Source organism: Nelumbo lutea, chromosome 7 (assembly GCF_056320005.1).
Source record: "Nelumbo lutea isolate HS-2025 chromosome 7, American lotus-T2T, whole genome shotgun sequence".
Classification (NCBI taxonomy): Eukaryota; Viridiplantae; Streptophyta; class Magnoliopsida; order Proteales; family Nelumbonaceae; genus Nelumbo; species Nelumbo lutea.
The window spans coordinates 982,347-1,113,755 of NC_142690.1; the positions used below are offsets into that span (position 1 = coordinate 982,347).

General features: G+C 37.6%; 7 protein-coding genes and 2 long non-coding RNA genes across 18 annotated transcripts; 4 read left to right on the forward strand and 5 right to left on the reverse strand.

Annotated features, from left to right (window-relative positions):
- Positions 1-2,368: 2,368 nt before the first annotated feature.
- Positions 2,369-4,735, reverse strand: LOC148844516 (uncharacterized). The gene is made up of 2 exons (XR_016101963.1): positions 4,537-4,735; positions 2,369-4,261 (listed from the first exon to the last, which is right to left on the reverse strand). It is a non-coding gene; the product is annotated as an uncharacterized LOC148844516 (long non-coding RNA).
- LOC148844517 (uncharacterized) lies at positions 4,734-7,020 on the forward strand. The gene is made up of 3 exons (XR_016101962.1): positions 4,734-4,817; positions 5,375-5,472; positions 6,918-7,020. It is a non-coding gene; the product is annotated as an uncharacterized LOC148844517 (long non-coding RNA).
- LOC148844518 (myosin-12-like) lies at positions 4,959-16,875 on the reverse strand. Of its 2 annotated transcripts, none has more exons than XM_088953579.1 (39): positions 16,699-16,875; positions 16,441-16,569; positions 15,749-15,892; positions 15,502-15,647; positions 15,255-15,411; positions 15,073-15,131; positions 14,836-14,995; positions 14,558-14,707; positions 14,339-14,475; positions 14,082-14,228; positions 13,166-13,267; positions 13,013-13,070; positions 12,817-12,918; positions 12,658-12,695; positions 12,069-12,195; positions 11,806-11,976; positions 11,584-11,715; positions 11,377-11,483; positions 11,046-11,106; positions 10,739-10,916; positions 10,426-10,631; positions 10,166-10,285; positions 9,914-10,012; positions 9,286-9,501; positions 9,068-9,207; positions 8,878-8,979; positions 8,400-8,514; positions 8,107-8,166; positions 7,824-7,994; positions 7,541-7,690; positions 7,237-7,443; positions 6,996-7,145; positions 6,851-6,921; positions 6,579-6,678; positions 6,440-6,496; positions 6,287-6,343; positions 6,072-6,152; positions 5,607-5,689; positions 4,959-5,477 (listed from the first exon to the last, which is right to left on the reverse strand). In XM_088953579.1, the coding sequence occupies exons 1-39, from the start codon at positions 16,699-16,701 to the stop codon at positions 5,354-5,356; spliced, it is 4,617 nt and encodes a 1,538-aa protein (XP_088809705.1). In that variant the 5' UTR covers positions 16,702-16,875; the 3' UTR covers positions 4,959-5,353. The 2 variants fall into 2 exon arrangements, with proteins under 2 accessions (XP_088809705.1, XP_088809704.1); XM_088953578.1 differs by having other exon boundaries at positions 7,800-7,994; positions 16,699-16,832.
- A 10,983-nt stretch (positions 16,876-27,858) lies between these two features.
- Positions 27,859-52,299, forward strand: LOC148844519 (histidine acid phosphatase family protein). 7 transcript variants are annotated; one of them, XM_088955413.1, is made up of 13 exons: positions 27,878-28,080; positions 28,192-28,296; positions 29,408-29,495; positions 29,976-30,272; positions 42,426-42,584; positions 44,177-44,317; positions 44,403-44,459; positions 49,453-49,591; positions 50,502-50,606; positions 50,797-50,987; positions 51,635-51,676; positions 51,753-51,840; positions 52,035-52,299. In XM_088955413.1, the coding sequence occupies exons 2-13, from the start codon at positions 28,196-28,198 to the stop codon at positions 52,049-52,051; spliced, it is 1,425 nt and encodes a 474-aa protein (XP_088811539.1). In that variant the 5' UTR covers positions 27,878-28,080; positions 28,192-28,195; the 3' UTR covers positions 52,052-52,299. The 7 variants fall into 7 exon arrangements, with proteins under 7 accessions (XP_088811538.1, XP_088811536.1, XP_088811539.1 ...); XM_088955416.1 differs by having other exon boundaries at positions 27,884-28,080; positions 29,408-29,532; XM_088955412.1 differs by having other exon boundaries at positions 27,859-28,296.
- A 564-nt stretch (positions 52,300-52,863) lies between these two features.
- LOC148844520 (uncharacterized) lies at positions 52,864-56,830 on the reverse strand. The gene is made up of 2 exons (XM_088955418.1): positions 55,756-56,830; positions 52,864-53,308 (listed from the first exon to the last, which is right to left on the reverse strand). Exons 1-2 carry the CDS (start codon positions 56,130-56,132, stop codon positions 53,245-53,247), a joined length of 441 nt encoding a protein of 146 aa, XP_088811544.1. The 5' UTR covers positions 56,133-56,830; the 3' UTR covers positions 52,864-53,244.
- Positions 56,831-62,560: 5,730 nt separating this feature from the next.
- LOC148844521 (putative H/ACA ribonucleoprotein complex subunit 1-like protein 1) lies at positions 62,561-64,869 on the forward strand. The gene is made up of 4 exons (XM_088954686.1): positions 62,561-62,825; positions 62,998-63,146; positions 63,247-63,362; positions 64,536-64,869. The coding sequence occupies exons 1-4, from the start codon at positions 62,672-62,674 to the stop codon at positions 64,705-64,707; spliced, it is 591 nt and encodes a 196-aa protein (XP_088810812.1). The 5' UTR covers positions 62,561-62,671; the 3' UTR covers positions 64,708-64,869.
- A 548-nt stretch (positions 64,870-65,417) lies between these two features.
- Positions 65,418-75,575, reverse strand: LOC148844522 (glutamate dehydrogenase 1-like). 3 transcript variants are annotated; one of them, XM_088954684.1, is made up of 13 exons: positions 74,865-75,575; positions 74,590-74,713; positions 74,430-74,495; positions 70,511-70,564; positions 70,272-70,399; positions 69,605-69,718; positions 69,111-69,332; positions 68,844-68,918; positions 68,417-68,533; positions 67,861-68,111; positions 67,640-67,715; positions 67,437-67,523; positions 65,418-65,785 (listed from the first exon to the last, which is right to left on the reverse strand). In XM_088954684.1, the coding sequence occupies exons 5-13, from the start codon at positions 70,377-70,379 to the stop codon at positions 65,600-65,602; spliced, it is 1,236 nt and encodes a 411-aa protein (XP_088810810.1). In that variant the 5' UTR covers positions 70,380-70,399; positions 70,511-70,564; positions 74,430-74,495; positions 74,590-74,713; positions 74,865-75,575; the 3' UTR covers positions 65,418-65,599. The 3 variants fall into 3 exon arrangements, with proteins under 3 accessions (XP_088810810.1, XP_088810809.1, XP_088810811.1); XM_088954683.1 differs by lacking the exon at positions 74,430-74,495 and having other exon boundaries at positions 74,865-75,327; XM_088954685.1 differs by lacking the exons at positions 74,430-74,495; positions 74,590-74,713; positions 74,865-75,575 and adding an exon at positions 73,933-74,067.
- Positions 75,576-82,758: 7,183 nt separating this feature from the next.
- LOC148844523 (Chaperone DnaJ-domain superfamily protein) lies at positions 82,759-87,911 on the reverse strand. Its single transcript, XM_088955833.1, has 3 exons — positions 87,555-87,911; positions 83,562-83,630; positions 82,759-83,448 (listed from the first exon to the last, which is right to left on the reverse strand). The coding sequence occupies exons 1-3, from the start codon at positions 87,789-87,791 to the stop codon at positions 82,840-82,842; spliced, it is 915 nt and encodes a 304-aa protein (XP_088811959.1). The 5' UTR covers positions 87,792-87,911; the 3' UTR covers positions 82,759-82,839.
- Positions 87,912-93,979: 6,068 nt separating this feature from the next.
- LOC148844524 (adenylyl-sulfate kinase 3-like) lies at positions 93,980-107,249 on the forward strand. The gene is made up of 7 exons (XM_088955637.1): positions 93,980-94,303; positions 95,156-95,302; positions 100,793-100,942; positions 101,810-101,928; positions 102,016-102,100; positions 105,752-105,798; positions 106,866-107,249. Exons 2-7 carry the CDS (start codon positions 95,179-95,181, stop codon positions 106,965-106,967), a joined length of 627 nt encoding a protein of 208 aa, XP_088811763.1. The 5' UTR covers positions 93,980-94,303; positions 95,156-95,178; the 3' UTR covers positions 106,968-107,249.
- The last annotated feature ends 24,160 nt before the right edge of the window (positions 107,250-131,409 follow it).

A 131,409-nucleotide genomic window follows, 5' to 3' on the forward strand; every position in this document is an offset into this window, starting at 1 on the left:
AGGCGCCAGCTTGACGACCTGGTCTAGACACTGACACTCCGACTGACACAAGCGCCGACCTGACGACCTGACCTAGACACTGACCCGCCGACTGACGCAGGCGCCTCCCTGACAACCTGGCCCAGGCGCCGACCTGGCTGCCTGACACAAGCGCCAGCCTAATGACCTCGAGGAGTTCACCACCGTACCCCGATTCTGACAGGATGCGACGAGTCTTACCGTTTGGAGGCTACCCACCTAACCCGCGAGGACTCCGGTATATAAAGACCTCACCCCCCAAAGGGGAGGGGGATGAAAAAAGGGAAGTAACCCTGCTCTCTAGCTCTCTCATATTATCTTCAAAGCTCTCTACAATAAGAGTGTTAACTTAAGCGTCGGAGAGCCCCCACCGGGAAAATACCCCCGGGACCTCTGATTCAGTTCTCGTAGGTCCTTCAGCTCCCGCCGCCTACGAAGAGGAGGAAAAGATGGAGTTCTCGGAGGTCCCTCAGCTCCCGCCACCTACAAAGAGGAGGAAAAGATGGAGTTCTCGCAGGTCCCTCAGCACCCGCCACCTACAAAGAGGAGGAAAAGATGAAGTTCTCGCAGGTCCCTCAGCTCCCGCCACCTACAAAGAGGAGGAAAAGATGAAGTTCTCACAGGTCCCTCAGCTCCCGCTGCCTACAAAGGAAAGAAGACCACCTCATGTTGAGGGCAATCGGATTGCGCCACACCAGGGAGCTCCAGCATTCTCTAAGTCACCGGCCGCCTAGTAGGCAATTCGCCACCAGGCAGTTCGCCACCAAGCAGTTTGCCACCAGGCAGTTTGCCACCAGGTAATTCGCCACCAGGCAGTTTGCCACCGGGCAGTTTGCCACCAAGCAGTTCGCCACCAAGAAGTTCGCCACCAGGCAATTTGCCACTAGGCAGTTCGCCATCGAGCAGCTCACCACCAGGCAATTCGCCACCAGGCAGTTCACCACCAGGCAGTTCACCACCAGGCAGTTCACCACCAAGTAGTTCGCCACTAGGCAGTTCGCCACCAAGCAGTTCGCCACCAAGCAGTTCGCCCCCAGGCAGTTCTCCACCGAGCAGTTTGCCAGTAGGCAGTTCACCACCAAGTAGCTCATCACTAAGGCACGCCACCACCGGGTTAAATAACGAGGTACTTAGCCAAAAAATTTTACATCACAAAACATTGGTACGTGGCCGAAAACAGTTACATCACTAATAATATAACAAAATATATAAATATCTTACAATTTTGTTGATAATTCAACAATCAAGAGTCCAAGATTCATATTATATAGTTTTTACGAAGTAAAATATGCACAAAACCATTATTATGTTAAATTTTTTAAGTTCAAGACACAATACATATGCAATTATTATATTTTAATCATTATAGCAATTATTTTATATTTTTACTTTTCAACATTAACAAAAAAGTCAATTAAATATTAAACTTTGAAATGTTTGATAATATCAAAATTACTATCATATGAAATTTATAATTTTTCTAAGATACATATATTATTATCATATTTTTAGTTTTAATATTAACTAAAAGTATATCAAAATTATTAAAATTTCTAAGATACATATCATATGAAATTCATAATTTTTAATTATTAAAGCAACGATTCCATTATTAACATTTTTATTTTCTACAGTTTTTCTTAAATAACAAATCATTTTTTATATAAATTTAAATTAGTGGATTTGATAAATTTAATTTAATATTATATTCTTGAATATTTTGTAAACAATTTTTTATTTTTTTAAATAATAAATATGTTATTTTTAGTCTAAATTAAAATATCAATGAATAATTTATAAATAAATATATAAAATTTGAAGATACATATAATGTACAAATTTATGAAATTTTAGTACTAAAATAATTATCTATTATTAATATTTTTATTTGTATAAATTTATTGAGAGTAAAAAACAATTTTTGATATAAATGTAAATTTGGTAAATTGTTTACTTCATTAATGTTTATAAAGTAATAATTTTTAATATTATTTCTTTATTTTAAGTTAGAATTATGAATATAAACATATACTATTTTGTATTTGTTTAGGTTCATATTAATGGTAAGGAGGCCAAAACTGAACCCTGGGAATGGGGATATGTTTAATTGGGCCACCAATCAGAGTAGGCACCAAACCAAAACCTGAGCCTGTAGAGAGAGTAACCCTAACCCCACCTGTAAATCCTGACCATTTGGTTCCCTTAATTCGCATCTTCTGAATGGAAAGAAGAGAGGTAATCATGTGGGTTTTCTCAAATTGATTATCTTATGGTTATGGGTCAATAACCCCCACTCCAGGCCAAAAAAATAAATGGGTCAAAGAAAATTAAGAAGAGAACTGGTAGAGAGTTGGGTCGAATGGTTTTATTCTATCATTCTATGTAGTTTATATTCCTTGTATTACACAAAAAAAAACAAGTCAAAATAAAAATACATCCACCAACCCATTTCCTGGGTTCCCGCTGACAGTGTGTTAATATAATTGGCTCCATTTAATACATGGCTTTGCAAATTCCAAAAGCTCGACTGACTCAATACTCCGAAACCCTCATATTCAAGTGTCAACAGAAGCCACTATTGCCACCAATATTTTCTCAAGTCTTTGCTGCATTGACTCTCGTACACGTATAATATTCGCGCTGCTTCTACTTCCTCCTAGACACCCCTTCTCACCTTCAACCACTTCATGTATCCTAGCTAGGCCCTTCTGCTGAGAGTTGCGTCTGGGGAAACCCAAATTAAATGGATCTTATTTCTTCATATTTGCGCTCTCGTATAATGCTTGTGTCTGCTGTCCAGAACATCACAAACAACCCTTCTTCAGTTCAAATCTGCACTGATTGGAAAACCCATTACAAATAATGTTTCCTCTGATGAGCAGCAGTTCTTTGGATTATATAGTGACATGGAACTCCAATTCTGGTTGTTGTAGGTGGAACATGGTGACCTGTATGTGATACTCGGTCATCCCCTTCAAGGCCTGTGATCGATCGGTCTCAATTAATTTTTACTCCATTAATGTCCCCAGACTAGCTCTAGAGTCTCCTGTGAGTTCTACGGTCTTGATTCCACTCTTCCAAATTAGAAGCTTCATCACACTAGACATCTCATCCAATTTCATACAAGGAGAATTTTTTGCAGGTGGCCTTCGCCAACGGCAACGGGTCTATTCCTCCTCAGCTGTTCCGTTCCGTCTGACACGTCTCCGCTACCACGATTTAAGTAGTAACTCCTTCAGTGGAACTCTAAGTGGGGATGTGGGTGCTCTTACAGAACTTGGAGCTGTTAGATTTGGACGAGAATTTTCTCCATGGCTATGAAATTATCCCTATGGAGGTTGGAAACCTCACTCAATTGCAATTTGCAATATTTATCACTTCGCCAGAATCAATTCTCTGGTGGGATCCCATCATCAATCTTGAATTCAAGGGAATTGCAGGTGTTGGACTTGCGAAACAATTCCTTGTCGATGGAGTTTCCGATTGATATTGGAGAACTTTCCGACCTCTCGACTTTGGCCTTAAGCCGGAACCAATTGACTGGCGGAATTCCATCCTTAATACAGAAGTTGGGCAGGTTGGAAACACTTCAATTCAACAATAACAGGCTCTCCGGAGTGATTCCTCCATGGTTGTTCGACATCAAAGGTCCGAACGAGATTCATCTTGGGGGGAATAGCCTCACCTGGAAATCTGGAATAACAGTGGAAATGCACGTTATCTCGATTGTCTTTGAGATCCTGGTCGAATTGCTAGCGGCATCCCCGATTGGGTTTCTATTCGAACAAGTCTTGATTTCTTGGATTTGAGTGAGAATGAACTTCAAGGACCCTTTCTCCAAATGGCTTGCTGAACTGGATATTGGCAGTCTAATTCTATCAGACAACAGCTTACAGAGTTACAGATTCGCTCCCACCTCGTCTGTTTCAATCTCAAATTAACTTGTCTTTCCCTTTCGAGAAGCAACTCCTTCGGGGAATTGCCAGCAACCATCGGCAAGGCTAGAGCTCTCATGATACTCCTGTTGTCTAATAACAGATTTTCTGGGTCAGTTCCTGAATCCATTTCTAACATTCATCGCCTGCTGTTGATGGACTTGTCGAGAAACAGGCTTTCTGGCGACAAGTTGCCGGTTTTCAGCCCAGAAGCCTTCCTTGCTTCTGTATTAGACTGTATTTGGCCGATATCTATCGTATCCGTGACCCTCCGATACGCCCCTACAGTAACTGTTTCGGGGTTTGACCTGTTCAAGAAAATTTGTGAGTGGGCATTCAGTTCTTTTGATTAATAGCTGAATCGAATAGACAAGTCGAATTAATTGAAATTCCAAGAGAGAAACCAAAACCGAACCGAATTTCCTATCCAATTAAAACCAGATCAGACCGATTTCTTTCGGTTAACCGAACTTTCAAATCTGAGAACAGAAACCGGTAACCAAAATACTTCAACCGAAAAACCAAAGTAACTGAACCAAAAAAATTCGCTTCAGCTTTTCGGTTTCAACCGAAATACGCTCACCTCTTCCATTTCCCGCGAAACCGTTTGACACGTTAGAACTTAGAACTTGGAATGGAAAGCCACACAACCGTTAGAAACTACCTGTAAATCTGCCGAAATCCAAGGGCAAATGTTATATCGAGAGAGAGAGAGAGAGAGAGAGAGTAAACGCAAACCTATAAATGCATTGCACAAATGGACGATTTCCCACTTCCTATCTAGATTGAATCTAGAGTCTTCAACAGCGACTGTGGACAGCCATCTCAGGTTCTAACTTTTACGAAATCTTGGGCTTAATTTAGGTACTCTCGCTTCTCATTAACAAACTTCTTCGGTTTTTATCTCTACTCACTATTAATCTGCCAAATAATAGAAGAGATTGAAGTTTTGATTTGCATTTGTATTCATGGAGGTTTTGGAAGCTTTATCAGGGTTTCATCCTGCACTCGATAACAAAGCTTGCCTGATCAACAAGAACCAATTTCAAGGATGAAAAACATACATACAGAACCTCAATTACTCATCTATCCCCCCCAAAAAAGAGAAAAAACTACAGTTGCTCGCTCTTTCTTTCTGCCTTTCTCTTATTACATTGAAGAAAAAAAAGAAAAAGAAAAAATATATGTAGTCTTTTCTTCACTCTGGACGCTCAATCCCAATGGCACAACTTTGAATGAAAAAAAAAAAATCTATGACCGAATGAGGACAAAATAAAAGAGGAAAATTTACATACCGAACACTCACTCACTTGTGAAAATAATGAAAAAATAATAGTAAGTCATACTGTTTCTTTTCTTTTATCTGTATGGATGCAAAGGGAAAAATGGAAGTATGGTGCTCAATCTGTCCGTTGCAACAGGAAATTAAACTCGGAAGTCTGACGGAGCAGAGGGGGTGGGTCCATGTCGGACAGGCTTATGTCTTGAAATGATCTGGATATCTCTTCCAGAGAGAAAGGTATGCTGCAATTTGTAAAATCAGTAGTTAAAATTAAGAGATTTTCTTCTTCAGACTCTTATAAGGTCTATATTGTTATTAGTTCCACCTTTTGGGGAAAAATAGGCAATTAGTGGATTTCTATGATTGATTACCTTGAGTCAACGTCAAGCAAGAAAGAGTTATTTGGCATGCTAGCTGAATCTTCTGTCACCAGTGTCCTCATCTTGCCAATTACCTGAGAGACCCAATTGCCAAAGTTAGGATTAGGTTCTATTTTAATTCTTTCTGATGTCTGAGATGCATGAAAGTGGTTTCAAAGTCCAGAAACCAGTGATTCTATTGTTTGTGGGTTCGCTTCCTAGACATGTTAAAGAAAGAGAACCAAAGGCAACTTTTGGGGCCATCTATTTTACATCTGTTTTCTTATATGACATGGAAAGAGGAGAAAGAGGAAAGGGCATGGAATGCATGAGAAGGATTGAGCCATTGTTGAGGATCTTTCCAAACATGATAGATGTCAAAGTAGGCTACTGTAGGTTTAATATTTTATAGCAGGGACTCCCAAACATTTTGAGGAAAATGGAGAAGCAATAAGTATATTTTCAAGGGAAACATACATCTGGAGATAATCCTTGGGTCCCATATTTGTCATCCCAAAACATTGTCCCAATGCGATATATCTGTGGAATGCTCAACACCTGGAAAAAGAAATTGGTAGCTTTAATGGATCTTTTTCATAGAGAATTACTAGCAGTTGTACTTGTACTGAAAGTTGAGTTTCACTAAAATGTTTAGTTGGCTATTATAAATGTATAGCTTCTGTTCAGCTTACCGGGCAAATTTCATTTGTGATCTCATCCAAGGATTTGTGAGGCTTTTGATGTGAAACCTGCATACAGGAAAAGAAAAACAATTAAATTAATAGAGAATGCATACTCTTGAAATCAGGTAATAAAATTGGTGATCAGAGATGAAATATACATACCAAAAACCCAACAGCCTGCCTTATGTGCTGGAGTTCATCCCATGAGGATCCAGCAAACTGCAACACAATGGAGTTATGAGTATTTTCTTTCCTCTCCATCCTGGAATATAATATGGCTTGGCTAGGAAGATATACTTACCTGGTCTGTTGCCTTGGTGCACCACTGCTCCAGTTCTTGCAAACCAGCTTTTACATATTCTCCATTGCTAAATGAGCAGCACTCACGACGAAGCAATAAACTGCAGAAAAAACCAGTGGGGTTTGTATTGCTTAGATGGTTGGGATTGATAATCATTTGCAATTTAAAAGTAGATACTACCATTATATCTAGTTCTAGGTGATTTTAGGAACCCAGAATCACAAAAGGATTTTCTGGGCATGGGCTTTATTGGATGGGCAAAAGTTGTATACCTGTTAAAAAGTTGCACATTTATGAATGAGAACACCTGACTGAAGGTTTTTCTTATGATCATGGAAGGAACCTGTACATCTTAGAAGTTGGTTATTGAACATTAAGATGATGATGATGATGAGATGATGGAGGATTCCCACTTACATAATTGTTGCACATTATATCCAAGGTATGATCTAGGCATCCAACAATGCTTTGCCAGTGTATACTTGATGCTTGTTGTTTTGCAACTATATTTGAATGTATATTTTTAGATGACCCTTTTACTGATCTGACCCTTGCAGATCTTGGCGCCTGTTAATATGAGAATCTAGTTGTAGAAAGGTTCAAAGTATGCAGATTATTTTTCTTGAATTGGAAACTCATGCTTATATAAACTGCTTACCTGTATACACAAATTCAGGAATGAAGTAATCTCTTTTTTCAAACTGTCACGGATCATCCCATATATCTTTTCAACATATGCGGTTAGGTGTTGTTTAAATAGTAGGGCAGGGTATTTAGCTTCAACTCTTGATTGGATTTCAGGCTTGCCTACCATTCCACTGTACCCACTTGAAATCCCCATCCCTGATGGTGATGAACGAAGACCCTGACAATATATCTCAGACCATTATATTTTTTACATCCCCTCATTTTGTAATACAGGGTATGTGAAATTAAAATAATTTTACTAGAGAGAGCTTTACTTGAGCCATTCTACCAAACAAGGTGGTTGGTGAGGTTCGGCTACGGTGTGTAAGGCTTGGTGCATTGCCTGCCTTGAGTGTATTTTGTAGAAGAAACAGAAGGGTAGATGTTGTTGAGAGCCAGTAGGCAAGTTCACTGATGTTTTGGTTCTGTAAGGTATAATGAAGAAAATCAATCTTACATGTAAAACCTATTTTTATCACTCTAACTTGTATATCTATTGCTTAATTAGAAGATATCCATAACATGTCAAATAACCTCAGGATTCTGAAATGGCACCACCTCAATTGATGAACGGATTGTATGAATAATCCGATCAAATATGTTTGTCTTTTCTGCTTCAAAGGATCTCCACTGAAGAAGTGTCTTATAGATAATACAAGCAGCAATAGGTCTGTTCTTGTCAAATTGCTTATCTTCCATGAGACACTTTATAAGCATATCATGGCTTTCCTGGTTTGAATAGGAAAAAATAATAATGTTAGTAATGCATGTCGAACAAGCAATATCTGTTGGAGATCACTCATTCATGTAAAGATTCCTATTGTAAAGTTCAGCTGCATACTTGTTGCCTATCTGTTAGGAATTTTTGTTTATTGAGGGGAACTGCAAGAGGCACTGACTCCTGCAAAACAGAACAATTTTCAGATTATTAACTAATTTTAAAGAACAGTTGTTTCTCATCAATGGCCTCCTATTTAAGGAAACTTCATTGAATGATGCTGAGAATACTTTTGTTGTCTTCAACTCTTCTTCTGTTTGATGTCCATTCTCAAAACTCTTTACCATTATAAAATATAAGTCAATGAAAAGTTCATAGAAATGTACTATACAATGAATGTTTGACTGTCAGTGTACCTTGGTGACTTGTGGCTGTGTCCGGTCAGGAGTAACCAATTTCTCTACTATGACTGGTGCCTGATTGCGGAGCATTTCATTCTCAGACTCCAGCTTTGCAATCTTGCTTTGAAGGCTGGACAGAAGTGAAGTTCAGTCAGATTGCAAAACTTTTTGTCTTTTGAAGCCACAAAAAAAAAGCCCAAGATTGGGAAAACCCATGGTTATGAGTTATGACACTATAACTTAATTCAAGATATACAAAAAGGTAGATGAATCAATAGGCAGTTTCACTTAACAAAGTTAACTTAGTCCAATCACTATGCTTGTGAAAGTTGATCTTTGACAAATTCTCTTATAGTCTACTAGTCATATAATATTTCCGTAGTTAACCTAGTTATCAACTTTTTTGGTGACTGTGGAATCAAGATTTTTCCTTCTTTGAACCTTTCTTTTAAGTATGCAAGATAAAAAGGAGTTCTATGTTATAGATTTATACATTTTCACTTCTTCAGAGAGCTCCTCATTTGCTGATGCAACCAAAGCCTGCTGACGTAGAACCTGGTTCTCAGATTCCAAGTTGGACAAGTTCAATTCTAGTCTGAAGGAAAAGACAGGAAGTAGTCAAAATCTATTATGATTGTTCAATTACCAATTTAATAGAAACTTATTAGCATTAGTTTTATCACCTTTCAATAGTCTCTTGCAACTGAGATATTATTGACTGTGATTCTTCTGCCTCTTTGAGCCTTGATATGTTCTCTTTCTCAACCTCAGAATATCTTCTTTCAAATTCCTCAACCCTCTTATTTAGCTTACTTAGCTCATCCTGTATATTCATAATCTATATTGGTTTATAAAATTGATGATATTCCCTAATAGAAGCTGAAGAGCCTTAAGATTTTACCTCAAGTTCCCTATTGTGATTTGTCAGGAACTCTATCTTGGTGTTGTCCACAACAGGCACTTCTTTGATGACTGGTGGTGCTTGTTCAATGGCTATTTTTGCTGCTTCTTTTTCTCTGATGATTGCAGCTTGAGCTTCATCGAATTGTTCTTGAATTTCATGCAAAGCAGATTGCAACCTTGCAATTTCTTTTCCATTTGCTTCTTCAAGGTCAATCTATGAGAAGAAAATGGATTATTTATTCAATAAGCTTAAAAGGACCTTATTTACTTAAGCACTTAGCATCAATCTTTAGTATCTCAATTGTAAAAAGGTTGTTTGGCTACTTGTACAATCTAGTACATGTCAAAAATGCTCAAGGGATTCCAAATCTCTGATATTATCCTGCCAAGGCATTATGAATTAAGAACCCATGGATTTACTGCTTTCAACATCACTATTGATGACATAAACCAACTAGCCAATACAAAAGATTCCATTTCACATGGCTATCTCAATACCTAGATGATTCTATTGGTGATGAGTAAAGGTCTGAAAACATAGATATAGAATTGTTGTACTCTACTGTACATGGTGAAGCCTTTCAAGAATATCCAGGTAGATTAAACAAAATGAAAGAGAATCATACCCTCATGTGTTTTTCGAATTCTAGTCGCCATGTTAGCTCTTCAACGCGCTTCTCCAGTTTATCCTTGGCTTCTTTTAGTGCCCCTGTTTCTCTAGCAGCCTGCATGGAAAATGTCGCAATCAACTTTTATCTACATAAAGTTTATTTTTTGTTTTCACATAGCCATTACAGAAAAGGCCTTGTTTAAAAAAATAGTTCAGAAGATTCCTTTAAACAAATAACGTTTGGTTGTACAAAGAAGAAAGAGCTCACCATTTTGAGCTTTCTAAGTTCCTTCCTTGCTACCCTAGCTCTCCAGAGACACTGAAGTGTAACAGATGCCTTCTTCTTCTGTTTGTAAGCAGAAAGTGCTTGGAATCTCCGCCACCAAGTCTGTAAAACGCAAGAATTAATATATTACTTTCCTTGGTCTTGATGACTTAGTCTGATTCTTTAGAGTCCTTTCTGTTGTTCATCTCAGAATTGAGGTTTCCAAGGATTGAACTATAAGGTTCTAGAGGGAATGTATCTACCTGCATAATCATTGCAGCCTTGGTTCTCCTTCTGTATCTATATTCATTGTGTGCTGCCATTGCTCGCAAACCAGCTTGAATAACAATTGCTGATGCCCGTAATTCTTTATATGCTTTTCTAGCTGTATGAGCTCGTGCATGTTTTTGCACTCGAATTGAGGCATCCTCCCTTCTCATGTGTTCATATAGCTTGCGTGAAAGCTGCCCTGTATGATGCAGAAGCAAAAAAAAAAAAGAAGATCATCTCACCATCTGGATAATGGATTTCTTCAGAGATTTCATGAGAAACATAAATGGTTTAAGAACAAGAAACCTCTCCATAGTTTCTGCATGTGAATGGTTGCCTTCCGTAGGGAAATGAACTCCTTCCTAGTGAGATGTGTACGGATTTGTCTCTGAATTCGTCTTGCAGCATTAGCTAAGACTTCAATTCTTCTTGCATCTAATTCAGCCATCTGCCCAGCTCTAAGAAACACCTTTGTCTTCCCAATCTGTAATAGAAAATTAATATTTGAGGGCAATTATCAATTAAAATATTTCGTTAATAAAGCCATGGAGAGGGGTAACAAGTTTTGTTTATTTATTTTTATAATGTATTTAATCCCATCTCCTGGACATACCTGGTAGCCCTTCAAACCCATTCTGTCACATACGGCTACACATGCTGATTTTTCATCAGAGCTGTCATAGGATAAAGGATACAAAGCACTGAAGTTAAATTACAGTCATTGAATCTACTAATAATGCTATTATATAAGATGAAGAGTCATCAATGCAAATAGTTTACTACGTTTACATTTAGTGGCATAGTTGGTCAAGGCACATAGTACCACCAATGAGAGGCTACGTTTTCTCATCCCATATTCCCATCCTATAGACCAAATCTTGAAGGTTCTTTTTGTTTTTAGTTTTACTTTTTTGTTGGGGTTTGGAGGAGTAAGAAACTTATACCCATCTAGAATATCTGGAGCAAGCATTCCAAAACGATCAAGGAACTCATCAAATGTTCTCTTTGTGGGGTAACCAGCACAACTTATTCTAATTGCCTCTAGCACACCCTGCCACAGTGTCCACCAGAAGGAAATTATTTATAATAGAAGCATAGAGTAAACAATGCCAAAGTCTTCACATTCAGTTATCATAGAGGATGGAACTCACCCCACATCGCAACTGGTTTAAGACATTGAAGTTCTCAAAGATTCCTGGCTTTAGAACAGCATTTGGCTTCACACATCTGATGTAATGTGGCTCCGTCATGTTCAAGGTTTCCATTAAAGATTGCAGTTGTTGCTGGATTATGATTTCGAAGGCAATAATGAATCAGGATGGAGAGGTTTCAATATTTACTTTTAATTTATACCTTGTATAATCTTGACTTACCTTGAAGCGGGTACCAATAGATGAAAATTTGGATTGCTTTGAAGTTTCCTCAGGCAGCGGAGGGAAGAGATTTGCAACAAAAGAGCATTTGGATGCATTCAGCAGAGCTTGATGTTCTGCTACAACATAATCCTTGTTTTTGTCTAGAAAATGATCTGCTTGGTATGTAACCTGTTGTCCATTAACTCTAAGAATTAGGAACTAACTAGTTATCATAAAATAAAGAACTTGAAGTTTAAGTCATAATTTCAGGATTTTCTTACATCACCAGCATAATGGTTAATGGTGAAGTCTGTACGGGCAAGCTTGGGTTTGCTGAAGCGCTTATGTCCTTTATATGTCTGATACATCTTTTGTGCAAATGTCTCATGGGTGGACTTTGGAAACATACTGCACCATAGATTAAGTTGAGGATATGACACAAGAAAGATTGTGAAGGTTGTTGAGAGTAGGGAGGAGGTGGTCAGAGTAGGATATTTCATGAACTGAAACATCTAGAAGTTAATCAACTAGTGAAAAACATACTGCACCAGAAGTTAAATTAAATTAATGGTCAAGAAGAGTTTATTCTGCCTTTATGCTTATACTACATTTTTGTGGAGCAGGGGAGAAGATATAGCAGAAGAGAGATGCAGGGAGTTGCTGAGAGAAGAAAGAAAGGATAGTGAATATGATGTTTCATGGACTGGAACATCTAGAAATCATCAATTGTTAAATCAATATGTGTCCAGTGCCCTAAGTGTAAGATATAAACTCAAAATATTGACTAAAATTGAAATAGATTGACATTCTGTTGTTATGATCTTTTTTCATGTAGGGATGTTAATAAAATAAGATGTGAGAAGTGTGTACCATGCTTCATCAAGAAGAGCAATTATTCCTCCAGATTTCTGCATATAGGCACAAAGAATCAGTATTCCAAGGTCTTTTCTTTTTCTTTTTCTCCTTTTCCTGATCTAAATTATGTAGCAATAGCATTGTAATAATACAAAATTGACTTTGATAAAATACCTTCTCTATAAGATCCAGCACATCTTGGTTATCTACAAATTCTACATAACTCCAGTTGATCTCCTCCTTTGTATACTCTTCCTGTTCCATTTTAAATACATGCTGTGGGACATAGAAGTTTTTTCAGTTCTCAGTCATAGTGAAAGCCTTCTGTTTGGGTGTGACCAGATGAAATCAATTTTTTTTCTATTCTTACTTGATTAAAATGCTGTTGCAACTTCTCATTGGTGAAGTTGATGCAAAGTTGCTCAAAGCTGACACACAGGCATATTATGAGATCTAATTGACAATTGGATCGAGGCTTAGAATGTCTATCTCATGGGGAACCTCAAAAAACTGTATGGATTACCTGTTAACTTTGAAGCTCTCAAACCCATAGATGTCAAGAACTCCAATTATGCTGGCAGCGTTAGGATCCTGGCCAATAGAACTGTTGATTTTGTCCACAATCCTATTGGGGATAATAAAAATGAACATCATACCATATATGGAATTATCGTAGTGATTCTTTTACCAAGAAAACTCTCCTAGAATAGATTAGAGTTAGAAAAAAGGAACTAATGCACACTAGAAGTATTCCAGATATGAAAGATATTTATAGAGGGTTTAACATTGGTATTCCGAATACTGACCATCAGTCAGTATACTAATGCCCTTGCCCCAAAGTTTAGAGAGAGAGAGAGAGAGATTAAAGAATATAGATCGGAAAATAAGAATTGGTTTAGTTGAGTCAACAATAAAAGCATCTAGCAACTCAAAATGGATAAAATTCAGAACTTAAATTAGAATATAACAATGAAGAATCAGAGAAAATAAAGCATAAATCCTAAAAGACATAACAAAAAGAAAAGAAATAGGGGGAATTCATTTATTACATTTTAGTTAAAAGATCTCAGAGAAATCTTTGAGTGTAGAACTTTTTTATATTATTTTGTATTTATAATACTCTTTTGATAGTTGTTACTGATTAGGAAGAGGAAATATAATTGATTTAAGTTGGTCAAAAACTGGATTGAACCTAGTCAATTCAAGCAAGTTTTACAGGTGGAAAAGTTTTTGATGTACTTGCATCCACTGATTCAGTCTAACTTTTCTGAGGATTTTGATTTAGTTGATTTGTAAAGGTGTGCAAAGTAGCCTTGACAAGGTTGATATATTTGTGTGTGCCGAAGTTCAGAAACCTAGAGCTGGATTAGTTTAATTTCCCTCTCTGGGATGAGACAATTTGTAAGAATTAATTTTCTACTGACGACTGAAGTATTTACCAGTCAAATAGTCTGGAGTACACTGTTTTTGCCAGGGCATCACGATTTAATGCAGCTGCGGCTGGATCAAGAGGTTTTGTAATATTACCATCAGGGGTAACTATAACACGCTTACAAAGTGAATCTTCTAGAGCCTTCTCATCACACCTGGGTAGAAGCACCAAGTTCTATATCAGGAACAAACCAGGGAGGAAAAGCATCCATTAGCGAACTAACAAACAAGATTCATTTAAGTGGACCAAGATCAGAATTAATACATAAGCAACTCAGCAGCTGTTTGAAGATGGAAGAGTGACTTTTCATCCTTGACTTTGGAAGAATCTACTTCCTTCCCCTTGATGAAGTCAATATTCCCGAGATGAAGGATTGCAGCTACTACCCGGAATATTGCATCCTGCACAAAGAAAAACCTCATTTAATTCAAATATATCACAGCATCTTTCTTTTTATTTTTAATTTCTTTTCCTACATAGTACCTGTTCTTCTTCACTGATCCCCACAATATCCATTGCATTTCTGGTCTCCAGATACTCCCTGGCATCATTTACATTTGCTACTTCATAACAGTTTGTTTGGTTTAGATAGTGGAATGTCCTTGGGTCCCCAAGCTTGAACCTCTTTACATCCTGTGAGGGACCGTCAGTTTTAGCTGGTCATTTGGCATAAATCAGGTACATTGCAGTAGATTGCATTATTGTTTAGTTAAACTGTGCATCATTAAGCAGGTATACAACCAACTTAGGACATGGGGTACCTCTGGTGGTGCTGCACAAAGCATGTAAAAGCAATGGTAGTTCCTCTCAGGATCAGAGACCTGGCAAACACGTGACCGTTCAAGAAGATATGTACGAACAGCAGCTCCAGAGATTTTTCCATGCTTATTAAATTGGATCTCAACAAATTTACCAAAACGACTGATACACACAATCCCCTTGTCATAAAACTTCTTGTTAGTTGAAATATAAAATGGAAGAATGCCTTAAATTCTCACCTGGAGTTGTTGTTCTTCACAGTTTTGGCATTGCCAAATGCTTCCAAGACAGGATTAGACTGTAAGACATGGTAGACAAATAACTTAATCTTTTTTTTTTTTGAAGAAGAACAAGACAATTAACTTAGTCTAAATCTTTACATGAAAATCTCATATTATAAAGTAAGTACAATAATGCTTACCTCCAAAACCTGTTGTTCAACTGTCCTTCCCTCGGTCCCTGATCTACCGCCCATGAAAGCAAGATATCTCATAAGCATTTTTGTTGTCTCTGTTTTTCCAGCACCACTCTCTCCACTTACTAAGATGGATTGGCTTCCTTGTTCATTGATCATTGCTCTGACATATGGAGTAAATTTACCGAGTATATGTATCAGATAACTCAAATTATCAATGTTGGTCTGGAACCCAAATATGTATCAGATATACCTGTAGCAAGCATCTGCAACAGCAAAAAGATGGGGACTGAGCTCCCCAAAAGTAGCTCCCTTGTACTGCTCCATCATATGAACATCATACAAATGTGGTAACCTCCGAAAAGGGTTTACTGCTATTAGAATGTTCCCTGTATAAGTCTGTTAATTCCAATTATTGTTAGTTTTCTCAATTTCTGTCTATGACATGTTGGGCAGCACAACTTTCATAACATACACTGAGTAGAAATTAATGGACTCACATATATCTCATTAAGAGCAAACCGAGATGCAAGGTTATGTAGGACCCCTGGCTCATGGAGGTAAGCTAATTTAGTCATATCATCGACACCAGCTGGTGGTGCTTCTGTGTCTTGCGGGTAAATGCTGGAGAGATTGGCCACAACCTGAAATTGAAAGAAAAGTTTTACTTCGAGATGTATCTGATCAATAGATGATTAGAAGTTTCATAAGTCATCAACTCCGATGCATCTCTTTCAAGAACAAAATAGAGATGCAAATATAATTGACTGTTTGACTAGTAGTCTCTTGCCCATGACCAGCTGTTGGGTTCTCTAGTTAAATATTTCATCCATATGAGATTTCACCCGGTCCAGAAATCTAACAACAATACAGATGTTAAATTTTCAGAAACTTAACGTCACTTAGACATTTGTTAAATTTTCAGAAACTTAACGTCACGTAGACATTTGATGCATGTTTGTTTAATATTGTATAATCCCCTGAAAATGGCTTGCAGTGCTCTAAACTGTTTTAGATTCAAATTTCTTCGCCCGTTTGTACACCGTAAATTCAATTATATAAAGAAACATATTTACATTAACATATATATAAACACACACAAACACACACCGAAAAATCTAATGCAGATCGTCTGGTACATTCCAAGTTAGTGGGAACGAGAGTGTTTAATTAATGAAGCAGTTAAGGTTACCGTTTTTCCATCTGTGGTAACTATGGTGGCATCACTGCCTTTGATCTCTGTTACTTCTCCATCAATCCATGCGAGTTCCGAATCCTCTACCCATACATGTGATCCGACTATAATATTCACCGGAGTCCCCTGCACCAACCAAAGATCAGGGAGAAACAAAAACATAGGCATATGATGATCATCCAACTCAGAATTTGGACAGAACAAAAGATTATAGCTGATGAATAAAAATGAACAACAGATGAATAGGAAGCTTACCATGATTAAAAATCTACAATCTATGTTACGATCATCGAGTTCTGAATTCAGATGAGAGTGACGGAGGTCGATTAATAGATGCTGTGTTTCAGAAGTAGAAGAAGAGGAAGAGGTGTCAGGGTGAGATGAAGCGTATTTTGAAGGAATGATGAGATGGAGGATTGCAGAGAGTGAACGAAAAATAAGGAAAGAATGCTAGAAAGGTATGCTTAATAAGAATTGAAAAGGAGAGGAAGTGCAGGTGCTGCTGCTGCTGGTAAACTTAAAAGCAGAGAGAGAGAGAGAGAGAGAGAGAGAGAGAGAGAGGATGCAGCCACCCCAGCTCTCTCTCCCTCCGACCCGCCAACTTTTTGTTAATTCCATATAAGATGCTGACTTGGCACCGCCAAATTGACTGACACGTGCCGTCGGATCTGTGTAGGTTATACACAGCATCTCTCATCATAACTGTAGTTTTAGCCACCTGATCAATGGGGCCGGGGCTTCACTAACGGCATGATATCTGATATGTTGAGGAATGTGAGTGAGTTTCTATAGTGACGATCATAGTGTGTACTTAGCTAAAGCTGTATTTGGGCAAGTTTAAAATTCAAAAAGCTGGTCCTTTTGAAGTGTCTAGCCTTGTGTTCATGCCTTCCTCACCTGTTGGTATTCTTACTTGAAAAAACTTGATTTTTTTATTTAATTCAAATTATGGCCTTGTGTGGATTTTATTTACCAAAATAGCCCTACTCAGGACCATAACTGCCACGTCTCGCATTTTAAACATTTTTCTTTCTTGCAAGGGTGTTTTAGACAATCGAAATTTGTTTGGGTAAAAGGCACCGAAAATGACTACAAACCTTTTCCGCTGCTAATTCTAATTGCGTGTGGACAACGTTAAGCTGTTACTTAAATGACCTAAACACCCTTTGAACAGCTTCTATTCAAGTTTAGATGCCAAGTCATTGTACCTGTCGATCATGAGGCTATTTCCGTACATACATAAAAAAGCTGGGTCCACGTGGACACCGAGGCGCCATCACTCTGCCGTGGGGCTCACATGTTACCGCTTTCTAGCTGTTCTTCGAGCCTTTGAATTGAATCTTTTTTGGGGCGGTGGAGTTGGCAAACGTAGAAAATAGAAATCCTTCGTCGACGTCCGATCCCGGCGGGCGTCGGCCTCGTTCCGGCAACTCTACCTTCCGAAAAGTTTCTGGTGTAGTGGGTCCTAGGAAAGCTTCTCTGGAAGCCTTTCCCACCAAGCTTTTATTATTAAAACTATAAGTTAATATTTATTTATTTAGAAAGGCTGATTACTAGTTAGTGGTTTATTATACTTCCTTAATTAATAATTAATAATTATTATTATGGCATCATCTATTTTCCTTCTTATGCTAAAAACTTTTTTTCTAATTAAAAATATTTAAGCATCGATAAGTGTTCTTTAACAATGATACTCGCATTGTCTGATTTTTTTTAGAATTAGATAATCATGACCTTTTTTTCTGATATTTAAACCAATGGCTGTGATCATTCACCTGATTTGGTTTATTTTCTCGTCTCACTGCAGCTACAGCGTTGGGAGCCATTGAATGATGGGTTTAGATTCTAGATGCTCGGGCATGTGAACTAATGAGTACCCCATTCAGTGGTGACTGGGACATAGGATGTAAATAATGCCTATTATATTTACTTTTTCGGGTGCGGGTTTCACCAATGCAAACCCAAGAATCCATTTGGTGAATGGGTCGGGTGCCTAGCCTAATTCGAATGCAATACGACCCATTTAACCATTTTGCTGAAGAATGAAGAGCACATCAGCACACGATGAGTCGATGACCAACCACTTTTTCTGGTTCGGGTCTGTCTCCTAACGTGAACACATTCGGATTGGCATTATTACCTTTTGGGCGTTTTGAACAGTGGAAACGGGTCAAATTTTACATTTTTGTAATTTGCAGTTTTAATGAATGCATGATGGGCCCCTGAAATTTGGAGATAGATTCACCAAAAGGGTTGGCCCACGAACTTGGAACCGAAGGTGGAGACTGGAGGGAGAATTCATTTCAAATGGACCCACTCTTCTATTTGGAGCGGAGAGTTGTGTCAATCTCTCTCTCTCTCTCTCAATGAACCATCATCAACGAGCATTAGTAATTTGTCAATTTGAAGTAATTGGGTAGCTGTAAAGTAATATTTGCCTTCACATTTATAAGACCTTATTATCATCTTAAAAAACATCAGTGAATTTCCTATGTGACTTTCCTGCCATACTGGGATATGAAGAATTATGTGCAATCTAAGCCAGCGTGCTTTTAGCAAATGCACATATTAATAGCAAGCCATCAATTGTTTCATACCCTGTTCCACATGAATAGCGAAAAGGAGCAATAAGTATTTATTCAGTTAGCATCTTTCCTTAATAACTATCCATCTACTGTAGGAAGTTATATTTTGAGATGGATGAATGGAAAATACTAGAAAAATGGGGGTTAGAAATGAAGTCATTCGAAAGAACCTAATAGTAGTACTTGTAATAAATGATAAAATGAGAAAAAATAAATTAAGATTGTTTGGTCATGTTGATAGAATACCACCTACAAAACTTGTATGAAAGCGATCTATTACAAGTTTGATGAACTAAAAGGTCCACAGATAAACAAAAACGGACAAAGGTTAAAATATTAAAAAATGATTTGAGTGATCGTAATTTAACAATGGGTGTAGTACTAATTATTAAGCAGAACCTATAACAAGATTCATGTAGCTGACCCCATATAATAGGATACGATGATGATGGAGTATGTCTCATCAATAACTTTTCCTTCAACTTTCTATTTTTCTGTCAAGACAAAAACAGCCATAGTGCTAATCAAGCTTTTAATACATTTCCACCACTTAATGATAGACAAGAGAGAGTCTACGTCAAGCCTGCAGTAGGTTTCTTATATAGAAAACTCATGAGTCATGAGGATGATAAGAGTTTATACTTTACACAAGGTTAGCCTGCTTTTCTATAACAAAATACAATGGTTTGAACTTTGAAGATTGAAATCAGCCTCAGTATGTGTGAAACATTGGTTTACAATATTCTCATTCAATGTTTATAGAAACAACTACTCAACATAATCCAGGAGAAATTCCAAACATCAGAACATATTTGCCAGCTAATGATAGAGGAAATAGAGGTTCTGGTTGGCCTTCTTGAACTGATTGAGTGCGGTCAAGATTGATATTCTCCCTTTCTTATCAACCAATGGCTTATTTGTATGAGTATTCAGTCTTCATTGTGCTTGATAAGCAGTGTGAATATAAGCTCATCAATGGATTCTCATGTTGGAGAGTTTCTTTTGTAAGTATAGCCTGGTAAGACATCTTAATTATCTTTGAAAGAACATTTAGCCCTTAAGGGGTGTTTGACAAGATGGGGCAATTATATGCCACCAGAAATCTTGTCTATTTTATGCAATACCTTATGAGGAAAAGATATGACTTGATTCATATGAACATAAATAGATTGAGTGATGGTGTCACGTGAACTATAAAAATGTAAGTTTCTTATTTATAATGCATTATGTATGGTTGGTTGAAACTCATAACCAGAAATAGATTGGTTGATGTTTTTTTTAGATTTATTTAAGTTTTGTTGATTTTATCTTATCCCAATTCTTAGGGGTGCAAACGGATTGAATTCGAATCGGATTAAATATTTGAATATTCAATTTGATTCAAATTCGAATTCGACTAATTAATTATTTTAGGTAATTAATAAATATATAAAATAAATATTTTATTTATATAAAGTATATAAATTATATAAGACATTTAAATATTTTATATATTATATATAAGAATTAAATAATCGGTCAAATTCGGATATTCATCGAATCGAATCACGCTAAATCCGAATTCGAATCCGATTAACTATTCGGTATGAATAGGATATCATAATTCATGATTTTCAAAACCGGACCGAACCGGATGGTCGGACCGGAAAATCGGGAACTAGTCACTTAACCGACCGGAAAAATGGGAACTAGTCACCTGACCAGTTCCGTTTTCCCCCCAAAACCGTTGATTTTGGTCAGCAAACCGCTGAACCAGCCGGTTAACCGTTTGAACGGTTTTGATCGTTTTTCAAAATTTTTTATTTTTTTTAATTTTTTGTTAGAATGGGCCGGCCATTCGAGTTGAACGGTCGAACCGTTCAAACCAATAACCGGACCCCAAACTGGTTTGGTTTCAAAAACATGTCCGAATTTGACTGATTAGATATTCGAATTATCCTAATTTGATTCGATTATGTTGAATCTCAAATTTGAAATCGAATTTTCGAATGTTGTTGACACCCCTAACTATATCTATGCATTTAAGTGTATTTTATTCTTATAATTAAACTAATCAATACCCATGCATTACACAAGCTTTTTTAGGTTAAGAGGGCATTTGACAAGTCCTTTTGTGTGGTTTTCCAAGCTTTGAAAAAATTGGTCTTTCTTTGTTTGGCAATGAAAGACAGGAAGCCAAAAAGACATATGCTCTAAGAAGTTCATGGAAGCCTAAAATAGAAAAAAAAAATAGAAGCTTCAAATGGAGCATCTTGTCTTTCTGCACTTGACATCTTTCATTAGGATACTTAGAAAACAATCTAGATTCTTAAAGACAACCCCAAAAGCTCATTACATCTTTTAACTGTCTAGGCAATCAAAAGATCTTCCTAAGAAAACTTAACAAATGGCACCTAAATTTATGAAACCCTATGACATTGCAAAGCTTTTCATATTCGGGAAAAAAATGCCAGTTTATTTTAAGAAAAGCCCCTTTTTTGATATTCTATAGCCTTCCCCTCAAAATTTAAAGCCAATTAAGCTTAGGCATCATAGATGAACAACTACTTACCTTTTTGGCAAGTCTTTTCCAATATATGTTGCAAGATGTGATACTTAAAAAAGATGGTGAGCTTTTACAAATAGATCTTAAAAGATCAAAGACTGTTTGGTTGAAATAATTTTCATAAATCTTTAGAAAGACTATAAAAGTTGGAAGACTTTTTGGTAATGTGATGAAAATATGTGTTATGTATATATGAATGTATTGTGTGTGGGCTAACAAATTTTTTATTTAACATATGTGAGACCTATATACATGTCTAAATGTGCATTTCATAGTTGTGGACCCAACATGCAATCAGTATAAATGGGCCCTACATGTAAGTCCACCTATGCATATCCTTTACTATGGAGTCTATAAATATTTTTCAAGGTGGACCCCACATACATTTCAGCATATGCATAATATGTAATGTGGGCCCAACATATCATTGGTGGATATGTATGTGGGGCCCATACACATTTTCCAAGGTGGGCCTCACATACCATTGGTGGACATGTATAAGGGGTTCATGTGCTGACATATATGTGTATGTGAGACACACATAAATTTTTGAGGTGGGCCCCACATACCATTGGTGGACATGTATGTGGAGTCCATGTATGTGAGATTTACATACTTTTTCTAAGGTGGGCTCCACATAAATATGTAACATGGCCCCACATACCATTGGTGGGTCCCACTTAAACATTCAACAGATAACTCATTTTCTCCCAAGCATGTGTGTCGTGCCACATGCTCGAAAAACATGCGAGGCCCTAAAAGATTGTAAAAGCTTCATTTGAAGCTTATCAAAAAACCCAATTTTGGGTTACTCACTTTTTTATGGGCTGGAATTTTTCCTAATAGATCTCTCAATTGCCAAATAGAAAAAGCATAGAATTCGGGCTTCCAAGCTTTTACCCGCCTGCATGAAAAGACTTGCCAAACACGACATATGTCTTTTCCTAACCAATTTATGGCAGAGATGAGCATGAGTGGAGGTATTTGCCCCTCTAACTTAAAAAATGACCATCATACCTTTTAACATGGTAAATGGGTACAAATTAGATATTAAATCCTTTTTAACTACTTTCCATCATTAATAACAAAAATCTTTATTCGGTACTTATTTTTTATTTACATGATATGTGTTGCTGTGATTTATGAGAACAAAATAAAAAAGGACATGGTTAGATAATGACCCCCTGTACTAAGTATAGATCCAATATTTTGATATTTTTTTATACATGTATTTTGATAATTTTTTTACACCCATTTTTTATGTTGTAAATTTAGCTATAGATTATTGTTTTATTTGATATTTTATATATATAAACTTGTTATTTAATTTAAGAGATTAAATCAAAATTTATTTCTTAATAATAACCCACTTTAAATTCTTGTTTTTTCTTTTTCAATGGAGGTAGCCACCACTCACCTTTTTGAGAGTGGACATTATTACAATTTGAAGCTTATACTTTTTTTTTAATGGGAAGACACATGTTTGAGGAAGTAAGTTTTTGTTTGAAATTGGGAGTAACTACTTTTGAGGTGCTCTTTCTTGAGAAAATAATGTTCCACTTGTCCAAGGGGGAGAATCTCCCTCTCTCTCTCTCTCTCTCTCTCTCTCTCTCTCTCTCTCTCTCTCTCTCTCTCTCTCATTAGAAACAAAGTCGTTTGACTTAACCTAAGAATAGTTTATACATGTGATAAAATAAGATAAAGTAGAGTAAGATGGTATTGTCATGTGCATATAAATTTATCGATAACACCCATGAGAAGTGATTTGCTACAAGCTGAAAGGGAATAGAAGTAGGGGTGTCAATGGTATTCAAAAATCCGATTTCAAATTCGATATTTGACATAATAGAATCGAATTTGGATAATTCGAATATCTAATAGGTTGGATTTGGATATCCTATTCTTACCTAATAGTTAATCATATTCGAATTCGGATATAATCTGATTCGATTCGATAAATATCCAAATTCGACCAACTATTTAATTCTTATATATAATATATAAAATATTTTATATAATTTATATATAATAAATAAGTTATATAAATAATTTATATATTTATATACTTTATATCAATAAAATATTTATTTTATATATTTATTAATTATCTAAAATAATTAATCTATTAAATTTGAATCAAATTGAATATTCGAATATTTAATCGGATTCAAATTTGGATATTAATTTTTAATATCTGTCGGATATCGAATTTTCTAATCGGTTTCGAATTTGAACATTGCCTGATTTGATTCAAATTCGATCCGTTTACACCCCTAGCTATAATGGCTAAGGCAAACATAAAAGGACATGGGTGGAAAGTTAAAAATGATTTAAGTGTTTATAATTTAACAAAGGATATAGCATTAAACATAAAGGAATGGCAAAACATGATTCATGTAATTGCCCTATATAGTTGGGTTAAGGCTTAGATAATAATTTTTGTTTTATATGATGAATATATAACTCTATAAGGATGATTAGGTTTTTGTATAAGTTTTGTGTATCTATATATGTAATATATTATGCACCTATATTAGTATCATATATAATTACTTAAAAGTTATAATTAACAAATTCATTATTTAATATTTATATAAATATATTACATAAGTTAGAAACTAATTAAAAATTAGAATTTTATACTTGTTTATTTTAAACACAATAAAGCATTAATAACTGGATAAACTTTAGATATTAAATTTCAATAATCATATTGGATTTAGATGTGGTTGGAAATCGGTTCATTTGGCGCAAAACAAACATACAAACACTTGTGTATGCGTTTTGTTCATCAAGCTAGTGTTTGGAATCAATGCTTTTTTTCTTGAAAAACAGATTCACATCAGCACCATGTATGAAATCTATTTTTTTAGACCAAGCTTGATGTTTGGTTATATGTTAATAAGTGTTTTATTAGACCATACATTGGAAATTAAAACAACATGCTGACGTGAAGCATGGCCCAGAACTTTTCAACTACCTTAAAACTCTAATTACTGATCATCCCTCAAGAGGAGGCCACCATCCCGTGTAAGAGAACAAATGGTGGCTTTTGATTGGGTCTACGGGCAGATTGAAACTTATTTTGTATAGTTTGGACGTGAAGCCAAGCTAAATACCGGCATTTACAATTTACAAAGAGTTTTGCAGCTTTCAAGTTTCAATTATCTTGGAAAACACATTCGTCGGTTAAATGCTTTTATTTTGATTAAAATTGTACCTATACTTTGAGGTAGTCTCACTTTACTGCTCTAACTTTCAAATGTCTCACTTTAGTATTTAAACTTCCAAAATATACATGTAAGTCCAATTCCATTAAACTACATGAAAGTGCCCATAGCATGTGTTCTATTTTTCTTTTTTCCACTTTTCATCTTCTTCTATCATGAGACTTCATACGCGAACCATGCAAGGCATTTTCGTAATTTACAGCCAAAGCACATTTATATATCATTTAATATTTTTAATATAATATTATACATATATTATAAATATAAAAAATCAAAAACCTGAAGAATCGAACCGATCAAAAACCAAAATTGGCAGACCGATCAATCGATGGTACCGATTCGGTTTCAGTTTGGAGAAATAGAAAAACCGGTACCACCGGTTCGGTTAATACATATATTTATATAATATATATTATAAATATAAAAAATCAAAAACCTGAAGAATTGAACCGATCAAAAACCGAAACTGGTAGATTGATTAATTGATGGTACCGATTCAATTTAAGTTTGGAGAAATAGAAAAACCGGTACCACCGGTTCGGTTAAGAAAAAAGGTCATGGACACCCCTACTCATTGTAAGCCACTGTTAACAAAAAGGAAAGTTTAGACATGTATGTGGGTCCTACATATGTTAACAATACTCTAATCTCTTTTTTCACTCAATTGCATTACTTAAGAGCGGATGAGAACCCCCTATTTGCTACCCAGTTACTATGTTAAAAAAAAAAAGCAAAAAATGGTTAAAATTTCAAAAGGCACATGCCTGGGCTAAGGCGCAAGGCGCACCAGGCATGCACCTTTTGAAAGGGCTATGCCTAGGACCTAGGTGAGATGCATACTGTAGAGGGCAGATTTGGCCCTCTAGTGAAATTGTGACATGTGGCACCTCGTGACAACTAGGCAGACACTCAGGCAATGGCTTACCAAGTTGGTGTCCCACTCGAGCATCGGTTTGGCTGGCCTGGCGCGGCCTGCGCGGCTTGCGCGACCTGGCCGACCTGGATCAGCCTGGCACATGATCCGACCTAGCTGCCCATAAGACGTCCACCGATAAACTCGGCATGCATACCCCACGAGCTCGGTAGCTCACCAAGGAGCTCGCCAAGGAGCTCGGTAGCTCACCAAAGAGCTCGCCAAGGAGCTTGGTAGCTCACCAAAGAGCTCGCCAAGGAGCTAGGCAGCTTGGTAGAGCTCGCTACAAGCAGCTCGGCATAATACCCCTGGGCAGCTCGCCATTTGTAGGGTAGCTCGGTACAGAAGAGTAGTTTGACGTATCGCAAGAAGATTTCCTACCTGACAACCTGGCCTAGACACCGACCTGCCCGATTGACACAGGCGCCGACCTGACAACCTGGCCCAGGCACCGACCTGGCCACCTGACACAAGCGCCAGCCTGACAACCTTGAGGAGTTTACCACCATACCCCGATTTTGACGGGATGTGACGGGTCTTACCGTTTGAGGGCTTTTTCACCCACCTAACCCTCGAGGACTCCAACATATAAAGACCTCACCCCCCAAAGGGGAGCGAGAGAATAGAAAAAAATGGAGGTAATCCCTACTCTCTAGCTTTCTCATATCATCTTCAAGCTCTCTACAATCAGAGTGCTAACTTAAGTGTCGGAGAGTCCCCGCCAGGAAAATACCCCCGAGAGAGAATGGAAAAAATGGAGGTAATCCCTGCTCTCTAGCTCTCTCATTTCTCCAATATCATCTTCAAAGCTCTCTACAATCAGAGTGCTAACTTAAGCATCAGAGAGTCCCTGCCGGGAAAATACCCTCGGGTCCTCTGATTCAGTTCTCGCAGGTCCCTTAGCTCCCGCCGCCTACAAAAAGGAGGAAAAGATGAAGTTCTCGTAGGTCTCTCAGCTCTCGCCGCCTACAAAGAGGAGGGAAAGATGGAGTTCTCGTAGGTCCCTCAGCTCCCACTGCCTACAAAGGAAAGAAGATCACCTCATGTAGAGGGCAGTCGGGTTGCGCTGCACTAGGGAGCTCCACAATTCTCTGAGTCACAAGCCGCCTAGTAGGGAGTTTGCCACCAAACAGCTCGCCACCTCGCAGCGTCACCAAGCAGCTCGCCACTAGGCAACTCGCCACCTCACAGGGAGCTTGCCATCAGGCAGTTCTCCACTAAGGAGTTCGCCACCAAGTAGCCTGTCACCATATAGTTCTCCACCAGGGAGCTCGCCATCAAGCAATTCTCCACCAGGGAATTCGCCACCAAGTAACTCATCACCAAGGCACTTCACCACCAGGTCAAATAACGAGATACTTAGCCAAAAAAAATTGATACATCACAAAAATTGGTACATGACCAGAAATAATTACATCACATACCATAAAATATGCCTTACCTATGTGCGACGTGCCTTTTTAATCACTGTTCTATGTTCATATCTTTTATTTGTTAAGTTCTTATTTGGATTTTCTACCATTGATAGAATATATTACAACACCTTCAAAAGCCCTTTTAGACCCATTAACATCCCCTTTCTTCCAAACCTTAGTGTTTCTTTTTTTCTTTTTATTTTTATATCCATGCCTCCAAGTATGCCTTAGTAAGGCCTTTTCCCCTTCCTATCCTACATCACTGGGTTGAGAGCAATCAAAGGCACTGGTGGTGGCTCATGCTTAAACTTCAAATATGGCTCTAGATTAACAATGATATTTCTTGTGGTTTACGCTGGTATATCTCATTGGAATAATAGATTTGCAGCGATATTCTTGTTTTTTGGTAATGAGATATACAGAAGTACAGTCAAAGCAGGAAAGCTTATGGACTAAAGAATAAATAAATTCAGAGGAAATTTCTCCTTTGTGTACATCTTCTCATCTACTTTGCTTTTTTTAAGGAAATCTCTGATACCCTTTCTCAAAATAAATAAATAAATAAATTCAAAGGAAAATATAGAAACGATTCGTAGGGAAGGGAACAACCTCCGCTTAAAAGACATGTATGTATGTGGGCCCCTATCAATAAACGCCCACGCCCACAGAACTGGTTGTGAGTACGGTGCGAGCACAGTTGTATGATGACTGAATCCGATATCTCTTTGTTCGTTCTAAGTAGATGTGAACATGTAACGAAATGTGTCAGCACGTCGAGAGAAGCTTTTTGTTGGGAAGGCCGAAGGCTTTCTTTGTTCTTTGTTGGGAGGCTGGGACCTTTTTTTTGTTCAACACTTCAGCTGCTCTCGTGTCTTTCCTTCAGACGTTAAGAATTTCTCGATTTTGAAATCTCTACAACTGTTTTCACTGATAACCGCATCCTTCGTAGGTTCGTAGAAGATTATTCTTCGTTTCTTAATTTCATCATAAGGTGGTTAGGGTTTGAGATCACGGCATACTTCTTTCTGCTGATGAAATACTCGTCGTCTGAGAGATACAGTGAAATGGCCACGGCTACGCTTCTCCTGCTGTGCGCTTCTCTGCTAATACCTTCAATGGCTGATGAGTTATTCGACGTTCGTCGACATTTGTCAACGGTTTCAAGGTATGTCGTTCCATCTCCATTACGGACACCCGTTAGAAATTTGAGGACGTCCTTCCTTTTCTTTTGATGTATTTCTCTTGTTGTTTTTCTAATTTATTGGGCACTTAGAACCATTTATTTCATTTTTTTTTTCTGATTCTTATCTTTGTAACTTTTCAAATTTATCGTACATATTCATGTAACCGACCTCATGTAGTTGGAATAAAGCTCAGATGATGATGATGATGATACGTTTATTTTACAACAAGAAGGCTACACTGTTTTTTTTTCATGTCATTTAACGCTGAATTTAATCCTAATTGAGGAATTATCCGAAGATTTTAATCGGATCCACGAGAGCCTTAGCCACTTAATATCTGCACGGATGTTTTTGCTAAATTTATGAAATAATATTACTGTTTGCACATAATTAGTTAAAGAAAGTTTTTCCCCCAATGTCAATGGAACTTGCTTGGATGGATATGCCCCAAAATAATGGAAAAATTGTCATCTGAGACTTCTGATTAAGGTAATTGGCGTAATGTTCTTAAAATACCAGGTTGCTGCTAGATGGGTTTCATTCCGATAGCTAGCTCACGAAATGCTTAATGCCTTAATGGTTGATTTGACTGTGGGTCATTAAAACATATCTATGTTAGAAGATATCTAAAGATGCATAATGTAACTCATAAAATGGTGGGAGGGGGTCTGAGGGGAGAAGACAGCCTGTGACTCATCCATTTTGAGTAAAAAAATAGAATATATAATAAGTGAAAGCTTTTTTCTCCCAGGTGCCCTTGAACGGTTAAATCATTCATTCCAATTGTCCTTTTTATTATTTTGGAAGTGAAATAATGGGGTGCAAAAAAGGGAAAGACTGCAAGTCCTCCTCTGCAGTTATCTTTCAACTGCAAAGCTTGATAAACAAAAATTTTAGGGGACAGCCACTTTTTTTTCTTCATTTTTTTTTGGTAGAAAGGATATAGCTACTTTATGAGACACAAGTACATTTACTTTCATTTTTGATGATATTGCTTTATTCAAAAATAAAAGCATCACAACCAGATTTCTTTCTTTCTTTAAATCTCATTTGCAACTTTTATTTGCTTCTTATTCCTTTTCTTTTGCACAGATATGGTGCTGTAAAAGATATTGCTGACAATGGATTTGTAGCTTCAAGTATTCCAGATGGATGTAGTGCGATCCACCTAAACCTTGTGGTATTTTAAGTTTATGATTTCTGCAACTTAATGCTGTGTAAGTCTGTGCAAACATAACAGTGATACCGATATCTATATTGTATTTCCCTTGGAATTATTTGCATACATTCCAATTATAAAAAAAAAAATATTTGCATACATTCCTTGAATTCTTAATTATCTTGATGTGTGATTAAAATGTTTTAGTTAGTGTTATGATTTTTAGAATATGGAAATGTAGTTATATGTTATATTTTCCATAAAGTTATAATGGGTCTATAAAATGTCGTGCCATGAAATAGACATTGATGATACTTTGAAAGATTCCCTACACATGCCACTCTTAGGAAATCTTCTGGGCATATTGAAGTCATTTAGGACCTCCATGTTACTTTTTTATGCAAGAACAGGGTAATCACATGAAGGAATTGACTTTTTTTTTTGCTCAAATGACAAACAGAGAAAATTTAGAAATTAGAATTCTTTAATTTATATTGACAGGCAAGGCATGGAACTCGTTCTCCTACCAAGAAACGCATGAGAGAGCTAGAAAGCCTGGCCAATCATTTGGAAGTTTTGCTAAGAGATGCAAGAAATGGAAAACAAGAATCACTGCAGCAAATCCCTGCTTGGTTATGGGGATGGCAATCACCTTGGAAAGGAAAGCAGAAAGGTGGGGAATTGATAAGCAAAGGAGAGGATGAACTATACCATCTTGGAATTAGGATCAGAGAAAGATTTCCAGATTTGTTTAATGAGGAATATCATCCAGATATATATGTGATAAAGGCAACTCAGGTTGGTTATTTCTCTTATTTTGTTTATTTTGTTGTTATTTGCAGGGCCTTCCTTTTATCCAATTTTACCATTATTCCTGCTACACTGACACCTGCACATATTGATGGCTTTGTTCTGGGCCTTCTGGCTGAGACATTGCATGAATTGCAACTATGCATACTACTCGTTAAAGTGGTACTGATGTATGAATTCCATATCTGAAATGACTCTATGGTGCTAAACTCTGCTGTTTCTTATCCTATCTTGATTGCCAGAATTCACCATTTAGATATCAAAACTATTTACTTTGTACTCCACAGTGATTTATAACACATGGGGCCACTTCAAAATTCAAACTTGGTAAATATAATTTTTTTTAGAAGCTGGTTAATGCAGGCTTGATATCAGAAAAAGAAGAGAAAAGGAATTATCTGCAGTTTAGAGCTGTTTTTGAGTAATAACATATTTTGAATGTGGAAACAAGGCAACCCAGGCAATTCAAGTATTGAAAGAGTCTTTGGAGACAGTCAAGACGCTGTTATAATTCTCTTTCCAGGTCCTGTTGGTATTGGAGATTCCACAAGAGTGGAAACGCTTGCTTTGCTGCAAGGACTCAGGTTGGGCAAAAGAATGAACATGGGGAACATAGTGGTTGGAGCAGACTCAAAGTGGTGTTAGACTGGTTGAAAAATGACAAGCAAGCAATATGGCAACATCGGGATGCAGTGAGAGAGATTAAATCCTTAGCAAGGGAGATCGTCAATTCTATTATATGGGTACACTGTTTGGAAAAAAAAGTATATCTGATTCACTAGAAAAGGGGTTACTGGGGAACAATTATTGTGGGATCTTTGTACCCAAAAGTAAAGTGGGTTAGATAGCATTTTTCTAGTCTAACTAAAGATCACTTTTTTATAGTAAAAGGAAGAAAAATTATTAACAAGAAGAAAAATACAAACTAATTAGGTGTCAAGAAAAATACAAACTAATTTCATGGGCAAACTCCAGCAGACATATCCCTTGGACTTTGGGACATGTGATGACGGAAGTGTTGCAGATTGCAAAAGACATAGGGGCTGAGTTTAAGTGGGTAAGTGGGCTATTTGTTGGGTAAATGGCTGTGGAGGTGGCCTCTAGACAGTGACAGACTTTGGCACAAAGTTATTGAATGTATTCATGAAGGTGCAGACAATGGTTGGGATGCTGGTGTATCTCAGTGGGCCACGCTGATTTCTCCTTGGAAGGCCTCCATAGTATTTTCCCCTTGTTCTTGAACCTGGTCAGGTATGATGTTTGTAATGGAGATAAAGTTTTGTTTTGGAAGGATATTTGGACTGGTAACTCTACCCTCAAGAACCTGTTTCCCTCCTTGTTTTCCCTTTTTTGCCTAAAAAATTCAACCTATTAAGAGTTTTGTTTCCTTTTCCTTCTCTTCTGGTCTCAGCTGTAATTTGGGTTTTGGGAGGGATTTGAGAGACTTTGAGCTTGATTAGGTTGCTTTACTCCTGAAAACTTTGGATCTAGTTTGTCTGGATCCTTCCAAACCTAATGATCGCATTTGGATTCCTAGCTCTTCGGGCTCCTTTAATTGTGCTTCCTTCTTTTCTTCCTTTTTTTGATGAATAACAGATATTTTATTAATGATTAAAACCAAAAGTTGCACCAAGGGTAGCCTTGGTTACCCCTGAAAAAAGAAGATTAAAAAACACCCAACTTTACTTTGGTAATTACATCTGAGCCCAGAAACAGATCTCCTTGTGCACCCCCTGTTTTGCTAACTGATCTGCCATGTTGTTAGCCGATCTTGGAATCCATTGAAAGGCCACTTGCATACCATCTGTAAATCTTTTAATCTTTTTTTTTTTTTGTGAAAAAGGTAAGGTCAATTTATTAATAGAAACCAGAACCATACAAAGGCCTCCCAGAAGGGAGCAAAGACTGAGAACAGCCTCTCAGTAAATCTTTTAATCTTCTTGAACTCTTTTCTAAAAAACCATGGAGCTTGTTCTTTTCATCTTAGCCAACTGATAACTACTTTAGAGTCCCCTTCAACTATCGTTTTTCTCACCCCCATCTCCATTGCCTTTTGTAGTCCAAACACTGCTTCTGTCAGTTCAGCTGTAATCAAATCCCCCGTCCATATGGACCTGAATACATTCCAACCACTTCCCTCCTTTCATTTCTGAATACCCCTCCTATACCAGAAGGGCCTAGGTTACCAAGGCTGCTTCCATCGAAGTTCATTTTAATAACCTCATTTTCCGGAGGAGTCCAATCCCTTATAGTTTTCTTCTTGGAATAAGGTAGTGCTGCAATTGTTCTCCATCTCCTTATCAGATCATCATATGTAAAATCAGAGAAGAGTTTCAAGGATTTAACCCAGAAAACCACTTTGGCTAAAAGTTGCTTCTAATTTCTTTTTCTAATAAATTCTTCATTTATCAAAAAAAAAAAAAAAGAAGAAAACCACTTTGGCTGTAATTCCATCTATCAATGCCTCTTTCCTCATTTTTCTTCCTTCAAATATCCTCAGATTTCTTTTCTCTCACAAAGACCAAAGCACAACTGCCCTTGTGCATCTCCACAATATTCTGCCCCTCTTTCTTGGCCATCTGAATGTAGAAGCATCAAATAATCTGTCCAAACTCTTAGGGGTATTCCACCTGCAACCAAAGAGAGAGAAAAACCACTCCCAAACATAGTTAGTGTAAATAGGTAGCTTGATCCTATTCAGTACTCTAGCCTACCCACTTTGTATTTATAATGAATAAGTTGAATTACAAAAGACAGTATTCTCCCTTACAAGTGATGGGACACAAAACTTAAACTTGAATAAAACAGACCATTCACTTCTAACTAGATAAACCAAAAGACCAAAATTCCTCTGTACTGTCGACTCTAACAGTTAGCATAAGGACAAGAATTCAACAAGTGATAGGCAGTCTCACCATTTGACTCACACAGATAGCACCAGTTCGGGGAAAGACACCAACCGGGTCTCTTTCTCTGTAACACATCAACATGTTAATTGCACTATGAAAAACTTCCCAACTGAATGCACTCACTTTAGGAGGAATAGGGCGGCACCACACTTCTTTAACTGGAAATGAAGAGCCAGCCAAATCAGAGGACTACCAAAGCTTTAAAGAAGGAAGCACAACTGAAAACACCTGAAGGGTGAGAGGACTAGACTCTACAATCTTGTTTACTCACATCTAAAAAGACCCCATGGAGCATTTACATAAGGTTTGACATCAAATCCAACCGAGAATTCCTAACGTTTCTGTGAAAGCCCAAGTTCTACCTATACCCAAATAGAGAAGGGGAGGGGATTAAAAAATCTGAAACTGGTTTACCCTTGAAAGAAGAGAGAGCATACAAAGAAGGAAAGGAGACCCTCAGAGGTACTTCCCCTACCCACAAATCTTCCCAAAACCTGATTTTGTTCCTTGAGTTTAGATCATACCTGATATGAGTGAGGAAACTTGGAAGGCTCTTTTGGATTAATTTCCATGGTGATGCACTTGAAGCTCTGCTAGAAGTTCTAGCCAAGGATTAAAGTATCGGTATCGGGTATCGTATTGGTCAACTCGGATATGAATACAAATATGGATACGCTTTGGAAACGTATGGATGCGGACGAAAAAGACGGAAACGCATGGATACGCTAGGGAAATACATATGAATTTCATAAATATATTAATCACACTAAATTTAAGATCAAAATGATAACAAAATAGTATATAAATACATAAAAATGTAAATATTAAGGATATATATGAAAAAATATATTATGATTAATGAATCGGGATGCATAATTTTATTTATAGTGCATCAATCAAGAGTCCAAGACACTAAACATATGCACCTATTATATTTTAATTATTATATCAATTATTTTTTATTTTACTATTTTTTAACATTAAGAAAAAAACAACTAAATATTAAAATTTCAAGTGCAAATTAAAATATCAATTAATAATTTATAAAAATATAATATTAGCATAAAGTATATCAAATTTGTTAAAATTTCTAAGATGCATATCATATACAAATTCATAGTTTTTAATTACTAAAATAATTATTCCATTATTAATATTTTTATTTATATAAATTTTATGAAATAAAAAATCATTTTTTGAAATAAATGTAGATTAGTGGATTTGATAGATTCAATTTAATATTATATTCTTCAATATTTTGTATATAATATTTTTTTTTGTAAATAATAAATATGTTGTTATTACTTTTTAATGTAAATTAAAATATTAGTTAATAACTAATAAAAGTATATAAAAATTTTAAGATTTATATCATGTGCAAATTTATAAATTTTAAGTATTAAAATAATTATTCTATTATTAGTATTCTATTTGTATAAATTTCTTGATATAAAAAATCATCTTTTTTTTATATAAATGTGGATTTGATACATTATTTATTCTATTAGTTTATAAAATACTAATTTTAAATATTATTTTTTTTATTTTAGTTAGCGTTAAATATAAATGTGTGTTTTGTTTAAATTGCATGTGAATAGAAAAAGTTATAAAATTTATTTTATTTTACTTTATATCACAAAACGTAGTGCGATTTATTGGTTTGGAAATGCCGCGAATTCTATTGCGCATGAGACAACCCGGGTTCGAATCACCTCATTCACAATTTTTTATAGAGAGTTCTGAATGATGCAACGCATATCGGTGCATATCAGCCGATACAAAGCAATACATGCCGTTACGCATCCGTATCCATTCGATACGAACGACTGACAGGATACGCTTGTATTCGTAGCGTATCCCGTATTGTTACTAACCGATACCGATACGATACACCTCGTATCGGACGTATCGTATTGATATTTAAATCCCTGGTTCCAGCATCCCAACCATTCTCTTAGAGCCCATGAGTGCTGGCTATTACCTTATGCCATTGTCTATCTACCTCCAAAGGAAATCTCCACAACCACTTTCCTAAAAGGGCCAAGTTTTTCTCTTTCAACTTCCCTAAACCCAGTCCTTCACTTTCCTTCCTCCTGCAAACTACTTCCCATCTAATTAGATGATCTCTCTTGATCTCTCGTAGTTCTCACAAAAAATTCCTCGTTATTTGTTTCTAATTTTTTAGCAATAACCATAAGCATGCTAAAAACAAGAGATAATACACAGGGGGGTTTGCTAAAGTAGACCTGGTAAGTGGAGGACTAGGTTAGGAATAACCCATAGGCAAGGAAGTTTGGTCCATACCTATCCGTCCAAGTGTGGGAGCTCTTTGTTGGGAAGTGTCTCTTGGAAAATTAAATACCTTGGATGTCTTGCAAGTTAAAAGACCTAGTCTTTGTATCTCTCCTAACTGGTGTACCCTCTGCAAAGCAAATGGAGAAAGTTGCCACCATTTACTAATTTCTTGCCCTGTTGTGGCTGGTCTTTGGGAGAAGCTCTTTGGTCTTTTTGGTTGTAGGTGGATTGAGCCGGTGCAGATCAGTAGTCTTTTTGACTCTTCAACCTTGTTGTGGCCGAAGAGAAGGGGAAGAGTCTTGTGGAGGTGCGCTACAGCTGCTCTAGTGTGGACTTTTGGGAGGAAAGGAATGCTAGAATCTTCAACAACAAGGAAAGGGATGAAACTAGTATTTGGGAAAGCACTCTAAATAGGGCTATAAATTGTGTAAAGTCCTTGGACCTCTTTTCACCTTTCTCCTTTGATACTTCTGGAAGAATTAGCACCCAATCTTCCAATTTTGCCAGTGACCACCATTGGCCTTTCAATATTCTCAAACAACCTTTGTTTCTTTCTTTCCAAGTGATACAACAGACAGCAAAGGGAATGCAGCTCGACACTATTCTGGCCTTCTTGCTTCCTCTGAACTTTGGCCACAATGATAAAACTTCTGCAGGGGATCCGGGATGAAAGACTCTCAAACCAAATGGAGAAGAAAAGAATTTCCAAATGAAACCAACAATCTTACAGGAAAAAATAAAATAAAGTTATCTTATTTTTATCACAATCAAAATTAAAGAAAGCCATTATCCAATGTTGGTCCCAGCTGTTGGGGTCTTGGGAGGGGTGAATTGGATACAGTCCTAACCTTTAGCATTTTTTTTTTTGCACAAAGTGGCTTCTCTCAGACCCAGTCCCACACTCTCATGCTTGACAACTTGAAATTTTACCATTACAATGGTGCCCAAAGCTTGGGCCACGTGAGAAATATTTGAAATCTCCAGAAGATTGGTCTCTAAGGTCATTTCCATAGTTTTGCAGCTTATCTGTTTTTAAATTTAATAAGTTTAGTAGGTTTCAGAGCAAGCGATTTTAAGTTGTTTAGAAGTTCTCTGGTGACTTGGTTGGTTGTTTTGTGGAGTTCTCACAAGGTTGTTTTGGACCTTAAGGTTGGGTCCTTTCACTTTTTTTATAGAGCTATTACATTAGGGTTTTGGGTTGATTTTTTGTATTTGGAAAGTTTTTCCCTTGTGAGATCAAGATCTTGTGAATATGGCATGAGGTAGGAAAGTTATGACTATTATTGGCAAGGTGCTGGTTGGTGATGGGATTTAGTCCTACTCAAGTAAACTTTTTCCTAAAGTTTCTTTTCTAAGAGTCCCATTTAACAATAAAAGTGAGCTGGTGCCTACTTCTCCCCAAGTTAAATATATGCTTTGTAATTGGATAGGTATTTATTAAAAATGGAATAAAAATTTGAATTTGAGTTTGTGTCATTGGAGGTGCTTCTCCCTCTTCTTCTCTTTTATCCAAGGTTTGACATGTTCTTTCCTTACCTCTTTGTTCTTTTTCCTTGCTATTGTTTTCTTCTCAACTAGTGCAACTGCTTTTTGCTGCTAGCTTTGAAAATACTTTTAGGTCAGTGTTTTAAAAGCGCAAGGTGCGAGGTCAATTTGCGCTTGAGGCGCAAGGCGCAAGGTGAGATGCACGCCTTTTTGAAGCAAGGTGGAAAAATAAAAAAAGCTAGAAAATAAAAAAGTCAGAAAATTCAAAAAAATGCCAAAAAAAATTAAACATAATATTAATAAAAAAATATAAACTTAAAATTTAAACTAAATGTTTTAAAAAACCTATTATCTAAAATTAAAATACATAAACATAAGATGTAAAGCATATTCAAATGAGAATTTAAAAATAAAATCAAACATATAAAACGTTTTCAAGCATGTAAAGCATCTAATCTCTTTTTTCACTCAATTGCATTACTTCAGGACAGACGAGAGCCCCCTATTTACTACCTAGCTGCTATGTTCAAAAAAAGCAAAAAAGGGTCAAATTTTCAAAAGGCACATGCCTGGGCTGAGGCGCAAGGCGCACCAGGCATGCGCCTTTTGAAAGGGCTGCGCCTAGGACCTAGGTGAGGCGCATACCATAAAATGTGCCTTGCCTGTGTGCGGCGGCACGCCTTTTTAATCACTGTTCCAGGTTCATATCTTTTATTTGTTAAGTTCTTATTTGGATTTTCTACCATTGATAGAATATATTACAACACCTTCAAAAGCCCTTTTAGACCCATTAACATCCCCTTTCTTCCAAACCTTAGTGTTTCTTTTTTTCTTTTTATTTTTATATCCATGCCTCCAAGTATGCCTTAGTAAGACCTTTTCCCCTTCCTATCCTACATCACTGGGTTGAGAGCAATCTAAGGCATTAGTGTTGGCTCATGCTTAAACTACAAATATGGCTCTAGATTAGCAATGATATTTCTTGTGGTTTACACTTGTATATATCTTTGGAATAATAGATTTGCAGGGATATTCTTGTTTTTTTGGTAATGACATATACAAAAATACAGGCAAAACAGGAAAGCTTATTGACTAAAGAATAAATAAATTCAGAGGAAATTTCTCCTTTGTGTACATCTTCTCATCTACTTTGCTTTTTTTAAGGAAATCTCTGATACCCTTTCTCAAAATAAATAAATAAATAAATTCAAAGGAAAATATAGAAATGATTGAAAGGGAACAATCTCTGATACCCTTTCTCTCTCTCTCTCTCTCTCTCTCTCTCATAATATTAGCTTCCATCTTCTTTCACATGGATCATCACTGGGATATGCTAGGGCTGTTCATCAAACTGATGAAATTGGCCAAACCGACCAACCCGACCCAACTTGACCTGAGTTGGTTGGTTTTCCAGTATTTTCGATTGGCTTCTATTCAGCCATTATGCTAACCCTAGAGGTTAGATTGGTTTCGATTTAACACTTTGGCTGCATATAAATCAACCAAAATGACCCAATCCGTTTCCGACCATAGGTATATATTAATATTTTATATTTTATATTTAAAATTTTTAATTTTTAATATGGGAAAGTGGGAAAATTCCCATATTTCATAGTTTAAAATATTTTATATTGTAATTTTTTTTCAAAATTGACTTTTTAATAATACTGCTGCAATTTTTAAATTTACATTTAATTTTTATATTTAAATCTTTTGAACCAATTGACCAAAAAACAAACTGATACAACTTGAGTTGGCTGGTTTTCACTAATGGTCGATCAATTTTGGGTGACCAATTCCCCAACCCGACTAGGTCGGTTTGGTTGGCCAAAGAGCCTGCAACCAAACTGTAAACACCCTTGGATACTGCTTTGCATCCAAACAAAAGCCGGAATCTAATAAAAACTGTTAAGGGCCCGCGAATAGGATCTCGTCACAGGTCGGTTAACGGGGAAAACTTCTTGTTTTCCCTTGTTTCTCTCTTTTTTCGAGGAACCTATCTTTAGCGCCTTTATGGTGATTTGTTAAAGAGATAACCAACTCTCCTCTACTCTTTCTTGACTGAAATTCTGGATGGATTTATTAAATAACATCTGCTCCTTAAATAGGAATTACAAGAGTCATTCTTAAGGAAACTTTCTAAAAAACATTAAGAGACTTTCTAAAAACATTAGGAAACTTTCTAAAAGGAAATTTTCTAAAAGAAACATTAAGAAACTTTCTAAAAGACCTAGGAAATAATAATGCTACTGCCTAATTAATAGGAATACTGAATCTAGCTAAGAGATAAGATAGGAACACTAAATCTAGCTAAGAGATAAGATAGGAACACTGAATCTAGATAAGATAAGATAGGAACACTGAATCTAACGCCCATTACTGCTGCTATCTGCGGCTGTATTCCTTTCCAACTAAAGCATCCACAATATTACTCCCCTCCTGGACTAAGAGCTTGTCCTCAAGCTCGAATTTAGGATAGGTGTCTTGAAACACAGTCAAAGGAATCCAGGATAGGTGGAATGATTTTGCCCTCCTAGATCGGGTTCCAATGAAGAGGGTTCATCCTCATCTTCCTCTTGTTGCACCAGGAGGCAAAAGAGTTTCTTGCACTTGTGCCCTGCTGAGTAAAGTTCATCACAATTAAAACACTGTCCCCTCGCCCTGCGTTCCGCCATCTCAACCCTGGACAAGCGCTTAATAGGGGGTGCAACAACGCTGCTTCCCACACTGGATGCTGATTTGGAATTGTTGCTCGTCTGTGGTTTCTGTTCTTGGCTAGCTGCTGAAGATGGAGCCGTTCCGAGTGGTTTCGGGGCTGCCCATGTTGTTTGAGGCTGCCTTATACTGATACTTCCGCGGTTGAGTTGCAATTTGCGTTCAAAAGCGCGAGCCAAATTCATAGCAGTAACCAGATTGGGGGGATTTTGCATCTCCACATCCACCCTCAAAGTTTCCGCTAACCCCGCGGTGAACATCTCAACCTGTTGGTCTGGTCGTACCGAAGATGATCTTGTAAGGAGGGTCTGAAACTGGCGCTGATACTCAGCCACAGTTCCAGTCTGTTTGAGGTTGATTAGTTCGCCTAATGGATTGCTTGTTAATGGGGGCCCGAATCTGAGAAGGCAGTAGGATTTGAATTGGGTCCAACTGAGCCCAGGTTCCTCCTACTCCAATATATAAAAACAGAGCTGCGCCTCCTTTGTCGTGTGGAATGCGGCTAAGCCCACCTTGTCCCTGTCCTCTGTTCGTTGGTTGCGGAAGAACTACTCACATCTTACAGCCGTCCCAAAGGATCTCCAATTCCATTATAGGAAGGAAATTCCAGCCTGCTGTATTTGGGAACGATCGCGGTTCCCTGGGCAACGACCTGTTGCTCGTTAGACGATTCAGCCATGTCTGGTCAGCGGCCGTCTGTGGTTGCAGCCCCTTTTGAACTCTTTTCCTTGCTGGAAAAATATAACTCTATCAAGCGCCTCAATTCTTGGATGTCGTCCTTGATCTCGCACACCTCCTTGCTGTTTTCCACGAGTTTGTGCTCCTGATCATGAACCCTAGTCTTCAGTTGCTCAAAGTCACCCATGACGCCCTGCTTTGATACCAAATTGTTAAGGCCCCGCGAATAGGATCTCGTCACAGGTCGGTTAACGGGGAAAACTTCTTGTTTTCCCTTGTTTCTCCCTTTTTTCGAGGAACCTATCTTTAGCGCCTCTATGGTGATTTGTTAAAGAGATCACCAACTCTCTGCTCTTTCTTGACTGAAATTCTGGATGGATTTATAACATCTGCTCCTTAAATAGGAATTACAAGAGTCCTTCTTAAGGAAACTTTCTAAAAAATATTAAGAGACTTTCTAAAAAGAGACTTTCTAAAAACATTAGGAAACTTTCTAAAAGGAAACTTTCTAAAAGAAACATTAAGAAACTTTTTAAAAGACCTAGGAAATAATAATGCTACTGCCTAATTAATAGGAACACTGAATCTAGCTAAGAGATGAGACAGGAACACTGAATCTAGCTAAGATAAGATAGGAACACTGAATCTAACGCCCATTACTGCTGCTGTCTGCGGCTGTATTCCTTTCCAACTAAAGAATCCACAATAAAAACAAAGTGTCTGTCCATTTTAGGTTATTACATATAAAACAAGGGAAATTGAAAATTTGTAATGCACGCCATTTTCCACTGCATTTACTTATGTTTTGTAAATACTCATTTTCCATGACCATTTTATCTGCAACCAAACACTATAAAATAGCATTTTCCAGAAACTATTTGTTTTCCTTCATTTTCCATGTAGCCAATGGAGCTTTAATGTTTCTTTTTATTACTTGCAGATCTTGTGATCTGAAGGATCTAGCATCCAAGTGATGCCATAAAAGGATTGGAACTTGGTTATACCCAGTTTGGATCACAAACTTCTTAACATTGTTCCAGTTAGAGTTGAATTTTGGAACAGGATTGCTTTAGCTGGTACCAAAATGTTAGGGATGGAGGGTGGGAAGGAGGGAGAGGAGGGAGGATTTGATCTCACTTGCCAAGGTTAACAGAAAAGAAAGAAGTGGGATCACTTATTGATGAAGAAAAAGGATATTCTAAATGGTTAGCAATGTTCAAAATAGAGTTAACCCCACTATCCTTCTCTGTTAGTTGGAGATATTTTGACTTTTTTGAGATTGGAATTTTGTATTCTCATTTTAATTTGTGTTTGTGGAATCTGCAGAAAATGGTTGGGTTTCATCTATTGATTTGTGACTTTTGTTTCACCATATATTTTTGGTGTGACATCTAAAATTTCAGAAGCATTGCACCACACAAATTGGTGATAAGGTGTTTTAGGAGGAGGTTGTAGTGACCTGGCATGTGGATGAAGTTGTGCTGTACATTTATGCAATAATGTCAAACAAATATTATCATGCGACAATAGTGCTTCATAAATTTCATAAGATATTAGATTAAATGGTTTTGATCAAATAGTGCAAACATTGTACAAGTAACACAGAAGACCATAAATATATCAAAAAAAAAAAAAAACACAGAAGACCACAGGAAATATAAATTAGTAAACTTTACTAGCTAGCTTGGTCTTCTCCTGTTCGTTGGGTCATGGGTGTAGGCATGCAGCATACCTTAGATGGTGGTAGTACAGGTTCAAGGTTTCCTCTCCTGTAATAGAGTTATTTGGGTTAAGTATACTGTTTGATAAGAAGTAGAGAAATGGTTGCTTTCCTCTCACCTTTTCTGTTAGCATGGTGTTAGGCATGTAGGCAGATATGCAGTCCCATTTTGAGTGGTTAGGTAGAAAAATTGCTGTTTGATGTACTTGATTTTTTTTTTTCTGGTGTTCATACATCACTTATTTTACCTTGTGTTATTGCTTTTTCCTTTTCTTTTTATTTGTTTGGGGGGAGCGGCGGTGAATTCATAATTATGTATCTTCTTGTTTAATGAGACAGGTTCCTCGGGCATCAGCTAGTGCTGTGGCATTTGGCATTGGACTATTTAATGGGAGAGGAAGTCTTGGACCAGGGCGTCATCGTGCTTTTTCTGTAACTACAGAGAGCCGTGCAAGTGATATATTGCTTAGGTTTTATGATTGTTGTCAAAATTACGAGGTAAAGTGTTGCTCTCTCATTTCATGCAACTTACATAATTTATAATTATGTCCATTCCTGCACAATATATACATGAATGCATGCACATGCATGTGCACACAAACATATCTGTATGCATGTATATATAGTTGGTCTTCATGTTGTATCAGGAAGTCATGCTTGAAACGTTAGGTACCCATGCACAGTATTAACGTGCAGTTTGGCAAGTCTTTTTTGAAAGATCTTCTGGAAGATCCGATAGCCAAAAGACGTAGTGGGATTTTACATAAAGATCTTGGCAGCCCACAGACCGTTTGGTTGGAGGCATGTCTTTCCGTGCAAAGACGAGACGAAAAAAAGTGAAAAAGCTCCATTTGGAGCTTCCCGAAAATAGCCCAAAACGTGCTTCCTGCATCTTTTCGGGGTAATCTTTCAGCAGCTAGATCTCCCCCCAACCAAATGGGAAAAGATGAAAATGCGGGCTGCCGGGCTTCTAAACAGCTGACAGCCTGCGTGGAAAGATGCGCCAAATGGGGCCTAGATCTATCCAAGATTATCTGAGGTCCCCCAGCCCCATCCCCTCCAAACCAAAAGGAGAAAAAAGGAAGGCAAGATAGATTTTGGGAAAGCAGTCTGAATCAAGCCCTTTCTTGGTTAGAGCTGTTAGAACATGTATTCCCAATGAAGATTGTCAGGTTGAACATTTGGTGGTAACTGACTCATGAAAGAAGAGCAAGTTGATGTTTTTCAGAGGTATCCTAGTTTCAAGTATTTAAGGCAATATATTCTAATATGGATAATTGAAACTTTTCTTTTGACAAAGTGAAGTATATGTTTTGTATTATATGCGAGTCAAAGAATGTATTCCTCTCATTTCATGTACAGGTATGACATAGTTCACTAAAAACCCATATACAGCATAAGCATACCATACATTATTTACCTATGAAATTGATGGAATTCCATTTATTACAAGAATGCAAGAATCCACAAGTCCTGAAGTCTGATAGAATGGATGCCCGGCAGGAAATCAGCCTCTCAATCTTTGCTTTGGGCCTTTATTTTGGGAGGCTTTTAATATGGACAATTGGAATTTTAATCTAAGGTTGTGAATATACTTGTTCTAAGATACCTCCCATTAGGTGTTAGTTGGTGCATCCTCCCAACTGGGAGGTATCCTGGTATATTCTGATCGTATGTCAAAAGGAAATTGGATGGAGGAGCAACTGGCTTCATTGTACAAAACAAAGCATTACTCTCTATCTATAGGCTGCCGATAATATTTGTATCATTACATATTTCCTAATAACATAGACATTGGCATTATTTGATAAAAAAATAATAAATAAAATAGACATTGTTAACTATCTAAAGTTAAAGAAGTTGCACCTTGTGAAACTATAATAATGAATAAAGTGGATGCAATGAGCCAATGACCCAAGAGGGTATGTGTTATTCAACATGGATGCATGTTTTGGTATTTGGTAATAGCATATCAAATCCTTTTAGCTGAATGACATGGGTTTCCAAGCTGTCAGGAAGAACGGTATTGGATTTGCTGAAATATAGCTCTTTGGTCAAAAACTGTATTGCTATTTGCTACATGATTGCAGGATTATAGGGAAAGTCAGGAACCCATGGTTAACAAGCTTAAGGAACCTATTTTGGATGAGATCACTTCTGCATTAGTGGAAAGATATCGGCTGAATTTCACCAGACAGGATATTGCTTCCCTTTGGTTCCTATGTAAGCAGGTGAGTTTGTGTCTATCAATATCTTCTATTTCCTGATCTAATTAATGCTTTACCTGAACAAGTAACTTGCTGTTCAAATTGGTAGGAAGCATCTTTACTGGATATAGTGAATCAAGCTTGTAGCCTTTTCAGCCCTTCTGAGGTATGTTATTTTCTGTTGGCAATTAAAAATATCCCATCCTGCTTGTTCTTAGTAACCTCATTGTTGTTCTCGAACGGGCATTTTACACCTGATAGTCTGGAAATACATCCTTCTCCAGATAACATCTTTTTTTTTTTTTTCAAATTCTCCAGATAACATTTTCACAGATGTTTATTATTTTGAACCTTTCACATTGAAATTTATGCAAATATTCTAGTAGGAATGTCAACGGGCTGGGTTTGGCATAGGTCTTCCTTGACCCTAACCCGATCCTTTAATGTTCCCACCTGAATCCGACTAAGAAACATGACCATTTCTGAACCTACTCAGCCCTGAGCCAACCAGGAGCCTTTCAATTGCATTTTTTACAACACATTTTGAAAACCTGAAAGCCATTAATTTAAGTTGGAATTTGGTTTATATGTTTTAAGGTGTCACTTCCTCCATTAGTAAAAGAAGAAAAACCAAAATAAACATGGAAAGAAATCTTAAACTTTAAGGATATGTAGAAGTCATAGAAAATTACAAGAATGCCTATATATGTGTAGGGGTATCAAGTATCATGAACCCAGCAGGGCAGATCAGGTCAAGGCAGGTTTACCATTTAACCCGACCCATTGACATCCCTACTTCTAGGTCAGATAAGAGGGTATGGATCCCAATATCTGATAGCAACTTTTCGTGTGCCTCCTTCTTTAATACCCCTTACCTTTACCAATCAACCATCACAAACCCTTCCCCTCTCAAAACCTTTTGGTGTGGTCCAGCCCCTTCAAATGTGAAGGTATTTTGTTGGAAAGCAACCAATTAGACCATTAACATTTGTGAGACTCCAAAGGATGCAAAAAACTTAGTGTCTTTCTTCTCATCATGTGTGTATTCTTTGCTTGAGGAGTGGATAAAAAAGCAACCATCTTCTCTTGACTTGTCAGTTTGCTACTCAAGTGTTGGATCACTTCTTCCTTTTCTTGAGGAGCAGTTGGTTAGCTCCATCCAATGTCATGGATCTTGTTTTCTACTAGCTTGATAACTTGTCATGCAAGGAGGCAAAAAATATTATGGCATTATACAAGGGCAGCTTTTTATGGGGATTGGGTGGGGAGAGGAGTGCGAGAATCTTTGAAGGTGAAGCACTTGATATCTCTCACAATGGTAAGAATAGCACATTGGGTCTTGGTGAGCAATGAATTTAAAGGTGTCACCATGGATGAACTGATTAGAGGCTGGAAAATTGTAGTGGCTTATAAAAAAAGAAAAAAAAAACAAAGAAATAAGAAATGGAGAGCACCTGATTGGGGTAGTTTGAAATTCAATTTTGATGGGTTTAGTCTTGGTAATCTAGGAGCATAAGGAGTTGGAGGAGCGGTAAGAGACTATACTGGCAATATTTAATTAAAGTTTGTAAATTGATGAAAACAACATATAATATGCCAAATTAAATTGATAGGAAGTATACATATCCATAAACTAGAAGTTTATAAGTAATAAGTTTCAGCATTTGGGGGGGGGGGCATGTTGCAGGTGAGGCAGGCAAACGGGAGGAAGATCAAAAGTCAGGTGAGCGGGTGTGATGGGGGAAGGGGGGAGATGGAAAACAGGTGATGAGGGGTAAGCTTAAGACTAAAAATAGGATCGGGGACCATCACTTTAAGAAATTAGCTAAAGAATTTAGGGGGGGGGGGTAACAAAATTAAGTGGTTTCAAGTGGTGAAGGGTATTTTTGGGAAGGGGGTTCCATAGTAGAAGCTAATAATGATTGGGTCTGGGTAGTAATGAAGTTTGAAAATGACAGGAAAATAGTGGTTACAGAGGGAAGGAAGATGAACAAACCAACATCTAAATCATGTTGTCAGGAAGGGTTGCAGCAATCTGAGAGTATAGAGGTTGGAGAAGAAATATCGCCATAGTGGGATCGAAGCAAGGATAAGAACAAAGAGAGGTATTCACCATGCCAGAGTGTTTCATTGGCTGGGGCTCAATTGATTGACAACATAGCCGAGGATGGAAAGAGAGTTCAAGGGGAAGGAGAATATTTTGATGGAATCACAGTAGAGCGAAAACTGGAGCAACGATGGTGAGCTAGACAATAAAATCACTGGAGAAAAAACTCTGGAAATTATTGCTCAATTGAACAGTATGGTAAGCACAGGTTCTCCACCTTCAACTGGCTTGGGAGGCTCTGATAGGGAGGAGATTTTGAGGGGACTGGGCATGATGGAGTGGATGCGGGGGGGGGGGGGTAGTATGCTGAAGAGGAAAAGATCTAGGGAGGATCAACAGAAAGAGAAGGATGGTGGTGCAGGTAGTTAAAGAGGCTGGGGTTGAAAGTAGGGGTGCGCATTGTTCGGTTAAAACCGGAATTTTTGGTTTCAGTTTGTTTGGTTTGGTTCTTGGTTTTTGTCAGTTCGATTTAAAAAAAATCCGTTTTGGTTTCAGTTTTCAGGATTAGAAGTTCGGTTAACCGAATTAATCGGAATTTATTATATACATAATATAATGTATATTATTAATATGTAAAAAATAATATATTATAATATGTATATAATATATAATATGTATTAGTATAATATTAATAAAATTCGGTTTTAATAGAAAACTGAACCGAAAAATTTGATTTCAGTTTCGGTTTTATATTTTATAAGTTTGGTTTTTAAAAATTTGGTTTATTTGGTTTGGTTTTTAACCGAATAAACCGAATGCTCAGCCCTAGTTGAAAGGAGAGAAATGGAAGGTCAGGAGGAGTGCGAAGAGGATACGAGGGAGGGTGATGAGGAGACAGAGGAGGTCAAAGCTAAAGAGGTTACAGATAAAACTGAGAAGGGGAGGGTGGGTATTGATCGACTAGTGGACAGACAGGTGGTGATTGGGAAGCCGCTCAGTCCTTTCCTTCTGTGGGAGGTGAGGAAGGCAATTAGGAATGGCAACGGGGTGGGTTCGGGGTGGGGATTACATTCCCCATCCCCGACCTTGACCCCCAAATCACCCCCCATCCCCGTCCCGATCCCTGTCAGGGAAAGGAAACCTCCTCCATCCCCGACCTCGACGGGGATGAATTCCCCATTGGAGACCCGAATCCCCGAGGGTCACTGCAAATCCAGACTAGACAAGGTATTAGATTGGAAATTTACACTACTAAAAAGTAAAAACTGAGGTACAGGATGAGCGACGACGATAGACAAAGGAAGATTGAAGAGCTGAGTTTTAGTTTTTAGACTTTCAGTTCTTTCTTCTTTAAGTATCTTTGTCCTCTGTCGAGTGGTAGAATGGTAGTTGGCGACGATAGATGTCCGATGTCCGATGGGCGAGTGGCGACAGCGACGGTGATTGGCGAGTCGGCAATGAAGACGAAGGAAGAAGAAGACTAGGGTTCATACTTTAGAGTTCTCTGTCTGTTGAAGACTTGAAGTGTCGAGTGTTTTTTAAGTTTTAATCTTTAAAAAATGAATAATAATATAATATAGAATATAATAATATTATAATATAAATATTATATAAATAATATATAATATATAATATTATATTATACATATAATTTATATATATTAATTAGGTCTGGGGCAGGGCGGGGATTGCATTTCCATCCGCGTCCTTGAACCCGATCGAGGATTCAGGGATAGCCTCATCCCTGACCCCGACCCCGCCAAAGTACCCCCCATATCCGACCCCGTTGGGTCAGGGACGGGGAAAATTGCCACCCCTAAAGGCAATAAACACTTCAAAAAAGGTTGAAGGGAAGAATATAATAAAAAGAGAGCAATTGGGGAAGGGGATGAGATATGGGAAGGAGAAGGGGGGGGACAAAGGAATTGTCGATGAAGAGTGAAGGAGGGTTGTTGAAGGAGAGGACTGAAAGCAAAAAGCCAAAAAATGAAATTGGTATCATGGAATGCGAGGGGACTGTGCGGTGATGCTGCAAGAGACAAATTTGGAAACATTTGATCTGATCTGAGAATGAAGAATGAAACAAAAGAGTTTTTGAAGACAAAGCATGGAATCTTGATAGGTTGGTGGTGGCTGTTAGCAAATCTGTGGCAGAATGGGTTTTGGTATTGCCAGAATTTAGACAAGTTGACAAAGAGCACTTTGGGGACAAGCTTGGGGAAGTTGTGGGGTTCCAAGTTTGTAATCTGGATAATTTATTTTGACTTAATTGGGCTAATTGTGATGTTTTAGTTTGAATGCAGGTGTTTCCTTACACCTGACTAGGTTGTAAAATTTTCTTTTCTAATGAAATCTTATTTTTAATATAAAAAAGGCTTGAATTGCTGATGAACATTTAAAACTATGCACCAATAAAAAACATTCAAAACTTCTTCCAATTGTATGCTTTCCTCATCTTCCTCTTGTCGTATTATTTCCTTTCTTTATGCCATCCATCATGAACCCATCCACATCTTCATCCAATGGGCATCTTTTGCTCCCTTTTGAAAAATTCATGGATGTGTTCCTCTTTGGTTGGTGAGGTTCTTTTTTGGCCCCATCCATGGTTGGGATATGGAAGCTATTTTTTTTGGAAAATGCTGTCTTTTTTTTTTTTTTAATCTCTGTACTTCTTATGCTTTTGTGTTATCTTTCTGGTTTTGTTGTTCATGTATTACTTATCACTAGATAAATGAGGCCATTACTAATTTTAGTTTGGTGAATTGTTAAATGTTGAGAAACAATTAACTCATTTTTCATCTTTAATTTTCTTATTACTTTTTGATATTCATGTTGCTTTCATATTGTGTTATATTACCTTTATCTGGAAGAGAGGGTTTGACAGTCTTTTCTTCATCTAATTCATTTCAGTTCCTACTTTGCCCTTCCTTTTAGGTTTTTGTTTCCGGTTATATTTTCCATTTGCATTCCACCATTACCATACTATGTAGTTATTCTTTAATTTGCACATGCAATATCCTTCCCAAATGCTACTTGGTTTGATACTTTAGCTTCATCAAGGGTTGTTTTTTGTGGTGCCAGATCAATCTCAGTTTCCTTGTTTCTTATTCAGGTAGCTTTGCTAGAGTGGACAGATGATTTAGAGTTGTTTATACTGAAGGGTTATGGTGAATCAATAAATTATCGCATGGGAGTACCATTGCTTCAAGATGTTGTTCAATCCATGGAGCAAGCTATTAAGGATCATGAAGGTAAGATCGATTTACATCTTGTTGAAAACTAAACAAATTACTTGGTCCCTTTTGGAAAATTTTGAACTTCTCTATTTCATATCATTTTCTCTGCATTGTTGTCTTGTGGGATATGTTGGACACAGGTCTGAACTTAGTGATGTGGGGTCTGGGGTCTGAATAATCATTTAAGAAATTTGAAATGTTTCCTATGTTATTCATTTACTGCCTCTGATTGCAACTAAATTTTTGAGTATTGAATGATTGCTTTCTTCAAAATAAGGTTCAAAAAATCGATACGATATGCCCCGTATCGGGCGTATTGTATCGTATCTTTTGGGTCCCGAAACACTCCACCCTTTTTTTTTATAAAAAACCCATTTTTAGCTCCCCAAACACCAAAATTTGAAAAAAAAAAACTAAAAAAATGTATTTCCGTGTGTTTCTAAGTACCGATACGCCTCTGCTAGTATCTCCAATTGTTCTCAGAAGAACTATGTCCCCTTCTAGTTTGAACCATGCTTCAAACTAGAAGGGGACATAGTTCTTCTGAGAACAATTGGAGATACTCTCTCTCTCTCTCTCTCTCTCTCTCTTTCTCATCATTGTAGTTTCTCTTACAAGTCATTGATGGAATGTCTTGCATGGAAAAAGAAAGAAATAATGTCTGGAGTTGCAAGTTTGCAACAAATGCTGTATGTTTTTTATTTATTTTTATAGGCAACAGAAAAAAAAATTATTAGAAATTTATAAACAGAGGTGTACAAGTAGTTACACCCTTACGTTTACAAAGGAAAACAAGATAGCATTACCTTTGCTATATCTTCCCACTTGTATTAAAAATGCTAGACGTTATGAAGATGCAAGTGCCCCATGTTTAGGACACCATGGTTTGGCTTATATTTCCCTTTGCTTTTGTTCCTCTTTCCAGAACACCGAGCTCCAGGCACCTATGAGAAGGCAAGACTTCGGTTTGCACATGCTGAGACTGTGGTGCCATTCTCTTGTCTTCTTGGACTCTTTCTTGAAGGATCTGGTAAGGTTTCATCTTTGACATTTCTGACTCCCTAGCATATGATTTTTGTGACTTGCCACAATGCATATTAACATGCTTACATGCAGCTTGTGAGTTTGTCTATTTGGAGAAAAAAATTAATCTATACTCCCTTTATTTGGATATGCTTCATCTCTCTGTCTGCCTGATGGTTATTGGCTCAATGTTCCAGAATTTGAACAAATACAAAGGGAGGAAGCTCTGCAACTACCACCAAAGCCTCCTCAGAAAAGAAGTTGGAGGGGCAGTATAGTAGCACCTTTTACTGGGAACAATATGCTGGTATTGTACAGCTGTCCGGCCAACAATTCAAGCAATTATTTTGTACAAGTACTACATAATGAAGTTCCAGTTCCAATGCCGGTAAGCTCTAGTCAGAGAAATATTCAATCGATTATTACTTGAACTTAGTATCTTACTATTCTATTCTTGATTTTCTTTTTTGATTTTCCAGTATGCAATTTGAACCAAATCATCTAGGAATCAAGTCCTTGCCTCACTATTTCCTTATTAATGTTTTTGAAGGGATTTTGATTTTAAAACATCTTATTGAAACTGAATCCTTATTTGTGTTGTTTAAAATTTTTTAAAAAAGCCTTTTAGTTAATGCCCATCTTTATAAGCAAAGAACAATTGTATATGAGTTAATTCGAATTTGAAATTTTTAATACACATCTTGAAACTGAAGGTCAATTTTCTATTTTTTAAGTTTTTAAATGCATACATATATATATATATATATATATATATATATATATATATATATATATATATATATATTTTTTTCTTATGGGAAAGCCTAAAAGATGGAAATATTCTTATGATTTTTTATATAATTAATGGATCTCTCTCTCTCTTTCAAATGTTCATGCAATGATGCTTATACACATGCACACAAAATTCTTGTGTTTGCAGTAACATAATTTCTGTTTGTAAATGTGTTTATTTGCAACTTTAGGCTTACTGATACTATCATTCAGATGATTGATGTTGAGTTTCTGTGTGGTTAGGGTTGTGATAACACCAATTTCTGCCCATTTGAAGTTTTCAAGGTACAGCGTTTATCTGATTCTGAACATATTCTAGAGATTTGGCTGATCGCTTACGCTAAAATATTTCATTTTGCAGGAAAGAGTTGTCAATCCTCATTTGAAGCATGATTATCATTTACTTTGCAACAGAAGGTCAGAAAAACAGGAGTCCAAGCCTGTCACTAGTAAGTTAGTGCAGTTGCTCCGTTGGCCTTTCTTTCAGGAGAGCGAAATACAGTCTAAGAAACATGATGCTGAAGCCGCTGAACTTTAGTTTTTGTTTACAAATGATGGAAGGCTTTTACGTTCATTTGTTTGTTAGTAATGCTCTCCCATTCGATCATTTTGAGTTTCAACTGATCTTGTGCCCTCTTTGTAGGGAGCCTTATGGGTTGAGAGTTGAGACCACCGCTCAATTTGGATGAGGTTTTGTGATAACAAATACAAGGTTACATGCTATATCTTAAAGCTACTAGCAGCATAAAGCATGCAGTTTTGTAAGTTAAAGACTTCTTTGCATTGACAAGAAGTGTAAATCCATGCTTTATTCCAAGGATTGTTGGTATTGATTTGAATCCAGATCGAGTGTGGTCATACCCAGATCTCCAACATTAGTTTACTCCAAAGCGTATAATTTAAACTCAGCCTGCTTGTTATTTTATTCCCAATCCCCAATAGAGTCTCGTTCATAAAATCTTGACACACCGCAAAGCAATGCATGTAAAAAGACTAAAGAGTAAAGACCCTGGACATAAACATGCGTGATAGTGAAACGGTGAATGTATATATTCCTTTCGAGAATAGGACTAGCGGTTTTGAATTTTAGTAGAATTGTGGATTAGGTTAGGTTCTGTTAAACTACGTTAACAAGGAACTCTATACAACAACAATGCTTCACGAGGATCAAGGTTCAAAGTATTGATATGTATCGGCCTGTATTGTGCCGATGGCTTACCGATACGCCTCTCCAGGGGTTGTATCGGGTCAGACACTGGTTTAGAGGGTAGTTGGGCTTTAAATTGATCCCTCTGAACCGGTTTTGAAAAAATAAATAAAATCTAAAAAAAAGTACTGATACGCCCTATCGGCATATCGGCCTGTGTCAATATTTTGAACCTTGGATAAAACCTGCAATTCAGTGCAAATGGCCACTTAGAACAAGTCTTGAGATCTAGATCAGCTAATCTTACAGAACGAAGCACGACAGATGAAATTCTAAACAGTTTGTTCATTAATTTTGATTTGGAGGGGGTGTGAAATTTTGCAAATTCTGACTAATGAAATCAGAATTCTTAGAAAAATCAAAGACAATAACTATAAAAAAAAAAGAAAAAAAATCTTGTAGAGATGCCATTTTGCGATTCTGAATTCAGATAGCGGCTAGCCAGCAAAAGAGAAAATGTGAAAAATGGAGGAATCCAAGTTTGATGAAGCATTTTAAATGTAATCTCCAAAGAAATCAAGTTGAGAATTGAGATAAACAAAGAGACTGGACCCAGAGACAGCCGTATGCAGGAGGGTAGGGCCCAATTCCCTGTTGACGCCGTAGCTGCTCTGGTCGTTAACGGGGACTAATGGAATAAAATTATTCACTGAATGACACAAACACAGCCCCGACTACCATTGCCTTCGTCATCCGAATCTCCTGATTCACTGAACACAGAACAGACCAAGCAATAAAAGGAAATCAGATGGCAGTATGTACCAGTATAATTGACGCTAGATTCATTTAATTGTCTATGCTGGTTAGGTAAGTAGTTCTAGCCATCATTGTAAGTTGCGCACATGAGTGGATCCATTTGCAGATGGAGAGTGGCTCTATGGCAGTGACATTTTAAATCTTGTGATCAAATTCCTATGTTCACACTATATGCAAGTCATTGACATGAGAGGTAAGCATGACTGAAGATCTTCACACACATCTCTAGATTGCTAGACATTATTCATGAAGACATACTGAAATAGTCGTCTTAATAGGGGAAATAAGATTGGTGAAGGAAATGGGAGTCATGTCATCTTTTACAGAATCAAGAGTTACATAAATATAGCATTGTAACAGCATGAAATTAACCTTGAATAAAATGTTAAAGTTCTTTATTAGGATTTTATCAGTTTTCTTTCTTGTGGGCTAAAGAAGTTTATCGACACAAATAATAATGCACCCTTAATGTTTATTCCCGTGTCAAATAGTGAAGCTTGATATATTAGTACAACTAATACTATGCTGTTACATCACTTCTGCATCAATTGCAAAGTTTCAGGTCACCAATGCATTTAGCATATCATAATCAATTTTAAAGTTGCTGGTATTCATGAGATGTAACAACATAAACAATTTTTGAGAGTGAACATATAAGGCAAGTAGTCTAGCAGAATTTCATAGTTCCAACTTGCTGATGAGGAGTGCAGTAAAAAACTCCAGGCAATATGACTTAAGGCTCAGTTTGGAAGGAGTACAAATACAAATATGTAGTGTAAAACCTTGTATTTTGTCTTATTTTGTATGTACTTGCACTGTACATATTTGTACTCCTTCCAAACTAAGCATAAGGGGAAAGTGTGGATGGTTGTAATTCCCAACTCCCTAAACAATATTGGGTGAAACTGCTCATCTATACAAAAAACCAAATCAGTTGGAAATACAAAAGCTAGAACTGGTTCCATATAGTCCCTTAAGCTCATGGAAGATGATCATAATGTAAAGGAGTCAAATGATAGCTAGTGACAACTGACAAGCATATATGAACTCTGGAACAATGTTCACATCTTCAAACACTGCCCAAAGTTCTCTGGATTGATGGAGAAGGTAGAACTGGACAACAGTATCTGTGACAACTGACAAGCATATATGAACTCTGGAACAATGCTCACATCTTCAAACACTGCCCATAGTTCTCTGGATGCATGGAGAAGGTAGAACTGGACAACAGTATTTGTACCTGTAGCTAAAATTATCAAGATCTATTGCAACTAGAAATAATCAGTTTCTATGACAGGTTCATTTTCAGCAGCTGATACCTTGTCAGGAAGCCTCTCCTGTTTTGGTGTAATTGTTTATATAATATTCTAATCCCATGATTAAATTTATCCTTCTTTAGCAAGTTTGAGAGTAGATCTCTTTTCCAGTCTACCATTTACATAGGCATCACATTAGAGATATTCCATTGCATCAAATTATCAAGCTTAGGTCACAACTGTTCAATTAATCTTAGTTAATACAAGTTTCAATTTATTCCAAATCGGCATATTAATGTTCCTCCAGTAAAACCAATTTTTGCATTATGAACCAAAAAGCAGAACTACCCAACTAAGTAGTTGTAAGATTTGGTGACTTCTACATCTTTAGCTCTAAAGTGCTGTAAATCCTCGGACGAGGTTAGGTCTGACCTTGAGGCATCGAATAAATCAGAGCACTCATCTGTTCTAAGTTAACCACTAGTCTTTTTTTCAAATAAAAGAACAACAGCTCAAAGAATATATGTACAGAAAAATCTATCATTCAAGATATATCCGAAGAGATACCAATGTGAACCCGGTAGTAATTTCTATAGCCATGAAAGAGTTCATTCTGCACCTTTATTTCAAGGATATCATCACCTAAACCCTTTTCTGGTTATTATGTTCAATATTTTCATCAAATGTAAATATGTTAATGCATTTATCTGTTTTTTCGCTGCTATGCTTTTATGGATTTACCTGTTCAAATATAAATGAAGTATGTTAAATGGGTTTACATTAGAGATCAGACTTACCACAACATTGAGTTACATTTTTTTTTTGAAGAAGAACATTGAATTACATATTTCACAATACTTTCCCGTTCAAAGATGAAGAATCCAATTATGTTCATTTTGATTCCTTTCTTAAATATCTATTCTGCACTCAATCACTTGCCCCTCAATCATTAATAACGTGAAAGATTTTTCAAGCTGAAATGAGCGTTTATCATCTTTCCACCCAAAAAAAAAACGAAAGAAAATATGATGCGGAAGAACAGTAAAAGAAATCCATGAAAAGAAATGAAAAATCCATCAAGGGGAAATCAATCGAGAGAATAATAAACCTGAGATATTCAAGAGAAAAGAGGAGATTAAACCAACCTGGGTTCAAATTCCTTGATCTCTAGCAGCTCTTTCCCAAAGAAATCCACCCACTTCACTTTAGCCTTAACAACCTCTTTCGGTACACCAGCTGGTTCCGAGTATGGCCTCTTGAGGCTGCTTTTAAGATAACTCTCAACTTGTTGCTTTCCATCTAAGTTCTCCTTACTGGGCTCAATCGTTTTATCACAGAACTGGACCACAGTAACAGGGACTGGAGATAAAGGTGAAGGAACATGTGGGGTGTCTTCTAACTTCAATGGGGAAGGACAGAGAAGCTGAGGAGAGGGTTTGCAGAAGCAAATGAATGAAGGACAGTGGAACTTGCAGAACGAAACCTTCATGAAATATTCTTGAACAGGACTGATTACAAACATCCCATTTCATTACCAGAAGAATTTAATTAACAAGAATGAATATACATAAAAGAAGTATCAGATTCTATTCAGGTTCTAGTAGCACTGGTTCTATTGGGTACAGCTAACATTCATCAAATCAGTCATAACTCATAACTCATTGAGAACAGTTAACATCAAATATTCAACACTAAATTCAAGAACTGAATTTCGATGTCTTCCAAACGAAAAAACAAAGACTAATGAAGACCCACTTTTCCCGGGTGGCTTCTAATTGTGAAGACACCCAACAGAAATTTGGGGAATAAAAGGAGAGAAATAAATAATGGCAAGTTTAAAGGGTTAACAAAATGTCGGGTGATTGAAAATTCATAAAACCGAGGCTCTCTCAAACAAGCCTTAGAGTTCTCCACAAACCTCTGTTTCTCCAGTTTTTATGAGAAGCAATCTTTCGGAATTAGGACAACCAACAGTTCATGTTTCCTTAAATGACCATCCTACCCTCCTCTTCTATCCTCAACCATTTTTACTGTGAAGACCAAGCCAGAAGAAGACAACAGAACAAAGAAGATAATCCATAAAATAGCAACTGGGAAAAAAGAAGAAGAAAGAAATATTAGCTGGAAAGCCAACAGTACAAGCGCAAAAAATGGGAGGCAAATGATGGAATGTTTTTTTCTTTTTCCTTCTTTTGTGGGAAATGATCAAGTATTATTCCACTTCAGTCTGTAACTGTAACCCAGAAAAAGACTGTTAACAGTAACTCCTCGTAGAGGGTTGATAAATGATAACGCCTTCTTTTATGGTTGATGGAATAACAGAAGCAATGCTTCGAAGTTCAGACTTTTGAAAATTGAAACCGAAAGTTGCTTACCAACCAACACTCAACAGAAGCAGAATCACCACCACCACCACAACAACAATGATATAATAAAAACTTGAAAGCTGGTTAGTGGAATTCTTACACGGCATGTTTATAATATAAATAAATGGAAGCATAAGAGATTGGAAATAAGAAGCAGAGGAAGAAAACAATGGTATATATATATATATATATATATATATATATATAATGCATTTAATATAATATGGAACAGAATACATAATAAGATAGCTTTGACAGAATCTCAATCCAGATGAATATTAGCTATTACCCCATTTGATTAATTAATTAATAAATTAAACAAATGATCCAGTTTAGTTCATTCTAAGAGTAAATAAGAGCTAGCTCTCAAAGTCCCAAACCCTCCTGTCAACACAAGCTTTTGCTCTGTAGAGGACGCGTGCAACTTTGGTTGGTGTACCCAACAGGTTGTAATCCTTCTGTTTTTCCTTATCAATGCATAGACAATTGGTTTAGAGATCTACCCAGTTTTCTATAGACTCATTTGTTTAATCTAAGGACTCTCTAATTGCGTGAAATGTCAAGGAATCTGGTGAAATTTGAAGTTTAAGTAAGCTTTAGAAGTTTAAAGCGTTGATCATCTACCATAAAAATAAATCCATCATTTGTACATGGAAGGATTGAATATTAAAAGGTTTTTCTTGTAGATTAATTTTTCAAAGCTATTATTTGTCAGGGGCTTTTCTATATCTGAGGCTCTCTCTGGCTGTGTTTTTGGGTCATTCTTGGAGTGGAGGCAATAGTTCATGGCCACATGAGAAACCATACGCATTCAAAATGGTTAAGAATTAATAAAGACTAAAGAGAATCAAACTGGGGATGCTGAAAACTGAGTCCATGCAACAGAAACATATTTCTCAATGTTCTTGATGCTTGAAGTACTACTGCTATGAGAAGTTCACGATTCGATTACTACAAGCATACACATGGGGGTTGGCAGTTGGCTCATCAACGCACTCCAGACATGCTCTCATTTAGATCAAGCCGGCTTGAATGATGTGGATTGGATTCTCTGACCCACTAGATTTTGTGTTCAAGCAGCTGCTGATTAAGGAAAAAAAAGAACATTATTCATGAACATTGAAGATAAAGACATATGGAACTGAGATATTCACTGAGACCCACATCTCTCCATACTGGATACGAAGGAGCAGAATCCACGCATGTCTCAAAAATAGCTTTTTCCTTGCTTGAACTGGGATAAATAATAAATTCCCTAGTTCCAAATACAGTAGTAATTCAATTGAGACAAGTCTAATGCATAGGATACGGAGCAAATCAGAGCCACATTACTTGAAGAGTTGAGATAACTTCTTTGGAGACTCACTTATAAAATGTAATTTCAAGGCAAACATCACAGTAAAAGGGACCTGAGACAATATGATAACCAATGCTGTTGAAGAGGCCAATCGAGGTCGGGTAACATGGCTTGTTATGTTTCAACCCGACAGCAATGGAATCTTATTATCACATTGACAGAAGACCCACATTGCCTGAATACCTCATATACCTGTATAAGAATTCAATAACAACTTCTTTATTTGAAGAGAGATTGTAAGTTTGGTGAGACACAGATACATGGTCAATTTGGTTTGATTGTGGACTCAAAGGACCCAACTTTGTCATTACCCTAGTAATAATAGTCCTTTTCTTAAAAAAAAAGTCATGAAAGAAGGTTCCTTACACAACACAAGAAGAAAGTCTAAAAAGGATGGCTAGGGCCATGGGGAGCCATACACAAGCAGATAACCATAACCTCCCCTCCCTCTCCCCTCTCCACAAGGATATATGTTCCATCATCCATGATCATGGGCTCTACTTTTTTGTTTTCCCTGTGTACATGTTACCCATCAAATGGTGCATTTGGTTTGTGATGGCCATGTGGAGCCTGCATATATAACCTCCATTTTTGGGTTGAAGTGGCCGCAGTATCAAATGGAAAATGGGGGGTCCCCAGTTGATCATGGGATTCTTTTTCTCAAACACATGGTGGCAACTCAACTTGCAGGAGCAATTGGGTTCGCCTTTGCTCTCACACCACTGCGCCATTCACCTAAACTACCCAAGAGAAGAGAGTCCCTTTTCTTAATTGGTATTTGCTGGTTTTGTCTTAAAAAAGTTGTAGACGCGTTAAACAACATGCAAAGATATCTCATGATTCTTTTATTATTAGCAAAAAAATTCATGATGCAATGCTTGGGTTGAATAAAATTTTGGTTAGTTTTTGAATGGATAAATTGGGGTTTTGACATAATTTGGATCCAGGTTGAGGCCCATGTTTAGGGCTGGCCTTTAATTGGCCCATAACCCAATCCAATCCAAATCCAATTCATTTAATTTATATGTCTCTTTTATTATAGAGGGTCAAAAGGGGTTTAAAAAGTTTTAAGAGAAAATGAGGAATTTTATTGGGTTGGGATTGGGGAAGGGGTGCTGTCACAAATATTGACTTTTTTTAATGGGTGGAGAGCAAGAGTAATAATTTTAGGCAGGGTAATCATAGATTTTCACAGATAATTAAGACATTAGAGGGTTCTTATTATGACTTTTTTATACTTTTGAATTAATAATTACATTTATAAATAAATAACAATGTGTAAAAAATTAGAGGAGGAAGTCCGTGTAAGCATTAAGGTGATGAATTGTCTCTTGGGAGACATCTGACAGGAGAAAAAAAAAGTGAGGAATTCGGATTTTGTCCTCACACCATCTTCATAGTCGGGAAGATTTTCGTATTTGTATTTGTTCTGTTATATTCCTAATGTACGGCTATAAGGGCTGTGAGAACGGGTGAAGACAGATCTGCCGCATGGTTCATTCCTAATGCACGGCTATAAGGGCTGTGAGAACGGGTGAAGACAGATCTGCCGCATGGTTCATTCCTAATGCACGGTTATAAGGGCTATGAGAACCGGTGAAGACAGATCTGCCCCATGGTTCATTATGAGGGCCCTATAATGGTCCATTGGGGTGATCATTCTTAGCCCAACCTACAAATTCCCAATCTAGGGCCTTATTTCTGTAGAGGTGTCAAAGGGTGGGGCCTACGTGATAGAATCAAACTAACCAAACTGATTACATCGGTTTTGGTTATGTGGTTTGCATTTAGACTTTGGTACAAAGCTGAATATGCTGAATTGAAAAGCTTATTGCTTTGCCTTTTAGCGAAATAAGTTTTTATGGATGTTGTGGGCTTGTTAATGTTGGAACTGAAGTTGGGAAAATCAAAGTGTCCTTCAAATTTTTATTATTTAAATAATTTGTCAGCTAAAAAAGAAAGCAATAAGTATTTAGTTCAGGAGCTTCAGCTGTTATAAAATGACCACTAACAACTCCCACTCTTTCTTTTTTTTATGAAATCCCAGATTTTAAGGTTTTTTTTTCATTAATAAATTTTACTAATTAGACCTAAATTTAATACTTTAACAATACAAGACATTAAGAATAAGACCCATGTTTTGTAAAACCGATCAAGGAATAAAAATTACTCCTTCATCCAAATGGTGGGTAAGACATTCAACTATCCAAGTCAAAATGGTCAATTCATGATGTCAAAGTTAAAAATATATTTTTTAAAATAGAAATAGATAAAAAAATACAAAAAATTGGGCACATCTATAATATTTTCTATTAATCATATTAAAGAAAAGTAAGTGTGATAAGCAAGAATTGTTTTTATTGATGATGAAATGAAATAAAAAATTTAAAGCCAACCTAAAAAATGATTTTTTCCTATACGGAGGCAAGTTAACAATTCAACCATTTTGGGTCCAATGTGTTAACAATTGGTGTTATAATTAAATGATAAAAATTAAAAAGATAAAAGATGCAAAAAATATAAAAAAACATAAAAATTTTATAGAAAAAATTTGGGAACATATGTAATATTTTATATTAATCATATTAAAGAAAAATAAGTGTGATAAGCAAAATATTTATATTAATAATAAAAATAAAATATAAAATTTAAAACTACGCAAAAATGAAATTGTTTTTTATTGGTGGCATGCCAAGAATTCAAAATTTTGAGTCAATTGTGCCATTAAATAATAAAATTAAAAAAAAACTTAAATTTGCAGAAAACATTTTGAATATATTTAATATTATATATTCATCTTATTAAACAAAAAAAAAATATAATAAATAAGAATTATTTTTATATACATAGAAATATAAAAAATTATAAAGAAATTTTGATTATTATTATTATTATTATTATTATTATTATTATTATTATTATTATTATTATTATTATTATTATCTGAAACTATCACATGAAAAGCACATTCTTGTAATTTTTGTTATATTTCGTTGTCTATAAGGGTACATTTATTAATTTTATAGATGATATATATGATTATTTTGGTGAAAAACACTTGTTCCATAGAGTCGATTAATAATAACTTAATAAGTTGGGACTTGTCCACCCTGTCCTGAACCAGACCCGACCCTTTCACTCTAATTTTCTCTAAGTCTTGCCCAGGTCACAATTCTCAACAAAACACAATTAATCAAGTCTGACCCTGTCCCAAACCAAAGGTATTATGCATTTTTTGCAATCATGAAGCTATTTTTCAAATGTGACTTTGAAAGAGCTGTTTGGTGTTAAGCCCAGCTTGGTATAACCCCTAGTATAGTGAATGGTGAACACCTTCAACAACTTATTTCGGATTGGCTTCAGTCACTTGGTATAAACCCTTGATATAAGAGGCACACAACAAGGAGTTTCATCTAAACAAGGATGTAAATCCTGTTTCTTTAGTGGACAAAGCAAATGAAATAATTGTTGATTCATGTTTCACTATCTGTCAAGACAAGTTAAAGGCATTGTCCCTAAGCCCAATAGCTGAGAACCATTATGTAGTATTCAATGATGGATCTTATGATCAACATGCAGACAACATAGGCATTGGTTTTGTCATCAAGAAATTTGATGGTAGGCAGATCATTGCAGTCCAAGGGTCAGCCTGTAGAGCCATTGGCAATTATGACGCAAAGCTTCGTACAGTCATCAAGGGTTTAGAAGTTGCTATCGCATTGCAATGCCAATCAATGCGATTTTTCTTATATGCTGAAGTAATAGTAAAAAAGTTAAACCTTCTAATAATTGAATGTACATGAATCGATCAAGTGCATTTTGGACAGATCTTGCATCTCCAAAGTCAGCTTAGGAATTTAAAATTCATTTACATAACTACAACTAAGAACACTTTAGCTCATTTTTTAACTTATTATGCTTGTAAATATCAAAGGCACTATACTATGAACATGTTACCTTGTACAACTTTACCCATAATATAATTTAATCACCACTCTTTTGCTTGAAAAAAAATTCCAGATTAAAGGTAATTTAATCACCACTCCTTTGCTTGAAAAATAAATCCAGATTAACGGTAAAGATGGACGTGCATGGATGTTACGCTCCTTTGATAAGTCGTAGCAATTTCTTCTCTTTTATTAGGTATTTTAGAAACAATTAGGGATAGTTTTGTAATTTAGTTCGATTGTCAGAGCGACCGTTTAAACCCTAAACCCTTTCCATTGTGCCCCAGGCTGAAGAGAAATTCACTCAAAGCCGTAAACAGCAGGCTCTCTCTTCTCTCTCTCTCTGTCTCTCTGTTTTTGGGTTTTCTTATCCTAGAGCAGGGAAGCAAGCATGCGACCTCCAAGGGGCGGCGGCGGTTTCAGGGGTAGAGGCGGTGGCCGCGGTTGGGATAGGGGTGGACGTTTCGGTGGCCGGGGTGGCGGCGGGGGACGCGGTGGGGGACGCGGTGGATTTCGCGACGAAGGACCTCCTGCTGAAGTCGTAGGTCTGTTCTAGTTATCTTCTCTTGTTATTTTATTAGTCAAGGATGGCTTTAAGTGCCAGGCTTCTAGTGTCTCTCAAGGATCTAGCGTTGTTTTTATACTATCAGATAAGGAGATCTCTTTTAGCCCATTTCTCTTCTTCAGGTTTATGCCAATTTGATCTGTGATATGCAGAGATTTCCACATTCCTTCATGCTTGTGAGGGTGATGCCGTAACCAAGCTCACAAATGAGAAAATTCCTTACTTCAATGCCCCTATTTATCTTCAAAACAAGACACAGATAGGGAAGGTTGATGAAATATTCGGTCCCATCAATGAGTCTGTGAGTCCATTGTTTCTCCATAAGTTTTTACTTATCCATGAATTCAACTTCCTAGTATATGTTTTGTGAATCATTTGATCATCCTTGGCTTCTATTTCAGTATTTTTCAGTTAAGATGTTGGAAGGCATTGTGGCGACTTCATATTCTGTTGGGGACAAGTTTTACATTGACCCGGCAAAGCTTTTGCCATTGGCAAGATTTCTTCCACAACCAAAGTATGACTTTCATATTCAGAAAGCTGTCTGCTTGTTGTTTCCTAGTTTAGAGGAACCCCACAAGTAAATTAGGATTGGTTGTCATGAACTTCATGCTACTAAATTATTCTCTCAGAATGTTTGTTTGGCTTAGGATTTACTTGATGAAACATGATAACATATATCTTGTTAACTAAAAATAAAGGAATAAAAATCATAAGTTCATAACCTAGTTTACTTTTTAATGTTTCAGAGAATTTGATTTGATTTTTCTACATATCGTCATCTGTGTGTACTATGTAGCAAGTAGACACTATAATTGTGAATAAAATATTAAGTTTCTTGGCTTGAAGCATGTGTTTGCTCCCTTCTATTAGGCAAGTAAGTCTTCAAGTTATTTGACAACAATGGTTGTTAGAGTGGTTAAAAGTGGTTCGATGCTTGATGTTCTGTTCCGTTTTTACAACATTGGTTTCAATATGTTTGTTTCACTTTCTCTTGCTATTAAATAGCTTCTAAATTGAAGAATGCTTGTAAGGAATTTTCAAAGTGTTGAAATCAACTAAGAAATATTCATTTGTTGAAACTTGAAAGGATGAAAAATGTATAGATTTTTATAGATTCCGTCAGCCCAACTGTTTGGAATATAATTTTACTGCATTGGAAGAGTCTGTATCATCAATTTCCTGATTGAAGGTGGGGCACTTTTGCCAGGGTGTGAGTGAGGTTATTTTTTGGATCAATATCATATGCAGGACTCTTTTTGTATATGTTTGAGGGTTTCTCGCCCAACTGATTCTCATTAATATTAATATTAATACAATCTCTATATCATTTATCCAAAAAAAATCCTAAGCAGGACTATATGTATTTCTGTACCTTGTACATTATGTAAATTCTTCTTGGTTCTTTTTGCATTTATACCACATCTACTTGAGACTTCATTCAATTATGTAAACAACCCACGCCTGTTAGAGCGTGCATATTTTACAATCTCGTTGAACTTGAATGCCGTATATTCCTACCTGAGAATCTGGAGATTTTTTTTTATTTGACTGAGTTTATAATGTAATGGTGTCCAAGCTAGTGAGCTACATTGCGTCATTGCCGTTTGAAGGAGTTTATTTCTTGCTTGGTTGACTGATTCGTCATTCCTGATTGAATAGTGAGTTCTATGTTGGACTTTTTCTGCAGGGGACAACCACAAGCTGGTGGTAGAGGTGGTCGTGGGGGAGGCAGAGGTGGTGGTCGTGGTGGTGGACGAGGTGGTGGCTTTCGTGGCAGGGGTGGTCCAAGAGGTGGAAGAGGTGGCCCTCCTAGAGGTGGTGGTCGTGGTGGTGGTTTTAGGGGGCGAGGAAGATCATAGACTTATGTGTCATTTCTCTACTGGTTTTCATCTTTTTCGCCTGTCACTCCAGTACACCTTTATGGGGCACCGGAGTGCAGGAGGATGTTATTTTTGGGGACTCATGCTCAGTGATTGTTAGAAGTTGTGTTTAATAGCATTTTATCATTTACAAATTACAAATTTCAGCCTACACCCATAACCTACTTGTCCCAAAAAAGAGCAGAGAATTGTAGCATGAAGCGCATGCCAATATCAAAATGTATTTCTTTGCTCCAAGAATGCAGACTCCCAAGAGGGGGAGGTACATTAGATACATGGGATTGAATGCCATTTACAGTAAGAGATTAAACAGATAATGGTTTTGCTGGTCTGTCATTTGCTACTGAATCCTCCTATGCATACTTCATGTCATGGGAAGATTTAATTCTACTAATTTGACAAAAATTGGAAATAAGTGTCTGTTCATGTGTGCGTGGAGAGACAGAGAGAGAGATGGTGAGCAAGGGACTTCTTGATGCCAAATGAAACCAAGGAGATTTATGCGACTTCTCTGACATGGTTGATATCTAAATAAGAGTTGCTGTTGGATAAAAATTAAAGGCGGCACCTCTGAATCTCTGATGGCTGAGAGAGAATGACAATTCGATATTAGCTATTAATCTGTGACCTTAAGATTGCAACTTAGATGTTCAGATATGCGGTTCTAAAAATTGCACCAGACAGACAAATGAACAATGGATGGTGTTGACTGCCCCAAAAAATTTATTTTGAGTTCTGCTTAAACCATGATGATGAAAGAAGAAGATTCTTAAAATAATGAACAAAGTGAAGATCTAAAATGGAGAAAAGTGGAGTCAGGGAGAGAAGAATGAGAAATCTTCATCGTCACAACATCTCCATCCAAATCAACTTAGGCTTCCCAGCCTCTGAGAACAGTTGCGCGTGCAACCCTGTTAACTCCAAGGGTGAAGGCTCCCATGCGGAGATCGCAGTTGTGGGTTTTGCACATTTCCTTCATATCTTTGAAGCCTTTGGTCATGTATGTCTTGAGTTCACTGTTCACTTTGGCCTCATCCCACATAAACCCTTGGATGTTCTACAATGTGATAAACCACCCAACAATTAGAATGCTGAAAAAATCTTGGTCTACAGAAAACCGTGACACATTGAAAAATCAGTGCCCCGAAAAATGGTGACATGTTTAAAACCATTATTCCATAAAAATGTTATTCCAAACCATTCTTTAGAAATCGAGAAGGTGTGGTATGGGAAAACATCAAATTCGACGTTTTTTCAGTTTGGAGTTCATTGCTGCCATCAGTAACATGATGTGGCATCCAACGTGTATTATATTTAAATTGATATGGTGCATCGCAATGCATCGTATCGTAAAATGCTTCTTTCCTCTTTTAACGAACCCTAAAACATTTCTTCTGCGTTTTTCAGCTGTTGGAGGTCAAATTCATCGTCTTCCTTTCCCAGTCAACGGAGGTCTACATGCGTAACTGGTCACTAGAGAATCAATCTCGTCGCTGGAGATCTAGAGTTCTACATTCTGTTCGGTCACAGGTGGTTTAGAGTTCTTTTTCCATTCACCGGAAGTCTGTACATTCTTCATGCATTCTGAGTTTTTTTCTTTTTTTTTTTTTGTGTGTATTTAAATGATTCTGATCATCATGCTTTGGTCGATTAAAAAATTCATTGAATGCACTGATGAATTGTTGAAACATTTACTTTGCTCTTTCACTTGGAAAAACAGAGCTTTTTGAGTGTATTTTTCTGCTTTGAATGCATTGATAATTTCTGATCCTCATGTTTTGGTGTTTTTTTTTTTCATTTCATTTTTTTCAGCACTGCCATATTCTGATCCTCATATTTTGGTGTATTTTTTTTTCATTTCATTTTTTTTCACTTGAAGAGCTTCAACATGATTTCATTTCTTTTTTTTTTTTCAATTGTATTCTATGTATTTTAATCGTTTTTTTTGTGATTTATTTTTTCCCAATATATTCTGGTTTTTCCATGCAATTTTATTCAATTTTCTGATTTTCCTACTTTGTTCTATATTTTTCCATTTGTCTATATTAATTTATGAACTTTTCTATATTAGTTTATCGTAATTTTATTAACCATGCAACATCTATTAATTGTTGTTCATTTTTTTTTGCGAAATTGTGCTATTTTTAAATTATTACATTTTTCAACAATTTACTCCATTTTTTTTTACCATTCTATTCTAGGCCTTTTATCAGTTTATATATATATATATTCTGTTTTTTCCATGCAATTTCATTCAATTTTCTGATTTTCATACTTTGTTCTATATTTTTCCATTTGTCTAGAATTTTTCTACATTAATGTATGAATTTTTCTGTTTTTTCCATGTAATTTTCAGATTTTTTTCCATTTTCCTCATGATTTCCTGTTATTTATTTATTTTTTAGTCTATTCAACAATTGGGACCATAGGATGACATGGGTGTTTTTTCACCGTTGGATGTAAAATAATATATACATAATAGAAGCATTGGATAATGGGTACCGGTGCTAAAAACAAATATGGAGCACTGGTACCAAACAGAGGGTGTTGTTATTGCCCCATTAAACGTCTTACCTGGCAGCAACGTTTTCAAACAAAAAAAAGACACCAACACATATACAGCACCGTTTTCAGGAAAAGGTGCTGTATATGCAGCACCGATGCCAAACACATACGAAGTATAAGAGGCTGGAACAACAGATGGGTACCTGAACCCACTCGAAATAGCTCACGGTAACTCCACCTGAGTTTGCGAATATGTCTGGAAGAATGATTACACCTTTCTTTGCCAAGATCTGCAGATGGAGAAAAACTCTAAGTAATGGTAGAAAAGTTGATTTGCATTCTCTATCTTTTACCCGTTTAAGTGTTTCTAACACCCAAAGTCCATTCAATCATCACATTCTCTTACCTCATCTGCCTCTGGGTCGGTTGGATGGTTGGCTGCTTCAATAATGAATTTGGCTTTGATTTCATTTGCATTTTCCCTTCAACCAGATCAAAAGAAATAATGAGATAGAAGTCATGAAAATATGAGGCTATCTTTATATAATTTCCATGCACCCCAAAGGAATTTCTTAGTATTTTCCAATGATAAGTGATGCTTATGTTCGAAGTTGTCATGAAAAGAACCTGTTGATTACGCCACCAAGGGCGGCCGGGATGAGAACGTCACAGTCCTCAACCAGTATTGACTTGGGAACAATGGGGTCTCCACCATTGAAACCTTTGATTCCACGGTGCTCTTTGGAATGTTTGAGTAGTTTTGGTATATCAATTCCATTGCTATTCTTTATGGCACCTGTGATATCACTCACTGCAACAATCTTCCCACCATTTTCACTGATGAGCTCAGCTGCCCAGGAGCCTACATTTCCAAACCCCTGAAGAGAAAGGAATTGTCATGTGACATTTGAATGATGTGAAATAAATGTAAACCCAATGGTTAGAGTTGTTTTCTTCTATTAGCCTCCACCTTCCCACCCAATCCTCTCTTCCCCATTATTGTCTTTGTTAACTTTAACCAAACTGAGGCTCATGAGTACAGAAAGATAACTACCCAGATTACTCCATTTCATTAAAATGAAGCTCCTAAATTGGGAAGGCTACAGGGTAGGAAGCAGTTTACAGACTAAAAGGCTTCCCAAAGGTGAAAGTTTAACCGGTTACTTGGGCAAAAAGGATGGACCTGTATAACAAATCGCTGATCAGAGATACTTTCTCCATATTCATGAAGGAGGGCTTGTGTTGCATAAAGTACCCCTCTTCCAGTAGCTGCATCTCTGCCCAGAGATCCACCAAGATCCTGAAAAAGGGAAGTTACCATTGTCAAACCATAGAAAGAAATTGAATTGCTTGTAAGTGCTAAGCTGATATAGGAGGTTAAACCCTTAAAAATAATTTTTCCTATAAAATCATGAAAACAAGTTATTCATGCTACAGAGGGAGAAATTTCTTGGACTGACAAACCATCAGAATAGAAGTCTCAAGAATATTAATACGTAGAAGTTACAGAGCAAGTTGTTAGCAAAATCTGTCATTTTCTATACTGTACTCAAAGTCTCAAACTAATCATAAAATAAAAAAAAGAACAAGATTTCACTGTGCATACTTACAACAGGTTTTCCAGTCACAACTGCAGGTGAGTAGCCATGGAATTTCGAATACTCATCCAGTATCCATGCCATTGTCTGTTTAACCACCATAGAGAGCAGAAATCAACAAGCAGAATCAGAACAAATTCCAAAGTAAATTTTCTATATGGTCCGGTATAATAAGTCAAATTCCCATACTGTAATCTAACTACCACAGCAAATGTAGTAGTTGAAATTGAGAAGTTGAATCTCATCATCTTAAAGAATCTTCTATGCTTAAGTGCAAACCTGTGGATTTGTTCCCATATCAGGTGCTGGAACGTCTGTATGGACTCCAATTAAATCATGAATTTTCTGTGTGAAAACCCTTGTAAGCCGCTCCAGCTCGGATACGCTTAATTCCCCTGGATCACATCCTATTCCTCCCTTTGCGCCACCATATGGAATATTTGCCACTGCTGTCTTCCATGTCATAAGCTGTGCTAGAGCATTCACTTCATCTGGATCAACCTACAGTGCAAACAGAATTATTTCAAACTGAAGCCTAACAAATGGCTGATCCTTAATAATCTGTACAGTATCTCCAATCCAGGAAGCAAAAGAGAAGAAAACCTCATTATAGTTATTAAAAGGAAAAGGTTAAATGTGTCCAAGACAAAGTATAACAGAGGAATTCCTACTTTCCAGTACGGTTAAACACAATGTAAATTTATTCAATAGTGGTAATCAAGAAGAACACAATTCCTTTTCCACTCAAGAATTAAACATCACATGTAACCAACCTCAGGGTGGTATCTAATTCCTCCTTTCATAGGACCTCTTGCATTATCATGCTGAACTCTGAACCCAACAAAAGAGGCCAAAGTGCCATCATCTTTGGGTATGGTACATTCAACCTGAAATTGAGCCCAAGTACAGTAAATGGAACAAAATCAGAAAGAAAATAATAAACATTATCAGGGATGCTGAACAAATGATCGGAGATCAGCAGTTATATTTGTTGGAATGCCTTTATTCCTCCAGACATGATGTTCATGGCTATTTTGCCTTACCAAATTGCTGGTTACAAAATAATCAGTAACCATAGAACACTCAAAATGAGTTTTGGGATTCCTGACAAGTGTTTCTGCTTGGTAACTTTTATATAGGTCCCGTGAAATTTTTGGTTGAATCATGAGTTTGTGAGCAACCGGGCTGTCAGGAACAATTGTGCACATAGCCCAGTGTCCTTGGTTAAATACCTCAATTTACAAGGTACAGGAGTTCCTAAAGTTAATTTATATACTTTTAGTAGATTAGAAAAAGAAAAATCATACAATGTCAGATATCCTTGAAACCTCAAGCCTCTCATTCTTCTCTATAAGAACTTCCAAAGTCCAAACTTAAGAAAAAAATAAACAGTATTACTGAGAAAAAAAAAACAAAAAGAAGAAAGCCAATGAAAGTCACCTTGATCTCTCTGAATGGAATAAGTAAACTCTTCTCAAGCTTCGAGTCCAATCCCAAAAGCCTAGCTGCTAGCTTAAAATTTCTATTTGTTGCTGCCAGTGCATTCATGGTTTATCCTGCTTGAAGAACTAAACACAAGCAATCAAAGTGATTACATTTCAGATCACAATGAGAAAGAGCGATCAAAACCAAATCAGTGATTAGAGACCCTTACTCTTTTTCCTTAAAAGGTATCTTACCAGAAGTTCTAAGAGACTAGAGTTGCAGAATGGAAGCCCAAAACTGATGAAAACCTGAAAATATAGGATAACATGAGCGTTATTTATACAAAGTTACAAACCCACAAGAAGCTAAAAATGAGGAAGATTGATAACACCCATGTCCAAGACTGAAATAGAAAAAGACGGGACAGATGAAGGGAAGATAAGGCACGAGACTCGCTTCGTTGGTACCAGCAAATCCCAACTAGCATCACAGACAAGAAGATGTCAGCAATGAAGCGTGAGTTGTATATTTGTATCAAGGTGGCTGAAGTCAAAGTCAACATTCCCCCTGGTTCAAAACTTTTATGAAACTGACACACCACTCATTGGGAAAAAGACAAAATGACATTTGTGTCCAAATCCCTTGTGCCCAAAACGTAGAGGTGTAGACGAGGGTGTTTTCGTCTTTATACCACCCAACCCCTTGTGCCCAAATCACGGGGGGGACAATTGGACAAAGACAAAGCAATATCTGAAGCAGTAGCGTGAAGGAAAAAAATCGAAACCGTGTCAGTCAGGGGGACACCGTATCAGAAAAGCAAGGGACAAGGTTTGGGTTGTCTTAATTTGGTTTTATTTCTATTTCATTTATGTACTTTTCTCATCTATCATCACTATCGAAAGAAATGAAGAAATAAAGACGACCAGGGTTAATGCCTTAATGGGAGTCGGACTTCATGGGCCGAAGAGGGCTTAGCGCTTCATATGTGAGAAAAAGAGAGAGTGGGCCGAAGGGGGCTTAGCCCATGACATAATAGAGAGAGAGATGGGCCTGATTAAGGTGAGTTGAAGTGACACAGACTCCATGAATTTCCCAAAAAAAGAAAATATTAGGAAATACGAAATAGAGACGATTTTTGGTAATATATATGTTTAATTAATAATCAAGAAAATTGACTGAAAACTGCAGTAAGGAGACTGTTTAGACTTTAGAGAATGGAATCTCTTGGATATTTGGAAACAACCACTGATTTGCCGGGATTTGACGGTTACTATTTGATAATTCACGTGTTCAACAGACAACACACACCGAGGCACTGACATATATTGTTATAAACGAAAAAGAAAAAAAAAAAAAAAAAAACTTTTGCGAGTTCTGAAATTCTGATGATAACAAATCGTATATTTTCTTTACCAAGAAGATATTGTGATACGGTAGAAAATCCATGGGGCTAATGACAAGAATGCATGATCTTGTAACCCCACCTGATCATTAATCTATTGATCACCATTTATTAGACCCACTAATTAATACCATCTGAGAAATTGAACTTGAATCAAATGATATTGATCATTTAATCTACATAGATTTAGTGGACTCACTATCTTAAGCCATTGAAAGAAAAAGAAAGGGTAGGGATGCCAATGGGTTGGGTTAATATACTTAAGTTGAGCCTACCCTTGAATTATGCTTAGCTGTATTCAGGTGTAGGGTTGAGTTAGAGTTTTAAATAATCCGAGACAGTTTTGAGTATTGGCTGATTGGCCTCGCCAGGTCATCAATAAACTTAGGTCGTATTTGGTTTGAAGGAAAAAGTAGGAAAAGGAAAGGAAAGACAGGAAAACATCTACGAATCTTATATAGGTTTTCATATTTTTTCCTTCTTTTTCCTATTTTTTCCTTCAAACCAAACACGGCCTTAAAGTTTGAGATTTCTTTTCATGTTTATTTTAGTTTTTTTTTCTTTCATTAATGGAAAAAAAGTAACATCTTAAAATCTATAAAACAAATTTCAACTTAAATTGATAGCTTTTATATTTTCAAAATAGGATATAAAAGATATAATTAAAATGCTAAGTATAAGGTCAATATAGGATTGGGTTGGGTTTAGAAAAAACATGTTATTGAGTGGTCTTGGATCAAATTTAAGTAGACACATTAGAGGGTTAGGTTAGGATTGAGGCAAACCCGTATCAACAGAATAGTTCCAAAATATACAATTGATTTTTTTTATTGGTTAAAACTATATTGTTGTTTATTACTTTTTAGTGTAAATTAATTATACCTGGATCAGGGATTAAGACTTCTTGGGTTTACCTATTAACTTACCCATCTCTAAGATTGTGACCGGGTTGGATTCAGATCCGACTATTCAAAATTGAAATAAAAAATTTATCTAAAATGCAATCAGATCGAATCTGGATCGAGTCCAATACCAAATTAAGATTTAAAACCAATATAAATAAATAAGAGAAAATTCCTGAACAGTACCCTAGATTTTGAAGGTTGTGTCAAGTCAGTCCCTCAACATTAAAATGTTTCTTTATAGTACTTTGAACTTTCAAATTGTGTCTAATAGGTCCCTACTGTTAGTTGACCATTGGTCAATACCATCACGTAACATCTAGGAATGGCAACGGGGCGGGGATCATATTCCTTGCTCCCAACCCCGATTATGAAATTAACCCTATCCTCGTCTCCAGTCCCGTCAGGGATAAAATTTGTCCTCCATCCCTGATCCCCGATAGGGATGGGTTCCCCATGAGGATCCAAATCCCCAAAATTTTTTAAATAATAGTATTTAAAAAAATAAATTTATTTAAAATAAATAAAAAAATTAATTATAAATAATGTTTTGATATACAAAAATAATATAATAATATATTTAATATAAATAACATTATATATATATATATATAATCGGGGTCGGGGTCGGGGTCGGGGCGGGGCAGGGACCTCAATTCCCAACCCCGACCCCAGCCCCAATTGGGGATTCCTATTAATCCCCGTCCCCATTCCTGCCCCGCCAAAACAATCTCCATCGCCGACTCCATTAGGTCGGGGAAGTTGGGTCCCATCGGGATGGGGAAAATTGCCATCCTTAGTAACATGATGTATGCATTAAATAATTTCAAAATGACAAGATTACCCTTTATGATAATTTTTTGACCATTTTACTCATTTTATTTGAGTATTAAAAGAAGAAAATGAGAAAAAAGGTTATTAAATTAGATAGATGATCGAATAGGGGAGATTGAACAATGGAATAGGAACTTCAACAGTTGATCGGTGTTTGGTTTCGTAACCTTTCTTGTCATTTCCTTGAACAAAATGAATAAAATAATTAAAAAATTATCATAAAGATTAAATTTTCTATTTTAAAATAATTTAATGTGTATCAGATGACGTGATGTTGTTGACTAAAGGTCAATTAACAATAGTGACCTGTTAGACACAACCTAGGGACTGACTTGAATATTGATACAATCCCTCGGGAATTTTTCAATAAATAAGGCTATTTTGGGTATGATACCGGAAGAAATTTGACCAATTAGGACCGTGGATGTGGATTTTGACTATTTGAGGAATACCTGCAAGTCCAACTACGACTCCGAAAAGGTATCATCATCAATACCTAAGCTTAGAAAACTGATTAGCCAATCAACCCGTATCATACCTATTTCATTCAAATTCACGTGGAATCCATAAATCGAACCTCTGCATGAATGCCTCATGGACATTTAACCTCCACGTCAGGTCCGCACTTCAAGAATTGAAGGAGAACCGAGGTGAAACAACGAAAAAGCTGTTCCTTTGGTTTCATTTTGAAAAAAAAAAACAAATACATAAATAAAACAATGTCAGTGGATCCCTGGTTTCACCGGTCAATCGCCAGTTGGTTCATTCCAACTGTATAAACCGCCACCGGTTCAACCATTCAATCCAGTCGGAGTCTGATAACTTCACGAAAGAAAAGCCAAAATAGGAGCCAAATGGCAGAAAAGAAAAGGAAGAGAAGACGGTTTATATTTCAGTCTCAGATAACGAGATGGATAAAAGCAAATAAAACAGAGTTCGCATTTGCTGTGATCAACTGATCATGGTCGCAGCAGATTTGAGCTAAAAACCAGAGATTATGTCGGAAGAGAGACAATAGCTGAGAAGCGCTAATACCATCAACCAAAACTTCCTCTGATCACCAGGAAAGAAGAAGCGCAGCTTCCAGTGATGGATGGAGATCTTCTCCATCCCGATTCAGAAATATTGATCAGCTTAAAGAAGAGAAAGATCACCAAGAATCATAGATCATTTAGGTAGAGTGTTGAATTCGTACCTAGAAATGGAGAAGAACTCCAAACCGATTCAGAGAGATTGATCAGCTTCAAGTGATGGATGGATCAAATGCTGAATCTTCAACATAAATAGCCGAAACAGACGACCGTATCTGTACGGGAATCCTGATATCATGATACAGAACAGAATCAACCCAGTATGTGTATATATAAACAATTAAACAATAAAAAGGATAAATGACGAGATAAATGAATATGTGATTGGATAATTTTTGAGAGAGGAATATGATGCCGAGCTTCAGTTGCAGGACCCTACTTCACCGACAGAATCGCACGCCTTCCATTAACAACCTCCAGCACGAGAGAATAGAATCAGACGTAGAGGCGTGGAACCATTGCCGGCCCGGCCCCTCGAATCCTTGGTCAGTTTCGTGAATCCAACGCGAATTCCACCTTAGAGAAGCTATAATTCATTGGTGGATTATCAAAGCCAAGGGGGAATTCCGGCTTTACAGAATTACAGTTTCTGGTCCGGTGTTGTATTATATATGGAGCTTACGTCTGGTTTTTGAGTTGTGATCTTAACTTGTTAAGCTTAAGTGGGGTAAAAGGAGTATCACTATTTATCAAGATTGCAACTGTACTCGAGCTCTCTGTCTCTCAGTCACTAACGATCTCCTTGTTTAAAAATTAAAGAATAAAATAAAATAAAAGATGTATTCCTCCACTATAAAGGTCAGTTTGATAACAGCTGAAGAGTCTGAACTGAAACGATTATTGCTTTGTCTTTGATTGAATAAAGTATTTAATGTGGTTGTGGGCTCCTTAATTGCTAAAACTGAAATTGGGTACATCACTATTTACCTTTATAACGTTTTATTATTTGCTTATTTTATCAATTAGGCTCAGTTTGGAAGCAGTACAAATGCAAATATGTAGAAGCCTAAGTACATACAAAATAATACAAAATATAAAGTTTTGCATTCTGAATATTTGCATTTGTACTCCTTCCGTAACTCAGAAGCAATAAGTCTGTTAGCTCAACAACTTCAGTCTTTATATCAAATAGTCCAATTTTTCCTCAACGTTATGTTTTCCTTTTTTTTATCAAACCAAACATAGCTTCTTCCCTTTTTTTTATGGATACATACAGATAGGTATCACAGGAAGTTCCCTCAAAGCATAGGATTCTATTATATATGATACCGAAAAGACATAAATGGAAAAATTGATAATCAATCAACTGATATCATAAAAATGACAACCAGTTAGGTGATATTCATCAAAATTCACATGGAAGTTTGATTAATCAAACCTCTTCTCTTATTATTATTATTATTAGTAGTAGTAGAAGTAGTAGTAGTAGTAGTAGTAATAGTAGTAGTAGTAGTAGCAGTGGTGGTTGTGGTGGTAAAGTAGCCCCTCTAACTCACAGCCAAGTACGGCTAATCCATATTCTTGCACTTTGGGCTGAGTTACAATCCAACTAAATGTTAGGAAATTCAGTGGTTTTAATAAGAAATTAAATACTGGGAGAATGACGGTTCAGCCCAGTGTCAAAATTTGTAGGCTCAAATTACATTTGAGGTAGGTGTCAGCTCAGAATTGATGCCAATTCAAGGGTGGTGCATATAGTGTGGGTTTTTGATATTTTGAATGTTTATAGCTCTACAATGGAAATCAGAAATCTACAATGGACTTGTCCATACTTCTCCCTGTTGCTTTTACTTTGTGCTTATCTAGTATAAAGTAACATTATTTTATGATAATCTTTTTAAGTCCTTTCTTCGTGTACCCCTTTTGGAATTTTCTCATATGAGAAAGATTCCTTTTACTTTTGAATTTTGACTATTTTAAGAAAGTTTTTTCAAGAACTTCTCTTTGCCCCCCCCCCCCTTTTTTATGGCTTTATAAAGATACACACTTGAGGTTAGCTCCTTCCCTAACTCCCCTAACCCCAACTGATCCACCATCAATTAATCCTTCCTTGGTCTCTCTCATCTAATTAAGTGAAGAGGAAACCTTACATCCCATATTGCCTAACAAAACTAAGCTTTTTATTTATTTGGAATGGTGATGAGAGGCTGCTATTGTTATCACACATAAATGCATGCATTAAATTGGGTCCCGCCCAAGTTGCATCTCTGGTTAGGGGTTATCATCATCATCATCCATGTCTTATCCTAACTATATGGAGTTACTATTTGCAAATTTGTTCGATTTTGTTTGTTTTTTTTCGTTTTAAGATTCAAAATCAAGCAAATTTTTCAAAATCTTGGTCATTTAGAATGAAAAATCAGCCCACATTCATTTTAAGCATTTTTGTGAAAGTACTTTTATGAAATTACTTTTATCAAAGTATTTTTATGAAATCACAAAAGCATTTTTACATAGGACACTTGTCACTAGTCAGTCTAAAAAGAATTCATTTTTTAGGAAAAGCATTTGGTTCATAGCAATATTTTCTCATTCTGCCCATATTTACCCATTCTTGTCCATTTTAGAATTTCATCTTGATTAATTAATAATGATAATTGAACCAAATATGGCATAAATCTCTCATTCCAAAGTTGCCATGAAATCCATGCATTCTAAAATCGAAATATTCTCAGTTCAGAAATTGAAAATTTGGAGCTTCCTAAATCTAGAAACCAATTTCCTTTTTTGTGGGTATGATGTTGTTTTGTTGATCTAATATGTAGCACCTGATTGAGGGGGGAAAATTGGTTGACGTTAAAAAAACATTTTCATGAAATTTTAATATCGTAAATAGCCAGATTTTGAAATTAATTTTGACCCGCATTTTAATTTCATCCACCATTATGGAATATAATAACATATGTACGGATAAAATTTAGGGAGAATGACGGTTCAGCCCAGGGTCAGAATTTTTAGGCCCAAAGTACAGTTAGGATAAGTGCCAGCTCGGAATTGATGCCAATTCACGGGCGGACATTGATGTATAGAATGGGGATTTTTAACATTTTGAATATTTATAGGTCTGCAGTGAAATTCAGAAATCTGCATTGAATCTGTGTGTCTGTATTGGGTCCAACGTATCCAACTGGTCTCCAATCCGAAACATACCAATCAAGCTGCAGAAATGTTTGATTGAGATGCAGCTTTGGAACCTCTTTTGAAGGTTCACCATTAGAAATTTTATTCTTCTTTTTCTTTTCTGTGTTATGGTACTTATTTTATTCTCCATTAGGAAAAAGCATTAGCTATGCTCATCCATGCAACACTCACTGCGTTACGAGGGAAGCCACTTAGAAACCCACGCAGTGCTTATGAGCAACAAAAGAGACGGATCAACCCATTAAAGTACTTTGGAGGATTGACAAAAAATAAGAAAAATCTGGTCCCAGATGCTTTGATGCTTTGGAATCGTGAGCTTCACACACCGAACAAAAATATGAGCGATCGTGTGTGGATTCCACTAAAAAGGGAAAACCTTCCCTCAATTCTTTATCGTCGTGGAAGAGGACGAATCAGACTATCAGAGCCGAAGAAAAAGCAGATTAGAAAGATGGGAAATTAGAAAGACAACGACGTGTCAATGCTTCTTTCTCTTTTGCGTCATTTACGCATTCGTTGGCTTGCCGTTGCCGGAGACGCTCTACATCCACAACGTGTCCACTCTCCACTGGGCACGAACATTTTGGTTAGTCAAGTTTTGTAGTTCATTCGTTGATATTAGAGGTGTCAATGATTTTTTGAAAATCTAATTTTAAAATCAAGATTCGAGATAATCAATCGAATTCGAATGTTCTATTCATATCGAATAGTTAATCAAATTCGAAATAGGTTACAATCTTATTTGATTCGATAAATATTTGAATTTGACTCATTATTTAGTTTTTATATAAAATATTTAAATGCTTTATATAATATATAATTAAATTATATAAATAATTTATATATTAATTAATTAATTAATTAATTAATTAATTAAATTATCAAATTTGAATTGAATCAAACATTTGAATATTTAATCGAATTCGAATTAAAATATTAATTTTCAATATTCACCGGATATCGAATCAAATTCGAATCAGATTTTTTAATCGAATTCGAATTTGAATATTGCCTAATTCGATTCGTTAATCCATTTACACCCCTAGTTGATATTCTCTGAGCCACCATCTAGATGTTTAAAATTAATTAATTCGCTATAAGTCTTTTATGAATAATTAAGTAGTACGATACCAATTACTATATTAGATAGGTCAATTACATGAGTCATCCATCTTCTATTATTCTAGCAGGTGTTTGGCATTTTGTACTGGGAGCACAGCACTGTTTTTTCTTAAGCTGGGCATGTCTCGGTTGTTATCTTTTGTTTGGAAGTGGTGTTGTCACATAAGTTGTTTTTTGAAAAAAACAACATTAGTTTTATTTGGTGCCAATGCCATAGAATCGTTTTCACATTGGTGCCACATAATTGCACCGCTGGTAGTAATGTGCTATTTTCTGAGAAAACATCGAATTTGGTGTTGCTTTAGATCACACTTTACCAATTTCTAAGGCGTAGTCTGAAGCAACAGTTTTTATGAAAAAATTATACCAAATAAAAAACCGTTTTCTGAAGCACCACTTTTCTGATATAACACCTACATGGCACTGTTTTCTCAAAAAATGGCATTGATGTCAAACACCACCCTAATCTATCTATAATTATCATCCAGCAAATAAGCCCATGCAATGTAAAAGCTTCAGCTTTAGCTTAGGAATTACTAAAAAAACAAATTAAAAATGACTTATTTTATTACAAATATAAAACCATCATTGTCTTCATCATCTAAATCCAAGTATCTAACGTTAAGGGCAGCCCAGTGCCAATACATTATTCAGGTCGCAACTGAACAACCCAACCGTTGAATCAACGCCAACATTCATCATATCAAAAATTATGTAGGCTTAACTCTAACTTGACAGATTACTTCTTCTCACCTCACAAGTGTTTCATCACAAATTAATATAAAAAATCTATTTATTTTCTTTATGCATTTACCAAGTATTGTTGAATTTGTATGGATTTGCTATCAGTGGATCGGATTTGTTTAAAAAATAAGGCTATATATAGGATCAAGGAATCTTCCTTCTTCCAAAAATGTATTTGCCTCTTCCTCTAGTTGTGGAACAAATTGGATTGGTGCCCGGCTCGCTCATAAAGTGTTGTACCGGTTGTAGTGGAGAACTTGGATGAATGCTGCCATCGTCAGGCTACTCCATATCCCCATTGTGTAACCCATTCGCCTAACAACCAAAACCACTGATTAGAGTAAACTACGTAATCAAGTGGGTACTTTCTTGTTGGAGTGACGAAAGATTCAATGAGACCACACTCTCACTACTGAGTAAATCATGACTCATGAGTCATGAGCAAAAGCACTCACTCATTGTCATTGGTTGATAAATTCACAACTTCCGACAATAAAAAATTTGTTCAGGTTTTCTTTTTTTCAGATATCGATCCAATGAATGATAAACAGGTAGAGATGCTAAACAAGAAAGCATTCATCAGACCTCATAATTTTCGTTGGATAACAAAAAAATAATAATAATAAAACAATAATATCAATATAAAAGGTAAGATTTTTTTGGGTAGGAGAGAGGTAGTGGGAGAGATGAGAAAGGGGATTGTGGAAGATAGAAAATTAGAAGAGTTTTAGATAGACCTGGCAATCGGGTTGGGTGGGTCGGGTTTGGGTTGGGCTAAGACACTTCGGGTTGATTCGGGTCGGGTTGAGTTACCAAATGCTAGACCCTAACCCTAAATGTTCAGGTTAGGGTTGACCCATGGGTCAATTTAGGTCATCCCAAAAAATAACTGAAATTTAAAAAATAAAGAAAACTACATGAAAAAAGTCAAAATTAAAGAAATTAACCTTAAAATTCCAAATATAAAATAGAAAAACTTGAACATTTAACAATTTAAAGAGTAAAGACTAAATAGAAAAAAATTAAAGAGTAGAAACTTCTAACGATGCATAAATAGTCCCAATTAAACTTGGCAATCAGGTCAACGAGTTGATCCATGACCCAACCCAACCTAATCCAGCTTTTTTTGAGTTGGATCGGGTCGGGTCATTCTCACATTCAGATAGTTAAATATGATACCCTAACCCTATTTTTTCGGGTTGGATTGGGTCGGGTTTATGGATTGGTCAACTTTTTGTCAGGTCTAGTTTTAGGAATTAGAAACTAATAAGGAGAGAGAGTTTGACAGTAGTGATTAGATCATGTGCTTAGAAATTAATAAATTTTAAAATAGAAAAACAAAAATAAGAAGAAAATAAGAGATTGATTGCTAGCCTAACTCACATGTGAACTAAATTTCACTTTTTTTTTGAGAAAAATCATTAAAAATGCATAAAGAAATGGGCAATAGGGTCTCCATCACCACATATTTGAAACCTTTGCACCTCAAATGGCTTGAATAGCAGTTGGTCAAGGACCCTTGACGTCATTTTGAATAAGAAAACTTAACATGGCATCTAAAAAATCTGAAAGTTGACATGTGACCGAAGTGCTGGTAGCTAATGCCGATGCACCTTCACATCTACTTTATCTTAGAAAGAAGCAAAGATTCCAGATTCCATCTAGTGAACCACTAAGCTCTCTCTACTTTTAAGAATCTCCTTTAATTGCGACATTGTTTGTTTTTATTTGCTTTTGTTAATCATGTATTGGTTACAATTGATGAGTTATCTTGACTAGGTCACAATAAAATTGAAATGGTGATTGGAAGTTTGGAACAATGCACAGACGACGCTCATTATTGCTAAATGGATCACATCCATTAGACATTGGCTGTGTCTTTCAGGCTTACGACTTCATCTTAAAACAACATTTAAGTGGGTAAATGTGGAAAGCAACTAAGCACCCAAGTTAGTGTTTTGTGAAGACACCTTAATTTGAAGTATGACCTGTAGATCACAAAGGGTGGATACCCATGGTTGTCTCACTTTTTAGGTCAATTTGATTTGCGTCTTTAGCCTTTGATACATAGAGGAAGTGCTATTGTATCTATATACAAACAAAGAAGAGTTCAAATCCCCTGTGACCACTCACAAGTCACAACAACCGCTTGATCTACTTTTGAGTTTTGGGCTTGGTATTAGGTGGGGCTCTACAGACAATGGATGCCAAAGGGTTTATATGGGGGTTAAACATGTGCTCAATTAGTTCGAACTTCAAACGCAATTGGAATAAACTAAAAAAAACATATTTGAGTTGGGTTGGTTGGGTGGTTAGGGTTCAAAAATACCAAACCCTAAATCAATTCAGCCGGGTTGGGTTAGGGTTGAGGCTTCATGCAACCCAATTCAACCCGACTTTGATGTAGATATTCATGTGTATATGGTAGAGACTAGAGGGAGTGTTTTGAGTTCTTGTCCTAGGAAGAACAAGAATTCAATCTTGAAAGGATGTGTTTTGATTGCTTTTAATGTAAGCTTCTTATTGTGTTTGCTAGGATGACCAATGAAGGAGAGAAAGTGAAGAGTAGTTTGAACAAAGCCTTGCACACTCCGATGACAACCTGTATTTGTTTTGATTTCAGAGGATGGATTTATTTTATTTTACAGTCTCCTTGCAAGCAAGCAAAAAGCTTACAGTTACTCCGGTGGTGTTTTACAGTGCGAATTGTGTTTGTTGTTGCCGGTTTTAAAAATAAATCAAAACCATCGGGTTTAAAAATAAATTATTTTTTAAAACAAAAACACAAAAGATCATGTTATTTATTGTGTATGTTTGTTGTTTTTAAAACTGAAACAAAAAACATATTCTTGAATTTCTAATTTAAAAAACATGTTTTCACTTTTCAAGTTATATAAATCATATAATTTTTTATATACTACAAAAACAAGTTTTAATTTTGTTGTAAAAACCATTATATTGATGGTTTCAGAAAACAAGTTCCAAAAACATATATTGTTTTCTGAAACAAAACCAACTTGTTTTTCTCTTTAAAAGAGTTAAAGCGATTTCAAAAACAAATGAAAACAAAAACATTCATGTTTTACAACGCCCCCTTCATGTCTCCGATTCTCGTCATTTAATCAATCTCGACCATCAAACGTTCAGCCACCTGGTTGCCGCTTTGCAACAATCTAGATGCTGCATTCTTGAATGATGATGCATGGTCGTCGATTGAACTTTACAATCGATAGAAAAAAGCTAGCTTTACCAAACAGGAAGTCATATATACAAACCGATCTTGGTCTTAGAAAGGTGGGAAATGTACAAGCATTTATTAGTTATTACAGGCAACGAATGAAGTAGACTTAGCTTAAATCGACATGAAGTTTAATGGACATGTACAACAGTGTTAACAGTGCACCCTGTGGAAGTGGAGCATACGGTCCCAGATTCATACCCACCCACATGGCTACCACCACCACAGCAACAATGCTGCTACTGGTTTTACCACAAAGCCAACTTGTGAATGACAGGGATAATGTAAGCAGGATACCTCTTGTACCACCTATAATCCATGCAATTAGATAACCTATTTTATATCCAGCATCCAACTTCTTGTCAAGCAATGCATTCAGGCTGCAAAGTGTCAGAGACAACCGAGATCCAATAGCCTTCATAAGGAACAGAGTGAAGAAGGCGGATCTCAGGACTTCACTAAATGGTCCTCTCTCGTTGTCAGGGCTTTCTTCTTCATGCATGTCATCTGTTTCACCATCCGAGGAAGAATCCTCTTCACTAGCATAATATTGTTGTCTGTACCTGTCACGCCACACCTGCTTCCTCAACTCGGCCCACCTGTACATCCTGATCTCTTCATCAAATTCAGGGACATGCCTCTTCCATGGCCTGCCCATGTTTTCCTGAAATTTAAGTGTGCCATCATATTGAGCTCTTGTTGCTTCGTTAGATAACACCTGTTCAATAAGCAAAGAGACTTAGTTTTTGGATTCTTAACAATTCCAATAACCTCTTAAGTCATATTTAAAGACTGTTACCTTACAAAATAAAGGTTACAAAGGATTCTTACATCATATGCAAGACGGATGCTCTTGAAAACCTCACCAGCTTGTGAATCCTTACTAACATCAGGATGATACTGAAATTACAACAAGAGATATAAAGTGGAAAAAAAGAGATAGTTAACATCAGTCTTTTGATGAATTCATAACCACAAAAAGAACACAGAACATTAAAAGGATAAACATTAAAATTTATACCAATAAAGTTCAGAACATTAAGATGTAAGTTAGGGAGATTAAAAGTTGTAAATAATGAAGATTTGGTACATCAAAGGATGCACAAAAAAATCAAAGAAGTACAATGTTATGGGCCCGGGCGTAGGATCTTGTCATGGGTTGGTCCACGGGGAGAACCTCTAGTTTCCCCTTGCCCCTCCCTTTGCGTGCTGACCGTATCGTGGCGACCTAAGGGGGTGATTTGTCCAAGAGATCACCCTAACTCTCCTTTACTCTTCTCTTTGACTGAAATTTTGGATGCCTTTATTCAATAATAGTGGCTCCTTAAATAGGAGATTTCAAGAGTCCTGCTCTTAGGGAGACTCCTTGCTGAATAGGGAGACCTCCAACTCTATCTTGATAAGATAAGACTGATAAGATAAGATAATCTCTCTTAATCCTAATCTAATAAGATAAGATAATCTAATCTACTAACTTAATAAGATAAGAATAACAAGATAGTCTAATCTAATCTGCTGAATGGATAAGACTGCTGCTGCCGAATTGGATAGGATGAGAACACCGGATCATTGCTGCTGCTGCTCCCAATACGTGTCCACATCATACAACAGTGCCAAAGAGAATAATGTGATTATAGCATTTTTGTTGCCTAAGGCCTAACAATAATATAGCAACCTATAAAATATATCTGACCAAATGCGTTGTCCAGATAGGTCCAGTCCAGGTTAAGAGCTATCAAATAAGAGGATCTGATATTCGTCTAAAGCATATTTCATGAGAACAGATGTCAGAGTCAGAAATTCTTCCACCTCAGAACTGGGCTTAATAATACATATAGCCATTAGAATAAATGTTTCTACAAACTGTGTTATTTGGTCTCTAGATATGAGTGGCTGAAAGTCTGAATAGGTTTTATTATGAGTAACAGAAGCACTTGATGTGTGACTTTAAGTGCTGACCCCCAAAATAAATTGGACCTTAAGGTGTATAAAAGAAGCAGAAAGAGGATCTTTGTCTCTTTGTTCACTTCTGCACCAAAGGCCTAGCCTCATACACATCATCCTCAGGTGTGGAAGGGTCACCAGAGATGGTGTGAAACCATTCAATATCATTGCTGCCCCCCATAGATGTTCTGTTCAATGTTCAAGATTGTACTTTGTTGCCTTTATTCAGTTAAGTGAGTCAAGTTGAGGTGGAGAATGCAGAGGAGAGCTATAATTAATTTGGTAAATCTACCAGACGCTGCATAGGAGCCTGTCTCCATTGGAGCTGCATTTTCTGAGTGTGTTGGAGGTACTGGAGGGTCATCAGGCTGTATTGGTGATCCAAGTGACCAACAGGACTAAGGTCAGGTCCATGTTGTTTGCTTGTCTGAAAGGAGGCAGTTAAGGGCTGATATAGAGGAGGCTATGCCCAACTCAGGAGGGCAGGAGGTGAAAACTGTGAGCTGAGGAGGAAGAAAATAAGGAAGCCATGCTAGAGGTTTAAACACCCAGTGGCTGCCAGCAGTTTAGAAGAAAAAAGAAAAAAAAAAAAAGGCTTGGGTTCCTCTTTATGGTCAATTGGAAGAATTTTCACAAGCTTGGGGAACATGAGTGGAGGGAAGTAGAATTGAAGGTTCATCGAGGAAATGGCATGGAGGTAGGTGCCAAGGATGATGAAGTGGAGACTAGATCAAGTTCAAACCCAAAGTCAGAAATTGACAAAGGAAAAAGGGGGACTTGAAGCATAATCTGGGTTTAACTCCAAAGGTGGGGAATGGGAATAGGCTGCAGTTCTGGAAGGATACTTGGTGTGAAGATAGACCTCTTGCTGTAGTTTTCCCTCAGCTCTTTCAGATAGCAGAAAATCAGAATGGTCCGGTGGCTAGTCAGTTTGAAGTGAGTGGGGGTACTATTTCTTGGAACCCTTCATTTAGAAGGTCATTTCAGGACTGGGAAGTTGAGAAAGTTGTAGATCTCTTGGGGTTTCTGTACAGGCAGTCCATAGACTTGTCGTCTGAGGACTCTTGGAGTTGGAAGTTTAGTGCGGATGGTATTTTCTCTGTTAGTTCTTTTGCTGGGGTTCTGAATGGAGTAATTCATCCAAAAGTTCCAGCTGAGAAAATTTGGAATCCTTTAGTTCCCTCTAAAGTGAATTGCTTTGGTTTGGGCAGCGGTTCTGAATAGATGTCTTACGAAAGATTCCCTGGTTAGGAGGGGTGTGCAGATTCAGGACCTGCTGTGTGTTCTATGTGGCCAAATGGCTGAAGACGGCAAGCATCTGTTCATTCACTGTTCTGTTACAGCTACAATCTGGAATCATTTTCTGTCGGGCTTGGGGCTCCAATGGTGTATACCATGCTCTGTTAAGGATATGATATGGAGTTGGGAGCTTAAAGGTGGTTCCAAGTTGGCGAGGTGCATTTGGAGTGTCCTGCCTGCAGCCATATTATGCACAGTTTGGACTGAAAGAAACAGAAGAATCTTTCAAAACAAGACTTCTAATATAGATTGCTTGATTGCCTTTGCTTTCGGCAAGCTCATCTCTTGGGTGGCTGCGGCCAAGGGCTTCCAAGCTTCTGTTCTTTGTTCTTAGTTGAGATCTAGGGACTTCCTTGAGTTATGATGTATTGTAGGTGGTTTTGTGTGTTTGGCTCCTGACATTGGGGTCCTTGGTTGTAATCTGTTTTCTCAGTGTTTCTTGAATAAAATTTTACCTTACTTTTCTCAAAAAAAAAATGGAGTCAAGTAAAAAAAGGAAGAAGGGGTAAAGTAGGGTTTAGTTCAGGTCCAAACACAGAGTTGAAAAATAACAGAGAAAGAAGAGGTAAAAGTTGCAGATATAGGAGCAAGGCTGGAGGAGTACTTGTGGCAGAGCAGCAAGGATTTGAGAGCACAATGATAGAGTTGATTTTTGTGGGTGGATAGTTGTAATAGAATGACTGTTTTGTGTTTTCTTGTCAAGCCACCAAAGGGTTATGTTATCAACTAATTTCAGGTGTGTCTCATTTTATTTTATTTTTACGGTATTCAGCCAATATGTTCACGTTTGGCATAGTTTTGGTTGGTCTAAATAAAGTATGGATTCAAACCAAGTTGTAAAATGTAATTTGTTGATTGTAAATTGTGGTTCCTGTTGGCTTGTCTGTGAACAGTTAAATTGACAAAGGAGCTAGCTTTAAATTTGAAGTATATATATTTCTTTGATCTCTGAATCCACATACCAGTGGTCCAAATACAACATAACATTTTTTTTATCAATACATATACTACATAACATAACCAATCGTTTAAAATCGACTATACAAATCACAATCTGCTATAGATATCTTTATTTTCCCATGGAAAAAAACAAATGATGCAAAATGAAGTCATCTCTACTGCAATGTCATATTTGGATTTGAGATACAACGTCATAATGGAGGCAATGAAAGCTGAACAGAACTCATTGGCTTCTCCACTTAGATACAGTATTGACTAAACAGCTCTCCTCTCACCACCACCACCAAAGCCTCATATATGACATATCTTAAGCTATTAAATAACCATACTTCTCACTCCAACTTTAGATTAAAACAACTATCTCACTAAACAAAATTCTTTTTTGTTTCCTTTTTTCATTGTAAGAACTATACAAAATTCAAACATCTAGAAATATTTCACAAAGAACACATTTTGTATATATCAGGAGGCATCTCTAACATCACGATAAGAATTAACAGAAAACAAAATCAAGAACGATCTTCTCACAAAACAGCCCAACTGAAATCTTTACTAGATTCTCAATGTCCGATAAATCCAGTAGTGGTAAAATCTAATACAGCCCAGGGAATGAGTACCCACCTTTCGAGCGAGAAGACGATAAGCCCTCTTGATATCGGCAGGGGAAGCACTAGATGAGATGCCCAGCACGGCATAGTGGTCCTGCTCGCCATTGATGGTCGCTGACGCCACAACTGTTCGACGGCTCCATCGATGCGATTGCTTCCATGAGACCCCTAAGAGGTTTCCCTTGACGCCGGCTGATACCCCAGCTCCACCATTGATGGAGCTCGGGTTCACGAAGAGGTATACCTGCATTTTTCAGGCATTCCCTTCGCTCTCCTCCGATGCCAAGCCCTCGCTGCTTCTCAAGATTAGGCCTTGTATCTTGGGCCGGTCCGGGCCCTGCATTAAAAACCGAAATTTGATCGGATATTTCGGCCGCTTGGACTAAAACGAAATTTCGTTATATCGGCCTAAAAGCACAATGTATGTTTTTTTGTTTAATTTTTGAAAATCCAAAATAAATAGTGTAGTACAAAAATCATTAAAACCCATTAAACTATGAATATTATAATTTCGGATGATTTAAAATATTATAAAACTTCAGACAATATGCCATTGCCAACATTTCTATTTTCCCCCTAAATCAAAATATTTTCAATTTTTAGTTAAAACAAACCTAGGTTAACCATCATTGTCCTAAAGAGGGGAGTTGCATGTATCACTTAATTAGTATAAAGCAAAGGCAACTAGATCTTTAATCCTGTTTATAGGAATATGACTATAACAACCCCCTGAGATACGGACACCAAAAGATGACCATGTTTTATTCTTTTTTTCTTTTAAATAAAAAACACGCACAAATTTCTAAAGGGGTAGAAAGCAAGATAGATTGGCTGAGATTGACAACCGCATTTTGGAATGTAGTAAGCTATATTTATACTATATATAAAAGAGCCAATGCACTTTTTTTCTGGAATTTTTGTTGGACATTTTTTTTATGTTTTTGTCTAAACATATAATAGACAATAAAGAGGACATATATGTCTTTTACTCTTATTTTAGCAATTGTTCACTTATAATTATTCATGAATTATAATTAATTTTGTCTTAAAGATACTGCCATGTGCAAATACAAGTACATGTTTGCTAGTAGACTATAAAAGCCCCATGCGATGCATGGGCTGGCGTTGAAAGATAACCATATTTTATAAGGGAGTGATTACAGGTTTCATAAAAAAAGCGAAATTGAAACGGTTGTGAGTAGCCTATATTTTATCTTTTATTTTTTATTTTTTAAATAAAAAAAACCACAAATCTCTTCATGTTTCCATCAACACCCCATGGCACATAATTGGATGCAAATTATGGTGTGGCCATATCAAATCAAATCACCCTTAGTGTGTTCATATCAAATTAAATTGCCCGTAGTGTGCCCAAATCATTTTGTGTCAAATAGAAAATATTAATTTTTATAACTACTATTTATTATCATAATTAATAATAAGATAAAAATAGTATACCATCATGTATGCTAGCCCATGAATTCATCATTAATATATATATATATATACTAATTATTATTGTTATTATAAATTACTGGAATTTAATAATTACTGATTATTACAGTAATTTAATAAATATATAATTAGTGATTATAATTAATAATTACCGTTATTATAAATATTGTTAATAAATAGATATTTACTTTAATTTTACTTTAAATTAAAATTATAAATATTGTTATTAATAAATATTGTTAATAAATTTAGTAATTATTGTTATACTAAAAATAATTAAAAGTATTGTTATTGATTATTTAATAAAATATTATAATTACTGACTGTTAATGATAAATACTGTTAATTTAATTTAATTTTGGTAATTATTAATTTAATGAATATTGTTAATAAATCCTATTCATAAATTTAATATTTATTGTTTATATTAAAAATAACTAAATAATATTATTGAAACTATCATTAATGATTATTTAATTAAATAGTATAATTACTTACTATTATTGATAAATGTTGTTAATAACATTCTAACAACCGACAGTTCGAATGAATGGATGGCTTGTTCTGACAACAAAAATTACAAGCAAAAAATTATGGAACCGCTTTGGCCACTAGTTTTTTGGTCGACGGTTTGTTCTGACAACAAAAATTATAGGCAAAAAATTGAATTTGAAGTCCATTAAGTAGTATCATATGTGTTATGTCATTTGAGCGTGTGACTCATACAACTCGAAAACGAAACCGTTCTGACCACCGGTTTTTAAGTCGACGATTCAAACGGATGACCCGTTCTAACAACAAAAGATTACAAGCAATAAATTATGGAACCATTCTGGCCATCGATTTTTTGGTCGACGGTTCGATCGTCCGGTTTGAACGAATGACCCATTTTGACAACGAAAATTATAGGCAAAAAATTGAGTGTGTGTGAGGTTTATTAAGCAACATCATACTTGTTATGTCATTTGAGCGTGTGACTCATACAAACCAAAAATGGAACCGTTTAGGCCACCGATTTTTGGGTTGACAGTTCGACCGTCCGGTTTGAACTGATTGCCCATTCTAACAACAAAAATAAAAAATAAAAAATAAAAAATGGAAAAAAAACCATTGAATTGGTCAACGGAACTAGTTACCTAGATGGTTCCCAATTAAAAATAAATAAACAAAAAATGGACGACCCGTTCTAACAAAAAATAAAATTACAAACAAAAAATTGAGTGTGTGAGGTCAATTGAGCAGTACCATACATGTTATGTCATTTGAGCGTGTGACTCATACGACCTGAAAATATAATTGTTCTGGCCACTGATTTTCGAGTCAACGGTTTGACTATTCAATTTGAACGGGTGGCCTGTTCTGATAACAAAAATAAAAATAAAAAATAAAAAATGACCAAAAACCATTGAACGGATCAATGGTTCGTTGACCAATTCAACGATTTTTGGCTAGAGACTGAGATTAGGATAAAATGGAATTGGTTGCCTGGATGGTTCCCAATTAAAATAAATAAATAAATGCCCAAAAAACATTGAATGGATCAACAAATCGACTGCTCAGGTCAATGGTCATTGACTGATTCAACGATTTTGGGCTAGTAACTAAATGAATGAATCAACAGGTAAATAGTTCCATTCCAGACCCTACGAAGCAGGGCCCCTCTGCTAGTATCTTACTTATTATGGTCTATATGCAAGATGTCTATGCTATATGACTTTGACATTAGAACTCATAGGGTTCCTTTTCATTTCAATTTTAATGAACCTTTGACTCTCAAGTTTCTTTGTTATATGTATTTATTAGAACTATTGATGTAATGCTTTATAGGAAAAGACCGGTAATTAGAAATTGGCAATAGAGTAATAACTTCTGATGAATCAATTTTTTGGGCTAAGTACCTCGTCATTTGGTCTACTTCCAAGTGGCTGATGACTCAGAGGCCGAAGTGGAGCTGCTTAGGTGTCGAGCTGCCTATGAGGTGCCAAGCTACCAAGGTGCCGAGCTGCCCAGAGGTCCGAGCTGGCTGGTGGCGAGCTGGATTTATCGTTGAACTTCTAGAAACCTGCGAGGAACCAAATGTCAAAGGACCCGGGGTGGCTAACCCGGCGAGGTTGCTCCGATGCTTAAGTCAGTACTCTCATAGTAGAATGCGAGCTAAAAATCACAAAGTATGAGAGCTAGACTTTGCTTACTTGCTTGTTTGGCGTGGGCTTCACGCACCATATCTGAGATTTCTACGAGGTCGTCTAAGTGGTTTGAGATTCTTGGAGGTAATCACCTTAAAAATTAAAAATGTAAAACAATTGTATACTCTTATGTGTTTCTATTAGGGTCATTTACTAGAACACACCTTTAGGGATGATAATTTCCTCATCCCCAGCGGGGACCCGACTTCCTCGACTCAATGGGGCCGGGATGGGGATTGTTTTGGCGAGACGGGGGCAGGGACGAGGATTAATAGGAATCCCCAATCGGGGTCAGGGATGGCGATTGAGGTCCCCGCCCTGTGCCGACCCCAATTATATATATATATATATTAAATGTTATTTATATTAAATATAATATTATATTATTTATATTATATATGTATATATCAAAACATATTTAAACATTATTTATAATTTAAATTTTTTATTTATTTTAAATAAATACTATTATTTGAAAACATTTTGGGGATTCGGGTCCCCACGAGGAACCCATCCTCGTCGGGGATCCGGGATGGGGGTTAATTTCAGAGTCGGGGTCGGGGACGGGGAATATGATCCCCACCCTGTTGCCATTCCTACACACCTTATAGTTCTACATATTTACTTAAACCTACTTTATAGTTTTCATTTTACTAAAACATCCCATATATTTTACAACTTATTTACTTAATCAACCTTTCATTAAAGAGTGTTTGTTTTGCCATTAGACCCCTGATTTTTTATTCCAAAAATACCCTTAACATTTTTTTTGTATAGAAAACAAAATTGACCGAATATAGCCAATAGAGTGGTTGCCCGTGTCTTATTAAGGGCAAAAATAGTATTTTTATTTTTATTTTCTTTTGATTAAATTTATTTAAATGAACATTAGGGTCAACACTGTCATTTTCCACTGTTATCTAATGTAAGATTGATTAAATCCATTGCAAATTATAAGTGGTGTTTTGGTAAAATGCTAACTATAGGGTAGATTTTAGTAAATCCATGAAAACTATAAGAGGTATTTTAGTAAGTGACCATTTTTATTATTTAACTTTCGCTTAATAAATCCCATGCATCACATGGGTCCCCGTTAGTATACATTAAATTAATATATTTTAATGGTTTTGTGAAGAAGTATATTGTAGCTAATTATAATTTCATTAAAAATCCCATGCTCAACTATAATTTATAAATTATAATTCTTAAGTTTTAATGTTTTATGGGATGGGAAAAACCCAACTCTCCTATCCAACCATAAAGCATGCAGTGTCACAACTTCTATGTGAAAATATAATTAATAATTATTTATTATTTAAATAATAATTATTTATTATTAATTTCAAAAAATTATAAAAAATAAATAAACAATATATAATATATTAAAAAATAGTTATTAAAGAATAAATTCAATTACTTTGTGGATATGATAGATCATCCATAGAATTTTAATATATTCAATCATTGTGATAAAATAATAAAATATAATTAATTAATTAAAATTTTTAATTCTAAAAATATAAAAATAAAAAATATAATTATTAAAGAAGAAATTTCAATTGGTCTGTGGATATAATAGATCATCTATAGTATTATAATATATTCAATTGTTGTGATCAAATGATAAATTATAATTAATTATTATTTATTTTTTATTCTAGAAATATAAAAAATCAAAAAAAAATATTAAAGAGGAAATTTCAATTGCTCTATGGATATGATAGATAAATCTAAAGATCTAAAACATATTTATTCTTTATAGGCAGAGAAAAAAATACATTTTCAAAATTTTTATTAAATTATATTTTTCCCAAATATCTTCATGAAATTTTCATAAATCTACTGATAAAACAAAAAAAAAAAATTGTGATTTTGAATGTAATAAATGTAGATAAACACAAATTTAAACATTTAAGAAAAAAAAGGAAATCACAAGATATTATAAAAAATTGAAACATTTTACCTAAGTTTGCCATATTTTTTTTTTCAAAATTTGAAAAATCTTTAAAAAATTAACGATTTACACTTGTTTCTTACAAACTTATGCAAATCTAGCACTATATGAATGAAACATGGAGTTTTAGAGTCATTTGGGGGTGAAAGAAGGCTTATTTTGGGGAAAATAAGTTCAATTTTTCTTTTTATTTTTTTTTAGTTTTTGGCTGCATCTTTTTCATCGATATGCTACCGATACGCCCTAATATGGGTCCAATACGCATGAAAAAAGACGAAACGTCCGATTTTAATGCATATCTCACATCTATTTTTCAAAGATGTTTTAACTCTTGGGTCTTAGCCTGCCAAATGCTTTTTTTGATTGTAGTATTTTGCTTGAATGACCCAGGCCCACAATGAGGATCCCTCCCTAAAGCCTCCAAAGTTGCTTTGCAAAAAGGGCTAAGTTCATCTCTTTTAATTTCCGGATCCCAAGGCCTTCACTCTCTTTTAGCCTTGTAATTTTGTCCCATGATACCTTGCCAAACCTGTTCTCCTCAATTTCTTCCTTGAATTATTAAACCAAACTACTGAAAGTATCACAAATACAAAAAAATAAAATACAAATTTGAGGGAAAGCTCTAACTTCTTAACCAATTTTTATTACTTAACTCTTAACCGTCTGTTTATCTCTTATTTTTCTATCTTAAAGTTTATATTATATTCGAGCATTTTTTATTCTGAAAACGTTATTAAGAACTTGATACAATGAGCCCAGCAGATACAAGGGGGTTTTCTGTCTTTTTCCCGTTTTCCGGGAGAGAAATACCATTTTAAGTGTTTAACGGTAGAGAAAGTGATTATGCTTTCTACCCAATACCCATCATTCATGAAGACATGAATGAATTCGTTCACCCCAACCTTGAATCTGCGCCTGCACGTGAAGAAAGAATGGTACGTGTGGCGTGCCCCCCTTAAAGCCAATAAAATGCGTCCACATTCAAAACCACAACGAACCAGAGTTATGTTGCATTCTTTCTCCTCCTGACGCCTTACGCCTGAACAATATATGGTCTGGTCCGCTCAACTTTTCCGGGCTTGAATCCTTTAAATGGTTTCTTCTTTCTGGTCTAACGAAGAACACCTGGATTGGAACTAGGAGGAAAACATTATACATTCACTCCAGGTATTTTTTCTGTTTTTCTTTTTCTTTTTAACTCTTCACTTCACAATCTTCACAATCTGGTTCTTGAGTTCAGATTAGTTCTACTCTAAAATCTGGTTAGTCGAGTTTCATATTAGTTTTGGCTTGTCTGGTGATTCGCCAATGTGGAGATGTTAACATTGGTTCTTTAGAACCAAAACACAACAGAAACATCCCGTAATTTCTGTGTTAACAATTGCATTCTTGATCATTCACGCCTACAAAATTCCTATACTCAATCAATAGGTCCTTGGATCACGATAATTGTATATTGTTCTCTAACCCCAAGAGATGCTAGATTTTTTTTTTTTTTTTAATATGATCGGATACTTTTGGTTAATTGCTTTATAACACAAAAATCAGAAAATGGCATGTTTCTCCAAACGGGTTGCTGTTGCTTCAATGTTATCCTTTGAGATGAATTCAATATCCATTACCACTTTACATGGCAGAAGCATGGGGAAGCAATAGAACCCCCATCCGTAAAAACAACATTCTAACACGGATTTTCCGCAATCCGGATATGGAGGGTCATTGGTTATATGGGGAATGCGATTTGCATGCTTTTTTTCTTTTTTTCAATTGCTGATCATCTCCGCCCCTCAAATCCCAAGATCAACAGATACACCCATTATCTCGAGGGCATTCTGAAGGGTACTCCCTCTAGAGTCTTTTTGGCAACATTATCACAATGTGGTTGTTAGGTTGATATGATAGTGATGATGATTTCAACTGTCACATTTCTATTGTTGCTTAAGCCATGTTTCCCAAAGTTAATCCATTTATATTATGGACTTGCTATTGTCAAATTTTAAACAAACTGTGTTTGAATAGGAAAAAGGGGAATCACCTTTCTGATGTCTACATTGGCCAAATCTGCAAATATTTTCTGGCATGAATGTCCAGTTGGAAAGCTAGAAAGGCAGAAACTACTGAAGCAAAAAGGATGTGTTGTATGGATTACAGGTCTCAGTGGAGCAGGTTTGGTGACTAAACTGTCTCATCAGATGTATTCAAGTAAAAGGAACCTGATAAAAGCTATTGGCTTTTGTTATTTTTTGTGCTGATGGATAAATGAAATTGGATATTCAACAAGTTAGCAACGAATAAGCTCTTATGCGTGTTATTTTGTATTTAGTTGTTCTTTATCATTTATTCAATTATTTCCCATCTTCAGATTTTTTTCTGGTTCTCCCGTTCCCTGGACTAAACTTGTGAAACAGAAATTCGTTCTAGTTTTCATGGATGCAACCATTTGAAGTGATATCTACTTGTAGTAACTTGGTAACAAAGTTAAGACTTTAATCCTTTGTTGGATGAATATTCTGAAGCCCATTTTTAATTGTGCAAGGATTTTTTTTTTTTAATTGCATGACAGATTGAGACTGCTCATTAGAAAGATCTTGAGAATAGTACATGGATATTACATGGTTGATGGTCACAAGGACAACACAAGATTCATACATGTCATAGATTGTTTAATAAAGAAAGGATGTAGTTAAACTACAAAGAAAAAACAGCTATAACATGTTGAGACTGCTCATTAGAAAGATCTTGAGAATAGTACATGGATATTACATGGTTGATGGTCACAAGGACAACACAAGATTCATACATGTCATAGATTGTTTAATAAAGAAAGGATGTAGTTAAACTACAAAGAAAAAACAGCTATAACATGTAATATAGTTCCACACCAGTAATTGCTAAGAAGATGAGTGATTATTAGTTCTACCAGGGAAAAAACAGAAGGAACATATGTTCTTTTTTAATAATTCTTTTTACTAACCAGAAACTGAAATTTGTATATAGAATTTATGACTTCAGCCAGCAAACATGTTAGAACTCCTTAATGTTTTTACTCTATGGAGCCAGAAGGTGGGCTACCTTGTTATTCTGTCTTGGAGTGTGCAAATACAAGGTAGGAGTCCTATGGACGGTAGTATTTTATTTACATGAAAAAGAGGAGTACTAAATTATTAATGACAACAAGAAGGTACCGGTATAATAATAGTGATGATGACTTTTGATCCCAAGGCTTTTTTCCAGTTCCTAGCATTTGGATGAGCTTAAAAGCATCTGTTTCCAAATATAATCAAACTGAATTTCATTTCCCTTGTGAGTTGTGATGATCCAATGATGAGTCCTTTTACTTCTGCTTCTTCTGCTGAGGTGGCTGTGATGATAAAACACAAAATCCATGGGATTTACAACAATAACTTCTGTAGAAAGTGTGCTATAAGAAGAAGCATCAGTGTTGATTTTATGACAACATAAAGGTGTGGGAGTCGGTGTGCTAGGTGGACAGTGAGATATTAGTTGTTGTTAGTGTAGTTTGTGATTGTGAATGTAATAAAGTGGAGAAGAGGTTAAATTCCCTGTATGCCTCATGCAGAATTGCAGATGGGTTGATGGCCTATGGAAAGTATTGTTTACAGTTCATAGCATTTTGATGAGCTTAAAAGCATCTTTTTTTTGAAAACTAGTTTAAAAGCATCTGATTCATAAAAGACAATTTAACTGTGTTTCATTTCCCTTGCCATTCCAAAAACTTTAGTGCTCAATTTCAATGTAGTTTGTCCACTCCAAGAGAAGGGATATATATTTTGGAGATGGCATCAAAACATCTCACATTCAATCCAAGGTGATTAGAGTGACAACTGTTGTCATCGGATGGATGAAAAAGCTGGGACATGGAATGCCCCTTCCTAGGAGGAAGGGTATCCAAGCATCCAACTAGATCTGGATATCTGATCTAGTGCTAACCTGCCAAATTATGTTGGGTTTGATTTTTGAAATGCTATACCATATTCCTTTCCTGATCCATGAGCTTGTTAATCATATGGAAGCATGGTTAAAAAGAGGTAGATGGGTGTTATTTATTTAGCTTTAAGCATGGAGACCCATAGTGTTGAGTCCATGGTCACCATGCAAGCATGCTGTTAGAGAATAAAAACCCATTTGGGGACCTCACCTAACAGCTTAAGCTTTTAGTTTGAATGGTTCCTTGAGATGGTATCAGTGCTTGTTTGACCAAGTGGTCTAGTGTTCGATCCTTGCGAACCCCATTATAATTAATTAAATTTCAGCACAAGGTATGGGTAGGACTGTGCTTGTCCACACTTAAAGCCCAATGGGCTTTGATGTGAGGAGGCATGTTAGAGAATAAAAGCCTATTTAGGCACCTCATTCGACAACTTAAGCTTTTAGGTTGAACGAGTCCTTGAGACATGCCAAGTAATTTTAGTTTGCAATTGGGGCATGGCTGATACCAAGCCAGCTTTATTGTTGGGTGCGCATAACTGGGGCCAGTTGATGATGTGATTGGATTGGAGTTGGTAGTGAAATGAGATGCTACATGACATGGAGCAATTAACTTTTTCTTCAGAAATTCTGAGATAGAAGTGGGCATATCACTGACAATAAATCACAATGAGTGTCTTTGATTTATGTGGCTACACAACAGGGCGGTAGCTAGTCCCCCAACCTAGTTACAGCAGGAGTTGATCCCAAGTCTCTATTACAACCAGCCAGAGACCTTAACAGCCGAGCCAGTTGGCACCATAGGATTGATATAGAAGTTCAATATGCTTTTCCCACTTCAATTCCAGTTTTCTGGAATTGGGTGCAAGATGTATTTGCTTGTTTTTTTCCTTTGATCATTAACTGTTATGTTTTAATAATATTGAAATATACAGTACTAATATACAAACAACATAGTCTTTTTCTTGATAAGTAAAAATAAAAATTTCATTAAATGGAAAAGAGAAAACAAAAGAAATATGATAAGATATCACCTAAGAGAAGAAAGGCCCCCTAAACTAACAACCAACTCACCACAATCTTACAAGTTACAACATAAACTAAAATGAAAAAAAACATGAGTCAATGACTAATAACACCTCTACGCTTCAACTAGGAACAACAACTGATCCCCAACAAAAACATACTCCACAAACTTCTCCCTGCAACAACGTTATTCCTCCTCAACTAAATCACCTTCTTGTCTTTCACCCTCATCCCATGCCTCTCCCCCCTACCCCTTTTGTGGAATTCTTTAGCCTCTCCTCTTTTTCTTCTCCCTTTTCTCAAATTCTTCGAACGCCCTTTTGGCGAAAGCCTCATTGCTCGAGAGAGAAAAGACCCAAAGCCTTTCCAACCTCCACATCCCTCTCAACTAGGTTACTTAGATCCCCGCTTTCACCCTTACTTTCCTTAGCCTCTGTAATTAATTTATTGTCTCTCCCCAATTCTTTACAGTCACCCTCCTCCTTTTCCTCAAACACATCACTTCTCATCAACTCTCCTTTAGTAGGAATACCCTTAGAACCATTTTGGTCATTGAACCAAACTCCTTTAGAAAAATTATGGGTCGTGATTCGCAAACTAACCCCTTTCCTCTTAAACACCCTCTTATATTTATTGCATGGACTATCCCCAACAATCCCCTCTTTTAAACATGAGAAGACCTTGGCAACATGCACAAGACGGGATTTGTTCACTGCTCTGGGCGTCTTCCCATCCATTGCCAACTCTTCAATAGATACCACACCCTCAAACTCCTCTCAAATCAACTCCAATCTTGCCAACAATTACTTCTTCTACTAAATTATCCTCTTAGCTCCTTTGGCAATTCTCAATTTCTTCCACACCATCACAGTTGATCTCTTGACTTATGATGAGATCCTCCACTCTAAACCAATGTTCTAAAAATCGTAATTGGATCATAAATCGTAGTGAAAATTGAATTGAATCATATCGTAAATCATAATATTATTTCTATTTTTTACAAATTTGTCAAAAAAATTAAATATATATGCTAAGAGGCTAAATATATATAGAAAAGTATTCTACCCTATTTTTAAGTCATATGTACCATATATGTACCTAAAACACTAGAATTTACCACTCATACAATAGAATTCTAAGATGGTATAATCAAGTTTAACTTGAAAGTCAAATATTCCACATAAAATGGCTCTTTATTCAACATATGATAGAAAATAAACTCAACATATGGACTTGAATAATGTAGTTAAATCAATTCCTAGTAAAGTCTTTAAAACAAGTCACCCTTGAAAAACTAAATATAATCAAAACAGAATGACAATGTAGAGAACTAATTCTTAATTGAATTGATTTGAATCACAATGAATTGTAGAAATTATATAAATTGTAAGATTTATTAATCGAATCATAAGATTCAAACAAAAATTATCAGATTTTTGCAGAAAAGGATTTAGACATAAGATTCAAATCGAACCCCTTGGGATTCATGATTCAAATCGTAAATCATAAGATTATAACAACATTGCTCCAGACACATGCTAACTGCAACTAGGAATGAACCAAGCTATGTCCAAAGGACGAGGTGTTGGACTTCTGGTGATGGCTCAAAGAACCAACTGGAGCAATATCTGACCTCGAACTCTCAATCAAAACAATTGTGTCTGACTCCTGTTGCACACTCTCCTTTGAAGCTTCACTCAAACATTCCTTTCCCACTATTCAAAAGTAATTTCTATGCTGCTTTTTGCCACCAGAGTTTCACTATGAAAACCTCCCTTGAACTTGAAGTTAATCGGCTCCAAACTCACTTTCTGTCCTTTCTTGTATTTCATTATAACCCAGATCCCAATACAAGCAGATGAGTCTCAAATTATTTACAATAAAAACAGTCCATTGCTGTTCCTGTAACACCACAAGGAGCTGAAATCCATATACAAATTTCCCCCCACTACAGTGGATATTCTCCCCATGCCATTGCTTGTCTATTAGCTACTTCATGAGTTAAGGAATCAGCAAGAGTTTTGGCAGATCTTGGAATTCATACAAAAGATGCAAGATGTATTTGCTTCTCAATGTTCAAGTCCTGTACTGTTCGATTAGTTTTTCACAATAGGGGTCATGGCCTTTCTATATCTGCACCAGGAACATGTCAAAATAGGAAGGCAATATTACTGATATACCTAGGGTACTCAGATACCTAAACTGTCATATATATGCTTACCAACTGTCCATATGCATAATGCCAAAGAATCTGAAATGTTCATGGTAACTTGATCTGTTTCATCTAGACGCCTTAAAGCTTAATCCAGTATGGTCATGGCTTGGAAATATATGTTTTTCATGTACAGATCATTTAGATATTTGAAAAAATAAAATAAAATGAAGAAAACAAGATGGGAATTTAGATTGCAGAAATGAAATTAAGATGGACAGAAGAAAGACCACTGAATGAGACTATCAAAACATAAAAGATACAGAAGGTCTTGTGACCTAATGCATTTAGTTTTGATTTTCTGTATGTATAAACTGCCGGATGATGTGTAACATTAGAATATGAACAAACTTCAGATATGTGATTTAAGACTCGTAGTAAAATGGTAATATATATTTCACTATCACTAATCATGCTACATTTCATGTTGTTAATTCGTATGTCTTGAAATATTTGTTCAAACTGATCAGGGAAAAGCACATTGGCATGCTCGGTAGGAAGAGAATTGCACAATAGAGGAAATCTCGCCTACATCCTTGATGGAGATAATCTTAGGCATGGTCTGAACAAGGATCTTGGTTTTAAACCAGAAGATCGTGCAGAAAATATACGTAGGGTTGGTAAGTTTTCCTTTGTAAAGAGTGATTTTTGAACATTAAATTAAAAAATACATATGAAACTAGCTAGGGCTGCAAGTCAGGTTGCTCGAGTGTCGGTTACATCGGGCTTGGGTTAGGGTTCAGGCCTGTGGTTTGTCTTGTAAACTCTGATTAGTGCCATATCCATCATTAAATTATGGGTGCTTAGCTTAAATCATTTCTTACCACTTCAACCCATGTCCTTTTCAGTTTGCCCCTTAGCCTTCTAGCCCTATCAACTTGCAACAGATTTCTTCCTCTTATGGGTGCTGTAGATGGCCTTCGATGCATGTGACCAAACCATTTTAGTCTACTTTTTCTCAATTTATCACCTATTGGAGCTATTTCTAGGTTTCCAATAATCCATCTCAGCATATGCATTTCTATCACACTCATTTTTGGACCTGTTGTTTCTTGACTGAAAATTCTGCTCAATAGTGGTTACCGTAATCACTAGCCAAATGGTCTGAAGACCAGCTTAGTGGTTACTGTAATCACCCACTAAACTTAGAATCTTCATATACCATTATTTTGGTGAAAACACCACTTTAATATCATTTCTTATTAATAATGTTTCCTTATTTTCTATTGGTTAAAACTTTTGGATCAGGTTAGTTTTGTTGCTTGAGCGACCTCTATATGATCCATTAAATGGTGGTTGCAAAGCCCTTTCATATGCACCTTGTACATGAACTTAGAAAAGATTATTCTTTTTTGTCATTGTAAGAATATTGGTGTGCCCTACTGTCCATTTTTACTATCCTTCCTCCAATCAATAAATTTGTAGCATCCTTGTAACATATCTGATTTCTTCTTTTATTCCTATGTTAACTTCTCATTTGGTTTCAGGGGAAGTAGCAAAACTTTTTGCAGAAGCTGGTTTAATTTGTATTGCTTGTTTGATATCTCCATATAGAAGAGATCGAGATGCTTGCCGTGCTCTATTGCCAGATGAAAGTTTTATTGAGGCAAGGATCCTATGAGATATTCTTGTTGTAAACTTATTCTTATCTAACAGCGTTTGATGTTGTTAAATGGGCTTACCAATTTTACAGGTCTTCTTGAATATGCCTCTAGAAGTTTGTGAACAAAGGGATGCAAAAGGCCTTTACAAGCTTGCACGTGAAGGAAAGATTAAAGGTTTACTCTCTATATCTTTAGATGCAGGTTTTGTTTACTGACATGGTAACTCATGATTTGGGTTAGAATGCTTAGGAATTTTTGCAAGAAGAATGCAAATTAGATGTAGATTTTAGAGGAAATACAGGTCAGGTCAGGTGTTCTCTAGTATGTAAGAGAGAAAGAGAAGACAAGAAAAATAGCATCTTTCTGCCTTTAGAGAAAAAAGAGAGGATGCTCCTCATAACATTCAAACTGAAGTTCTTATTCATTATTCAAAAATTTCTACTAGAAATTCAATTACAATGACATGTTTTGTATAGGGTAGCTGAATCACCCTTTACAAACTTAATAATAAAAATGCAACCCTTTACAAACTCCAATTTCAGCAAGTAAGTGGACCAGAAACAACCTCTAATTTCTTTAGAACTAGGAAAAACCTATAAATAACCCCATAGGAACACTAAAACATGGATATTGACTCTTAAAATCTATACTACTATTAAAAGTGTGAATGTTTGAATGAGAGTGTGGAACTTTTGTTTGACAAAGACACCCCAATTTTTGAATTTGATCCCTCTCTAATTGTAAGGACAAAAATGTAATTTGAAGAACCACTTTTCTCCTCATTCAAATCCCTCTCATTAAGTATTATTTTAAGGTATTAACTTCCATTAACATTCATTGAATCCTATTTTTGACTAGAATACCCTTATTTCTGAATTTGGTCCCTCTCTAATTGTGAGGGCACAAAATGTAATTTGAACTACTACGTTTCTCCTCATTCAATTCCCTTTCATAAAGTCTTGGTATTAACTTTCATTGAATCCTATATTAATTAATCATATTAAAGAAAATAAGTGTGATAAAGAATAATTATTTTTATTGATGATAGAAATAAAATACAAATTTAAAATCGATCCAAAAAATAGAGTTGCTTTCCTGTTTGGTGGCGAGTCAACAATTCAACCTTCTTAGGTCAAATGTGTCAACCCTTGATGTCGTAATTAAATAATAATAAAAATTAAAAAGATGAAAACACACAAAAGTATAAAAAATACAAAAAAAGTTGTGGAAAACATTTAGGCACATCTATAATATCGTATATTCATCATATTAAACAAAAATAAGTGTGACAAATAAGAGTTATTTTAATAGAAAAAAATATTAAAAAAATTGTAGAAAATTTTGGAAAACTATCATCATCATCATCATCTAAATTTGCCACATGCAAAGCACGTGCATACTCACTAGTAACTCTAAATACTCATTAATAATCCTACTAAAATAAATCAAAAACAACTTCAGAATATAAGTATTTAGTTCTGATCACAGTTCAAAGGCTGATACTCAACTGATAAAATAACCTTAACTTTTGATTCATATCAGATTCACAAGATCTTGGTTTTGTTGGATATGTAATCGAAAAATCTACCTAATGACACCCAAATCAAGTCAAACAGGCAATTTTTGGCTGCTGAAACTCAGCTGCAGGAAAAGTAACAGACCTACAATTTTAAACTTCCAAAAACTAAAAACAGAACAACTTCAAAAACATAAATGGACCAAAAATAGCAGCAACTAAGAATTACAAAAGTGTTACTTGTTAAAGAATCAGGAGAAATTTAGTTTATTCTCCATGTATTCTTTCCCTGTTTCCATGTCAACATAGTTCTTCCTAATTTAGACAACTCATTTGAAGTGAGTAACTTTGAATAGTGACTTCATCAACTCATCAAACTACATTTGACATGGCCTTCATCAGATGGTAGAATGTGAACTTTGATATGTTCTGATTTTTCTATGCTAAAATTTGATGTGAGCGTCAACTGGTGAGCATATAAGACATTCTCTCCAGAAACCAGCATCATCATCTCAATCTATGGAACATTCTCCAACTATGCAGTAAACTAGAGAATCTGGTTCAATCACAAGCTCCTAGAAAAATTTCTTAATCTAGTTTTGGACAAGTTTTTGTTTCCAAAATTAGGGCTTGTACATATGCATTAGCAAACATGCAGTGGGAGGCATTATAAGAACAGAAATTCTGGGATGTTTGTTACCATGTTGTTAGTCATGATTCTGATCAGATATCTGCTGTAGCAAGGTTAGACTCTAGCCAAGTGCTTGCAGACCTCTGATGAAAAAGGCCTTCATATCATTCTTAAAGCCAGACTTGGAGGGAGCCTCAAGTCTAGGATGGTCCAGTCAACAGGAATACAAAATCAGTTTTTCTAAAGGAAGTACTTTCCATTTCCTTTGTTCCTTTCTTCGCTATCTTTCCTCTCTTCTGTTTTACTAATTTTTACCCTCCAAATAAGAGCAAAGCATGTCATTTTCCAATTTAAAAATTTGTGGTGTTATGGGGAACCGGCTTACTGCAATAACAGTGGGACTCCTAAACCCTGTTTGGCAATGTTCCCACCTGTTCCTGTTCTGTTAGAAATTCCTGTGCTAGAACAAGAATTTTATTTCTTGCTCCTTGGGAGTAACAGAGGCGTTTGGCAAAATGTTTTTCGAGAACACATTTTTGTTCTACAGAAATAGAATGGCATTTGGATAACGAATTCAGATGAAAAGAAACCCCATTCAATCGACATAATAGAAACCCCACATTTCAAGATATCCAACAAAGTAAAAAAATAATATGAACAAACGAATTCAGATGATGGAAACTCAACATCTGTTAGACTTAGAGATGATTGTTGTCAGAATTAGTTTGGGTGAATCTAGCCAGAGCAACAACGAGTAAAACAGAGCAATGACGAGTAAATCAGGTACAATGAGAAGGAATACACCTACCTGTTTACGTGAATCTGGCCGGAAATGTTGCTGGAGCTTCGTACTGTTCGCTCACCGTCCTGTTGTTGATGCAGCAGGAGCCAAGGGAGTTCCCTCCTCTGAGATGTGCAGCAGCAATGAGGTAGTGTCAAATGAATGAAAGGTGGTTGTTTAGGGCTTGTTTCTATCATTTTGTGTGAATACCAAACATACCCCTTCTCTCACATGGGAACCGATGGCATGTGTTCGTTAATATGCATTAACATTGTGAGAACTGTGTGTTCCCTAGGAACACATTCTTTGAGAGTGTCGATTTATCACTCCCAAAGTACGCGTTCTTTGGGTGATGTTCTCACGTGAGAATAGCTTGTTTCTTTCAATTTTTTTTTTTTTTTGGTACCAAACACGTTCCTGCTCCGAAGAACACCGGGAACGATAGAAACGTTCTCACGGAATGGAACGTTGCCAAACAGGGCTCTAGATTCTGCAAATCAAGCCTAAAGAATACCTTGGTTCTGAAAATCAAATTTGCCCTTCAAGAGTTCTTAACATATGATAGTAGCATATTGCTGACTGCAAGCTGCCAGTTATAACCAGAACTTGTGAGCATAGTGCTATTACCTAGTTCATTATTTTATGCTATGCAATTTGTCACATTGAATGATAGTATGATACCGAAAATCTTGAAATCGCCAGTTAAGATGTCTTCTAAAATAAGATGAAAGGGATGAATAATTCAAACTTTTAATGGGTGGAGGGAGTTGAGTGGTAAAGCTTCACTTATTAATGGCTGGTCAGGTGGTAGATTGGAATGTCTTAAGAATGCATATTATTATATCATATGTTAAACTAAAACTTGGAGCTCTGCTAACTATCACATTGAATTTGCAGGTTTTACTGGAATAGATGATCCATATGAACCACCATTGAACTGTGAGGTATGTCTTTGTTAAACTGTGCATTCTACATGGGATTCCCATGCCTTTTGGTCATATGTATCTGCATGTTCCCACCTGCAGATGCTAGATGCATGTCTTGTCAGAATATATGACCTGACCTGCAATCCTGCTGGAATATCTTATCACTTCATTATAATAGATCCCATTGTATGAACTGTGACACGCCCATTTATTGATAATGTTCATTTATTCAGATGCTATGGTCTCAAGTAGGTGATTTGATATTTTTGGTTGCCTGTTGGACAAGTTTCATTTGAGGCCATACTGCAGTTTGTTAAATAAGTGCCATACAGATGGCTGCAATAATTGAAATTTCACATGCCTCCTTCCTGTATCACATTCACAACGATTGAAATTTCCTCATAATAAGAAAGAATTTTAGTGAGAAAAAACACTTCATCTGTCTTTCTTATTAGTTATAACTTAAAAGTTCACACTTGTGTCTAAAGTAAAAATAGGATAAATCTTTTATGATGAATGTTTAATGCAGAGGATTAATATAGCTTATGAGGTATCTGCTAGCACTTTGTCCACAGTTATTTGCATCCTTATGAAGTCTCAAACTGTATCTAATAAATCTATTAATAAGTCTATGTTTTACCTACCATACAATTCCTCAGGTGATACCAATAATAATAATAAATAAATTATGTAGGTAAGCTAAAATCGGGCACATGCTTGTAAAGGGTTTGAAAGCACATATATTTTAGAAATATGAAAATGTTTGGTGTTTTGTCCTTCTGGATCACGCTACCCCCCTATTGAAGCAACACTTCAATATGCATGTGAAACCAACATGGAATTGGTTTAGATCTTAAATCATATATGGTTTTGATGGCCTGAAGTTTGAACCCATTCATGCATATGAGGTTGCTATTGTTATTTGTCAGTTGATTCCATGTGTGTGCATGCATGTTTTTGTGTATGTGCTTTTTTTTATTCTCTGGTGGGGCTGGGGGTAGGTGTGTTTTGACTTGGCTGGGCCTTCTGTTTCCGCTGTTCTTACCATGTTCTGAACTGATCAATCTGATGGTTTCTCTTCCCAGATAGAAATACAGCAAAATGATGGAATTTGCCCCACTCCATCGGCCATGGCAGGGCAGGTTATGTCTTACTTGGAAGAGAAAGGGTTTCTTCAAGAGCCATAGTTAATCTTACTACAGTTCCAATCTCCTTTCAAATTTTATCTTGTAGATGATATCTTGGATGCTATAATTGGCTACATCATTTGTATAGTTAATTTATTAAGGGACCTGATTTTGGCTATTTCTGGGCTATTTGATGGTTTAGTGAATTCCAATACCATGGAATTTTCTTCTTCTTCAGCTGTTTTATCTTCAGTCCTAACTCAACTTGAATTCATATGCCTCCTTGAGTGCCATACAATTGTATTATTTGTTTACAAGCAACCTCCATTTCTATTTCCTTCATGTGCTACCTGTGAAAAATGGTAGTAGTTGGTGATTATGGGCTCCCTTATCAAATGAATTTTAAAGGAGAAGTTGGTGCATTATTGCAAACCCAATAAATCCAGAAACTTGCGAAATCTACATGGAAGGAACTATCTCGAATCAGCTGATTTAAGGGCATGTAGAAGTAGAATTTGATTCTGTTGCGGATTCCAAAATCTAAATGCAACCCAAAGCTTCCTAAGATGAGCAAAATTTCTCTACTGGTGGAAACGAATTTTATCACACTGAAAGTTAGAATTACTTTTTGTATGTAGGGCATAGATGATGTATCTTAGATTTTAAGTACTTAAGAAAATACTAAATCTCCCTTGAGTTCTATTTGCCATTTCTATAATCTCTTGGTTAATATCAGAAAAATAGAATTGTAGCAGAATTTTTATAAGATCGCAGCTTTACACAAAGTTTGGGCAAAAGGAAAAGAAGACGAAAGGAAAAGGATAAAAGAGAAAAGATAGAAAATGGGAAATAGTGATATCTTTATTCTTTACCCATATCTTATTGGAAGACAAGAACAAATAATGAACATTTTAACACTATCTACGGTTGGCATGCATCATACACGCCAACTACTAACTCCAATACTGTTGGCATAAGTACATTTAGGCTAGAGATTTGCTCACTACTAACTCCAATACTGAAGTACTGAACATGACCTTTGAAACTGCAACACAACTCGGTCACGAATAAGATTTGTATAATTGTTTAGCGGTTTATTCACATCCAAAGTTGAGACTTTTTCTTCTTTCCCTTTTCTGGTATGAGCATGCATCATACATAAGCAAGGGCTGACTTGGCCTTCCCTCATGATGTGGCTGAAAACAAATCCACTTCAATCCCACCTCTTCTGAAGCCCAGCTCTTTGGCTTCTGGAACTGCTGCTATTGTCACCCAGCAATCCTCAACCGTGATGGAAAGGAAGTTTGCTATCTCAATCCTCTCCTCCTGTTGACAACTTTTCTGCCTAATTAAGGTGACAGTTCTGAGTTCTATGATTTACTCTTGGGCCATTGCTTTATGATTGATTCTCTTACATCAATGTATTTTAGTTACGGGTAGTATGGCCTCAACAATCAGGCATGAAGAAGCCATTTATTTTTTTTCCTTTTTTTTTTTGTATGGCTCAGTTTGGAAAGAGTACAAATACATACAAAATATAAGAATTTACACACTATATATTTGTATTTGTATTCCTTCCAAACTGAGCATATAGGGCAGCAGTTAGTGTGCGGGTTAGAATATAAATTTTAATAATTTTGGGTGTCTTATATATTTGATAAAAGTTCTATTCGAAAGAATTAATTGCTATTTGAAAAATGAGTTCTGAGCAAAAATTTGTTATATTTTTTTGAACTCCAAAAAAACTAAGGATCCGTTTGGTTTATAGTTGGAATCGGAATCGAATACATCTAAACTTATATGAGTCTTAGAGTCACAAAATTCATCACAATTAATTCTCTGAAAGGAATTTCTTTCAATTTTGAGAGGTCAATATATGAGTCTTAGAGTCACAAAATTCATCACAATTAATTCTCTGAAAGGAATTTCTTTCAATTTTGAGAGGTCAAGATCCATCCACTTAGCATGGCAATATTGAGTTGTTAGAAAGGAATTTCTTTCTATTGGGATGCACGTGTGTGTGGATGTGTCTTACATCGGAAAAGGGATAAAGAGACAAATGACTTGTATATAAAGATTTTTTCACAACCCAATGGTTTAAGATTGTGGACTAGAGGTGGGTCCAATTCTTATTCTTATGTGTAAGTCCTATGATCGTGCCTCTTTGTTTGGCAACAATTCTCCCTAATTCCCCCAACAAGTGGCATCAAAGTTAATGATTTAGTTGGGAGAAAGTTTTGATGGATGCATGTGGTGATTCCAATGGCTTTGCTAGTTTCCCGTTATCGAATGGTTGGTAAGAGCAGTTGGTGAATGGTTTGCAAGAGTGATTGGCGACTCCCATGACTCCACCCATGATCGAGTGTGCTTAGATAGGTGATTCCCATGGCTTGACCCACCCATTGTTGAATGGTGACGATTCACCGTTGGTAGTTGGTGGTTGAATGAGACCACCTTGATCGTGAGCAAAGGGCTCTTGGTGCGATGTGTGTCAAACTTGATGATGTGATGTTAGCTTCTATTTGAAGAGGAGTATCGACCTAAGTTTTTGGGTTAAAGGTGTTGTCCATATCTTGTGTGTATGTCTTACATGCATGTGCTCTTTGATTTTGGCAAATCTCTGATTTTCTTCAAAACCAACCAAATGTTCAGTAAGTAAGTTGAGTTTAGGCTTAGCTTTTACTACAATTTGAATGGACCAAAACAGTGTAAAATATTCATGAGCTGAGCCCAAAGCCTATCCTGCTTGTGAACATGTCTAACTGTAGCCTGTAGGTATATCCCTAAAAGGGCATTTTGGTAAATACATGGGAGTTGGGGGCGTCTCTCTTTCTTTCTCCTTTTTATTTTTGATTTTGGGCTTTTTAAATATATGGTCCAAAGCACCACTGCATGGAGCCGATGAAGATTTTTGTGATTTGCAAGAAATACTTCCAATCAGTCTCTAAAAAGGGAGAGTAATGGAGACTTACAGTGATTTAATGAAGGTATTAAATGACCCAACTTTTAGAATTTCTTTGATGTAAGATTGTTTTAAGTGGATAATTACTTTGTAGACGTTAGGCCAGTGTGTCTTTTTGGGTTCATAGGCGGGTGTGTTATTATACAGGTTGTATTAGAGGGTATTAATAATTACTTTTTGTAATCTAAATATAAGTTAATAAAGATAATTTATTAATAGGTTACCTTTAAAATTAATATTTATTAGTTTCTCTTTAGGGGTGATCATTTTCAGGCTAGATCGTGTCCGGGCCCGGTATTAGCACAATAAGCTTCAAGGCAAGGCATGGGCCCAACACTTCAAGCCCGGCCCAAGCCCTGCATATGTAAAATATTTTATATATATAAAATTCATAGGCTCAGATTTAGGCCCCACCCTATTCAGGCCTAGGCTATAGCCCTTATTACAATTGCTAAGCCTAGGCCAGGCCCGTGTAGGGCTGGGCTTGTGTTATAGCCTTGTCACATGTGTAAAGCCTAGCCTAGGGCCAACCTAGATCGGCCTATGATCACCGCTACTTAGTTTTCCATCCATTTTAATTCTAATTAATATATATTTATTAATAAACAAAAAAATTAATAAGAAATTATTAGTTCTGAAATTAATTTTTATAAATCAATATCCATAAAAATTACATTTAAAAATAATGATAAAAATCAATAAATCTAATAACAATAAATTAAAAATTACAATATATTTAAAATAATATAGACTTTACAATTTATTTATAATAATAACATTAAAAATTATAATATAAAATAAAAAAGTCAGTAAAAAAGTAATAAAGATGAATAAATACTACTATAAAATTTATTAGTAGAACTAATAATGTAAGAACATTTTTAGTTTTAGTTTTAAATTAACAAAAAAAAAACAATTTTAACAGCAATTGAGAGTGTTGCAGGACTTGTCACAATTACTTTTAATAAAGCATGTGCGTCGCACAGGTCCCAACTAATTTATTATTATTGATTAATTTTAAGGACCAGATACAAGGCCTTGATATAAAGTTATAAACAGAGAAAAGAAAGGCCAACCCCCCAATAAAAGAATAATAATAATAAGAAGAAGAAGAAGAAGACGAAGAAGAAGAAAAAAAAGGAAGAACTACTAAACTAATAACTAGCAATAATAAGAAGAATGCGTGTAGAAACTTAATAATACATGAGCACTGAAGCAAAGAGTAAAGAAATGTGAAGTTGTTGAGATTGAGAGTGAGGCTAATCACTTAATCAGGGGTCTTGGGAGTCATTGCAAAGAGCAGTACATTCCTGTTTACAGGAAGGAACGGTGGAGCCAGCATTCTTCATGCATTCAGGCATACATTGCACATTGACGCAATTACTGTAACTGCTGACTTCAGTTCTCCCTCCTACTCCTACTCCTACTCTTCCTCCTGAATTTAATGAGATTATTCTATTCGCCCCTTTTCTGGCAGCATAGCCCCTGCAGGGATTTGCGCATTGTAATCTACAATAAACATCCGTCACTCCCCCTGCCTCCATGCATGCTGGTACGCATAAACTTCTTAGGCATTGGTCGTATTTTATCATGTCTGCATTAATATTATTAGCTGCCGCCCTTACAGTTACAAATCCCACCAACATTTTAGACATGACAAGGAGTAGTACTGCAGCAGCGTTCACGTTCTTGCCGCCGGCCATCTTCCTCTTTTTCTCTCTCTCTTTGTCTCTTTTATTTTCTCTCTCCCTATTATTAAAAGAGGCTTGTAACCTGTAAGGGTCGTTGAATTATAATGCAATGGGGAGAAATTAAGGAGAGGAGAGGAATTGGGATTTTATAGGGTAAATTAGTTTGGTTATTCGTGTTGGTCATTTGGTTGGAAACAGGTGGTGTCGAACAAAACATGGCATGAGAAATGGTAAACAGCCATAATAAGCAGTGCATCTCCTATACTTAAAATGTTTTGGTATCGTTCATTTTTTTGAGAAATTATTTATCCATGTTTTTTTATTTCCCAGGTAAATAAGATAATAACTGTTTTAGTCATAAAAAAGACATTATTAAATAAGGGGTAGTTTTATTCCATTCAAGCGTTAGTAATTTTTCTCTTTAGTGAGAAATTTATATATCCATATGGGAAATGGGCATTAATTGCCTAGATAAGTGATATCTAAGAAAAATGATTTTTTTATGGACATCACATAAATATGAAAAAAGAATATAAATGTCTAGATCGGTGGGAACTAGACCTGGCAATTGGGTTGGGTGGGTCAGGTTCGGTTGGGTCAAGGTACTTTGGGTTGATTTTGGGTTGCCAAATGCTACACCCTAACCCTAAATGTTCGGGTTAGGGTTGACCCATGGGTCAATTTGGGTCATCTGAAAAAATAATTGAAATTTAAAAAAATAAGGTAAATTTACATAAAAAATGTCAAAATAAAGAATTAACCTTAAATTCCAAATATAAAATAAGAAAACTTGAACATTTAACCATTTAAAGAGTAAACAATAAAAAGTAAAGACTAAATAGAAAAAAATTAAAGAGTGGAAACTTCTAACAATGCATAAATAATCCCAATTAGACTTGACAATCGGATCAGCAGGTTGACCCATGATCCAACCCAGTTTTTTCGGGTTGGGTCGAGTCGGGTGGGTCTGATCATTTTCACGTTTGGGTAGCTAAATATGAGACCCTAACCCTACTTTTTCGAGTTAGGTTGAGTCGGGTTCGCAAGTTGGGTCAACTTTTTGCGAGGTATAGTGGGAACCAAAATTTCATTAGCTTTGATTATGGTTAGATTCTTATAAATAAGAGTAAGTGGTTAATTAGGAATGGCAATAGGTGGGGCAAGGCTAGGTTTTGCCTGCCTCGTACCCATACCCAACCTTGAATTCAAATTTCTTGTCCCAAACCCTGATAGGACTAAAAATCCTAACCCCATCCCTATCCCCACTGGGAACAAGGATCCCCAACTTTGCCCTGCCCCCATTATTCTTATTTGTATATATTAATTTATTTTTTTATTTATTGAAACCTACTTAGAACTATTTTATATGATATAATATAATATAGTATAATATAAAATATAATAATATAATATAGGGAAAATTCCACTTTAGTATCCTGAACTTTAGGGGTAGTGTCAAATTAATACCCGAACTTTCAAATGTATCAACTGTACTAGTATACCTAACCTATCTCAAACCCCGATTAGTGGTTAAAAAAACCCACCCCTATCAAGGCATGGTGAGCCCCCACGGGTACAGGTGAAATTTTCATCTCTATTGTTAATTATGATACTATGATATCACTTTTACTGGATACTTTGCTAAATTTCCATTAATTAATGTAGAAATTAGTACCCTTAAATTTAAGGAGACAATCACTTGTGCTACAATGTCGTGCCATCAAACATTTTTTTCAAGCAATACGATGTTCCAAGGTGAGTTGCTGCAAACGTCACACCACCCAAAGTGTAGTGTAGTAGTTTGCCACACTCGAAATGGATGCGATTGTAAACATAGATGACCCCACTCTATTTACAGCTAAGGCAGAGAAGGGTTCCTGGGAGCATAGTTGTAACTAGTCTCATGCTCACGAGTAGACTTCAGGAAAGTAGGTGTAAATCTCTAGCTCCCGGGACCATGTGAAGACACGTAACGAAACTCTATTCATGAAACCACTCCTCTCATATCCAACCTACCAACAAATTTACTTGGATATGGAAAGTCTCCCTTTTATCGTGCCACCTTTCCATTTAGATGAGAAACTTTGTGTCTACGTCTTTCAGGAGAACAACCACCGCCTTGGCCTTCGTCTCCCTACCCACTGCAACCCTATACTTCCCCTTCCTCTAGAAGGCCATCTTCCATGCTTCAAGAATATCGTACTCTTATTGCTTTACCCCCACCCCTGACTACAACCTCTAAAATCTATCATTTTAAATACACCACAACGGAGATTGATAGCATTAAAAACACCATACTTTTCCATGTAGGGGGAGAGGGGGGTTATGGGTTTGGGGGATAGGCTGGCCCCGTTGAGTAGCCCCATGAAGCAATATATTATATAAATTATCTGAACACAAAAACTAGGTTCACACCCAGAAATTTCAGGGTTGGGGTTGGCCTTAGGCTATGTTTGATTTCCTTCTTTTCTCTATTTTTCCCTTAAAACCAAACACAGGTCAATGAGTTCAAAATACTACATGCAATTTGGGAATAATTAATGCCAAAGCTACATGTGATCCTGAATTTGGATCACACTCTGATGGGATGAATTTGGATGCTCTGCACCTCAAAAAATGAATTTGGACCCTCTTGCGCTAGCAATTTTTAAGTGAGAGTCCATATAATTTTGTCTCATTAAAGAGTAAGGTTCACTTAGAAGTTTAGAACCCGCATTCATAGTAATCATGGATCATCAGATCCTCTTGCCAGGAGTACTTTGTAATTTTGTATCGAAGTTAATGACGGAGGCGACCTTAATGGAACCAGTGGCAAATGCGGGGCCGGGGCTAGCTCAGCTTTATGGTCCCGCTGTGGTGCAAGTGCAAGCTTTGATAATTGATATCCCACCAATTGCCTAGAGATGCTCAAAAAACGGATACACAGCAATTTAAGGTATTGTTTCTCATGACCAAAACTATTTCCGTGCATCTTGTTATTTCCATTTGGAAGGAGTAAAAATATAAATATATACTGTGCAAATACATATAAAATAATGCAAATATAAGGTTTTGCACTCTATATATTTGTATTTGTATTCCTTCCAAATTGAGTTAAGGCTGTGTTAGAAAATGATATAAATAAGTGTAAATACAAATATGCCAAGTATAAAATGGCCTTATAAACTGTAAAGTTGGATTAGTTTAACTTTTAGTTGTAATGGATACAAACATAAATTCCAATAAAGCATATTTTTTTATCAAAAACCCACTTGAATACAAATTTATAAATATGCATTGAAAAATGTGTTTTCTGTCATTTGTCAATGCATAAATGTAATATTACTAAACACAAGCAAAAGTGAACCAGAATGCAAGTTTACCTGAACCAGGATTTACACTCCATTTGCATCATTTCCAAACGCAGCCTAACTGCTAATTCTCACCAACCATTGTCTTTAAATATTAAGAGAATTAATTTCTTTCAAATTATTGTTTATCATTAATTGAATTCAAGGACCAAATACAATGCATCCATATAAAGCATACAAAGAAAGAGGGAGAGAAAAAGAAAAGCAGCAGAACAAACCCCCAATAAAATGAAGATATCAATATGAGAGGGGAGCAGATGGGCTGGAGACAAAATCATGCACTCCGGGCTAGGCAACTTATCACAAGTGAACATGCCAGCGTTCTATACTCACACCTTATACGTATGGAATATTAGCGTGTTCACTTGTAATAGGTTGCCTAACCCATTGTGCATGATATTATCTCCAGCCAATCTGAACTCCAATGGAAGAGGGGGGGAGAGAGAGAAATTTATTTCTCTCTTTACTAAACAAATAGTAATGATAATGAAAGGCCTCCTCTCAAGTTTGAAGTTGTTATCAGGGGTTTTCGTAGTCTTTGCATATGGCAGCACATTGAGCTTGGCAGGTGGAAAAGGTGGAGTCAGCAGACATGAAGCACACAGGCATACATTGTGCAGTGATGCATTCACTGTAACTGGCATGTACTGAGCTCATGCTCGCCAATATCCTGTTCCTGCTAGCGTAGCCCTTGCAGCTGCTGGGTCTGAGAGTTGCACATTGGTTTTTACAATAAGAAACCGAGGTTCCTCCTGCCTTCAAGCACGTTATTACACACTTTGGTGTGATGCATTCGTTCAATCTTAGTTCTTCTTTAGCTGCCTTTACGGACCATACCAACATACAGATAAGGAGCAATGCAGTTACTTCTTTTCCGGCCATCTTCCTCTCTCTCTCTCTCTCTCTCTCTCTCTCTCTCTCCCCCCTCTCCCTCTCTCCCTCTTCTCTTCTCTTAAGAAGGAAAGAGGCTTCTAAGAGGTCCTTGTTGAATGCAATGAGATTAGTAGAGGAATTGGGATTTTATAGGCCTCTGATGATGATGACCTTGTTGGCTAGCTAGAAATATGGCAATTTTGAGTAAAGTTCCAGTTTCAAATGGTTAATTAATTAGTGGCTTGCGTTGGTTATTTTGTTGGAAACAGGTGGTGTGGAACAAAATATGGCATGAGATGAGATGAAGGGTAAATGGCCATAATAAGCAGTCCAACTAATGGGGCGTTTGGTATGGGACTAGATCTAGTAGTCACATCAAAGTAAACACGTTAAGTCATTAAATGAGCACTTGATAAATATTTTGACAACCCTTAAAAGTGGGTATTAATCTTTTTCAATGGCCGGGTGAGGGTATTTTAAGGGATAGGTGTGAAAAAAAAAATTCAAGTGCTCATTGAGCTGCTTACAACTTCGTGCCTACCTCATTGGAACCCAGTTGGTACAGTCCTAACATTGTGTTGTTTGCTCTTTGGATTGATCAATACATACAAATGTGTGTGTGTATGAGAGAGAGAGAGAGAGAGAGGTTTTTCTACCTAAATGTTTTAAAATATTCTAGTTCTCATCACATGAGCAACTTTTTAATTTTCATCACTAGTTGCCTTGTTTCATTGGGGCTCACAAGGGAATCATAGCAGCAGAGAATTCAGATCTCCTATGACCCACAAGAATCCAACCCACATGACACTACGGCTGTACATTGGGAACATCTCCTCATGAATGATAACATGCAAATATGAGAGATACTCTCAATGTATAGCTATAGTTAGGCATATAGGTGCAGCAGTGTGTTCCGAACTCAGCAGAAGATCTGTTCTCAATTAGGATTTAGGAGGTGCAGCAATTTTAAGACCATGTAACAGACTTTGCTATTTGTTCCTGCAATCAGATATCATTTTTAAGTATCAATATGCATATTCATATTTCCCTTCAATTAGATCAGATTGGATTTGAATCAGGATATATTTGAATCAGATTTGACAGAAAATGTGTATGAATCAAATTTTAATCTATCAGATTCTCTAACCCTTGATTCCAATTAGATTCAGATCATTTTATAAGATATTGATGAGGATCCAAACCAATTCCCTTTGCACTCGAACCTTATATCATGGCAACTCGGAAAATATGAGTGAAGATTGTTGATTAATTAAATCCCCAAACATTGCAAAAAAAGAATATTTATTTATTTATAAATTTTCATATCATTTATTTTTCTAATTAAATCCCCAAACAACCACAGCCACAGCCTTAATTTAACCATAATTTGTTGTTGCCAATCTCTATTCTTGGGTATATTTATCATAATTTTTTTCCAGATCAATGCTGTCTGTCTTAATAGTTAGAGACATTTCAAATAGCTTTATCTAACAAACCACCCAAAATGGCATCTCTGGATTATTGCCACAAAAAAAAAAAAAAAAAAAAAAAAAAAAAAAAACTAATTCCTTTCCCATGTCAAATAGGAAATAAATACAGACATATGATCTAATGGTGGTCGTACTTACAATGTCAAAATTGGGTTGTTGAGAGTTGAAAACTTGAAACCCATCTCTATTAATCCTCCTCTCCTCTGCTCTGCTGCAGCATATCTGCAAATCTTTACAGGTGGTTAATTGGATACAAAAGGAGAGGGCAGAAGGAATCATATGTAATATATATACAGTCATGGGGTGCAATATTAAGGTTGCCGTGGCAATTGTGACTATCTACATGTTGGTGGTGTTGGTGGATTCCGGCGACGCACAGGCCACTGCTGCTGATGGCGCTGGCGCTGGCTGCTATCCTACGTGCGTGTTGCATTGCATGGGAATGAATAATGCTGTCTGGGACAAGTGCAGTGCCGAGTGCTCAGGCGCTTGCAATCAACAAGCTGGCGGAGGTGGCGATGCGACGTCCTCAGGGTCAGATGGCGGAACGCAAGGGCCCGATGGCTATGAAGGTCTGTTAATGCAGAAAAAAAATTAAATAAAACAAACAAATACGAGTTGTGTGTATATGTGTACATGCATGAGTTCTGGTTCGTTGGCACTCGGCAGACGTGGAGATCCATCGATCGAGCCTACCCTTATGCGGGTTTGAACTCATGTTTTCTCAAATGGAGGGATGTTAAAACTTAAAAGTGAGCAACTGTAACTACTGGATCAACATGAATTCGAGTCAGTTTGTTGTTTATAATTATTATTCTATGTATTTACATAGATTTTCTCGTGCATTTAATTTCGTAATTAATTAGCCACACTGTGTGCAATTGATCAGTTTGCAACCTGTTTGGGAGGGCTGAAGTACTTTCATTGAGTGCCTTTGGAGAATGCTGCTATACCTAATTAAGTCCCCGTTTGGGAGGTATGAAGCTTGGGTTGAGCTACTTTCATTTGAGAGCCTTTGGAGAAGCCACTGAAATAGGCAGGCTACCACAAGAAAGCTAGCTCTATTTTATTGAAGGACAACAAATCATTAATCTAGGCGTTTCAGATTTTTCACCAAACATTGTTTCTGCTATATATGCTGTCCAGGGTGAAACCCACCTAACCAAGCCAAAACTAGCTGCCATGCATGGGAAAGCCCTCCAAAATGGGTTTGACTGACACAATATAGGAGAGCCCATCTATGGATTAACCTCTGCCTCTGTCTTCTCATTACTTCACTACACGTGTGTGCTGATCGATGATGGTGGAACTAATCCTATTACTTACTGGTTTTAAATTTTCTTTAACGAAAATTGAATTGACCTGAAGAACAATTGCGTACCTAAAAACATAATTGAAAAAGACAAACTAAAGAAGAAAAAGTAGTTTCATCAAAGATCAAACAATATTGACATCTAGAACAAAACACCAGCTACCCAACAAAGGAGAACAAAAAGCTTCCCATCATATATGGCCATCCCAAACAACTACTTGTTGTCCATGTATGATATAGTAAATACATAAACGGCTCACATATGCACAGAAAAAGGTTCATGTATGATTTGACCATTTGATTTGAAAAGGGTTTGTCTATGATGTCGAAAAAACGTGATATCAGGAAAACTTACAATCAATCAACCCGACAACCTAAAACCCTTTCTGGTATGACAAATTTTCCGGCATCACAAATTTTTCCATGTGAAAAATGTAAAATATCTGATGACCCAGTAGTTGAAAATTGAAATGGTCAGTTGGCACCCTTTCAAAGTAGGAGGCAATCATGCAGGATCTCCATGGTATGATGGTATGGCCAATGAGTTTCATGTTCATCCTACTTTTATTGCCTTCAGACTCTCCAATAGATAATGAATACGGAATAAAGGTTGAGAATTTTACATACTAAACGATGCATTGCATTAGGTTCAGTTTGGAAGGAGTATAAATACATACAAAATATAAAGTTTTGCACTCTACATATTTATATTTATATTCCTTCCAAACTGAGCCAATGTTCTTAAATTCGATAGTATTGACACTAATATAAGGGCACATGCTATGCATAATTGCAAGTAAAGAGTAAAAGATATAAGTTATTATATAATCAATTTTAACTTTTAGGATCTGCACTAAAATGAAGACAAGCATCCATTTTATAGTAGTATAAATGACTTACATAAAACCCAAGACAACTATCCTTCTTAGTCACATAAATAATAGATGCATCGATATTCTCATATTATACATTTAATGAAAACTTTCACATTTCCCCAATTTATTAATAATGCTTTGGCATCTAATTCTACCAAATAAAATAGAATAAGTTTTCATTGGAAAATTCAGATACAACTAATACATCCAATTCAAATTTATTCCCAAACATGTCCTTATTTTTTTTTAGGGTAAATTATTTAAACTATCCTTATGGTTTAGCTAATTGACTAAGTGCATCCTTACTGTTTAAAAATTAAAGACGCAACCCCTACTGTTTCTGACAATTGATTAATACTTTCCTTACCGTTAGCATTCATTATTATTTCGTTAAAACCCGTATACACATGAGACCACGTGATGTTTAACTTTTTTTTAAAACCCAATATTACCCCTCCCTTGTCCCGAATTCATTTTCTAGATAACCTGAAAAACAATGTTGTGGTTTTCGGTACATTGGTGTATGTAAATAGAGAAGAAACCCCTGGGTAAAAATGCTCTTATGAGAACGATAATGATGATGGCCATAGAGGCGCTAAAATTTCCGTACGGTTGTTGATTCATATTGATGGACTGTGTAGATGCCAATGAAACCGACGACGAGAGTAGTAGAAGGAGAAAGTGGAGGTGAGAGATTCCATGGGCCACTGGTTGATTAGAACTTAGTAGGTGGAGGATCCGACGACAACCGTGAGTGGCGGTGCCATCTTCCTTCGGCGGCGATGGCTGTTTGTGGTGGTGTCATCTCGTTGGTTTATTAGAACTGAATAGGTGGAGGATCCAAAGGGTATTGTGAGTGGTGGTGTCATCTTCCTTCGGGGCGGTGGCCATGAGTGGTGGTGTCGCCTTCTTTCAGAGTGGTAGCTGATGGGGGGTGATTTGGCCCGACCTCACAGTACAAGTACGCGTGGGCGTGACCTTGCTCAAATAGTGACTCAGCACGACAACGCAACGGACGTGACCATAAATCGGAGGAAAGGTCCCACCGAGTTCAGCTCGGCAACTAGGCAGATAAACCACTTGCCGAAAGCCGCCTCACTCGCACCTCCTCTCTGGGGTTAAGGCACTTCGGGGCGCCCTGAGTTCAGGGCGCCCTAACCTCTCTCGAGGCCCGAGCTCCTCCCAACGGACCTCGGACCACTCCCAGACAGGAACACGTCGATCCATCTCTAGACACCTCGGGTCAACCAGCTCGACATAACTTGCTACGGGCAGCTCGTAGCTCAAGAGACAGCCCGACTCAAGGTAATTCGCGAAAGAGTAGCTCGGCATACCGTAGGAAGGCTTCCTGCTCGACCGTCGTACCCGACAAATCTGTGGATAGCAGACATGTCCCTCATCAGAAAGCGTCGCGCCTATCACCTTCAGAAAGGTGTCTCGCACCTGATAGGCATGTATCCTGCAACAACAGCCCCACACGTGCCACCTCAGCCTTGCCAGTAATGGTTGTGGTAGACTAACAGTGGCGGTTATACCTGCCCTTTCAGAAGCAGAGGCCCTAAAGCAACGGAATTCAGTTATAAGGGGCTTATTCTCAAGGAACAAGGTATCTTCGAATCACCTACGCAATCTTCACACTTAGACTTTATTTTCCCTTTGCTTCTTGCACGAAATACTGACTTAATCATCGAAGTGTTCCCGCTGGGCAAACCTCCAGGAGTTCTTCTTCTTCCCTCTCATTCCAGGTGCCCCTCAGGAGCCACGCGAGTGCCAGCTAGGAGTGATCGGATCGCGCTACATCATTTGGCTCCGTCTGTGGGAAATGCTTCAAAAGACCTTTCTCCCTAAACTTTCATAGTTCTCTTTTTCCGTGAAAAGATCCAGCACTCATGGCTTCCTCTAGCAACGTTGGACGAAGCACGGAAATGGATAACTCCAGGGAACAACCCCAGCTTCCCACTGTTTGTATCGGACAGTTCACCATCCCCCTCTCGGCGGACATAATCCCCAGCTTGAATGTGCCTCTCACAGTGGCACCTGTCATCGCCCCACTCCCTGATACAGTCGAAGCAACGTTCACCGAACCTTCGGTCGTGCCCCCAAAGGCCAGCCCAAACCAACTGGAGGACTTGAAGCAGTGCATACGAGCCATGCAGGCCCAAATGCAATAGTTCCAACAACTTCAACTCTATCAACAACACGTACTGCACCAGGTCTCCCAGTATCAGTATCAGCAGTAGTTCCCTCAGCTGCCTCAACTTCAGCAGTCGCAGTTCCTGCCTCGGCACCCAGCCTCGCAGCAAGCTAAGTCCCGCCGCCAGGACGATCGCCCCACTGGCCAAGGAGAGACCCCCCAAAACCTCCCAAAAAACCAGGCCTCTACGGACGGACAAGTCAGGAGGACCCCAACTCGCCAGTTGAAGTTTGAAACCCCGCTCCTTGAGAACCAGTTCGAGATCCTGGCAACAAACTCCAAGTAGGATCCCTCTGTCCGTAGCCATCACCAGCAGACCGAGCTACTCCCTGCACAAACCATTCCAGGCAGTGCAAAGGTGAGCAGCACGAACACCGAGCCCACCAAGAAGCAGAGACGCCACCGCCGAGCTCACCGATCTGTCACCTGCAATTTTCCCGAGCTCGGAGGCAAAGAAGGGGTAAGTTCGGCCGAAGTCAAAGCTCCCCTCCTCTCAGTTCCATCCCCCTATCTTCTGAACTCTTGGCAGTCTCAATGCCTAAAGACTTCAAGCTCCCCCCTCTTGACAAGTATGACGGGTAGTTTGACCCGAATGATCATGTAGATATACTTCAGTCACAGATGCACCTGGTGAGGGCCAGTGAGTCGTGCATGTGCGTGGCTTTCTCCACTACTTTCAGAGGAGCAGCACTCACATGGTACCAGAACTTGGCACCTGGGTCGATAAGAAGTTGGGCGTAGTTCACGCAAACCTTCACGTCCCACTTCGTCACCAGCAAACGGTGCCCGCGAACTGAAGAAAGCCTCCTCAGCATAGTGCAGAGGGAGGGAGAGTCCATCCGGGGCTATATCAAGCGGTTCAACGATGCCTGTATGCAGATACCATGCCTGGACCCCGCCGTACGCCTTGCAGCAGCCAAGAAAGTCGTGACACACAAAGAGTTCAAATGGCACATGGTCGAAAACCAACCAGCAACCATAACCGAGTTTCTAAGGCTCACGTACAAGTTCATGGCCACTGAAGAGAAGATCAACCAAAGGGGCGAGGGTGGGCCCGAAAAAAGAAAGAGGGAAGGAGAGCTTTCCAGTCAAGGGGACAGCCGAAGGAAAAAGGATACAGCTCGGGGGGCAAAGCCGGATCAATTATTCCGAACTCCTGTAGCGGACCGAGCTTATTACACCCCACTGAACGCGAAGCGGGCCGAAATCCTGATGGCGATCAAGGACGCCCCGTACGTAAAGTGGCCACCCCGTCTGAGGGGAAATCCCAATGAAAGAAATAAGTCAGTATTGTAGTTTTCACAAAGATCACGGTCACAGTACCGAGAGTTGTAAAAACCTCCGCGACGAGATAGAGGAGCTCATCCGTTGCAGATATTTGAGAAACTTTGTACAAAATAATAATAACAACAGTAATAAAACAGGTCGGCAGGGGGAACACGGTAAGGATGCTCCTGAGTCTAGCAGCAGGCTGATCGAACAACCACAGAGGCAGCCTCCGGAGGAGAGGCCAGTTTGGGGGACCATCTACATGATAGTGGAAGGTTCGATCGTTGCAGGTTGCACTTCAGCAGCAACCCAGACGTCAGTTCGTGAGGCCACTTGGGAGGAGCAAAACCCCCCAAAGCGGCCGAGGACAGAAGAGCCAATTTTCTTCACAGAAGATGATGCACGAGGGGTCCACTATCCCCACGATGACACGCTCGTAATAAAGCTAAGAATCAACAACTTTGAGGTCAGGCACGTACTCGTCGACTTAGGCAGCTCAGCCGACATCCTCTTCAAAGCTGCATTTGACCAGCTTCAGTTGCAGAGAGGCGACCTGAATCCTATAGACACTCCTTTGGTGGGCTTTAGCAAAGAAGAAGTCCGGCCCCTTGGGAAAATAGCAGTACCTATGGAAGTCGGCGCATGGCCTTGTGTGGTCAGATTCAAACACAACTTCCTGGTGGTAGCGATCCCCTCCCCCTACAATGCCATAATAGGTCAACCGATCACCCATGTCCTGCAGGCGGTGGTCTCCACCTACCATCTGACTATGAAGTTCCCTACAGACTTCGGTGTGGGGGTAGCGCAGGGCGACCAGCTCGAGTCCCGTAAGTGCTATGTCACCGCCCTGAAGGGAAAGACCAAGGTAGCCAACGACCTCAAATTGGAGCGACCTATAGAGCAAGGCGAAGAATGAGCCACGCCCATAGAAGAAATCATCACAGTCCCGACCTCAGCGGCAGACCCAGCTCGGACACTTCAGATCGACGCTTCTGTCCAAGAGCCCCTATAATCCGAACTAGTAAGTTTCTTACTTCAAAATTTGGATATTTTTGCATGGTCTGCGGCAGAGATGTCCGGTATAGACCCCGACTTTATAACTCACAAGCTGAATACTGATCCTGTAGTTAGGCAAGTTAAACAGAAGAAACGCAACCTAGCCTCGGAGCGGTGGAAAGCGGTCGACGAGGAGGTCGAGAAGCTCCTCGCAACTGACTTCATAAGAGAAGTCCACTACTCGAGCTAGGTAGCCAACCCTGTCCTAGTAAAAAATGCCAACGGCAAGTGGCGCATGTGCGTCGACTACACTAACCTAAACCGGGCTTGCCCAAAAGACTGCTTCCCGCTCCCCATAATTGACCGTTTGGTGGACGCGACATCAGGGCATGAGTTGCTAAGTTTCTTGGACACCTATTCGAGTTATAACCAAATCAAGATGGACCTGGCGGACGAAGAAAAGACTGCCTTCATCACAGAATTCGGCCTGTACTGTTACAAGGTTATGCCCTTCGGGTTGAAAAACGCAGGGGCAACCTTTCAAAGGCTTGTAAATAAATTGTTTATGCCGTTAATCGGCAGAAAAGAATGCTATGTAGACGATATGGTCATCAAAACTCAATTCTCACATGAATTAATAAAAGATTTGCAGTCTGTTTTTGAAATTCTGTGTAAGTTTAATATGAGACTGAACCCAAACAAGTGTGTATTTGGTGTGACCTCAGGCAAATTCCTATGATACATCGTTAACCAGCGCGACATTGAGGACAACCCGGATAAGATTAAGGCCATCTTAAATATGAGACCACCCCGGAAGTTGAAGGAGGTTCAGATGTTGAATGGCCGCATAGCCGCCCTGAGCCACTTCATGTCCAAATCGGCGGACCACTGTCTGTCGTTCTTTAAGGCAATCAAGAGCAAAGGGTTTGAATGGACCCAAGACTGTCGGCTCGCGTTTGACGAGCTCAAGAAATATCTCGCTAGTGTGCCGATCTTAACCCGGCCCGAGGAGGGTGACATTTTAGAACTGTACCTCTGGGCAAGCGACGAAGTGGTCAGTTCGGTACTAATAAAAGAAGTAGATCGGGTTCAACGACCCATCTATTATGTTAGTAAAGTATTGCAGGGAGCTGAGACGAGATACCCAGAGATAGAAAAAGCTAGCATACGCACTGGTAATTGCAGCTCGAAAGCTCCGCCCGTACTTCTAGGCTCACACTGTTATCGTTCTCACCGACAAGCCTCTAAGCCAAGTCTTACTTAAGCCCGAGGTCTCTGGTCGGTTGACGAAGTGGGCCGTTGAGCTCAGCGAGTACAACCTCCAGTACAAGCCGCGAACTGCCATTAAGGCCCAAGCCTTAGCAGATTTCATCGTCGAGTGCACATTCAGCTCCGAAGTCCCCAGGCCGGTTGAGCACGAGGCTCCCAGTTCGAGTGAGCCCGATGCTCCCAGGCCGATTGGGTTAGAGCTTCGTGAGGCAGCAACCAGTGTGGCATCTCTCCTGGTTCGGCAAAATGTGAGCTAGGATGAGGAGCCATGGATCCTTCACGTAGATGGCTCCTCAAACCAACAGAGCAGTAGAGCCGGAATAGTTATGCATGGCCCAAGTGGCACAAAACTGGAGTACGTGCTATGCTTTGATTTCGCGGCATCTAACAATGAAGCGGAGTACGAGGCGTTGATAGCTAGACTAGCTCTAGCCAGAGAAGTAAAAGCCAAGCACATCGTTATCTGCAATGATTCCCAGCTCATGGTTAACCAGGTCACTGGCGAGTACGAAGCTCGCGAGCCAACTATGATCGCCTACTTAGCCAAAGTCAGAGAGGCCCTGCTCAACTTCCAGTCACACTTTATCAGGAAAATCCCAAGGTCGAAGAACACTAAGGCCGACACCCTTTCCAGATTTGCCAGCGCCAGCGACATCACCATGAGAACCGTGTACATAGAGAACTTGCCTTGGCCTAGCATTCTCGGGGGGGGGGGGGGGCAGAGGAGGTCGCTCCCGTCGTTCAAGCATAGCCGAGCTGGATTGACCCGCTCGCGAGCTTCTTGCTTCACGGGACCCTCCCTACAGATCACAATGCAGCCAGAAGGGTGCAGCGCCAGGCAGCCAAATATGTCATGATAGACGAACGGCTATACCAGAGATTTTACACGCTCCCCTACCTGCATTGCCTGCAACCTACCGAAGCCGAACTCGTACTCCGTGACACTCATGAGGGATTGTGCGGCGAACACTTAGGGGGCAGGGCCCTCACCTAGAAGGCACTTCGACAAGGGTATTATTGGCCAACAATGAAGGCAGATGCCATTGAACTCATTAGGAAATGTGACAAATGCCAGAGACATGCTAATATTCACCACCAACCCGCCGACAACCTCAAGTATCTCACCAGCCCGTGGCCCTTTGCATAGTGGGGCATCGATCTACTCGGGTCATTCCCGCCAGCAATGGGTGGAAGGAAGTTCTTAGTAGTAGCGATGGACTATTTTACCAAGTGGGTAGAAGCTGAACCCTCGTGACGATCACAACCCAAAATGTTTAAAACTTCTTTTGGAAGAACATCGTGTGCCGCTTCGGATTACTTTGGGTATTGATTTCTAACAATGGCAAGCAGTTCGAGGACATCAAATTTCAAGACTGGTGCCAGGACATGGGAATCCGATAGAATTTTACTTCAATCGCACATCCTCAAGCAAATGGCCAAGCAGAAGTCACAAACAGAGCCATCCTCTGTGGACTAAAAGCATGACTAGACCGAGCTAAAGGATTATGGGCAGATGAACTACCCAGTGTTCTATGGGCCTACCAGACCATGGAGAAGACCGCCACGGGAGAAACACCCTTCAATCTCACCTACGGCACCGAAGCGATGATCCCCACAGAGATCGAAGTACCTACGCTACGATTAGAAGCATACAGTGATCAGAGAAACGAAGATGAGCTACATACCAAACTCAATCTACTCGACGAAGTAAGGGACCCCGTGTACATCAGGACCGCAGCCTACCAGTAGAGAGTAGCTCGGTACTATAATGCCAGGGTCAGGAGGCGGAACCTCCGCGTTGGTGACCTGGTCCTTCGTAAAGTTATGGTACCTAAGCCTGGCGCTGGCAAGCTCGGGTCCAACTAGGGAGGTCCCTACCGACTGAAGTGAGTGCTTGGGGAAGGAACTTATGAGCTCGAGACCCTCGAAGGGAAACAAGTACCTCGGGCATGGAATATTGTCAACTTAAGACAATACTATCTATAAGAATTGAGTAGGCCACGAGCCACTCCCAAAGCCTAAGGGCTAGAATGCCGAGCTAATATGACCTCGACACAACAGGACCCAGTCGCCTCTATGGCATGGGCAGACTCCGAGAGTGGGCCATGAACCACTCCTCCAGCCTAAGGGCTAAAACACCGAGCTAATGAAGAAACCTCAGCAACATACAAAGCTAAATTGCCCCATTAGCACGAACTAAGTACTTGCAGCGCCTGAGGTGCAGGCGGCTCGGGCACGAACCTTACAACAAATAGCCCGCCCTGGCATGCGAAGAGTTAAACCCGTAAGGACAACTGACAACAAACTACCTCGGGCACAGACAGGTCGGGCATGAGCCCTACTATGTCCCTCACCCCGGCATCACAAGGCTACCCCAACTAAACAGTTTGGAGCCGCGATGGCCGATAAGGAACTCTCACCTTGGAAGTTCAATTCGATAAATTAACAGCTTGGGGTGAATGACCACTCTGACAAGATAAAATGCACAAACTCTTGGCAAAAAGAAAGAAAAAAATCTCTTCATTACAGGAAGTTTGGCACATAAACTTCATTAAGAATGTCTTGATTACAAGGGAGATTAAGTTTACAAATATAGGGAGCAAACTACTTCGGAAGCTCGTTGCATCTATTAGAGACCTCCTCGGGGGCAGTAACTAAGCCAACATCCTCAACTTCATCTTCGGCACCCTCGTCTTCAGAATCTGGATCATCTTTTGACTGACGCACGATGTTGTCAGTGATCCGTGAAGTGGTAATGGTGCTCATATCCAGGTCGGGGTAGAGGTGCTTGATCAGCCACCGACTAAGCTTGAAGCCCTTATGATAGGCCTCCGTCATCACGTCGTCAAACCTTGAAGAGTTGACGTAGTCAATGACGGCCTGAGTCTTGGCCTCCTTGAGAGCACCCTCGAAGATTGCAGTCTTCTCTCTTATGTCTTCCTGGAGGTACCCCACTTCATGTTTCAGTTTCTCCTTCGCCTCCTTGAGGCCTTGCACTTCAAGCTTCAAGGCATCTCGCTCCGCCTTGAGGCTGTTCACCTCGAGCCCTATGGCCTCCTAACCGACCTTGAGGCCGTTCACCTCGGCCCTCAGCTTGTCTTTGTCTCGGGCCAGCTCCCTTTTCTCTACCATTAATACCTCGATGAAGCTCTTCTGAGCTAAGGCGTCACTCTCCAGGTGGTGGACCTGACAGCGAGCTGCCCTCAACTCAGTATGGGCTGTGCGAGATGACTTCTCAGCCTCCAGATCCCGCCTCAGGTGTCGATCTGATTGAAGAGTCAAGGTGCGAATGGCGGTGTTCACCTGCAAAAGGGAAACCGGTCAAGAGGGAAATCAAAAGAGAGAGAGAGAAGGGGAGCGGAAAGAGAAAGACTCACCACCATAGTATGAGTGGCAGCTCGGGCGCCGAGCTGACTAGGAGTGAGTTCGGCCCACTCACTGACCTCCCCCGGGTATGCAGCTGACTTGCTCTTCTTCAGGCTACACTGGGGGTTCAGGACGGTTTGGCTCCCCTGACCCTCCGAGCTAGAAGCCGTCATCTCCACATCACGAGTGGAACTCTCAGAGGCCTCGGTGGCAACCTCGACAGGATGAGCCCCGGAGGCAGCATCATTGGCCTCGGCAACGCTTTCACCAGTAGGCTCAGTGGGCCTAACAGCAGGTTCCACTAACACCTCGGGCCCCTTAGGCATGGCCCCTTCTTCCAAGTCAACGACAGGCACGACTACCACCTCGGGCCCCGAGGCAGAAGTCTGCGGAGGTTGGGGCTCGGCTGAAGCTCGCGGGGACTCAACGCACACCTTCTTGGCTATGCGTTTCTTTCTCTTTATCTGGCGGAAGAGCTTCTAGTTGTCTATTCTCTCCGCCTCCATGGGACCTGCAACAAAACACAACATCAACAACCCGAAGTAAACATATGAACAAAAAGACGAAGTAAAGGAGGACCTACCCGGGCTCAAGTTCGCCTGGACAAGCTTCTCCTCAGAAGTGAAGTCTTTATAATTCAACCCGAGTTGAGCCAGTGACTGGAGCACCTTCTTGGTCTTCCCGTCTAGGATGACACCGGGGTCTTGAACAGCTATCCTCCAATCGGTGGAGAAGGGCCACCCCGTACTGCTCCGGACTACGAAGTAGTCCCGCTTTCAAGCTGGGACTTTGCTCGGGAGTTTGTGCATGAGTTTGAAACCCGGGCGGGGGGACAGGTAGTAGGATCGCCTGTGCCCGGGGAGAGCGCCCGAAGCGCTCTTCTTTATGGCCAAAATTGTGTTGAGAACATCTAAATCTATGGAGAGGGAACGGTCAAAGAAAAGAGAGATGGACCCCACCACATTCCTTATGGAGTTTGGATGGAGTTGGTCCAAGGTGATGTTAAAGTGTACCAACACCTCAACGATCAAAGGGTGAAGAGGAAGTCAGAGCCCGGCTATCAGTTGCTCCTTGAAAATCACGAGCTCGTCAGGACCGTGCTCCCATGGGAAGTTGCCAGTGGGAAGGCTATATGAGTATTCCTTAGGGAGGTGGAACCTCTGTATGAGGTCCTAAAGCCTCTCCGAAGTCATTATAGAATGGCCAAACTGATCTGGCTCCCAACCTCGGCGGGAAGTGGATGCCAGATGACCCGAAGCCACCCGTACTTCGGATGGTTGAATAGTAGAGGAGCCACCCCAAGCCGAGGTACCCACCTCGGGCTCGTCGATAAGGCTGTCTACACGGGATGACATAGCGAACTAAAGCGTAGAAACAAATTGAAAAGGGGAAAGAATCTCGGGAGGACTCACCAAAAGAAATGCAACCAGACTGGGAGAACAGGATGAACTGGAAGACCTGAGCTAAGAGACCTCCAATGCGAGCTCAAAAACTAATGACGAGAGCTTTGTGGCGAAGAAAATGGCCAAGGGTCCCCTATTTATAGCCACAGTTGTGGGTTCCTCGAGGCGAAAGTGGTTTAGCACATTTTTGACGTTTGCGAAGTCCAAATCGCGTGAGTTCCACGCATAATCCAGACGCGACTCGAGTCCTTTTTGATCAAATCGGGCGCTAGACCGGTCCAGCTGGACAGAGCACGCGACAAAGCGGCATGAAGACCAACGCCAAATCCACCCGGCGTGTCATGGCCTCCCCACGCTGGGTCATCGCCGCCAGCACAGGGAGTGGGGGGCAATTGATGGGGGTGATTTGGCCCGACCTCGTAGTACAAGTATGCGTGGGCGTGACCTTGCTCAAACAGTGACTCAGCACGACAATGCAACAGACGTGACCACAACTCGGAGGGAAGGTCCCACCAAGTTCAGCTCGGCAACTGGGCGGATAAATCACTCGCCGGAAGCCGCCTCACTTGCACCTCCTCTCCGGGGTTAAGGCACTTAGGGGCGCCCTGACCTCTCTTGAGGCCCAAGCTCCTCCCAACGGATCTCGGACGACTCCCAGACAGGAACATGCCGATCCATCTCTAGACACCCCGAGGCATGGACACCTCAGGTCAGCCAGCTTGGCATAACTTGCTACGGGCAGCTCGTAGCTCAAGAGACAGCCCGACTCAGGGTAATTCGCGGAAATGTAGCTCGGCATACCGCAGGAAGGCTTCCTGCTCGACCGTCGTACCCGATAAATCTGTGGACAACAGGCATGTCCCTCGTCAGAAAGCATCGCGCCTGTCACCTTCAGAAAGGTATCTCGCACCTAACAGGCACGTATCCTGCAACGACGGCCCTGCACGTGCCACCTCAGCCTTGCCAGTAACGGTTGTGGCAGACTGACAGTGGTGGTTATACCTGCCCTGTCAGAAGCAGCGGGCCTGAAGCAGCGAAATTCAGTTATAAGGGGTTTATTCTCAAGGAACAAGGTATTTTCGAATCACCTGCGCAATCTTCACACTTAGCCTTCGTTTTCCCTTTGCTTCTTGCATGAAATACTCACTTAATCATTGGAGTGTTCCTGCCGAACAAACCTCCAGGAGTTCTTCTTCTTCCCTCTCATTCCAGGTGCCCCTCAGGAGCCACGTGAGTGCCAGCTAGGAGTGACCGGATCGCGCTACATCAGTAGCCATGGGTGGTGGTGTCGCCTTCCTTCGGGGCGGTAGCCATGAGTGGTGGTGTCATCTTCCTTCATCATTACTCATTAGCATGTAATAATAAAAGTGAATTTTCAAATGTGAAACTGCTGCTCCTATTCATACTCCAAACTCTCTTTTTTATATATGCATCTTCTTTCTCCTTTTGCTT

What these genes read in the sequence shown, in the direction of transcription:
- LOC148844522 (XM_088954684.1), bottom strand. Translation starts at nt 70,379, where the DNA reads ATGAATGCACTGGCAGCAACAAATAGAAATTTTAAGCTAGCAGCTAGG. An exon ending in GAATTAGATACCACCCTGAG is followed by an intron (nt 69,333 to 69,604) that starts GTTGGTTACATG and finishes TTTGCACTGTAG; the next exon opens with GTTGATCCAGATGAAGTGAA. An exon ending in TTGTGACTGGAAAACCTGTT is followed by an intron (nt 68,534 to 68,843) that starts GTAAGTATGCAC and finishes TCCCTTTTTCAG; the next exon opens with GATCTTGGTGGATCTCTGGG.
- LOC148844518 (XM_088953578.1), bottom strand. An exon ending in ATCACAATAGGGAACTTGAG is followed by an intron (nt 9,208 to 9,285) that starts GTAAAATCTTAA and finishes ATGAATATACAG; the next exon opens with GATGAGCTAAGTAAGCTAAA. An exon ending in CCCAAGGATTATCTCCAGAT is followed by an intron (nt 5,690 to 6,071) that starts GTATGTTTCCCT and finishes TGGGTCTCTCAG; the next exon opens with GTAATTGGCAAGATGAGGAC.
- LOC148844520 (XM_088955418.1), bottom strand. Translation starts at nt 56,132, where the DNA reads ATGTTTGTAATCAGTCCTGTTCAAGAATATTTCATGAAGGTTTCGTTC. An exon ending in ATCAAGGAATTTGAACCCAG is followed by an intron (nt 53,309 to 55,755) that starts GTTGGTTTAATC and finishes TTCTGTGTTCAG; the next exon opens with TGAATCAGGAGATTCGGATG.
- LOC148844524 (XM_088955637.1), top strand. Translation starts at nt 95,179, where the DNA reads ATGTCTACATTGGCCAAATCTGCAAATATTTTCTGGCATGAATGTCCA. An exon ending in TACAGGTCTCAGTGGAGCAG is followed by an intron (nt 95,303 to 100,792) that starts GTTTGGTGACTA and finishes CAAACTGATCAG; the next exon opens with GGAAAAGCACATTGGCATGC. An exon ending in AACCACCATTGAACTGTGAG is followed by an intron (nt 105,799 to 106,865) that starts GTATGTCTTTGT and finishes TTCTCTTCCCAG; the next exon opens with ATAGAAATACAGCAAAATGA.
- LOC148844523 (XM_088955833.1), bottom strand. Translation starts at nt 87,791, where the DNA reads ATGCAGGTATACCTCTTCGTGAACCCGAGCTCCATCAATGGTGGAGCT. An exon ending in ATCGTCTTCTCGCTCGAAAG is followed by an intron (nt 83,631 to 87,554) that starts GTGGGTACTCAT and finishes TTGTAATTTCAG; the next exon opens with TATCATCCTGATGTTAGTAA. An exon ending in GCATCCGTCTTGCATATGAT is followed by an intron (nt 83,449 to 83,561) that starts GTAAGAATCCTT and finishes CTTATTGAACAG; the next exon opens with GTGTTATCTAACGAAGCAAC.
- LOC148844519 (XM_088955410.1), top strand. Translation starts at nt 28,163, where the DNA reads ATGAAATACTCGTCGTCTGAGAGATACAGTGAAATGGCCACGGCTACG. An exon ending in TTTGGTTCCTATGTAAGCAG is followed by an intron (nt 44,318 to 44,402) that starts GTGAGTTTGTGT and finishes TCAAATTGGTAG; the next exon opens with GAAGCATCTTTACTGGATAT. An exon ending in AGCTATTAAGGATCATGAAG is followed by an intron (nt 49,592 to 50,501) that starts GTAAGATCGATT and finishes TCCTCTTTCCAG; the next exon opens with AACACCGAGCTCCAGGCACC.
- LOC148844521 (XM_088954686.1), top strand. Translation starts at nt 62,672, where the DNA reads ATGCGACCTCCAAGGGGCGGCGGCGGTTTCAGGGGTAGAGGCGGTGGC. An exon ending in TCGGTCCCATCAATGAGTCT is followed by an intron (nt 63,147 to 63,246) that starts GTGAGTCCATTG and finishes CTTCTATTTCAG; the next exon opens with TATTTTTCAGTTAAGATGTT. An exon ending in AGATTTCTTCCACAACCAAA is followed by an intron (nt 63,363 to 64,535) that starts GTATGACTTTCA and finishes CTTTTTCTGCAG; the next exon opens with GGGACAACCACAAGCTGGTG.